Source organism: Branchiostoma belcheri, unplaced genomic scaffold, assembly GCF_001625305.1.
Source record: "Branchiostoma belcheri isolate BF01 breed outbred unplaced genomic scaffold, Haploidv18h27 scaffold1, whole genome shotgun sequence".
NCBI lineage: Eukaryota > Metazoa > Chordata > Leptocardii > Amphioxiformes > Branchiostomatidae > Branchiostoma > Branchiostoma belcheri.
Window position 1 is genome coordinate 7,856,230 of NW_017802379.1, and position 140,405 is coordinate 7,996,634.

General features: G+C 41.3%; 11 protein-coding genes across 11 annotated transcripts; 6 read left to right on the plus strand and 5 right to left on the minus strand.

Annotated features, from left to right (window-relative positions):
- Positions 1–505: 505 nt before the first annotated feature.
- On the minus strand, positions 506–2,799 carry LOC109469768. Its single transcript, XM_019768430.1, has 3 exons — positions 2,774–2,799; positions 1,948–2,068; positions 506–1,264 (listed from the first exon to the last, which is right to left on the minus strand). The coding sequence occupies exons 1-3, from the start codon at positions 2,797–2,799 to the stop codon at positions 506–508; spliced, it is 906 nt and encodes a 301-aa protein (XP_019623989.1).
- Positions 2,800–4,868: 2,069 nt separating this feature from the next.
- Positions 4,869–9,726, plus strand: LOC109462588 (keratin, type II cytoskeletal 2 epidermal-like). Its single transcript, XM_019759150.1, has 5 exons — positions 4,869–5,062; positions 6,838–6,901; positions 7,919–7,982; positions 8,956–9,129; positions 9,446–9,726. Exons 1-5 carry the CDS (start codon positions 5,028–5,030, stop codon positions 9,676–9,678), a joined length of 570 nt encoding a protein of 189 aa, XP_019614709.1. The 5' UTR covers positions 4,869–5,027; the 3' UTR covers positions 9,679–9,726.
- Positions 9,727–12,077: 2,351 nt separating this feature from the next.
- Positions 12,078–21,722, minus strand: LOC109476806 (beta-1,3-glucosyltransferase-like). The gene is made up of 14 exons (XM_019777862.1): positions 21,622–21,722; positions 21,421–21,528; positions 20,829–20,938; positions 20,261–20,337; positions 19,906–20,017; positions 19,002–19,138; positions 17,859–17,922; positions 17,323–17,454; positions 17,064–17,133; positions 16,025–16,138; positions 15,726–15,828; positions 14,974–15,102; positions 12,847–12,991; positions 12,078–12,266 (listed from the first exon to the last, which is right to left on the minus strand). The coding sequence occupies exons 1-14, from the start codon at positions 21,677–21,679 to the stop codon at positions 12,123–12,125; spliced, it is 1,503 nt and encodes a 500-aa protein (XP_019633421.1). The 5' UTR covers positions 21,680–21,722; the 3' UTR covers positions 12,078–12,122.
- Positions 21,723–22,060: 338 nt separating this feature from the next.
- On the plus strand, positions 22,061–34,043 carry LOC109468212. The gene is made up of 17 exons (XM_019766470.1): positions 22,061–22,224; positions 23,103–23,241; positions 23,873–24,133; positions 24,987–25,121; positions 26,159–26,388; positions 26,981–27,089; positions 27,463–27,537; positions 27,828–27,967; positions 28,560–28,713; positions 29,219–29,330; positions 29,549–29,611; positions 29,944–30,034; positions 30,424–30,525; positions 30,886–30,923; positions 32,160–32,329; positions 33,278–33,369; positions 33,835–34,043. Exons 1-17 carry the CDS (start codon positions 22,165–22,167, stop codon positions 34,009–34,011), a joined length of 2,148 nt encoding a protein of 715 aa, XP_019622029.1. The 5' UTR covers positions 22,061–22,164; the 3' UTR covers positions 34,012–34,043.
- Positions 34,044–41,292: 7,249 nt separating this feature from the next.
- On the plus strand, positions 41,293–60,261 carry LOC109469815 (collagen alpha-1(XXVI) chain-like). The gene is made up of 8 exons (XM_019768565.1): positions 41,293–41,400; positions 44,197–44,366; positions 57,092–57,214; positions 57,620–57,723; positions 58,180–58,241; positions 58,644–58,908; positions 59,335–59,481; positions 59,690–60,261. Exons 1-8 carry the CDS (start codon positions 41,293–41,295, stop codon positions 59,953–59,955), a joined length of 1,245 nt encoding a protein of 414 aa, XP_019624124.1. The 3' UTR covers positions 59,956–60,261.
- An 881-nt stretch (positions 60,262–61,142) lies between these two features.
- Positions 61,143–63,667, minus strand: LOC109468555 (multiple coagulation factor deficiency protein 2 homolog). The gene is made up of 4 exons (XM_019766802.1): positions 63,510–63,667; positions 62,920–63,003; positions 62,023–62,195; positions 61,143–61,484 (listed from the first exon to the last, which is right to left on the minus strand). The coding sequence occupies exons 1-4, from the start codon at positions 63,659–63,661 to the stop codon at positions 61,384–61,386; spliced, it is 510 nt and encodes a 169-aa protein (XP_019622361.1). The 5' UTR covers positions 63,662–63,667; the 3' UTR covers positions 61,143–61,383.
- Positions 63,668–64,700: 1,033 nt separating this feature from the next.
- Positions 64,701–67,643, minus strand: LOC109462615 (multiple coagulation factor deficiency protein 2 homolog). Its single transcript, XM_019759181.1, has 4 exons — positions 67,430–67,643; positions 66,411–66,494; positions 65,677–65,855; positions 64,701–64,916 (listed from the first exon to the last, which is right to left on the minus strand). The coding sequence occupies exons 1-4, from the start codon at positions 67,555–67,557 to the stop codon at positions 64,804–64,806; spliced, it is 504 nt and encodes a 167-aa protein (XP_019614740.1). The 5' UTR covers positions 67,558–67,643; the 3' UTR covers positions 64,701–64,803.
- Positions 67,644–76,167: 8,524 nt separating this feature from the next.
- On the minus strand, positions 76,168–78,440 carry LOC109465432 (multiple coagulation factor deficiency protein 2 homolog). Its single transcript, XM_019762706.1, has 4 exons — positions 78,279–78,440; positions 77,312–77,395; positions 76,842–76,960; positions 76,168–76,424 (listed from the first exon to the last, which is right to left on the minus strand). The coding sequence occupies exons 1-4, from the start codon at positions 78,419–78,421 to the stop codon at positions 76,297–76,299; spliced, it is 474 nt and encodes a 157-aa protein (XP_019618265.1). The 5' UTR covers positions 78,422–78,440; the 3' UTR covers positions 76,168–76,296.
- A 6,074-nt stretch (positions 78,441–84,514) lies between these two features.
- On the plus strand, positions 84,515–97,120 carry LOC109465444 (titin-like). The gene is made up of 21 exons (XM_019762733.1): positions 84,515–84,768; positions 85,351–85,503; positions 85,912–86,054; positions 86,515–86,675; positions 87,077–87,177; positions 87,298–87,414; positions 87,751–87,953; positions 88,816–88,912; positions 89,311–89,451; positions 89,920–90,082; positions 90,597–90,709; positions 91,152–91,352; positions 91,681–91,898; positions 92,392–92,519; positions 92,897–93,107; positions 93,305–93,440; positions 93,682–93,767; positions 93,925–94,072; positions 94,744–94,986; positions 95,436–95,523; positions 96,092–97,120. Exons 1-21 carry the CDS (start codon positions 84,553–84,555, stop codon positions 96,301–96,303), a joined length of 3,279 nt encoding a protein of 1,092 aa, XP_019618292.1. The 5' UTR covers positions 84,515–84,552; the 3' UTR covers positions 96,304–97,120.
- A 2,249-nt stretch (positions 97,121–99,369) lies between these two features.
- LOC109465454 (telomerase protein component 1-like) lies at positions 99,370–116,938 on the plus strand. Its single transcript, XM_019762741.1, has 21 exons — positions 99,370–99,656; positions 100,503–100,791; positions 101,969–102,075; positions 102,501–102,634; positions 103,479–103,612; positions 103,987–104,172; positions 104,662–104,855; positions 105,607–105,718; positions 106,070–106,177; positions 107,003–107,176; positions 107,833–108,020; positions 108,402–108,571; positions 109,187–109,346; positions 109,862–110,108; positions 110,930–111,048; positions 111,569–111,701; positions 112,263–112,379; positions 113,011–113,154; positions 113,900–113,983; positions 115,502–115,660; positions 116,229–116,938. The coding sequence occupies exons 2-21, from the start codon at positions 100,528–100,530 to the stop codon at positions 116,454–116,456; spliced, it is 3,162 nt and encodes a 1,053-aa protein (XP_019618300.1). The 5' UTR covers positions 99,370–99,656; positions 100,503–100,527; the 3' UTR covers positions 116,457–116,938.
- A 3,478-nt stretch (positions 116,939–120,416) lies between these two features.
- On the plus strand, positions 120,417–133,725 carry LOC109469890 (histamine H2 receptor-like). Its single transcript, XM_019768681.1, has 5 exons — positions 120,417–120,928; positions 130,428–130,693; positions 131,226–131,380; positions 132,005–132,450; positions 133,339–133,725. The coding sequence occupies exons 1-5, from the start codon at positions 120,614–120,616 to the stop codon at positions 133,723–133,725; spliced, it is 1,569 nt and encodes a 522-aa protein (XP_019624240.1). The 5' UTR covers positions 120,417–120,613.
- The last annotated feature ends 6,680 nt before the right edge of the window (positions 133,726–140,405 follow it).

Here is a 140,405-nt window from a genome sequence, read left to right on the forward strand (position 1 = left end):
ATAACTACGGTATAATTTGTATCAACCCTGGTTCCCTTTTCTGGTCTCCAAAATGGTTCAGTCTTACCCTCCGTGTAACCGTCTCCATAGCAACTGACAACAAAGCCATGGTGCATTTGGTAACCAAGCATTATATCAATAATGAAGGATATGCTAACATGCACTACCATAAGGAGACCACACTTACTATGCTCTTTTCTCGATACTAAATGACTCATTGCTACTGTCGTAGTTTCGACAAGTATATTAAGACCTAGAGGAAAATACCAAGTTTCCGGTTCCCTGGACAGACCCTAGCTTTTTTTTATTGTCCGCTGGTAAGGCTATGAAACAGGTGGACGGGTCCTTGAGACAGTCCCAATGCATGCATTGTTAAACTTTATTTGTTGGATCAATATATAAAAGTCCCTACCCACTGACCATAGTTTTTTCAGGACTTAAGCCGTAAACCCAACCATAATTTTCCTAGACCTAACACTACTTCCACTCACCACATTTCAGTCGCCTAAATCGGCATGTCAAATTCTAACTCGGGGCTTTTACAGTCGATCGCCATGGGTTTGCTATGCGGTATCCTGGTGACGGGCGGAACCTTGGAAACCTCCATCTTGCCGTCCTTCTTGACGATGTTGACGTACGTTCCGCTGGTTCCTATGAAGTTTCCGTCCGTGTTGATATACAGCCCGCGTGTGTTGATGTAGTTCCCCTTCACGTTGATGTAAACACCGTTGGTGTGTAGGTAGTTCCCGTTAGAGTGTAGACTGATGTTGATCTTACCATGTAGCGACTTGCGGATGAGTTTGCGTAGGTCTTTGTGTGTGGCGGTGCTAGGAAGGACTCCAAACTGAATCAGCAGGAATAAAAGGATGTCCTCCTCCGTAGACGATAGCGAACTCATAGCGATGATTTTGTTTTGTTTGCCGCGCGCCTCCATAGTTGCGATCGCCTGAGAGGTAGCCGGGCGATCTAAGAGTGAAAATTTGTCCATGTCGTAGGAGTAGGTTTCTCTGGCTACGGTTGAAGCACAGATGGTATCCCGCCGTCTCCTAGACCCTGACTCAGACGACCGTTCCTTGTGTTTTCCTCTCCTCCCTCTCTCGTCCGACCCTCTACTGCTGTCTGAGTAAGAAGAATCCGAATGTCGACTCTTCCTCCCTTTTCGTCTTCTTTTCTCATCGTCCACGAGAGACAGGTCAGAGAAACTGGAGCTACTGAGAGACTCGAGTTCGACAGCGATGGGCAAGCTCAAAAACTCCTCGGGAACCTTTGAAATTACCAGAAATAAGGTTCCATTTAGACCACGTACGTAGTGCAGAGATTGTTTTCAACCATCATATGATATTTCTTAGCCTGTATCAGGCTTCGGAAGCGCCTGGAAAGAGTAGAAAATGACCCTTCGGGAGGCGGCATATGTACTTCTTCGCGGACCAACTCCCCTGGCATGTTATCTATTTATTTTGCCAATTTGTACTCTTTCCAGCCGCTTCTGAAGCCTGGTAGAAGCTAAACATTTCTAGCAACCTCATGAAATAAACTCATATGCCACATCTTTTATCTTTTCCTCCTCGATAAATTTACAATTTAGGAAAATCCATTTTCTGGCATAGTATATTTATAGACACATTTCCAGTCATCAGAATTACCTGGTATCAAACACAGCTCTGCTTATTAAATATTGACATTTAAATCATTAACATTAGATATTAAAAAAATTAAAGCAGTTAGCATTTTTGTGAGTAGTAAAAATCTTGTGCAGATGTGTTCAAATTCGTCTAAGAATATTAGCGCAAAAGTATGGTGATTCACTTTAAATCACCCGGACAGAGGCCTAGTGAACCTTAGTCTTTGTATTAGCCATGCCATGCGCCAGAGCACAGTCGTAGGCACATTAAAGTAAGGAAGGAATGGAAAGACATGTTAACCTAGAGGGAAAGTGAGTTTCTTCACCTTAGCTCTCAGCTTGGCCCAGTGATCGACCTTCCTTGATCTCCGTACCTTCACAACAGGATCGTCAGAAGGCCAAAGCGAGAATCTGCAAGAAGTGGCGAGATGTCTATATAGGTCTGTGCTATAACAAGCAGCAGTACGCTGATGCACACCAAGTATCAGTGGAAAATGTCGAAGAAATATTGGTATAAAACTGCTGGCCAACATACAATTACTAGTGCAATACACATAGCTGTCCTAGCATAAAAAAAATTAACGGCTCTCGGTGGCAAATGTGCTGAAGTTGACACATTGGCGCACCAAATCCGTCGTGTGTTTTTTACACACAGTTAGACAGATTAGCCTAAGAGGCTCGGTGGGCGTCACTCCACCGTACAGGTGGGAAAGTCGAGTAAAGTGCCTTTCCCAAGGGCACAACGTCGGGCCACGGTGAGTTTCGAACCCGGGACCTATTGGTTCCGAGGCCAACGCTCTAACCCGTTGCGCCACCGACGCCACTATTGTCCTAGTATACAATCCACTGCACAAAATCCAGTATTTATGCACACCCTGCGTAAAGGTTTCGTTTTCTTTCTCGTTTGTACCTTTATGCACGATTTAAGACATACTTAAATATTGGATTTTGTACAGTGGTATGACACAGATCTCATACAGTGAGTACGTTTCAAATGTGTACGCGTAGTGCAATCCAGTATACAAGCATTGCGTATGGCTAACATTCACAGCAATAATATTCTTTTGTCTAATATAACTATGCACCATAAGCTTAGAGAAAGTCACCACCAGCTCATGTGTAATATTTTAAGAGAGAGTCGATTATACTTACTTTTCCCGTCTATGCCTTGTCACCATCGCTTTTTGACACTCGGAGCTGCACGTACACACATAGCCTCTCAAATAGACGTATTATAAAACAACATTACGGAACAACCGTCCTCACTTTACATCCAACATCATGTGGATGTCTGCATTTGATGATGAAAAAACTGTCAATGCAAAAAGGCACTATAAGCTACAGATTTTCATAAGATATAGGAAAGCAGCAGCTAGCTCACAGTGACTCCCCGTTCAGCACTGGCCAAGGTTGCTATGCTTTCTGTTTGAGAAACAACAGATGACGCTTCGTGACTATGGTGATGGTACAACAAAGCGATGTGCGTACGTATACAGTAGCATTGCTATAATAGACTGCCTTCAGCGTTATTACCAAACCTAACGTTTCAAAAACAAGCAGTAGTAGACACTTTGTCAGTAGAAAAGCATAGACAAGGTATCCTTTTTTGTGCTAATAGTCAAGCGATTGCTAAAGAAGACCCAAACTTTGGAGATTCAAACAGATAGAATCATAGATACATAATTTATTATCTAGTACCCCCGCACAAAAGACAAGGTGCACTAAGAAAAGGTTGTGGCGTGCACGACATGTTTTCCTGACAAAGGTTTTACCACAACAATTGATAAACCCAGGCATATAACTGGTTTCTATCGTGTAGGGCCCGTAACTTTACACCTCAACATATTTGTACAGAGAGGCTTCTAATCTACAGATGTATTGTTCACCAGTGAATCAATTTTTCCGAACCAGTTCGATATAATTAATAATTTAAATACCTTTTTGTGTTTGAAAATGAATCAGATACCGCCCTGTTGTGTTGACTGTCACGTTTTATATGAGATATGAATGGATGTTATATAGAAGCCCTTCAGTTTTTATCATTGCTTTATCCACAAGCCATTCATTCACATGACAGGTTAGAATGACTGTATTCTTGTGTGTATTACCCTTAGGATTTCCGGTAGGATATCAGAATACTTTCCGGTTGGATATTAGAAGATTTTTCATTGTTTTTTCTTTACAGAAAGAACAATGTTCCTCTAAATCTACAGCATAACCGTGATATAGCCTGACCATTGTTGCAAAATCAAAATGCTGCAACAGAAAGCACATACACTATCCTATATTGTTACCTTCATGAAAAATGAAGAAGGTATTGTTTTTGGTACGTTCTTTCTTGTTGAGTTGGTCTTCAATCGCATGATTGTTGGGCGGCGTTCTTGAAAGTTATTGAAAGAACATGAGATACTGTATAAATTTTTAGATAATGTACCACCTCAACCAAAGTATTTATCATGTGCTCCACAATAAAAATCTTTACTGCATGTTTTTTTTTCACAAAATCCGTTTTTAATGCATGCGTAAATGTTCCGTTTTTTTTCTTTGCGGGTACCTTTAATCATGTTTAAGGTGTGTTTAAGGTGTGCTGAAAGGTAGGATTTCGTGCAGTGCTTCAGATGATTTTTCTACCATCGATATAAAAAAAAACCCGAATGCATATGCCTATCCCGGTTAACCCTTGCAACATGAAACACGGCGGTCTGTCACTACGGCATTCTTTCCCATTGCTAGGCGCGTTCGAAAAAGAATCGGGTTACAAGACGCTATTTTGGCCTGTTTTGGACTACCCGTAAAACATTTGAAAATAAATAAATAGTATTTAGTGGTAAATTTCGTCAAATTAAAATGAAATTATCGTTTTAACTTCCTTTAATGTTACCTTTTATGTTAAATCACCGATTTTTAAAAATTTCGTTCAGAAAGACGATTATTTTCGGGTTTCCGAGCACAAGTCATGATGTCATGTTTTTAGGCAAACATCGTTCAAACATGGCTACGTGTATTACCCCAGATATCAATGCCTTAGCAGACGAAAAAAAAACAAGGCATATATTGGTACCGACAATTCGTTCATATTCATATCAATGGCTGCATAGCAACCTACAGCTTTGTCACGGAAGGCAAGTCACTCGCTATGAAAATTGTAATAGATCACTACATAGGGTTCCTCGCAAGGGCTCATGGGATGGAACTGAGCAAGCACAAATTCACCTGCATAGCAACGGTTACTAGGCAACGCCGTGGATAAGACGCCGTGCGGCTCCCTGCAGGCGCCATTCCCAGATCCAACCTCCTCCAGGGAAGCATCATCCCAAGGCGACCAACTCCCGACCAAGACCAGACAGTCGTACGAACTGTGGGTTGACAATCGGCTGTACCGTCAAGACATCATCTCAGACTTACCATGACTGACTACACTCTCATCCACCCCAAGCACAGGTAAAATTCCCTCCCTTATATTTACGTTCACCATGTATTGAAATGATTGCAATACCCTAGACAGCAGTTAGCATAGAACCCCGTCGCTTTAGCCTTTGCTTACGAATTAATATTCACCGAGATTTATAGAAATCATGATTGGAATTTTAGATATTCTTCTACGCGTTTTGTCTGTCAAAGAAGTAAAGCGACGGTCACAACTCGCCGTACGTGCTTCTGCGTGCTGTCTACGTGCAAAAACGTGGGCAATCGCACGGCATCCGTGCGTGGTGAGTACCACCTCCGTACGAAATCCTACGGATTTGGGAGCACGCAGACACGCCGTAGAACTTTAAGTGCATGTAATACTTTTTCTACGTGCGGTCTGCGGATTTACCACCCGTGCGTGCGAGTACGTGCGACGCGCGTGCCCCGTACAGCCTATGAGCGTGCAACGTACGGACTCCGTGAGTCTAACTTCACTATTCTCACGTGCAATTGCTGTACGGACAGCGCACGAAGCATGTGCGTGCCACGCACGGTGCTTGCGTCATCCGTGCTTACTCCTCACTTCCCAGTTGACCTGCTCAATGACCACGCAGAACACACGTGCACCATACCAGGTGCTCCGCACGTGCAACGCACGTGCAACGCACCTGATTTCTACAGTATATAAAGACGACTTGACCGGCGACTGCCAACTCGTCTCCAAGATGCCCAGGAAGGCTCAGAAGAAGACTACCAGACAAGACCCAAAGAAACGGGCCGCGGAAGACACCAGGGCGGCTAGTGATGATGAAGTTAACAGGAGGTGCACGCACTTACAACGTGCGAGTGAGTAAGGAAACCGTGCGTACGCTGCACGTGTAGGTACGGCCTGTACGCGGCAACGTAGCAATCGCACAGAGATCGTGCGTTGTAAGCACGTACAACTCACTTACCACTTGCGCAACGTACGATGCACGCAACCGCTGACGGCCAGGCGTGTCGTGCAGACCACGTACGTACACCTTGCGCAACCGTGCGAGTGACGTACTCCCTCGGCCGGCCACCCTACGTTTGCAGAAAAAACGTAGCAGACGTAGCCACGACAAAAACGTACGGACAAAAAGCACGCACGGCGAGTTGTGACCGAGGCTTAATGGTTGACTTGCAAGCGATATTATAAAAGACATCCAAAGCTGTATACTGTACGTTGTATTGCGTTGCCAAGGGAACTAGTGGTGCATACCGGTTCACTGGACTTGGATCCGGACTTGTAAAAATGTTTAGGTTCAAGTCCAAAAAAACCTAAAAGTCAAGAACCGAGTCCGGACTTATTACCATAAAAGACCATTTCACAAACCCCTTTTCTTTCCAAACCACATAAAACCTTCGGTAGATTGCAAAATCTTTGCTACAAAATCAAGAAAACATTGCCATTGGGCATCGTCAAGTACCGGCCTCCATGCTATGTGGCCAAAGTTTCACCCAGACAACATTGCAAGGTTGCCAACATGCAATTTTGTATATGCCATGAGTTTAGGTCCAGACTTACAAGTCCGGAACTGAACCTAAACCTCTGGACTTGAATCCGGACCTGAACCTAAATGTGGGTTTAGGTATGCATCACTAAAGGGAACTATATGTATGTCGACAAACAAAATGGCTGCTACCAAAACTCATTTATTTGCTTAACAGTTGTATAACCGTTTATAAGATAGTTGCAGTGTTATACTATATAAAACCCTAGCATAAAAGCAAGAATACGTTTTTTATCTTAAGTTGCTGATTCTGTGTGTAAATTTGTTCTCTAGCTGGCAGTGCTGGCCCAGCCATGGCCACGGACACACCGGCAGTGATGGGAAACTGCAGCACACGGTAAGTCACTATCCTTCCTAGATCCTGCAGATTAGCATAACATTTCAAAGGCATTCAACAGGGGTGCCAGAGTATACAGTGGAATTTTACGGAATACAGTGCAATTTTACGGAATACAGTGCAATTTTACGGAATACAGTGCATTTTGCGTAAAATTGCACTGTATTCCGTAAAATTGCACTGTATACTCTGGCCCTGTTCAATTCCCTGACTAATAAGCTTTTGTACAGCAAAATTACTGTACTCCACTACAACACCCACATGTCAATAACATGCTGGAAAACCTTCAGACAGAATACGTATAACAGAATTCCATAACCTCCAATGTCGACTTCTAAAACATTTTCGACTGTCAATGTCGACTTCTAAAAGGCGTCACTGTGTATCATGCTGTATGATTTTTTCAAAAAATTTGAGTTACAAAAACGATGTACATGTATGTTATTTAGTGCCTGTACACATGAGCCAAGAACTTCCTTGAATGGAGATAGTGTAACGATACGTTGCTAAGGACGCCGTATCCATGGAGACAGGATTGTTGCATGCGGCAGGACACCATATTCAACATGATCGTGCATGCAATAGACCTTGAGCGTGTGAACTCTTTACCGCCCCATTGTTCTCAAACAATAGGTATCCAAGGGGCCTGTCATGTCAATCTATGGAGTAGCACATGTGTTATGTACTAATTCTATTGAAAGTATTGTTTTAACATTAATGATAATGATAATAATACTTGCAAATTTGATTTGTTTGAAATTTACATTATTGTAATAGAAATAAATTAATAAAAACGGTTCCCTAGTTATTTGGTTGATGTTTAAAATCCAAAATTTCTTCCGCAAATTTTTCTGCCAATCTCGAATGTATCACCCCCGAAAATGGCTTCTAATTTCATTATTTTGTCACTGATACTAAACTACTCTGCTTCAAGCTCCACATATCTGCTTTTGTTCCTTTAGTTGTGTAAATAGTTCCTGTTGGTATTCATGTATCTCCATGTTGTTGATATTATAGGGGTCAAGCTTCAGGTTTGGTGGCGGCGGCCGTGAGGTTGAAGCCCTTGAGGATTATCACAAAGGTGAGTGATACACCCTGACTATCAATACCTTCTCTTATATAAGGCGATGTTGATTTGATTATAAGGATGACATCCTCTAGGAACCCCAAAACTGATGCGAGCGTGCAAATAAAAAAAAGTTTGGCAAAAAAATTTGCTTTCAGTATGAAATCTACGTGGCTATGAAGGTTGAACAAATGACACAGAGTATGGTATGGTGCATTTATCTAGTCCTCAAATTCATTTCTTTACATTTTCGTCTTTTTCGTTTGATTTTGGCATTCTATCGTTTTCCAGTATTTTGGCAATCTACGACATTGGTATCATTTTTAATTTTTTTTGTAACTTTCGGTATATATTTGGTCATTTTGCAACTGTTTTGTACGGTACAGTATGGTTGAAAACCTTTATTTTTGGAAACGGCCGAAAATTCATGCGCGCGGATGTCATCCATATAATCAAACCAACATGGCCTTACCGCGCTTGGGTTGTGAGGATATTTGTTTCTTGGGTATCTCAAAATAAACGCCATTTGTAGGCGTCGTAGGATCTGTCCTTGGTGCTGAATCCTAACTTCCGGGTTTGATAATTATCTTCTCTTCTGGACATGTTTTAAGTTTGGGGTACGCGGCAGGTCGCTTTTCGGCTAGGAAAAAGTGTGGTGCAATTTTGAACTCCCTGACAGCTTGTTTCCTAGGTTTTTCAACGACTATATACTAATGGACAATTATCATATAGCCAGAATGCGTTGACCAATCAGAAGGCTTCATTTCCCATTGGATATTAGGCCTAAAAAACTAAAAAGTGGTCGGTATTAGAATAACCGACTACTTTTTGGACCGTACCATTAGGCAGGAGTTAGGATTCATAAACCACCTCTTTCGCTACGCTCACTTGGTAGTTTATTCGGTGGTTATCGCACCTGACCAGGGATTATCTCACCATATACATGTACACATCGGGGAGAGGCATTAAACATTTATTGTTCACGCAGAGAAACACCACAAGTGGCCCGTGGCGGTGTCTTGGCAGTATAAGAACGGCACAGTGACCGGCATCAACAACGAGACCTTCTCCGAGCTGGTCATCCAGGAGTCCCGCGGCAACAAGAAGCTCCGCGGACAGAACAACTTCTACAACACCACCGGCAACTACTTCAATGCCTCCGGTAAGCTTTATTGTCTCTATGAAAAATTGAGGTATATTGTTTTTGGTATGCCTGTGTGTTTGTGTTTCCGCATGGCCCTTAGGTTAGGTTGAAATGGAATATGCCATGTTCTTTCTCAGAGGGAGAAAGTAATTAATCACGTCTACATCTGGTAGTGCTCGCTGTTTTCATTACATGACCTCCTTGACAGTTCATGTTATTTCCCTTGCACTATAAAGGACCTGTAGACACCATGGAGGTCTGAGATCTCTGGATTCTCGTTGATACATATGTATCAAATACAACCTTGTCTTACATTTTTTTCTTTTTCTTCCAGGTAACTTCGCCAAGACATCAGGCAACTACTACCACGCCGCCGGTACCTATGCCAACACCACCGGCAACTTTTTCCACACTTCTGGGAACTTCTTCAACGTCCTGCCCAAGAAGTTTAACGAGGGCGGCCAGCTCGGAGCCGGCGGGTCCGTGGACTCCAACGCACCGGCCCTGACCAACGGAGGCGGCGCCGGCGGTGCCAGGGGAGGAGCCGGGGGCGGTGGCTGCTGTTAGATCACACACTAGCAGCTCAACACCCCGTACCCTGGAAGCCAAACTCGTTTCGGGCCGCCAGCCGTTCCCTTCGGCGGCCATGAGCCCTTCGCCCGCCTGTCTAAATTATCACTGCGGGGTAGTCTAGCCCGGGGGAGTTTAGGCTCAACTCCACCGCAGTGGTCATTTAGGTCGGCGGACGAAGGGCTTCTGGCTGCCGAAAGAAACGATTAGCGGCCCGTAAACTTGTCTGGCACCCAGGGTAACACCCTCATCATATCGCTGCTATTGATTGCCAGGGTCTCCAAGCAGATGTGAGAATTTAAAAAAATCGTTATGCTTTCTGGCTGCATTTCTGAAATGTAACCATTTTTTTCCAACGAGTTTTGCTCAGTGTAAGGCTACATGGACCACTTCTGGGCATTGAACTAACAATCACTGAGCAGCATCTCTTCTCCCTAAGTCAGGAACACCTAGCTTAAGCATTTTAGAATGGCACAGGCTACGATATTCAATCCTAACATCTGCTTGGAGATGGATGTACTTATTCCCAGTTCAGTGTTGTTGATGCGACTATCCTAATGTATGCCATACCGAAGAAAGGTGTTGTACAAATCCGCACAGTTTAAAGTACAGAAGTATTTCAGAAAAACATGTTAGGTGTTTAAAAAAGCTCTGAAGAGTTTTTATACACAAGGTACATGTACAGACCACCATGGGTTTATAAAACAAAAAATAAGGGTCTTTTTTGTAGTACGATGTAACTACAGAACACAGTGTCATGTAAATACCACAGTGAATATGTAATAAGGATCATAACATTCTTTGAATGTCCATCAACTGAACAAGGGCTAATCTTTTACCATTATGGTTACGCAGCAATATGCATTGAATTTTGCACAGAGAAAACATAAGATGGCTGATAAGCAATAAAATGTATTTATTTGCAACAACGAATTTGGAATGTATTACACAGTGAAGAAATGGATACATATAATGTAATTTTTTATCACTTTGAAGCAGCAGGTTTGCACTGTTATTATTATTGCATTTTCCCAAGGTATTGCCATCATGCATGGAATTATTAATAAAGGGTGGACTTAACAGAGCAATGTCTATTATTCAATGTGTCATATTTTGATTATTAATGAAGTAGTAGTATTGCAGTGGCAACAACAGCTGCAAAATTAATTCAACAACAGGAACTAAATGCACAATTATCACTACAAATTGTCCTGTATATGTCAATCAGCTACTATAACAAACAATTAAAAATCATAACTTTCATTATGATTGCATATAAATAAATATCAGGCCCTACATATGATCAAAGATAATAGAAACTTCAGCTAAGCAAGTATACATGGCCTAAAATTTTCCCTGGAAGCAAAAATGCTGGAGCAACAATCTTGAGACAACTGTTAAAAAAAGATCTTTTCTTATTAGGCTACACCAATTTAATCTGTTGATTCTCGGAGTCACCTCTTCACACAAAAATGTATTTCTCCGATTTACAAAAAAAAAAAAATTCTGGTTCTGAATCAACTCAAATATGCTCATATTTTGCTCCCATAAGTTGAAGAAAGTCCTTTTCTTCCTAGTTGTTACAGTTTTTCCATTTATCAACGCAGTGGTTTGATTAAAAGTTCAACATTCATTGGTCAAATATTAACCCAGCCTTTTGTGTTGACTTCATGGCTCCTCTTGTAGCATTTGGGGCTACAATAGGATGCCTACACCTGTTTTTATTTTTTTTCACGCTGTCGCTTCATATTTTTTCTGAAAAAAATCTGACAACCAACAAATTAAATTGGTGTGGCCTTATTACTGTGACAGTCTTTATAGAACAAGTCCTATGACTACAGATATTGCAGATGAAACAGGCAAAATTGTCATTAAAATTATATATACATGTATATTAATTTACTAATTTTAAGGCGCTTTGTGTAGGTTTGTTAGCAGGCCTCATTGCACTGCACACTCATCACCTTCATTGCATCAAATCATAGTTCTGGAATAACAGTGAAGAATTTGTTAAAATTTGCACAATGTTGGAACAAAACTTTAAAATACTCTACATTAAGTCCCTGTCACACATTCAGAACCTTCCCCCAAACAGCAGACAACCAAGTTTGGCTGAAATTCGGGAGAAGTCTGACCAGATTTAGGCCATGCCTACCTTTCTATACGAATTGAATTAAATTTGAGTAAAATTTCACTTCCAACCACACCCCAACCTACTTCTGTACACCAGCCAACCATGGCAGAAACTCTTATCCACACACAAATATTTTAAACATTTTGAAACATTCAGCGGGCATGGCCAAAGACTAGCTGACCTGGCAGAACACCAGCCGACCTTGCTCCCAACCTACTAAACCATGGTTGGGGGAGTTCGGCTAGTGTTCGAGAGGACATATTCGGCTATATGTGACAGGGGCTTTAGTCTACAAGAACCAGACCTTCTAAAGCTCGGTGTGATTGTATTTCTCACCATCCGTCAGCAGGTATTTGTTATACACTTTGTAAGGGTCATTGTTCCAGTGTTTGTGGAAGGACACAGGCGGCTGATGGGATAGGTATCCTGTGGAATAGTCGGCAGGTCTAGCCTAGAATGTGAACAGATGAAAAAAATGACTTTATTGAACAAGAAAGCAATCAATCAAACAATCCCAGTGACAAAAATAGCAACAATGAGGATTTATGGCAAGACTGCATTGTTTAGGTCACACAAATTTTTAATTTTTTGGGTTCTCGGATTTGCCTCTTCATTTTTTTTTGATTTGCAAAAAAAAAAAGATTCTGGTTCTGAATCAACTCAAAAATGCTCATATTTTGCTCCAAACAGCTGAGGAAAGTCCTTTTCTTCCTGTATATTACAGTTTTTCCATCAATGCAGTGGTTTGATTAAAAGTTTGAAATTCATTGTTTACATATCAACCCAGCCCTTTGTGTTGACTCCATGGCTCCTATAATCGTAGCATTTGGCACTATAATAGGATGCCTAGACCTGTTTTTATTTTTATTTTTTTTCGCCCTGTCGCTTCATTTTTTTTCTGAAAAAAATCCAAGAACCAACAAATTAAATTGGTGTGGCCTTATATTAGGAATTGTGGAAATACATACAGAAACATGCCAGAAACAATAAAAGTACACAAAAGTACATGTAAACTATTATGACCAGCTCACCTGATGAAACAGCTGACTGTGCACCACCTGGACACCTGTCATCTCAGAACACATGCCCAGGATCATGTCATCTGGGGAGTCATCAGCTGGACAACCACAGCTGGACAACATCAGTGTTCTCACACCTGCTCTACTCAACACCATTCTGGATTGGGAAAAGAACAACAAGACTGGCAATGAAAACATACATTGCCATGGTGACAGTGGTTGATGTTAGGGTTATTGTTTGCATGACACTGCCATGATTTCATGATTATGAGGATATTTTAACCCTCAACAGAACACCTTCCCGGACTGATTAATCTGTTACAGTACACCTGGGGTCCGCGCGGACCCCAGAGCAGTTTTTTGCTAATTTTTAGAAATTATTAACATGCTACCAGCTCAATTGTTTTGCAAACTGATGTGGGAACCTCTGTGTCCACATTACATACAAAAATCATACATTTTTAACTTTTTCTATTTTTTGGTGAAGAAAAGAAGACAAGAAGAAATACCCGATTTTTAAACCCATTTCAGACTGAAGGGGCTTTTGAGGCCCGACTTTGATCTCAGATAGCGGCTAAACGGCTTGCGCTAGAAGTATCAAATTTGGAGACCTTTCCTAAAATGTCTCTGGAAAAAAGTTCATATTGGTTTTATACTAGTAAGTTGATGTTTTTTTGTGTTGCCATGGCAACGGGTATTTTTTTGAAAATAGAAGTAATTTTGGTTTAAACATAAAAATTTTCTGAGTTTGATATAAAATTACACTTCTTTTCCAACATTAATAACATCTTACATAATTAAATATAAGTTAAATCATTTAATATGCATAGAATATGCTAATTTGATGACGTCATTGGTCAAAATCCAATATGGCGGACTATATTATTAGCTCTGACGTCATATGACGTCATAATTACACCAAAGTTATTAAAATTTAATTCTATTACTACACCATTCTCTGAAAACTTGGTAGACATACGATGAATGCATAAAAACATATAAAAACGGAAATAAGGTAATGTATAAGAACGCCAGTGTATCCATTATGATCGAAAGCCGGCTGGGGTCCGCGCGGACCCCAAAAGAAAATCAGATATAATTTTTTTATAAATGGTAGAAACGGAGTTTTCTGCACTGTATTAAGAGACAACTTTGTGGGTGACAATTACCTAAAATTTCAGAAAAAAATCTTTAGAAACAAAAAAGATATTACAGAATATATAGTGCTGGGGTCCGCGCGGACCCCAGGTGTACTGTTTAGGGTTAATGGTACCTGTTAAGTCTAGACAGATACATCACTCCTACCCTCCCCTGAGTGTATAGTGAACAAGCCCCAGGGTCACAGAAAGTAGGACATCCAGGGGCAGATAGGTTTTCCCAAGAGTTTCCAGGAATGTGGGCATAAATGTATGTCAGCAAACAGAGCTTGTAGACATCCCTGTGGACATTCCATGCCTGTGGACAGAATTCCTGTACAATTCCTAAAATTATTGAAAACTGCACACAATACTGTACCATTAGGCTCCTCCCTGAGATGTTGCCAAAAAAAAACACACATTCACTTATGAACAAACTTATTAGCTGGCATATCTATTTCAATTTATTTTTTGTTTTTGTTAGTTACTGCTTCTTTGTTTACGTTTAGTTGTGGGGAAGGCCTCGAATAGACAAACTTGGTCTCTGCCTTCCCCAGCACACTCTTCTCATGTATTCTCTTTCTATTTGGTTTTGTCATTCATTTATATGCAAAATAAAGAATACAATATACATGTAATGTCTCAGAGTCTCTTTTGTTTGGCGTTGAATGGTTGGGTGGCTAAGGGAGTGGACACCTGATTGAGAGAACTCATAAGTTCGACTCCTTACATTTCTGCTAGACATTTTGTCCTTGGGAAAGGCACTTTACATGACTTTCGTCACTGCACCCAGGTGTAAAATGGGATTATATGTACATACTTGACTTTGAACTTTGATTGGGGAGGTTAAAGGCAGTGAAAGGAGAGGGTTGGCCTCTGCCTTCCAATACTGTGCCCAAGACACAGTGGATTAACAACCCAATAGCCCCTACGGCCCCAAAAGTATACTGCGACTACTTGAGAGTTTACCTCACTTTTCTTTCTGGTTTTTAACGATACTTACCCTCCCCCTCCTGTTATATAGGCATAGCCTGAGTCCTCCCCTCGTGTCAGCCCATAGCCATATCGTTCTCCTAAGAAGATGGGGTCGGAAGGGTCATAGCAGCTGAGGACACGCAGTAACCTGGGCACACTGAAAGAAAATTGTGTTCAGTTGTTCAGTGAACTATGTGTCATACCATCTCTTTTCTAGCTCCGAAGTCATACAACATAGACTTCTAATTGATAAAATCTTCAAGTTTTATATTGAAAAGTAATCTAACCAAAAGCAGTGTTCATTTATTTTCAAGTTTGAACTTTTTTCTTTGCTGCAAACATTGTGGCCTTTGTCAATAGACTAATACAGTGTGAGTGGTTGAAAGCTCTAGATGAGAATATATAATACTTTGCATTACTTTGCATTGAAACAAAAGTTATATAATAATACATGTAATGGAAAGATGTTTACAATACAAACACTGTTTGTGGCAAATAAATAAAATTTGAAAATAAAAGAGCTTTCGGTTAGATTAATCCTGTGTTGGAACAAAAGTTTAACTTTAAACTTAATAAAAAAAAATCAACATTGATTAATGCGTTCAAAGTATCTTTCCATTTAGTCAACATTTAGTAAAAGCTCATACATTGCTCATACATTGCAGTGCAGAAACCCCTAAAATAAAACAAGTTTTACATGGGCAGGCAAACCAACTAAGTTACATTACATGGATGGGATTGGAATCTTTACATGTGCATGATGATTTTTTTTACCCATACCTTAGCAAGGTGTCATCATCTGCAATTATCAGCCAGTCCATCTTCTTCAGGTTTTCATAAGTGTGAAACTGTTTCATGATGGCATAGGCCTTCCCACAGTGGCCTGTGGACAACCAATAACAATTGTGGTAACTTAAAGAAGTATATTGTAGAGTTATATCAAAGAAGCCGATTGGTCAGTGTAATTAAATTGTCATTTTTTTTTCTCCTGTATGTTTTTTTTTAACAGTTATTCAAAGCAGTTAAATTTGCAATGTACAATGTACAATGTTCATACTATACTGTACTGTAACACCAACCTCTTTCAGTGTTTGGCACCCCTGTAGTGACTGTTGGAATGGTAGAGTCCTCTTTGTCACTGTAGTATGTTATATGCCTGGCTTGCTTCCCCCATGTATGTTGAACAACAGGCACTGTAAACATGAAAAATGAAAATCTAATATGATAATATTAATTATGATAAACCCGAAAACCATTTAGAGCAATTAATACTTTATTAATGAGTGCTTTTTCAGGCTACAATTTGCAAACAATTGCAACATACCCTCACCCTCACCATGCCTACCCTAAAAGTTTTAGTTTTCCTTCAAATAGAAAATAAATGTACCTAGTACACAAAAAATTCATGATAACTTTTGGTCTTCGACCCCCACCCCCACAAAATGCCTATAAGGTACATGTACACCATAGTCTTCTAATAAGTTGAACCTGAAACTAAATCGAAAAAAAAGATAAAGATACCTGGAAGACACAATAAATCATCACATTTAACACAGACTTATCACTATTAACACATTGTTGGACACCTAAAAATCAATAATTCAGTATCATTGGTATCCATGACAAATTACCTGTATCATAACTGTTAACCTTTCATGACACCTTGCCTAAAACTTTGCCTTAGACCCAATTTACCTGGTGTTATGAAAACTGCGTGTGCCAAATTTTTCTTTAGAATAATTGTTGTTTTTACTAAACAATTGTTGCAAGTCAATGCGTGGGATACAATTGTTGCAAAATAACAAACTGTTGTTTAGGCCTAGGAAAATATGTTGTGTTTCCTGTTTCAGTCCTGAAAAAATTAGGGTTGGTAGGTAGGGAATCATCCAATTTTTTTTTTTCTTTAGACTTCAGTGTCACTGATATCTATATTGGGGTCCAACTTATACAATACAGTTAAACAAAGTAAAACTTGCATGAGGACACTTTTAGATCAGCTTGAAAAATGTATGTCCCTTGTCCACAAGGTTTTTCTAGGGTCGGTCTGGAAACAAAAAAAACAACATTTTTCTCCTAGGCCTCAATAAAGTTGATTCATTGTGAATATTTATATCATACCTCTGTCCTTGTGATATTTTTCACAGGTTTTCACAGCAAAGAACACTTTCTCTTGTGGTACTGGATCTCCCTGGAAAATAGAATCCATCAGTCTGATGATTATTTTACAGTAAATACAAAAGAAAGAATACAATGTTTTGAACTACAGTAACCATCTTCCTAACAATCGTTCATTTAATGGCTTGTGAATTGGTTTTGGGCTTGTATATACATTCAGCACAATTTTGACAATTAGAATAAAAAGGAAAAGGATACTTACACACTGTGGCAATTCTGAAGGAAAAGTTGTCACACACTTTGATGTTTCATCCTCAATTTGTGGACCTGCACAGAACTGGGGGACATCAGTGAGTTTCACTCCATTCCCACTGTCATAGATGTACATGGCTATCTGTGAGGACAGACATAATTAAGAATTAGGACTTCAATCCTTTTTTGCAAATAGAAAAAAAGAATTACTTATCAATGTTTCAAATGAAGGTTAGACATCCAAGTACAATATTACCCAATTATATGAAATACCGTAAATCAAGTGATTGAATAAATTCTCTACGGCATTTCAGAGAATATATAATAGCTGCTTGATTAATTTGTATTACAGGACCTAAAATTGTAATTGTTAAAACAGTACAAAAATAGCTTCAATCAAAATCTTGATTGATCATAAAGAGAAGATCATATCACTGGTATTATAATACCATTTTATAAGGAAGCACAACAGTTAGCACATAAAATCTTATTATCTTTTATCAAGGACATTTTAAAGTATGAATCACATATCATCACCATTCCTACCTCATGTTTAGGATCAATTGTAAATTCACCCTGGTGACTTTCCTCAGACCATCTCTTTGCTAACCTAAAGAATGGAAAAGACACCAGAGGAAACAATTTAAAAAATCTTCAATTGCATGCTATGGTGTAAATACCAGTGCGTCACTAATGAACATAAACCACCTGTTATTTTCACTCATTTACAAAGAAAAAAAAATTAATTTCTTGGGATACATAAAGTTACACCTCAATTTAGTGTGAAATACTGATATATGAAGAAAAATAATTGTAGACAGAGTGACATATTCGATAGTTTATTTTATTTCTAGGATAGTAAGTTATTTTTTGCTTAAGACACACATCTATACAACTTTAAAAACAACTGAATGAATAAGTCATGTCCTGGATCAGAAAATCTACATGTACATAGAAGCATGGCAATTTACAGAAATAACATTGACCTTACAGATTAAATACTATGGAAACCCCATTCAACACGGGGCATGTGTAGCCCAGTCATTGGGAGTTTGAATCCTATAGCTGTTGTTGCTTACGCGACATGCGTGCTACTATAAAGGGTTGCAGTCCTTAGGATGGGACGTTAAGCATCTGTCTTCTCTGTCATGACCAGTGCAAGAGAAACTATTCAGTGAGCAAAAACTGGACTGATCACTATTATTTTTACTTTCAACATGGTTGTACATTCAGACCTCAAAATTAACTTTTTTTCTTATTGTCCCAGCACTGTCCCAAAATTAAATTTCAATTGTCCCGAAGTAAGGTTGAACTGTCCGAACCTGTTTTTCAGGAAGTATGTATGACAACAATTTGAAGTCAACTTTATTTTACTTACGTTCTGACTCCCGGATGCATTATAATTGCAGAGTAGACGAGAAATTTGGGGGGCTTTTCCAAGCCAAATGCCGGGACACGTTCCTGATGGGAAAAAGTAGGGCTGACATTCTGATGTTGATTATTTTTCTATTGTCCACAAATGTCCCAAAGTCATTTTTCAGTTGTCCCAGCCTAAAGTTTAGTGGTCAGTGGACATCGGGACACTATTAATTTTGAGCCCTAGTCATGACATTGTAAAAATATAACTGAAATATAGTAACATGTTAACTTAATTATAGTTAAGTTGATAAAGATGATAAGAAGTTGTACCTGTTGAGTAGCGGAGCGCTGAGGGCCCAGCCTGCAGAGAAATCTGGGTAAGAGAAGGACCCAGGCTTTTCATGGAAGGCAAAGTGGTGGATGATGGTGGCCTCCTGGTCAACAAGAGCACGGCCTAGAAATAACTCCTTAGAAAACATACAACAAAGATTCAATGAAAAGAAAATAGCTATAACCATACTAGTTACCAGCCTCTACCTGGTAGGCTTGAGGAGGCGGCTGGAAAGAGTAGAAATCGGCCAAAATAGAGAGATAAGCATGCCAAGGGAGTTTGGCGGTTGAGAGAACAGTTCGCCGCCCCACAGGTCCGTCACTGTCCGTCACGGCCCAGTCGCAAAGCAATAAAAGGGCAATTTAGCTACTTGGCACCTATTAGATAGCGATTAGTGGACTTCAAAGAAATGGCGACTCCCGACAGGCTTGTGGGGCGGCGAACTGTTCTCTCAACGGCCAAAACTCCCTTGGCATGCTTATCTCTCTATTTTGGCCGATTTCTACTCTTTCCAGCCGCCCCCTCAAGCCTGGTAGAGGCTAGGAGATAAGTTGAAGGAAGAATTTTATCATTTATAACAATAGTATGATGATTATAGAATGTGGTACTACAAAGACTAGGAATCATCTTACATGCTCTATGTCTGTTTTATTCAGTAGTATTCACTACCTCTAATTTGTTGCTTTAGATATATGTATGACACAAGTGACAAGAGAATGGCAGTTTGCCTATGTAGTCAGATTGACTTTTCATCCCATACAATATACAGCTGCTACAGACCATTCATATAGACATACAATATTATGCTTTCTTTATATTAGTGGAATCAAGCCTGTCACAGTTGCATGCCATTAACATTCATCTTCTGTCCTACTATCTATGTCATTAATTATTCAGAATCACCTTTGTGGCATCATACTTCCTGAGCACATCTAGTAATGGCAGGAGTTTCACAGCTGTGTCATCTTCACAAAAGAACACCCAGGCAGCTTTCTGTCCAAAGGACTGGGATATTCTGAAAGGAAGCATTATTCAATGGTGCAGTGAAAAAGCTGTTACAATTTACAAAAACATCAAGGAAACAAAAGCAAGCAGCAACAGCTGGTGCAAAGTACTCAATGACAAAAGTTTTAATTTGAGCATTCAGTTTGCCTAAATAGTCAACATTTCTCAAGGTACTGTATACAGTGCACACTGTATTACATTTTTGTATCACTGCCAAATACTTCAGATTCTAAGCCTTGCCAAAATCACTTACTTAGGAAGAAAAGGAAAGATGGTCCAAGCCCCACGGCCTCTCCACTCCTCATGTAGCACCACAACAGTTGGGGGATCCTGATGACATTCCAAATATATGCAAAATAATTTCTTCTAACAAAGGAAATGATTGGATATTGCATGCTAACACATAAACTATGGTAATAACACAGCTTCCTGAATTTAATACATTTCATTAGTCATGAGGGTTCAAAATACTTTGGTGGCAACAATGTAGCAAATAGAATCCACATACACGTGTGTAATATAAACCCTGTACATGGACCAATGCAGGATATCAGAAATATCTGCACAGCTTCAATTTTACCTGCATTAAGGTGCTGGTATTCCAAGCCCTGATGATACATGCACTACTAAAAGGTAATGCAATGTTGACTTGTAATTAACAAAAGGAACATGTTCAATTGATACAAATGATCCAGGCACTTCTGATATTAAAACAGCGAAATGCAGAGATCCGAGTATGCTTGATAGTAAATTTTAAGTCTATTGTACAAGGTCATATACTAGTACTAGTGAGCAAATTATTATTGGATAGCATTACAAACTTGTTGCACATCTTGAGCTTGCTGCCTGATATTTTCTCTGAGTTGGTGAGCCTTTTTTGCGTGGTAGCTGTACCTCTGGCTCTGGATTATAAACACCACATCCTGTAGTCCTGATAGAAAATAGAGGGATGTGCAATTTAATTTAATTTTAGTACAATGCACAACTCAAAATCTTACTTAGTATTGACCTGTTACTAGTACCTATTTGTAGCAGTGGGGTTCAACATCTAGATCTAAATGTGATCGCCGAAAATTTACTTCGATTAGTGACAAAAATTATATCACATACCAAAACTGATCAAAATTCAATAGCCTCCAAGCAGAGGTTAGGGTTTTGGGTTATTTTTAGCGTGTTTTAGGCTTTTGTATCGGGGTTTCTCTTTTGCACTGGAATTTTTCTTTCACGTTGGATTTGGTGAAAGAAAAATTCCAGTGCAAAAAAGAAACCCCGATAAAAAAAGTCTAAAAACACGCCAAAAATAACCCAAAACCCTAACCTCTGCTTGGAGAGAACAAAATTCATAGTCCAACACACTTAAGTACCTTAGGTAAAGTACATCATAGAATAGAATCTATAATAGCTGGCCCATACCTAAGTTATTATTGCCCAAATCCCCTGGTTGTTGACGTGTTATGTCGTCTGCTACATCGGGACCGGTCCGACCAGAATCTTTCGGCTCAGAAGCGGCTACAAGCAGAGCTGCAAATGGCAAATATTCTCTCAGATAATGTGCTAACAACACTAATGAATCAACAGACAGCAAAAGGAAAGGAAATCTAAGCAAGAATGTACCTAAAACTAGCGCCGAAAGCCTGAAAACTATGCGATGTAGTTTGACTTCTGCCGCCATTTTGTCCGAGCTGCACTTAGTAACGATAACAGGAAGCAAGCAGTTTATATATGATATTTTTAACTGCGATTTTCACAAAATGACCCGTTTTATTGACATTTCATGACATCAATCAAGATTTTATAACAAATATAGGACACAAAAGGACTAAATGAGAGCAGTGATGAACATTAACTTGAACTACTCCTAAGCCAGTTCACCCTAAAACTGCTATCCAGCGGTAATGAATACTAAAAGTTTCTCACTTAGTGGTTGTAAGTCACGAGTAGTAACGGAGCCTCTGATTGGTGCTCTCTTTCCCCAACCGACCAATTAGAGTTGGTGTTACGTAGGATGGTATTCAAATGTCCACTGCGCATGCCCGTGACCTTTGTCCCCAGGTGTGCGCATACCTGTGTGGTGTTTGTGTTTGCTGGGTGTTTTGGTGCGAGTTTGGGCAATTTTGGTTAATTTGTAACACTTCTGACGGGAGGATCTCCATCAGAATGAGTTCCACCACTCCAGAGTGGCTTGAGGGCTGCAAGCACCATGTCACAGAGACAAACGTAAGTTTGTTTTTGTGTTACTAAGCAAATTTCAACAGGTGCGAAAACAGAGAAACAAGAGAGACCGTTATGTTCAACCCACAAGTAGTAGTTTAAGTTGTGGTTGAAGATAACTAGTACTTGCAAGTTATTATTTTTTTACATGCATAATATAGGCTAAGCAATTCTGCTTTTCCAGTCTTATTTTCCCCTAAATTGTAATTTAAAAATTACAATTTAAAAATTACAATTTAGGGGTTCATACTGTATGAGAATTTAAGTTGATTTCAAACAGTTTTCTGTAGCCTCGTATCCCCCGCTAAAGAAATGTAGCAAAATGTTCCTATTGAAATATCCATTACATAACTTTAAAACATCAGTCACCCTACCATTAGATGTTGTGTTACTTAGTGACTTCCAGAGGGACAACAAACAAATAGATTTTTTATTTTTTCTATTTATGAAGCTTTACCACTTTAGTGGAAGGATTGACATTACAGGTGTCTATCACCACTTCAAGATGTGAAACCTAAGACCAGACTGTAAGGTTTGAACCACTCACACCAAGGCCCCCTACGACAAGTGTGTTGGGTTCTTTAATGTGCATGGGGTGTGGCTGTCCCAAACACGGGGCCTCCATTTTCCATGTACGTCCTATCCAAGGTACGTCCCTAACCAAAGCTAGGTACTCATTTACACCTGAGTAAAGTGAGGAAAGTTATGTAAAGTGCCTTTCCCAAGGGCACAAGATTGGTGGCATTGGGCAGGATTTGAACCCTCGACCACTTAGGTGTGAGCCGAACACCCTACCGCTTTGCCACATGACTAGATAACAATGTTTTTAGCTGATGTCAGTGAATATACCGGGTATGATATTCTGTTCTTCTGCGTGTTTACAGGAATGGAAGAGCTTCACTGTTGAGCTGTTTGATGCCATACAGCAGCAGCTGACAGAGAGTCATGTGAAGTATTTCAGTGATCTGTCTGAGGCTGAAAAGGAACTGTTTATGGAGAGGGCTGTCAGGGCCATTCAGCACGGTATATATAAGTGTACAATTAATTATTTAGTATTGTGGAATTCCCTTTACAATAACTGTTATTGTATGGCTTTCTGGTCAAGTTAGAGACAACCAGCTTCTGAATTTAGAATTCAGAAGGAAGTTTCCCTTGAGTCTGTTACAGAATTTGTCAGTGCCAGTGCCTGTCTACTAGTAATTCCATCATTTGACAGAATTTTGCCACTCATGACAGAAAAAAATTTGCCCAATCTGTCACCTTTGACGGACAAAAATCAGTCTGAATTTGTACAACTTGAAGTCCACTATTAGTAAATGTCCATCATTTTTCCGACTGTAGGGAAATACATGATAGTATCATGGGCACGGCACCATCTTCAAGGCCCACCTCCCCAACATTTGGAATCCCAGATTGGTCAAATTTAAATGTTTGTCAGAGTATTATGGGCTGCCCGCAGCAGGATGGATGGCTCACGTTCCTAAATGACGTGGATGGTCTCATAATTTTTCAATTGCCCCGAAATTGTCCCAAGATGTAATATGAATTGTCCTGAGCTGAAAATTTAGTGTCATTTGACACTGGGACAATGTTAATTTCAAGTAATTTCAAGACATGTATAACTGATAACTGACTGGTGCCTTGTTTCTCCCAGGTTCCTCCTTCACCACCCTGAATGCCCAGGTGTCCAAGATGCTGGACATGGCTCTCAACAACGAGGTGGCCAGAGAGCTCCTGGAGGACCACCCAGTCAACACCAAGTCTGACCTGGTGCTGGGCCACGCTCGGGACGGAGCGGTCAGTCTGCTGCAGCGCTGGCCAGACATGAGGGATAAGTTACACCTGTGTCTGAACCAGCCCCTACCCCCCACACTCAGGCAGCTGGCATGGAAACTACATCTCAGGAACTCCAAACGTATGACATTGTGTGTTTTGGATATCTGCAACTTCTTAGCTTCCGTAGCAGGCTTATGGAACTGGGGGTTTGGTGGTCTTCGGCTGTTTTCTGATTAGCCCTGTTCTAAAAAATGGGGGTAATTAAACAAGGCCGTCTATGTTGTCTATATGCAATCAGACAATAGCACATAAAAGGTCCCAAAGACCCTAAAGACCCCCAAAACCCCCAGTTTTTGGCATGCCATGGAGGCTAGCAACTTCTTAGCCTGGTTACCAAACCTATTATAGCTCCCGAGTCCTATATCCTCTCTATTTGCGGAGAGGATGTAGGACTCGGGAGCTATAATAGGTTTGGTAACCAGGCTAGCAACTTCTATGATTTGTACTAGCCTGGTTACCATACCTGTTTTAGCTCCCAAGTCTTTTGTGGAGTGGATAAGACTCGGGAGCTATAATAGGTCTGGTAACCAGGCTAGGTTTGTACAGACCAGTGTTCTAGCCAGTGTCTGTTACAACGAAAATTTTGCCCAATCCGTCATCTTTGAATTGGGTAAATATATGGGAAGAGATTTCATTAAACCAAACTTAGTCTACCAGCAAAATTTGCCCCTCAAAATGCAGAAAATAGTGTTTCAGGGGGTCAAGATTTCAAAACATTCCCCCAGACCCCCTAGGATTGTCACGGTTTTGGAGTTATACAACATACATTTGAGATGATGGGAAAAATTTCAGGCTGTCTAGAACACTGATACAGACAAAGTTTTGGGCTTGTTTGTGCGTCTGTGTGTCTGTCAGTCTGTGCCTTCCTCCCAAAATGGTCTTTTCCAGGATATCAGGTACAATGTTTTTTTTACATACATCTTTTCTTCCAGTGCGCAGACAGTATGCCACAGCTGTGAAGACTGAGTCTCCCTCCCTGAAGTCCCCCTGGCACAGAGAGATTTGTCAGAAGTGTGAAGACATCTTGCAGTCCGAGCCCACCTTCAAACCTCTGGCAAACCATTATGGTAAAGGACATATCCTGTAAATATACATTAACATCTTTAGAGTTAAAACTTTTGGTCCAACACAAAAAAGGGGGCCGACATCGTCTACCAGAGACCTTTGACCCAGTGTTGATGTTACACTTCAAAGAAGCCACGTGACAAGCCTCACTGGGTCAGTCTACTGAGGAAGACCAGAGTGACTGGTCGAAAGCTCTAGGTGAGAGAATTTTTTGTGTTGGATCGAAAGTTTTAACTTTAAACATGTAACTACCAACACAGATGAACTTTCATGATAATACACCATGATGACTTATGGGACAGGTTATATGGATAAGTAATAGATCTATTTTACTATGGAAATAGAATATAGTAAAATTAAATTGTGCCAACTGCATAATTCTGTACCTGTCCTTGGTTCTGACTAGCCAGTTAGACAAATTCTATACCTGTCCTTGGTGCTGATTGGACAATCAGACAAGTTCTATACCAGTCCTTGGTGCTGACTGGCCAATCAGACAAGTTCTATACCTGTCCTTGGTGCTGACTGGCCAATCAGACAAGTTCTGTGCCTGTCCTTGGTGCTGACTGGCCAATCAGACAAGTTCTGTACCTGTCCTTGGTGCTGACTGACCAATCAGACAAGTTCTCTACCTGTCCTTGGTGCTGACTGACCAATCAGACAAGTTCTGTACCTGTCCTTGGTGCTGACTGACCAATCAGACAAGTTCTGTACCTGTCCTTGGTGCTGACTGGCCAATCAGATAAGTTCTGTACCTGTCATTGGTGCTAACTGGCCAATCAGACAAGTTCTGTAGATATCCTTGGTGCTAACTGGCCAATCAGATTGCTTCAGATCTGTATATGTACTTAGACCTAGGGAAAAATGTTGTGTTTTCGGTTACCCAACCGATCCTAGCCAAAACCCGCAGACCTTAGCCTTTTTTTGCTGGCTACCAAATTGAAAACTGCTATCTGTACAGTTTTTGTACAGGTCCTTAATGTTTTGATATGGTTTCATTATAGTATTGTCACAGGTTTCCTTGACTTTGCCATTTTAGGTGTGTTAACAGCAATGCAGTCTGTCCTGTCCTACTACCACGCCAGTCTACAGACAGCCTCCACACTGCCTGACATGGACTACCTGTTACTGGTGCCGTTCCTGGCTGTCACACAGAACACCCTGTCTGTAGACGCCCCTGCAGGAGACAATGTTAAAGCTCTGCTGGTGGAGGAGTTTATAACCTACATGGCACAGAGACCTGGGTACATGAGGGAGGCAGGGGTTAGGGTAAGTCACTCAATGCTTGGAGCCTTTTGTTTGTTTCTTTCGCATAACTGGTAAACCACCTTTAGATGCAACACACCAGTTTTGTACAATTTACAAGCTGCATAAGGCCAGACTGTACGATTTGAACCACTCACACCTTACTCACACCTTGTCACTGATCATTGTTATGAGAATTTGGCTGAGTATGTTGGCTGAACGTACTGCACCTGCGCAAAACCCTATTTTTTAAAATGGTTTTTGTTGGATGTTTAGCCAACGTTGCATCAGAATTTGGCCTGTTGTAGATGATATCTTTTCCAACAGAACATTTGAAAGATATAGACAGAATTCCGTCCTTAAGTACGCAAATACAACCTTAAACAAGACATTCTGTCAGAATGCTATGCACAATACTTTAATTCAGCTTTTTTGCAGGCACAGTACGTTCTGACAATGTACTATTAAGCTAGCTGTAGGATAGAATCCTTAAAATTTTACAAGGCAATATATATAGCAGTAAGAAGTGATGGACCACATGTACTTTTCCAATGTTTTTTTTCTTTGAAGGTCATTACCTCTTTCTTAGATTGTTTTTTCTCTAACTTATTCAAAGGATTTCAGCGATGAGAAGTCAGTGTTTGCAGACACCGTGGCAGACTTGCTGCAGCAGCATGATGACCACCTAGCGACTGCCATCAGTACTGCATTCGCTACTGACAAGGGTATGACAGAAGCCACTAGTACTGGCTGGTCTCATTTGTTATTCTTGTATGTGGACTCCCACATGTACATGTATAACACATTCTTCAGACATGTATCAATGAGGACCCCTTGCAACCATACTGAGAATTGCATGTGTAGGCAAGACCGCACCTAGGAAAAAGTACTGCATTTGCCACTGACAAGGATATGAATAAAGCCACTGGCTGGTCTCATTGATAGTTATTCTTGTATGTGGACTCCCACATGTACATGTATAACACATTCTTTTGACATGTATCAGTGAGGACCCCTTGCAACCATACTGAGAATTGAATGTGTAGGCAATACCACACCTAGAAAAAGTACTACCTATAATCCTTGCTTCTCTCCCAGGTAATCCCAGCCGTACTAACCTGGTACAGGGCCTGAAGACACTTCTACAACCCCTTCTGAGGGTCATGTTTGTAGGTAAGCTACCTTAAGTCCACTTTGAACCAGGATAAACATGATTCCATTTAAGTTTAACTGTAGTGTGACTGTATAGGAAAACATACATGTCATATACATGTAACAATGCATTCAATTTGTTTTAAACTACATTGTATTCTTGCCCTGTACGAGGGACTTGGTCCTACAAGTACATGTACTTACTCTCAGTGTGCTGCACAATACATTTTCTAGTGCTTGAGGACACTATAGACAGCTATAAATGTATGTACAACCCCAGTTTCTTACTTGTACATGTATGTATTCCACAGGGTATCTCCAGTTGGACTGTCTCCTGTATATCTGGGACCAGTATATCATTGGCCTGGATGTCCCAGCTTACCAGGTCCTCCCCACCATCTCTACTGTACTCCTCATGCTTCTCAGGGAACACTTCTTCAAGTGCAAGAATGTAAGTAACATAAAAAAACTTCAATATACAATTTTGTTTATTGTTATAACTTTCGATCCAACACAAAAAGTTCTCTCACCTAGAGCTTTCGACCAGTCACTCTGGCCTCCCTTAATGGACTGACCCAGTGAGGCTTGTCACGTAGTTTCTTTTAAGTGTGACGTCAACACTGGGTTAAGGTATTTGGTAGACGATGTCGCCCCCCGTCACGGTTAAGTGAAGAAGCCACGTGACAAGCCTCACTGGGTCAGTCTACTGAGAAAGACCAGAGTGCCTTGTGGAAAGCTCTAGTTGAGAGAACTTTTTGTGTTGGATTGAAAGTTTTAACTTTAAACATTTACTTTCATAAACTTTCATGATAACATACAACTTTGTATTTAAAATAACACAGACAGATCTGGCTCTGGCCAATTTATATCTAAAAATTAAAATTAAAATAGGCTGTAGTACATGTGTTAAATCCCACTTAGGTACATCAAAGCACAATTGTTAATTTACTTTTTGCTTTTTATTATAAGGAAAATACAACTAGACTATGCCAAAGTCTCTAACTTTTTGTCATGTCAATAAAGTTTACTATTTTCTTTACCAGTCTCACCAGATGGAACAGGTTTTATCCAGTCACAGCCGGAAGCTCCACATGCACCAGTTCCAGTACGAGATCAACAAGAGGTTCTACAGGACACTGCATGCTCAGATCCACAAGGATGACAAGTCTACCATGCCTGTCCTCGATCCCACACAAAGTCAGTCTTCAAAAAGAAAAAAGAGTTCATTTCTTCTGGCATCAATAGATTTTATAACTACATTTTATAGACTGTAAGAGACAATGTAATGCAGTAGTTAGGCTTGATAGCTCTAATCAATAAGACTTTGTGAAGTTGTTTCACCAACATTGTTTAGAGTGGCCATATGGTGTGAACTCTTTCAAAATAGTGTGCTGAGCTCCTACTGTTTTCCTACAATACCTTAAATCCATACAAATTGAATATAAAATAGGAACTAGAAAGGCCGACATTTGCTTTGGAGCAAAGAACCTCTTGTTAGTCTTAGTTTTTGATTGGCACACCATGCTACCATGATTTTGAATATGGTCGCACCAGTCAAAATTCTGGGCGCATGTGCGACCAAACCAGTCGCACTCACGAGCCCTGGACAGGCATCAAAACGCAAGCAGGTGAAAGACATTACCAGTTGTGTAAGAAGAAAATTCCAAATTCTTATGAATTTTGTATAACATTCATGTTACAGGTGTGGGCATGCCCCCTCCATGGACACACTGGTCTGTAGAGAAGCTCCCTCCCAGACAGAAGGCCCACGATCGCAGGCAGGCTAGAGAGGAGAGGGAGGCTCAGAGACTCAGGTACACTACAACAACATTCATGTACTTAAGACAAAAAGGGCTAAATGTTCTTACCAGCAATAATTAAATTAGGACTTACCCAAAATTTTCGACCGACTCTGTCAGCCTTGTTCATGGAATGGACCCTTCTACTGCAGAAACGTGATTGCAGCAGAGGGTCGTATGTGTCAGATAACCTGTGTCGCCTGTATTTACTTGTATGTCTTTTGTTTTTACAGATTTGTTGAACAACAAAAGGCAGAAGTGGAGATGAAGCAGGAAGATGAACTGGCCAGAAGAAGGTAATAAGATAATTTATATATAACTACAACAAATATCACAACGATTTTCTCATGATATTTGGTACTAGGAAGTCTTATTATCTAAAGAAATGTAAGCTGAAGAAATTGAAGAAAAAAAAGTTTTTGTTCGTATCTTTCATTGTAGCTATATTTTCAGGTGTTGAAATAAAATAGTTGAACACCCCCGTGCAGCATGCGGTGTGATCTTCTAATCCTAAGGACTATTGTGAAAGTGTATGCGGCAATCCTTTGGGGTTACACTATTTTTTTTCAAAATAGGGGTATAATATCAGTAAGACACTTCTAACTCTTCTGTGTATGACTGTGTATAGGGAGGAGGAGAGGCAGTTAGAACTGGCCCTGGAGCAGTCCCGCCGTCAACAGGACCAGGAAAGACTGGCACTGGAACAGGAACTGGATGCGGTTAGCGAATGTTTTAATTGTCTACTGTTTGAGTTGTTAACTTTTGAATTCGCCACATGATTTTTTTTGTAACGGTTCGGGTAAATTTAAAGAAGAAGTTAAAAAAAGGCATACTATGCAAAGGTCTACCTTGAAGTTTGCATATGGTCTGCTCTGTTACAAATGTAATTCTTACTCCAACACATTCATATGGAGTCTAAATCCCTCCTGCTATAAAATTGCAAGATGATGTAAACCAACAACAGTTACCATGGTGACAGACATCTGGTTCAGGTCATTGACCTTATTTCTTTGGAGAAGACGAGGAAGAAGAAACAGAGCAAAAACAATACGTTTTCCTTTGGTAAACATAATAAATATCCTTGTTGTTCATTGATTTCCCACCCTAGGAGCGCCAGGCAAGATACGAGTTACAGAAGCGGGCTGACGACCAGATCGCCATGCTACAGAAACAGATTGATGAACTCAAGAGGATGAAAGATACCAAACCTGTAAGGACAATTATATATCTAAAAGTTTAAAGCCATCCAATGCAATTTCACAACAGCAAGACTGGATTTTCTAGTCGATTTCCTAGTCGAAGTTGAAACAACCTATCCCATAGCACACTGATACCTGTGAGGCAAAATGTGATTGAATGTCACTGATGAAAATGGTTGCTTGTTTTGTATCATAGGCTCGTTCTAGGTATTTATGGTTGGTACCCAATAAATAAAGAGATGCCTCATGGCTTATTTTAAATCTATTTCCAACACTTGTATGCAATGATGACAAGAGTGTGTTAAGAAATGGCAGCAAACGTCAATGTCATAAAGATGATTGAATTCCTCGTAATTCATTCTTGTTCATAGAAATCAGCTGCACCCTCAGAGACACTCTCTACATTCAGGTAAGCAACAAATTTCATCAAATCAAGTTTATTGTTCAGATTAACTTGTTATCAAACTTGTTATTATATTAAGTTTAAGCTGACATCTGCCTGAATATTTGTATCTTGTATGTCTTTTGCTGTATTTCTAAATCTAATGTGACAGTCATGTGATACTCACATTATTCTTTCCCTCCTTTCCCAGTCAACCCTCTTCAAAGAGGAAAGAAGGCTCCTCCCCCTTCAATGTTTGAGTTCAACAGGTTGTCATGTGACAGTCATGTGATGTTCATGATTCTTTCCCTCCCTTTCCCAGTCTGAAGGCTCCTCCCCTTCAATGTTTTAGTTTCAACAGGTTGTCATGTGACAGTCATGTGATGTTCACATGATTCTTTCCCTCCCTTGCCCAGTCTGAAGGCTCCTCCCCCTTCAATGTTTGAGTTTTAACTGGTTGTCATGTGACAGTCATGTGATGTTCATGATTCTTTCCCTCCCTTTCCCAGTCTGAAGGCTCCTCCCCCTTCAATGTTTTAGTTTTAACTGGTTGTCATGTGACAGTCATGTGATGTTCACATGATTCTTTCCCTCCCTTTCCCAGTCTGAAGGCTCCTCCCCCTTCAATGTTTTAGTTTCAACTGGTTGTCATGTGACAGTCATGTGATGTTCACATGATTCTTTCCTTCCTTTTCCCAGTCTGAAGGCTCCTCCCCCTTCCATGTTTTAGTTTTAACTGGTTGTCATGTGACAGTCATGTGATGTTCACATGATCCTTTCCCTCCTTTTCCCAGTCTGAAGGCTCCTCCCCCTTCAATGTTTGAGTTTTAACTGGTTGTCATGTGACAGTCATGTGATGTTCACATGATTCTTTCCCTCCTTTTCCCAGTCTGAAGGCTCCTCCCCCTTCAATGTTTGAGTTTTAACTGGTTGTCATGTGACAGTCATGTGATGTTCACATGATTCTTTCCCTCCTTTTCCCAGTCTGAAGGCTCCTCCCCCTTCAATGTTTGAGTTTAACAGGTTGTCATGTGACAGTCATGTGATGTTCATATGATTCTTTCCTCTCTTTCCCAGTCTGAAGGCTCCTCCCCCTTCAATGTTTGAGTTTAACAGGTTGTCATGTGACAGTCATGTGATGTTCATATGATTCTTTCCTCTCTTTCCCAGTCTGAAGGCTCCTCCCCCTTCAATGTTTGAGTTTAACAGGTTGTCATGTGACAGTCATGTGATGTTCATATGATTCTTTCCTCTCTTTCCCAGTCTGAAGGCTCCTCCCCCTTCAGCTGCCACTCATGTGACCCGCACCTGGCCAGTCGCCCCCTCACCTGCCAGGTCTGAACCCTCCCGAACACCTGGAACACCTGATGCAGTCAAAGCAGAGACTATCATGCGAGACTTAGTAGGGCGGATCATGCAAGGAACCAACTTCTGTAAGTACATATTAATTATAGAAGAATGTATTTTGTGATGTTACCGAGTCGGACACATATATCTATCATGAAAGTTCATCTGTGTTGGTAGTTACATGTTTAAAGTTAAAACTTTTGGGCCAACACGTGACAAGCCTCACTGGGTCAGTCTACTGAGGAAGACCAGAGTGAATGATCGAAAGCTCTAGGTGAGAGAATTTTTGGGTTGGACCAAAAGTTTTAACTTTAAACAAGGAACATATATCTGTTAGGCTAACCCAGCTTTAAGGGTCAGATTTACTTTAATTTCTCTAGTGTTTGTCTAAGTCTTGATGTTTACAATGAACACACCCTAGGCCAGTTGTGCTTGGCCTGTCTGTCCTATGCTAGATAACAAACTATGTCAAGAAAAACAGAAAACTACTGTCAAATGGATTGAACTTAGAACTGCAATTTCAACTCAACACCAAACAAGAATTCAGAGAATGTGTAAACTCCCTTTGCAATCCTTCTTTATCATGCAAGATAATTAACTAGAGAAGTGATATGCATAATGTTTACCTTTGGACATGGTCTGCTCTGTCAATTCTTACTCAAACACATTAACATGCATGCACTACTAGTATATGGTGACAGGAGCAGAGCAGACCATGAAATTGCAACATTATGTAACCCAACACCAGTCACCATGGTGACAGACATTAACAAATCATGGTATTGGCCAGGTCACAGGTCACTGTTTGGAGAAGAAGAAGAGGAAGAAACTGAGCAAAAACAATATGTTTCCCTTTGGTAAACATAATGACTGTCTCCCTCTTGGACAAACCTAACCCAACCATATCCATTACAACCTGACCTACAGGTCTACAGACACACACACCAAAAACAATATCTCAATTTTTCATAGAGGTAATAGGGAGTATGAGATGTTTACAATGTTGTACTTGAATGTGTGTTTACCTCCTCTAGTGGCACACAGTTCTGGTGATGAGAAGGACACCTTGGACCAACAGACCAGACAGAGCCTACAGGCATACAACAAGGATCGCAGGGAAGCAGAGGTTGGTAACATTGCTTGTTTCTTTTTATGCACATGGTATATATACATGTGTGTTTCACACATTGAAGTGTTTTGGAGATTTGGCCATGTTCAGCGATGTTCAATCATGATTGGCTGGTGTTTGCTGAACACCAGCCAATCATTTGGAAGTATACGGTAAGTCGGGAGTGTTTGGGGCATATCAGGGGGTCATATTTGACTCAAATTCAACTCAAATTTGCTTCGATTCATATGGAAACTTAGGAATGGACAAAATTTAGCCGGAATTTTCCCGAATTTAGATCTACATGCAGCTTAAACCATACACATGTACAAGAGTTGTTTAACATACCGCACCACAGTTTATCTAATGGAATAGTTGATTCAAGTGATTAAACCATTCTCATTAAACAGACAGTGTATACCTCTGTCAGATAATACTTATGGAAGGGAAAATGTTTAACTTTCCGACTTGTGATTTCTCCAGATTGAGATATTTGGACGTCGCATCAGTTCCCGTGACTGGAACACCATGGCGTCCGGCGAGCGTACGAACACCCAGGGACGACTAGCGGACGCCGTTCGGAGGAAAGTAGAACAACGACATGGCTCCAACAGTCGACAGGGCACCAACAGTCGACATGGAACCAGCAGTCGACACTAGCCACTGTGCTTCACTTAGGCCACACCAATTTAATTTGTTGGTTCTCGGATTTTTTGCAGAAAAAATATGAAGCGACAGGGCAAAAAAATTAAAAACAGGTCCAGGCATCTTATTATAGCCCCAAATGCTTAGATAGAAGCCATGAGGTCAACACAGGCTGGGTTAAAATCTAAACTTTGAATTTTGAACTTTAATCAAACCACTTCATTGATAGATGGAACAAGTGTAACAACTAGGAATAAAAGGACTTTCCTCAACGGTTGGGGGCAAAATATGAGCATTTTTTGCTTGATTCTGAAGCAGAATCTATTTTTTTTTTGCAAATCAGAAAAAAAATGAAGAGGCGAATCTGAGAACCAACAAATTAAATTGGTGTGGACTTACAATTAGTAACATTTAGGCCTAGGGAAAATGTTGTGTTTCTGGTTACCAATCTGATCCTAGAAAAAAGACAGACCCTAGCCTTTTTCTTGGGTCAACCGCTGCCGAGAGACATAAAATTTTTTATCAGATACACTTGACCGAATCAGAACCAGACCTAACATAATCATGTCCAAATACCAGTTCGCTGATGCATTTCAAAGATAACTAAAATGTAAAAGAAACTTTTAAAATAGTATCTACCTATACCGAACCTAGTTTTTTCAGGACTGTAATAGGAAACACAACATTAATATTACTAAGCTTTATTGTTCCTTTCACCAACAATGTTATATAATTGTGCCATGTATGTACATGTATGTATGTTGTTAAATGTTACAAATGCATGTAAAATTTGTTTTCGTATTGCTTTAAGCCGTCAGTAGATGTATTGTAAAGATTGTATTACTATGGCACATTGTCAATATTTATTGTGTTTTTCTTTTGTTTCTATTTTTGTCTTGTGTTTGTAGCATCTTTGTCTATTCAATGCTGTGTCGATGTGTATTGTGTACTAATCAGTCTAAATGTGTATACATGCACATGTTATGCATGTGCCTCCAACTATGCAATGATTCAAGTCAGTACACCAATATACATGACTTGTGTACACTAATAATATAGATTAAGATTTAATGTTCCTTGATGTAGACATAAACAAGCATCTACATGTAGCATCATTCATTCTAAAGAATAAAGCACATAATGTTGCTTAATATGCAACTACCAGTGCATTAATTATCTTAGCATGTTACGTCTTTTTGCACAAAATATCTATTAAATATTTTAGTTAGACTAAAGTGTCTTAAATGTGTAGTGCTTTGGTCACATACTCTGATACATTTTTTATATTCCAACATGTAATCACAAAACGTGGTGACGGCAACTCAAGTCTTTAACTTATTTTTATGCTGCCACCAACACAGAGGACAATACAATACTCATTTTCACCTGAGTTAAGTGAGGAAAGTTGTGTAAAGTGCCTTTCTCAAGGGCACAATATCAGTGGCATGGCAGGGTTCGAATCTTGTTTCAATCCCCAACTCATGAGCTCAATATCACAGTACTGCCATGATAGTAACCTTGAACCTTTGTCGTGGGGTCGTGTGGTGTAGTGGCAGAGTGCCCGACTCAGAACCAAGAGGTCTCGGGTTCAAGTCCTGACATGCCACCAATCTTGTGCCCTTGGGAAAGGCACTTTACACAAGTTTCCTCACTTCGCTCAGGTGAAAATGAGTATTGTATTGTCCCATGTGTTGGTGTTGACAAACTTGAGTGTGCCGTCACCACGTCTTGTGATTACATGTTGGAATGTAAGAAAAAACCTTGAACCATATTTTCCCCAACTGGTTTTCTTCAGAAAAGTCCATGTGGTTTAGACACTTCAAGGTTGTACTTCAAAACCCAAGACACAATAATAAACATACCTTTCTACACTGTCAATTAAAGGGGTAGGTTAGTAATTTTGAAATCTCAAACAGACCTGATGGGAACTTTTTGTTTGGCATGTTGGACTGTGGACCTTGAAAAAGTTTGGCAGTTATATATACATTTGTACATACAACAATATATATGTGGTGTGGTTGGCAGTTAACTTTAACTCAAATCTAACACAAATTCGATTTGATTCTGTATCTGTGTAGCCGGTATAACCGCCCTTCGGCGTAACACACCAGCTTCCCAGGCAGCGGCAGCTGGCTACATTACACCGAACGACTTGTTACACCTAACCCTTGAACATTTAACTCTAGACATTGTTTAAAGCTATCTAATGACATTATGCCCCTACTGTACTTGGTGACAGCGAGTTCCGCTCTGCGATAGTTCTAGGAAAGAATGAATTCTTTAACACCTCAATTCTTGGTTGATAACTCTGGTACTTGAAGGCATGGCTATTTCTTGTTCTCTTGGGATGGTATTAGGTACTTCGTAGTTGGGACGATTCATATAGAAAGGTAGGCGTTGCTTAAATCTGGTCAGACTGTCCCAAACTTCTACTAACCTTGGTCGGCTGGTGTTCGGGGGAAGGTTCTGAATGTGTGACAGGGCCTTTGGGAAAACATAGTACCAACAAAAATCCAAGACCATAGCATGTTCAGGACAAAAGATACAAAAACGGAAGTTCTGCTTCAGCACCAAGGTCATTCACCAGGAGGCCCATATTTGACCTTGACCTTCGTCTCCCTAAGACCTACCAGCGTACCAAATATCATCACAATCCATAAAGGCGTTCTGAAGTTATGCTGACTACAAATGTGTGGAAACACAAACACACACACAGATAAACCAAAAACAATACCTCCATTTTTCATGGACACACAGACAAACCAAAAACAATACCTCCATTTTTCACGGAGGTAACAACGTCCCTCTCAGCTTGCTTCACCATAACTATCACCCCCTGTATGTACCCCACATGTTGTGTACAGTATGTGTCCGTTTACAGGATGGAGAGTGCCCGGTCCTTGTACATTCAACAAACTAAACCTGCAACTCGAGGAGAACCCAAATAAACACGCCGGCGGCCAAGTTCAAATCTTATAATCACATCTTCCACCTGCCACTCAGCGAACAGGTGCCAGGTGTCAACACCAGACATGTACGTGGTCGGGATGAAGACTAGGCACTTACATTCTTGGAAGCTGAAGGCATCCAAAGCAATTTCAGGCGGATTTTCAAAGTCAATTTTCTGGTCATTCTTTAAATGTAGTACGGCCACACCGTCTTAATTTTATCGATGACATTCGCGTGCATTGATTTTCGCCTGTTCTCAAAGAAGAAAAAAGATCACGTCCACCGAGGCTCTGGCCTAGATCTAGGCCTGTTTTTTTAATAGTCCATGGTAGTTAGCGACAATACGGAGCCGGGCACCCAGGTTGCCGAAGCTCCACGACTCAAGAACTCAGTACATAGTATTACGTATAGTGCTGATTCATAAAGCAAAAAGCCAGCATGTGCCGGCTTGTCGTACGCGCATACGTCGCTATGTACTGCCGCAAATTCACAATACCAGCTTTGTATTGCTGTGGTGTAGCATTTTTTATGGTCGGATTTTTTTATTCGCCCGCGCGCACTTGTTTGGGGGCCTTCAAAGGCCTTCAAAGGATGACATGCATAACATTAAGGCGGTGTGGCCTAAGTTGAATCAATCCTATCCCATAGCATACTGATATCTGTGCGGCAAAAATGCAATGTTACTGACGGAAAATGAACGATTGTTTCGTATCGTAGGTGAAAATCAATGCGCGCGTGGATGTCATCCATAAAATTAAGTCTGTGTGGCCTTACATTCTTGGAAACGATAACGTTAACAGGAGGTCAGTGTTAGAAACTTGAACACCGCTGTTTGACAAATATTTCTACATTGGCTCCAGGCACAACAAGTTCTTCACTTACACTGAAGATGGATATGGTCATGGTTGTGTTTAACGGTCTAATTGTATGTTTTTGTCTAGATACAAGGCCTTGGAGGTCACGTTAGAAACATTTACACCTGTGTTTTCTACAAATATTTCTACTCTGGCTCTTGGGGTGACAAGTTCTTCAGAAGCCGGATATGTGAGTGGGAGATTGTCTTGGGGCAATTAGTGAATGTAATAGCCTTGTGGTTAGAGTTGTTGACTCAGAACCTGAAGGTTCTTGGTTTGAATCCCCCGGCAGGCCCAATTGTTGTGTCCTTGGGAAACTTTGGCACTTTGCACATATTTCCTCATTATTGTTTCAGGTGTGAATAAGTACCTTGTAATTCTTCCACAAATGTGATAAAGGTTCCTAAATAAATATTAATTTAAAGTAACTAAATATGCGACGTCGATCCTTCAATCTTTAAACTTTCCTGTACGGCTTTACGACCTCATATTAATAGCATTAATATTAGTTTTAATCATTGCCATTTTTGTATATAGTGTATGACATTGTACAGTATTTCATTTTATTAATGTATGATATTGTAATCCGTTTTGTAGTTAATATCATAATCTGTATTTATATTGTATTGTTGGGGAGGACAACTTGTAAAGGTGTCAATGCACCTGTTTTGTCCTCCCTTCCACACTTGCGGTAAACTCAAATAAGCAAATGGGACTCGAGCATCCATGTTCATATAAGGAACCGGCAAGGCATTTTTCCGTAGCGGGTGTGATGTTAGTTATTCCTAGTGGACAGTTTTGAGCCAACCAAAACATTCTAAGTTCAAATTCAGTTTCTGCTTGGGATTCGATCCAATGTCAAGTTTAAAGTAAAAACATGCTTTTACTAAACACTCGATCAAATAAAGTAACTGACAGGACTATTATATTACGAATTACTTTAAAGTCTCAGAGCTCATTACGACTTAACGCTTTGCGTCTAATGTACTATTACGGATTACGTTGATTTTTGGGGAAGCTGCCTACGGATTACGACGACTAAAAAGGTCTGATTACGCCTTACGAAAAAGGGCATGCAGGTCTCCCTTTCTAACTTGAAGGAGGGTATGGTTAGAATTATAGCAGTCAGATTCAACTAATAAACGTCTATTGGTTGGTTACTTAAGTGATTACTGGGTCGACTTTCATCTCCAATCAGGCGTGTACGTGGTCTGAATGCAACCTGTGTGGGTGTGGATGGGGTTATTTCACACTTAACCTAAGGCCCAGGGAAGGCTAATAGCGAAAAAAAATTTAGACCCCTACCCTAGCCTTCTTTAGTCGGCCGCCGACGAGAGACATAATTTTTTTTTTATCTTAAAACTGGTGCGTACCGGTACACTGGACCGAATCAGAACCGGACCTAATGTTTCGGTACAAGTCCAAATACCAGAGTGTACGCATGCATTTCAGCGTTATATTGACTGTATTTGTTGGATCACTTTGGCTAAAATATTTTCAAAAAAATTATAAAAAAGTGAATTCCTACCTACCGACCCGATTTTTTCAGGACCGTAATAGGAAACACAACATTGGTTTTCCTAGGGCTGAATTATTTCATTTTGAAGAAGGATTCACAAAAGTAAGTTGCAATTTCGAACGCAAAGAATCGGACCCAAAATTTCATAGCCTCCATCGCAGGTATCTTGGGTGGTGAAAACCTCTCTCCCTCGGCGGCAAAACCGTCCCTCCGCGGCATAAGTCCCCAAGTCTGCGAAGGAGGCTAAAATTTCCCACAGTATTCTTAAGAACTTAGAAAACTACTTGTCACAAAGAGTGCTCATTTCTTAGAAGTGTATGGTACACAGCACCATAATTGCTTTTAAATGGTCTCTTCAAACAATTATCAAATGGTCTTTACAAACAATGAATGTTTTCGAATGTTTTTGTAAAATGTAGCAACAGTGTGTCGTCTAAATATTTCTCTACAACACATCCCATGGGAAAGTGTGCGCATCCGTGACCTCCAATTACTCTGCCTGACCTTGAGGTTAATAGTTCCGTCCTCATGTTACCAGGGTGCAACGCGACACTCTGGTCAGGCCCGGGACAGTCGTCTGCGCAGGGCTATACCATTGAAAAATGGGGGAAATCATTCTATTTAGTCCACAGCAAGTAATTTCTATGGATGACATCAGCACGCGCATTAATTTTCGCCTGGTTTTGAAAAAAGACAACATTTTTTTTTCATTGTGACAGTGGTCAACATACCGAAAATGGGCAAAGATGTCTGTTGCCATGCCGGAAGGTGGATGGAAGATAACTATGAAGAGAGGAGACAAGAAAAGGCTCTGATTTAATGTTTTGTTTCTTACTTTGATGCAGTGATATGTGATGCTGGTTGTGTATATGTGATGTTCCCACTGAATCAAAACCATTTGTAAAATGATTGAGTCAAATTTTTAAATGTAGGAACCTTGTTTTTTTCGGCCCGCCTCGTTTTTTTTTCGCCCGCTCGCATTAGATTTGGAGTCTGCGGAGGATGTCATCCATAAAGTATACTTGCTGTGGCCTTTAAGTAAAGAAAAATATCCAATGAGTTTTCGTCACTCCTAACGACGTAGGTTTGTGTTCTCTACGTACTTATTTTCTGATTTTTTACTTTTTGTGTAATTTATTTTGTTTAATTTATCCAAAATAATGTCACAGTTCTTGTGGGGACATAACGCCTAGACCACAACATGGGCATTTTTCCTCATTTTTCTACTCGAAATCCGAGTCAAATCCCTTAAAATCAACGACAATACATACGATTCTGTTCTGATTTTTGACATGTGACAGGTGCTCTTGGTTTTAACAATGGTCCCTTTTCATTATTCTTTTCCAAAGTAATTTTGTCTGGCAATTCATCCGGTTCGACACCAGTAGTCGAGGTCAGAGTTACATGTTGAACTTCAGGGCTGGAAGTTATTACTAGAATTATATTTTTTTGCTAGGGTCGGTCGGAAAACCGGAAACAGAACTTTTCACTTCATTTTTATCTATTTATACAGTTAGCATGTCGCCATGTTGGCGCTTTTCAAAGCTCCCTGTGTCATACATAACATAATAAAACTATAAACTAACTTAAGTACAATGAATGAGTAGTTATAATAGAAGAAACGGAACAGACTAATAAAGTACAGACAAAAACAAACTAACTAAATATGACAAATGATGTAAATAATATTCATAATGGACCAGAATTTGCATATCAATGTCTATAAATAAAATGGAAATTAACAGCAAAGAAATCATACTAATTGTTTTATTGCAAATTTGTGCCCGAGGGCTAATTGCAGGAACGGAAGAAACATATGGTATGAAAAACAGACAATTAGTACACATAGAACTACTGATAACTACTAAGAAACTACTGCAAAAAACTACTAGATTAACTGCTGAATGATGAAAAGGTGGTCTTAAAGACACTGAGTGTTTTTGCATTTTTGACATGAGGAGGAAGTGAGTTCCTATGCCCAAGGAAACCATAGATCAAGTGCTGCCTGAAAAAGCCCCCACACCCGACTGTCTGAGACAGGCAGACAGAGCTTCCGCCGCCCTGTTGAAAGCCATTCAGAAGGTGCTAAATTTTGGGTTAAGTCAAAACATCATATTCTGTTTTACTCGCAGCTACGGACCCCGTCTACGCTTGATCAAAGCCAGGTTTGAAACCCCCGTGCTGTGGACGTTTCGTTGTGTACTTTAGGTCTTAGGGTTGAAGGGGAAAAAGCTCATACAACGCTATTATTGTACACTTCTACACGGCCTTTGACAAATTCCCCATCTCATAGTACTAAAGGCATTCGAAACCAATTAGTACGGGCTCAGTACGATCAATTTGCATGTTTTCTTTATTTTTTCTTGAGGGCAATTCGACTGTGGGAACCTTCCAAAAATCCCCGAACATATGTGTCTAATTCTGCGGCCTTGGTAGCTAGAACTAGTCTCTACCAGACTAACTACGCTGGCTATATATAGGAGAATAATTGCCAGGGGAGTTTGGCTGCCTTGTAGGTATGACTGGCCGCGCTTTGGAGGGAAAGAAACTACCTCCCCGCGGTCGGACTCCCTTGGCCAATTTTACTCTCTTTTTTGCCGAATTCTACGATCCGTATTCCCGTAGAAAGGCCTGGTGGAGGCCTGTGGGTGGAGGCTATTATAGCTAGAACAGCGCGGTCGAATCCGAACACCCAAATGGTTCAGCTCCTTTGACATATTCGTGAGGCACCGATGTATTCTCAGAGCCTTCACGGTCACTGTAATTGGCAAACAGAGCACTCGAGGAAAGCCCGCGTCAGAATAACACGAGAAAAGATTAATCAAAGAACACTCAGAGTTAAAGGGACCCAATGCAGTTTTTAAGGACTTGGAAACCAGATTTTTGATAACATTATTTTATCTACATTATTTTATCTGCCTACAATTTAAAACAACACGTACTATCCCAATATATATCGACATTCATGGAGCAAAAGTGCCAAAAACCGTGACAAAACTTAAAACGGTTACTGGTAGGATCATGGACTGATTGTTTTGGGTACCACCCAGAAAATAAAAGGACTCATTTGGGGGTTTCTGTGCTGTTTTAAAGTAAACAAAGATACAGATGTGCTGATGTGAGATAGCATCAACATCCTACATATTGCCTTATTCAGAATATCAAAATTCCAGTTTTGCCGCCAGGAAATTGCAATGGATACCTTTAAGACTTTGAAATGTCTTGCTCCAATGCGTTTTTCTACAGCGCACACTTGTAAGTCGTCTTATGGTTTTCCCTGGCTGCCTGAAGCATACATGATCCTTCATACTTGGAACTAAGTACAGACTTCGCCTGAGTTCAAGGGAGGGTTGCCTCTCGTAGCGCCCGGCCGCTCGACATACTACTAATCTATTTGGTCTGGAGCAGACCCTTAGTTATAACACCCACCAGACCACTAGAAGAACCTGTTTCTCGTCCTTGATTGACGTTTTCCAAAACAAGCACTTCAGGAGCTTACACAGAGTTCCGGGGAAGCAAAGTAGGGGCTCAACTCGACTACTTTTAGTGTGTAGGAAAAATCATGCTCTCGTCATCAGAAATCACGACTCGGTAAAGGCATCCAGTGCAGTTTTTAAGGCTCAGAAACCCGATTTTTCAAAATCAATATTCTGCTCACTTATATCTACATACTGAGTTGAAACCACACTATCCCAATGTGTATTGACCATCATGGAACAAAAACACCCGGAATTCTGACAGAAAATGGTTACTGGAAGGGCCCTTGGTTGACTTTTAGGGTACCACCTATAAAATAAAGGACTCATCTCGGGGCTTGTTTCTGCAGTTTTAAATGTTCTAAGTATGAAATGCTGACTCAAATGTGCTAAGGTGGGGCAGTATGTGTTAACATCATAAAGATTGCCTTATTAAGTCAGACCAGTTTTGCTGCTTTGAAATCGCATTGGATGCTGGTAAGTTTACGACGTACAGATTCGACATGGGAGCTGTCTCACCATTTTGGTGACGTCATGGGTACACCGGAAGTAATGACGCTGTCAGGTTCAAGGCCAATGTCAAAGATTTTCCGATACATCAGAAAAAAATGATGAAAAGAATACAAATAGTTTGAGGTGCACACAACTGTTTGCCATCATCATTTTATTAATAAAGAAAAAACATATTGCTAATAGATGTTCAAAACTTGTCCACAAAGCAACAATGCAGGCTTTTATTCGTAGAACGATTTGTCTCGGCAAGTCAGTGATTGTGTAAACACATAACGTGCGATACTATATATAAGAAGTTGTTCCAAAGCTGCTCCGAAAATCTTTGCTGTCGTGGAACGCTGAACTGTATCGAAGTAGCCCATGCAGTCTTGTCAGAGGAGACTTTCAACAGTTCAGTCTGTGGGAGTAGAAGCAGGCCCAAGCCTGCCAGCAGACGGCACAAGAGTTTGTTCAGGACTCTACTTCAAAGTCACAGTCTACATCTACATCAACTTAACGTTCACCTGTTCCCGTACCTCGAGGTGTTTCCATGCACCGGCGGAGTGTCTAAAACTACAGCGGGCGAGTCGTTAAGGAGCGACCGGCAAGAGATTAGACTTCACCCGTACATGACTGAGCCTACAGCCTGCACCACAAGTGTACAGCACCGGTTCTGTTGAGTGTCGTTCGTCTGGGGCGCTGACAAGTACAGAGTCTTGTGAGAGAAAGGGACAAACCCCGTACCTCGAGGTGTTTCCACCGGCGGAGTGTGTCTAAAACGACAGCGGGCGAGACGTTAAGAAGCTACCGGCAAGAGATTGGACTTCATCCCGGTACATGAGTGAGCCTACTACAGCCTGCACAAGTGTACAGCACTGTTTAGTGTCGTCTGGAGCGCTGACAACTATAGAGTCTTGTGAGAGAAAGGGACAAATCAGCTTTGGACTTGAGAATGGAGATGTCTCTCATAAGAACCCCATTTTGGCTGCTGCTGGCACTGGTTGTTGTGTTGAACATATCGCGTGTAGGGTCTACCAAGGCACAGCGTAAGTCTACCAACGGCTACCAGGGAGGAACCAGGTAAGATTGCATGTGATATATCACCAAGCTAACATTATACCAAATGTCGTTCAGGCGTAACATTGGCGTTCGGGGTGCCAACCAACGTGTGTGTGCCAGAAAGTTTTCAGGTGTGAAATACACGATATCGCTTTGTGTTCGCTACCACTACTCACAGCACGAAAACACAGATATTTAAGCAATTACAAACTTTCCGCAATATGTAAAGGAGTATTAAAGGTGAGAAAATATTTCAGTAGACTTTACGACTTAGTAAAGGCTACTGAAAGGCAAATTCCACCTTTCCGAAACTTTCAGTGTGCTTAAATACGACGTAAACATATGTACAAATCCGTAAATATACTACGTGGGTCCATGTGTGTTGGCCAGTCACGTACCCTATGTCGAACTGAGCACACACAACCATAATTTTTCTGCACTCAATCTGTCTCGTAAGTGTTTGCGCGTGTCTAAAAGCTTTGTGTATCATCAGTTACAACAATCGGCGCTTTGTGAACACCCACGGAAACCTTAGCTTTGTCCTGTAAGAATTAGTAGGCTGACGTAGATTGACTAGTATGTACTGCTGTGTTTTTCATCTGTTTAAGGTTTTCTTAACTGTTCAACTGCCATCTGACTGGCTATACGCCGGAGCCAAGTCTTCTAGCTTGAAAAATGTCTACATGTTAGATACAAAGCACACTAATTTGTATTTTTTGTTTGTTTAGCCAGAGCTAGAAAGACTTTTTCTCCCTACCTTCACTGGTGCATGTAATGTTAAAAATAAGCTGGCTCAGACATATATTTCACCTGCACCACTAAGAATTTAGAAAGTATATGGGCCACACTAAAAACTGTATACTTCAGAAGCCAGAGTATACAGTGCAATTTTACGGAATACAGTGCAATTTTAGTAGTATACAGTGCAATTTTACGGTATACAGTACAATGGTATTAGTATACAGTGCAATTTTACTAGCATACAGTTCAATTTTACTCGTAAAATTGCACTGTATGCTAATGCAATTGCACTGTATTCCGTAAACTTCCTCAATTTTACTAGTAAAATTGCACTGTATGCTAATGCGATTGCAACGTATTCCGTAAAATTGCATTGTATTTCGTAAAATTGCACTGTATTCCGTAAAATTGCACTGTATTTCGTAAAATTACACTGTATACTCTGGCACCCCTAGATGTTAGTCGCCTCACGCCCGTACTGTTAACATGAGTGTCGGAGATAACACACAGCGTACTGCACCCAGGCATGGCCGGAATTCAGACAGACTTGACTCTGGCCACTGGTGAAGCGTCATGGCATGTTAGGATGTGTGTGAAGGTATGGTCGACAACATACCATTACAATTAGTTTCGAGACACAAGCTGAGAAGTTACTATACAACACGTCGAGTGCTTTTGCAGTAATTTCATGTTAGGCCACAGCAAGTAAATTTTATGGATGACGTCCTCCGCAGATTCCAAATCTAATGCGAGCGGGCGAAAAAAGAAAAAAAAACAAGGTTCCTAGTACATTTGAAAATTTTGACTCCATCATTCTACAAATGGTTTTGATTCAGTGGAAACATCACATATACACAGCCAGCATCACATATCACTGCATCAAAGTAAGAAACAAAACATTAAATCAAAGCCTTTTCTTTTCTTCTCTCTTCATAGTTATCATGCCATCCACCTTCCGGCATGGCAACAGACATCTTGGCCCATTTTCGGCATGTTGACTACTGTTTTTTCCCAAAATCAGGCGAAAAATAATGCGCGCTGATGTCACCCATAGAAACAAGAGTTCCACGATCTCATACCTTCGCCAAATGGTGTCAACTCTTGCGGGTGATAAATTATACAATTTTAATCATTTATTTTGTAAATAAGAGCCTCATTTGCATGGATTATATCAGTTGATCATATTCTCCATCCAATGACAGCCTTATCATAACAAAAAGGCTATTATAGCACTTCCTCATAAATTATGCAAATGAGGTCATGATTTGAATAAATTATGTTTATTGATCTTCACTTCACTTCACTTAACTTCCAAATGTGGCAAGTATGAAATTGGGTGCAGCAGTGACAACTATGGAATTATAAGAATTTGCCATTGATTATGCAAATTAGGTTCTCATTTACATAATCTATATCCTCAGATGTTTTTCTCATTCTCAAGTAGATGTCACAAGTGTTTAATAGTTCTATTATCGAACAAAGCAGATTTATAGAATTTCCTCATTAATTATGCAAATTAGCTCCTGATTTGCATAATTGCCATCTGATTATGTCAAGCATCACTTCAACTACATACATGCCAAAAATCACGACAATACGTCAACCGGATCTTGAGTTATCGTCCTTCAAATTTTTTTCAACAAATGCTCCTGCAGTTCCAGAACAAGGCGCTAGGGGACCCAATCTCATGTCACTTCTTCCCTACCCCCAAAGCTATCTACCAACCAAAATTCGTAACCCTAGCATGTCCAGAACATGAGATATCAAAACCGGAAGTTCAGCTGCAGTACCTAGGAAAGCCGCCAGGGGGCCCAAAATCTAATCATTTCTAGGTCTCATGAAGACCTACCCACCTAACAAGTTTCATTCCAATCCATCCACTGCTTCTCGAGTTATCTTGCTAAATTACACACACACACACACACACACAAACACACACACACACACACAGACAAACGCTACTGAAAACATAACCTTCTTGGCGAAGGTAATTACTTGCTGTGGCCTTATCCGAAGAGACTATACTTTCCTCCTCCACGAAACCCCAACACTGCATACTACACAAACAGAAGGTGTCTGTGTTCCATTCCTGACCTAAAGTTAATGCCCCGAACTTCGCTATGTGACATGTTAATCTAGCGCAGTAGTTCCCCGGCCTGCACTTCCACAAGTGTTATCTAATACATCTTGGATGTCAACATTTAAAAATAATGACCTTCGGCGAGCTAGACAAGCAAGTCTGAGCCCCAAGGCTGACAGAGTTTGATTTAGTGTTTATTTTGGAACCTTCGCGCCAAAGCACAAGTGTATGAACGACATTTCAAAATGCTGTATAAGAATACCAACATAACAGTACGTGACTTGGCTTTAGGTTTAAAGGCACCCAATGCAATTTCAGGACGGCAAAACAAAACCTAAGTGAGACGTCTCTTTATTTTTGGGTACCACCCATAAATATCTAGAGCCAGCCTTCGACACACTTTATTTTTGGGTACCACCCATAAATATCTAGAGCCAGCCTTCGACACATTTTATTTTTGGGGACCACGCTTGAATATCTAGAGCCAGCCTACGACACACTTTACTTTTGGGTACCACCCATAAATATCTAGAGCCAGTCTACGACACAAAACAAGCAACCGTTTTCCGTCAGCGACGTCGACATCGGATGTTTTCTTCACAGCACTATGCTATGGGATATGATTGATTCAACTTACTACATTAAAAGAATGGCCAGAAAATAAATTTACTTTTTAAAGTCCAGTTTTGCCATACTGGGCAACTTTTAAACCGTCATGACACTGGGAAAGTTTTGTCTACTTTCCGGTTTGGATTAGTACACAGACAGAGGGCCACTGGTATAAAGTAAAACGAGCTTGTCCCGAACATGTGTTTTCTGTTATCCATGCTTGTGCTGTCTTTGTAATACTTGTGAGAACAAATTATGGTCAGGGCCAGTCCTAAGTGAGTAAGAGGTCTATGTGTACCTGTCCTGTCTAACTCATGTAGGTTGTCAGTAGGTGCCTTGGTAGTGATTTTTCTTGGTTTACAATACTTCAAGCTTAAGAACGGTCGCAAGGTGTATGAATTGTTCAGTATTGTCATTGCGGCATACGATGAGAAAAAATTCATCGACAAAGAGATGCAGATAGCTAGAGTGAAAGAGAGCTAGAGACAGAGAGCGAGAGACATCGAGAAAGACAGAGAGAGGGAGACAGAGAGACGGAGAGAGAGACAGAGAGAGAGAGAGACAAAGAGAGACAAAGAGAGACAAAGAGAGAGAGATAGAGAGAGAGGTGGAAATAAATACCAATCTGTATTGAGCATTGTACATCTCTGGTAAATATTTTTACATACAATTTTATAGAAACATGCAAAATTACTAATAGTAGTATAGAGTCTAGTATATAACAGGCTGCTTAATTTTTCTTCTGCAATATTGAAAACATCTCTCTAAAATGTAGACAGCAGGTGGGTATTTCTAGCACTGTCGTATATAAGATGAGTTGCAGGTGCACACCTAACAGAACACCCCGTATATTTTCTCCTTGTAGCATGTCTATTTAGAATCCATTATGTAAGCATTTAATCATGCTGAAATCAGACAGGTGGCCGTGACAGTTCAAGGTGAACATCAGGGAGGTTTAGACTTGTGCTGCGGGCAGTAGGCTAGTTTTACGTTGAGTTTGTTTTCATAAAACCATGTGTTAGCATGAAAGTTCATCAGAGTTGGTAAAATACATAAATAAACTGTTCTCCAACTCAAAAAGAAATTAACTCAACAGAAATTTCGACTGAATCGCGCAGTCTTCATCAACTTTATAACCCAAGTGCTGTGGACACGTGACTTTAAGCCACGTGTGACGTCAGCACTGGGTCAAAGGTCGTCGGAAGTCTGTACCGCCCCCCGTCATAAAACCATGTGTGAGGTAGTCAAATTCACATCTACAAGATACTAACATTAAATGCTTCAGAACGTCGTTGATACAAATGCCTCCAATTGCTAAAAGTTCAGGTTGCCTGGTAACATGTCATTGACTTGAAAAAGCCAATGAAAGCTTTTTTTAACCAGTTAGGCCATGTTGATTTGATTATATGGATGACATCCGCGCGCGCATGAATTTTCGGCCGTTTCCAAAAGTTTTCAACCATACTGTAAATCGTACAAAACAGTTGAAAAATAAGCAAATATATAACGTAAGTAGCAAAAAGAATATTTAAAAACGATACCATTATGTCGTAGAATGCCAAAATCAAACAAAAAAGACGAAAATGTAAAGAAATAAATTTGAAGAGTAGATTATTCACCAAACCATATTCTGTGTCATTTGTTCAACCTTCATGACCATGTAGATTTCATAATGAAAGCAACTGTTTTTTTTGGCCAAACTTTTTTTTATTCGCACGCTCGCATCAGTTTTGGGGTTCCCAGAGGATGTCATCCATATAATCAAATCAACATGGCCTTACACAGGGTAGTTACACAGGGATCCAGGCTATGGTAGGGTATGTCGTATCATCTTAAACGGTTGGCGCTGGAGGAAAAGAATCTTAAGGTGCCTGGTGTGTAGATTTCCCCAGTTAATGATCTGGGTCGAAATAAGGAATCTAGAGAGAGGGAAAGGGAAGTCCTGTATTTTGTTCACAAATGAATAAATGATTGCTGACAACTAGTTCAAAGATATGCTGTATTCGGAACGCATGTTGCTTGTCTAAAGTAATAAGTACATGAAGGTGGAGTAGGGAGACTGGTATTTATATAGTGAGTTAGGCCCCGGGCCCTGTCACACATTCACGATTTGGGGTTCCCGAACACTAGCCAAATGCCCCGCAACCATGCACGGTTAGGAGTTGGTCGGCGCAAAGTCGGCTGTTGTTCGGCGAATGAAAAAAAAAACAAAACATTTGGGTGTTGACTGATATTCGGCTGTACGTCAACAGCCAAACATCGTCGGATAAGTCAACGGTGTTGGGGACGTGTTTGGGGCCTTAATTTGACTCAAATGTGACTCAGATTCGTTTCGATTCATATTGAACGATAGGCGTGGTCTATATCGTGTCAGAGTGCTCTCCAACGTCAGCCAGTGTCGGTTAGTGTTCGTAAACAAATTCGGGGGAAAATCGTGAATGTGTGACAAGGGCCATACAGTACATACATAGTCGTCTGTGGCCATGCCAGGTCGGCTTTGCTAAACGCTAATTAGAAAATAGTGGCGCTCTGCACACCAATTTCTCGGTCTAGTTGAAACAAGACCGGATCAAGTAGCCGAGGCGCTCTTCAGACATAGTCACGCTTGTTAACAACGGTGCAAGGATAATGTGGGGCAAGGCTGTGTCAAAACGTTTACGTTGTTGGACCCTGCATGCTTTTTCTGAAGGTATAAAAAAAAGAACAAAGCTTTGAAGCGCAGTCAGTCTACTAACAATGTTATCTTGGAGATCTTTGTTACAAGTTCTTAAAAGCATTCCACGATGTGTTTAAGGGACCCTGGAATGCGCAGGAATGTTCATGTACACATAAATATTTCTGTATTTATAACTTCATAGAAATGTGATCCAATATTTAAGACAGCCTAGACCTCACAGACTGGTACAATAGAATTAACAACTGGCAGTCAAAGTTGACTTGACAAGACTGTAGCTTAGTCTCTACCAGACTAACTTCGCTGGCTATATATAAAAGAATAATTGCCAAAGGAGTTTGGCCGCCTTGTAGGTTTGATTGGCCGCGTTTCGGAGGGAAAGAAACTACCTCCCCGCGGCCGGACTCCCTTGGCCAACTTTACTCTCTTTTTTTGCCGAATTCTACGATCCGTATTCCCGTAGAAAGGCATGGTGGAGGATAACTGTAGCTGGATGAGTTTGCCGTTTTGATCTCCGCATCCCGAGGAAGTTACCTCCGTGTAAGAAGCTTCGAAGTCGGTCTATTGTGTGTTACAATTGTATTGTAACATTGTACTTCAGAGCAAACAAAAGCGCATGCTGAACACTTAGGTTCAAGGGCCCCGTCGGTTCATCAAATTTGAAAAAAAAACTGTAGGCGTGTGTAGCTGGGTGAGTTTTCCGTTTTGATCGTCGAATCTCAGCATCCGCAAGTTTACCTCCGTGTTAGAAGCTTCTATTGTGTCTGTCTATTGTGTGTTACAATTGTGTTGTAACGTTGTACTTCAGAGCAAACAAAAGCCGCATGCTAGCTGAACACTTGGAGTTCCACAAGGAACCGTCCTGGGACCCCGCAACCTATACTGATACAGATACAGATGTAGACAAATTCACATCTACAAGATACTAAGATTAAAATGCTTCAAAGTCGGTCTATTGTGTGTTACAATTGTGTTGTAACATTGTACTTCAGAGCAAACAAAAGCTGCATGCTGAACACTTGGGTTCAAGGGTGTCTGGCAGCCGTCCCAGAGTCACGCCTCAGGACTGACAGAGACAGATAACAGGATCACCGACTGTGCGCCTTGTAGTTATCACTGCCTCCCTAGGGCCACGCCAATTCAATTTGTTGTTTCTCGGATTTTTCCAGAAAAAAATGAAGCGACAGGGCGAAAAAAAAAAGCCAAGGCACCTCATGATAGCCGGAAATGTTGCAATATGAGCCATGAAGTGAACATTCCTGGCTGGTTTATAATTCAAACAATAGATTTTGAACTTTTAATGAAACACAACTGCATTGAAAAACATTGAACAACTTGGAAGAAAGGGACTTTCTTCAACCGTTGGAGACAAAATTTGTCTTTCATTGAGAATTTTGCGGTTGATTTAGAACCAAAAAAAAAATTTTCGCAAATCAGAATTTTTTTTTTTTTTGCAAATCAGAAAAAAATGGACGGGCGAATCAGAGAAACAACAAATTAAATTGGCCTGGCCCAGCCGACAGACAACCTCACACAGGTCAACAAGGCAGCGAGGTCGTCACGTTATCGTGCTTTATCTCACAGCTTGTACTGATCCTGGCCTTGTATCTCCTGATTGAAAGACTGTAAGTTCTCATCCGTGGCGTTTAGGCTCCAACGTGTGTGGTGACGCGGTGAGAGGTAGACAAGCACATGTCAGGTGCACCGGGCCGTCCCGCGTACAATGGCGTGCAGCTTCTAAAACCGACAAGGCCTAGCCTACGTAGCAGGCTTATAGAACTGGGGGTTTGGTGGTCTTCGGCTGTTTTCTGACTAGCCCAGATCTAAAAAACGGGGGTAATTCAACCAGCCCGGCAATGTTGTCTATATGCAATCAGAAAATAGCACATAAAAGCTCCTGAAGAACCTGAAGACCCCCAAACCGTGCAGGTCATTGTAGCTTACAATCGTTTTTATCATTCACTTGAAAATATATTGTGCATAGTTGTGATGTATTGAAATCTAACATTGGATGAGCATAAATCGTATATGGTTTAACAATAATGCCATTTGTTGCCATAGAGAGTGGCGTAATGGTTCTTAAAGGCATCCAATGCGATTTCAGAGCAGCAAAACTGGAAATATTCGGATAAGGCAATCTTTATGATATTGACACATACTGCTTCACATTAGCACATCCCAATCAGTATTTCTTACTTTGGGTATTTAAAACTGCAAAAACAAGCCTTAAGATGAGTCCTCTATTTTGTGGGTGGTACCCTAAAAATCAGCCCAGGGCCCTTCCAGTAACCATTTTCCGTCAGAATCTTTAGTATTTTTGCTCCAAGAGGGTCACTATACATTGGGATAATGTGGTTTCAACTCAGTATGTAGATAGATGACTAGAATGAAAAATCGGATTTCCAAGTCCTAAAAACTGCATTGGGTGCCTTTAAGTTTAAGTAACTAGTTCCTGTTGTCGCACGTTGATTGACTTCAGAGTAAACGTTATCCAACTGGGGACCAAAAACCGCGCTCTTTGACACGCTACAACAAGCGGTACTGTGAGAAACTCGATCAGGGTCAAGACGCCAGAATAGAGCTTCTTTAACTGCGGGCCACCCAGGGGAGAGTGAAGTTCGCTGAGTGACATCAGGAGACACACACAGTATAAGGCCTCACCAGTTCGATTTGTTGGTTCTTGGAAATTTTGAGGAAATATATGCGAAAGGGCGAAAAATAGAAATAAACAGGCTTATGCGAATGAAAAAAAGTTTTGCAAAAAACAAGTTGCTTTCATTATGAAATTTACGTGGTCATGAAGGTTGAACACAGAGTATGGTATGGCGAATTATCTACACTTCAAAACCATTTCTTTACATTTTCGTCTTTTTTGTTTGATTTTGGCATTCTACGACATTTGTATCATTTTCTGGTATATCTTTGCTCATTTTGCAACTGTTTTGTATGATTTGCAGTATGGTTGAAAATCTTTTTTTTTAAACGGCCGAAAATTAACGGGAGGATGTCATCCATATAATTAAATCAACATGGCCTAAACACAACTGTCGGGAGGGACGCAGGGCACTCCCGGGCCGGTCTTGTCCCGGCTGCCGTTTGTCCGGCCGTCCCCAGCCCGTCACCTTGGCACCTGTAAATAAATACCCGTGTTACGGAAGGGCCTTGGACGAGTGAAATACTGCAGTAGTGAATTCCTGTCATTACTCTAATTTTTCACGGTTTCCGTTGGATGTTTGGTCAACGTTTCATCAGAATTTTGTCCGCTGCAGACGATATATTTTCCGATACGGCATTAGACAACTGTAGACGGGATGTCATCATTAAATACTAAAATGAGACTTTAAACAATATATACCTTCTGCGAAGTTCTATGCACACACACACACACACATAAAAATGAGCACGTCGGCAGAACGTACTGCACCTGTGCGAAACCCGTAATGTATTGTGTTAGCATCTTAGCAGAACGTCTCATATAAGGTCGTATTTGCGTATATAAGGTTCACGTTCTGTCTGTAGCTTCCATATGTTATGTCGAAAAAAATATCTTCTGCAATAGGCAAAATGCTGATGCAACGTTGACCAAAAATCCTACGAAAACTGTGAAAAATCTGGGTTTCGCGCAGGCGCAGTACGCGCTGACTGTGAGTATCCCAGAGTGCACCTGTCAGATCCCGGATGTTCGTGTATCGTCAGACACACCTTTGGGGATCCCAGGAATCTCAGGATTTATGGGAGGGGGGTGACACTGTATCCAATAACACATGTACTAATCAGAGCGTGTTGGGCTGACACTGACCTTGTGTCTACTGCGTGCTCTTCGTGTTGCACCTGGTTTCCAAAGGCGGCTCGTGATGAATGACATCTGGGGTCCCAGTCAAGGCCCCAGACATGTACACCACCCACCACAGACCGGACGCGTATGGGTGGTGTCTGGGACCTTGAGTGGGTATAACTTTTATTACCTCCATGACAAATGGAGGTATTGTTTTTGGTCTGTGTGTGTGTGTGTGTGTGTGTGTGTGTGTGTGTGTGTGTGTGGTTATTAGAATAACCGACCACTTTTTGGACCGTTCCATTATACAGGGGACAGGGCACTAACAGTAGTGTTAATGACTCGTAGTATTTATCTATCTGTCAAAAACGTGTTCGCTCCGCTCACTTGGTAGTTTATTCGGTGGTTTTCGCACCTGGCCAGGGATTATCTCACCATATACACCTCGGGGCGGAACATTAACCCTTTATTACATCGCAGACAGCTCTTTCCAAGACTGTTGGTCCAACAGGACCCGTGTATATACGAGTTACCACGTATATTACCTCCTGTCTGCACCGTTATCTTCTAGTCCTTGACTCCGCCATGACCGGCGTGTCGCACGCCGAGATAAGTGCGTGTTTTGCGCGGAAGATAAACATTTGTCTGACCCTGAATAAATGTTTGGAGCGACAATCACTTTTTAAGGGGTTCTACTTCTACCGGCTTATACACTGGGGAACACTGGAGTCGCCGCGCGTTCTTGAGATGGCGGCAAACCAGCGGAGTATATTTACGTTATGAATAAACGGCAAAGGCATAACAATATGAATTGTTTTCAGCTCTGCAGGCTGCAGTTGCACATGGGTTTGCTTGTGGACAATGATAAGTCCAGAAGCTGTGGACGGCTTTGTATTATATATACGGGTACAAAGCACGTGAACAGGTACTAGTAGATATTCAATTATGGCCCTCTACCTGCCTTCTATGGTACTGCAGCACACCTTTCAGCTTAAAATTTGGTATCAACAATAGAACATTATGTCATTCAAGCTGCCAATGCCAATGACGAAAGTTAGATAAGATTACATATACCTTTACTTTAGATGAGAGTACTAACAATACTACATGTACGTTTAGTTTTGTAGACACGGAAAAAGTACCTTCTCCGGAAATAGCATGTCTACCTGTCACAGGAAAAATTACATCTGTCCTTAACTTTTGATTTGGCTATACGTGGTCAATCATGTTGACGAGACACATATGAGAGTCTTAGATGTTGTAGTAGTGTTGTATACCTAACACAGACGACGTGTTGAAAGACACGTTGCTCTTGACAAAGGCCTTGTTTCAGCAGCCAACTGTTTAATGTCAGCGTTTACATAAGGCCATGTTGATTTGATTATATGGATTACATTCTCCGGGAACCCTAAAACTGATGCGCGCGGGCGAATAAAAAAGTTTTGAAAGAAAAAAAAGTTGATTTCATTATGAAATCTACGTGGTCATGACGGTTGAACAAATGACACAGAGTATGATTTGGCGAATAATCTACTCTTCACATTCATATCTTTACAGTTTCGTCTTTTTTTGTTTGATTTTATCATTCTACGACATTGGTATCGTTTTCCAATCTTTATAAAAAAAACTTACGGTATATATTTGCTCATTCTGCAACTGCGATTTACAGTGTAGTTGAAAACTTTTTTTTGGAAAGGGCCGAAAATTCATGCGCGCGCGGATGTCATCCATATAATCAAATCAACATGGCCTAACCCAAGTTTTAAATCCTGGCCAGTTCCCAAACTCAGCAGATGTAAGTTGTGAGGAAACCACTTGAAGTGTTATTTCTGTGTAAGTTATCCTTTGTTAACATTGACCGTAGACTGGCTGGCAGTTGGAAGTAGAAAACATCCGGCTGACGACTTCAAGTCTGTTTAAAGTTTGCAGCTAACGATCCTATTAATCTAAATGGATTTTTCAACCTGCTTTCAGTTGTTTGCTTTTCTTCCAGTAGTGTGATTTATCGTACTGGCCGTGCACCATATCTGTTAAAACGTGTTTGTTTTTAGTACAAGAAAGAAGTTGTTATGTGGGGTCGTGTGGCGTGGCGTGTTCGGCTCGGAATCAAGAGGTCCTGGGTTCGAACCCTGCCTTGTCCCCGATCTTCTTCCCTTGGGAAAGGCACTTAACACGACTTTCCTCACTTCACTCAGGTGAAAATGAGCATGCCAGAATGATCATTATGATGATCGTGGGCATTAAAAAGAAAACCAAAAACCAAATAAATTCATAGAATGATGAAACTATACTTAATAATATAGCTACATATGTAATACAGGATAGAAGGCACGTACAGTGACTATGAATATAATGTAACCGTATATAATGTCACTCTTTTAAAACTCTTTTCAGGGCAATTCCCCGTTCTTTTTATTAGTTTGTCTAACCTGACGCTAGCAGTCATTTCAGCACCTTTTTCAGCAGTCGATTTCTTTCGTCTTCTCCAGCAGCCTATTCAGTACCGAGATTAAACTCCTGGTATCACGAAATTCACGATACAGGCACAATTTTTTTTATCGCAATGACGTTGATTTTTATGTTTACCGAAGGAAACATATTGTTTTTGCTCAGTTTCCTCTTCTTCTCCAAACAGTGACCTCTGACCTGGCCAATGGCATGATTTGTTGACGTCTGTCACCATGGTAACTAGTGTTGGGTAACATCATGTTGCAATTTTATAGTAGGAAGGATTTAGACTCCTGTCACTATGTACGTGAATGTGTCTGAGTAAGAATTAACAGAGCAGACCATATGTGAAGGTAAACATTATGCATTTGCTTTGCAAATGTATCTTTTCTAGTTTTTATCTTCTTTATTGTCCTCAGTAACTGGTGCGCCTACACAGTGTCCAAGCAGGTGTCCTGTAAGGTTAAGAACGGCTCGGCAGTCTACAAACAGGCGTACTACATGCCGGGATGCTCCATCTGGAAACCTGGAAACTGTTACAGGTAGGCTGTGGAGCTTCTGTTTTTTCTTTTCTTCAGCAAATCGGGTCATATATGTGCCCACAGGTAAACAGTTGTTGGGTCATTTTAGCCGAGACCGAAAAAAAAGAAGAAGAAAAATCATAACCTTCTGACCCTAGTTTTTTTCAGAACTGAATCGGAAATTAATTTTTCTAAGCCTTAGCAGTCGTATTGTGCACCGGGTATCAGGCATCATAAATCCGGTGAAATATGTGCCCACAGGCAAGCAGTTGTTGGAGTATTATAACCGAAATCTTTAAAAAGAACTACAAAAAAATGGGGGAAATCCCTACCTACCGACCCTAGTTTTTCAGAACTGAATCGGAAATTAATTTTAGATTAGCAGTCATGTTGTGCACCGGGTATCATGTTGACTGTCTCTGACAGGTACCGGCGGACAGTGCGCCCCACCTACCGCGTGGCGTACAAGACAGTCACCGCTATGGAGTGGAGATGCTGCCCGGGCTTCCAAGGCGCAGGCTGTCAGGACAGTACGTAACTAGCCTTCTTAAGCCCCTGTCACATATTCAGAACCTTCCCCTGACCTTGCCCCAGAACACCTACCGAACGATCGGGAGCTGTCTGACCAGAATCAGGCCCGCCTACCTTTTTATACGAATCAAAACTAATTTGAGTTAAATTTGACTTCCGAACGGAGTTCTGCTGACGTACAGCCAGCGATTACCAGCCAACCATGGCCGAACCTCCCGACTATTTTAAAATGTACGGCTGGCGCAGCCGAATAGTAGCCAACCTCACCGAAAACCAGTTGTGATTCAGCCGACGTTGTTCCGACCTTCGAGAGACCAAATTCTTGAATATGTGACATGGGCTTTACTGGCAAACTCCGGGCCTTGTATTTTTTGCTCTTTTAATTTTTTTAATTTACAAGAGGCGATAACGATTGGCCGGATTGTTATGATTTTGATATTGCTGTCTCTCCACAGCCTGCTTTAACTGCACTCGTCTTGAAGCCCTAGAGAAGCGGATGAGTGTTCTGGAGAACACAGTAAGTCATATCACCTCCCTTGCCTTTTTTACATTCGGAAACTGTAGATTTTCCCAAACAAACACATATTCTGAACATCCATTTCAATATACTCGAGTTATCCTGTGCTAACAAACGACAAACACAAAAGATCCACTGCAGTAACGAAGGAACCCCCCCCCCACGAAGCCCATTTTTGCACGTGACCTTGGTCTCCCAACGGTAACCTGCAAGCTGCCTGCCAAAACTCATGCTACTTTAAGTTAACGTTCCTTTTTCGAATTCATATAATTGGACTATGACACTTAGATTCAGATACCCCCTTCTGCTACGTATACAGGCAGCTAGCCTAAGTCTTTCTGGAGTACAGAAAATACCCGACGTAATAAAGATTTTACTCAGCGTTTGATGTTTTAATTGCAGGGACAATCGACTGGCAGTGACACGAAAGACGCAGATATGCCAGTACGCCCACCCCCTGTAGCGAACGGCAGAAATCCGGAGGTGATACCGACAGGACCTACCGGCCCCGTTGGTCCCCGCGGTCCGCCGGGTCCTCCGGGGATTCCCGGGCGTGCGGGTCCCGAGGGCCCACGGGGAAGGCCCGGGGCACAAGGACCCGTCGGTCCGCAAGGGCCTCCGGGGCAACCGGGCTTACGGGGAGAGATTGGACTACCAGGGCAACAGGGTGAGTTGGTAAATGTTATAAATATTTTAGTAAATTACATCTGACTGTTGTTTGCTGGTAGGTTTTTGTTTTTTAAGAGTCGCGTTTTAGGCGACAGCGAAGAATATAGTCATGAAACCAGCTGCAGGTTTATTGGTCTGTCAAGCTTATTCACCATTCATGAGGCCAGAGGGTATAACATTGAACGCTGTCGGCCATGTTGGTGTCTCATTAGAAATCACACGTCACTGAAATACTGAGGCACCAATATGGCGGACGCACCGATGACGTCAGGTGGTCCGGCATGTTGGTGTCCCTTTATAGAAACACTTCTCTGAAGTGTGATCCACTGAAATAGTATAAGCACCAACATGGTGAACAAACGGACGCTTTGTATCATAAAGTTTTCTAACCAAACGCTTTTTAAAATTTTCTTTAAATTTCTAGGTGAGCCGGGTATACCTGGAACGCCAGGGTTCCCCATGGAGGGTATGCCTGAGGGCATGCCTGACATGACGGCACTCCTCCGCAAGGTGGACCTTCTAGCGAACAGAGTCTCCTTATTGGAGGAACTGATGGCAGTGACGTCAGAAGGTATGAAAAGGCAAAAAAAACTCAAGTCATTGAAGGTCACGTGCCTATGACGTAATGTAGAGTCCGCCATGTTGGTGGGTTAGAACAGCCTACCAGTAACTGTGCCCTCTAAACACTTAATACTTTAAATATTTAAAGAACACATGAATGAGAAGGAAAAAAAAAGAATTATTCACTTCTAAGAATTATTTTTGTCTTTTGTAAACAGCGGGTGGTTTTCTGCCAGGTGGAGGACCATCTTTACGCCCAGGCCCGGGCAGTTCACCTAAACCGGAAGTCTCGTCCCCAGGACCAGGTCCTGACGTCATACCCGGATCTGACACGTCACCGACTCCTGCTGAGTTACCGGAACCTGACGTCATCAGTCCAGACGGAAGACCCGGCTCGACTATTTACCCAGTGTACCCCGGGCCTGACTATGAAGGCTCAGCCGACCACAATCTACCATTCCTGTTTGAGAGCGAGACCGTATGACGTCACCACTGAGCGGACGTGACGTCACGGTTTTAAGCCCCTGTCACACATTCAGAACCTTCGGGAAAGTTCGGGAGATTTAGGCCACGCCTACCTTTCAATACGAATCGAATTTGAGTTGAATTTGAGTCAAATTTCATGTTTCAATACGAATCGAATTTGAGTTGAATTTTAGTCAAATTTCACTCTTAACTATGCCTCGACCTACTTCCAAACAACAACCTGCCAACCATTGTCGAACAACACCCGAATGCCTTAAACATTTTGAAACATTTGGCTGGCGCAGCCGAACAGTGGCCTGCCTGTCCGAATCCCAACCGACCTTGTTCCCCACCTACTCCTAACCATGGTTGGGGGGAGTTTGGCCATGTGTGACAGAAGTTTTACCTGTGACACATGTACACATAACACTGTCACGGCATTATGCCATTCCTGGTCACCACAATTGCAAAATGTGCACTATAGTATCACTTTTCAAAATAGATGCCAGAACAACCATATCTAAGGTGATGAGGCGTGCCAGTTAGCGCTAGAGTTTTACGTTTTGTTCAAACCGTAGATCGTTTTTGTTATTATATCAAGGACACAGTGTACCTCAAAGTTCCATAGAGCACCAGACATATTCTATGATATCAATGAGATGTGTTGTCATGTATCAGAAGGTCGAAGCATTCCTCACTTTTCTTGTCTTTCACATGAACATTTTATAATTAGAAAATCAACAAGAACATGCCATCATCTATAGAGTTTGCAATTTGTATTGAATATAATTTAGTCAAGTTGTCATTATTTGATTGACTATCAAACTTTTATCTGAATGTATCATATGTTACTATCATTATAATCTCCAGTAAATGCAGACTGTGTGATATTACAAAGTTTAGTTTTGAATGTCAATTGTTTGTGCGGATTTGGATGTCAAGTTTTACACCAACAAAATAAACAACAGGACCAATTAATTACGGTTTGGGCCCACAACCGTCTTTCACATTCTTCCTTTTCAAAAATTAAAGGGGCATTACGTACCATTTTTGAACCAAAAATGACATATCGTATCTGAAAAATATTCGACGTGTGACTGTAGTTTCCTTCCACTCTTCAACATATTTTTTCACATTTCTGACGTCTATGTTTAGCGCTAAAACATCCCACATGAGTTACACTGAGTTTGTGGTGCCACCACAAAACTATATACAAACATGGCTGACAGCTGTTTACAGCTTTTAAACACACTCGTAAGCTTAGGTGTTATACTATGATTTTAGCACCTCCACTTTCTGAATGGCACATATTTGCAATAGAGTAGGGCTGATTCAACTTATTTCATAAAGAAATGTCCAGAAAATTGCCTTTTGTGTTGTCCCAGTGTTACATAATGCCCCTTTAAAGAACCACTGCCAAGTGATTTCTGTGGACTACTTCTCTGGTCTAAGTCCCGGGCTCCCTTCTCCTGGAAATGACGTACTCTATGTAGCTGATCATGCCGTCGTTATTTGTGTCATCTTCAGACAGGATCTTGTCCACCAGACCTGAGGAGAAAGTGACAAAAGAGTAAGCAAGACAAAACTTCTTTTCACCACGTGCATGTGCGTTGTAAACATCACATTGTCGTATGAAGACAGGCTATACCTCTATATGATGGTGCTATTTCGGCCCACAATCACTACCAATAGCTTTACTACCTGCTATAAACGTTTTGGTAGTGCTTCTGTTACCCTCCTGATAGGGCAATAATGAAGTTCTACTTCCAACTGCTAGGTGGCGATGCAGTGAGGAAGATGCAGTCCAAACGGAATACAGTGAAACTTTACCAGTATACAGTGCAATTTAAGGGACCGGAATACAGTGCAATTTTTCGGAATACAGTGCAATTTTACGGAATACAGTGCAATGATTATCATATTAGTATACAGTGCAATTTTACTAGTAATAGTATACAGTGCAATTTTACTACACTGTATACTAATACGATTGCACTGTATTCCGTAAAATTGCACTGTATTCCGAAAAATTGCACTGTATTCCAAAAAATTGCACTGTATACTCTGGCACCCCTGAAGGTTGTACCTGTGAATACGGTCATCCTCTCCTGGTGTTCCCGGTCGGTCCTGTCCCGCTCCTGCTCGGCCGTCTCTCCCTCCGGAGCCGGGCGCCGGAAACTGTCGTAGTCGGAATTGTGGGATACCGCCGCCATGATCTCCAACCCGTCCAGGTAGTGATCTTTGTCGCTGTCGTGAGACCTGAGTTTATATGACGTAACAAAATATGACCAACCTGAAGTAAGCCTTCGATTCAGCCCCTTTGATTGGGCCTTCGAAGCCGAATCGAGGACCCAATCGAAGGCTGCGAATCGAGGGCTGAATCGAAGGCTAACTACAGGTTGGTAAAATATAAAATATGAAAAAGTTATGAGTTTTCATAAAAGTTCATCTGTGTTGGTAGTAATCATAGTAAAACGTTAAACTTTATTCCAACACACTCGCGAGATCACGTTGTGAAGTGATTGGTCATTAATTATCCTGATGAAGGCGACAGTGGTCGCTGAAAATTTGATCCCTGTAAATAGTGTGTTGGAATAAAGTTTAACGTTTTACTAAAGTTAAGAGTTCGTACCTAGCGGGAATTTGCATACGGCGTTTGTGCGCGGCCCGACAGGATGCTGACCCCGTGAATTCGGAAGTATGACTCAAAATAAAAACCCTGATACCAAACCTCCTCGCGAGGTGGCGTTTGAAAATCCGATTTAAATTCGATTTGGGTTCAGTTGGGCTAAATTCAACCCGTTTATCTCCGTTGGATTATGTATCCGCTGGTTTCATCCGCTTTTTCGAAAAATCTGGTATATATGAACGGGGTCTAGTACTATTTATTTTTTCACGCCTGATGTGTAGCCAAAAATATGTCATATATACTGCGGTAAGACTGTAATTCGCAACAAAATAAAGTTTAAGGTAGGTTCCGTACTTGAAGAAATGAAACTCCCTCTCCGCCGGGGTCATGTTGTTGATATCGTCTTCAGATAACTCCTTGACGTGTTCCTTTAGATGCCTGAAAAATACGTATTCACGTATGGACGTATACTTAAGCTTAATTAGATATACCAGTACATAGACAGAAAAATTGTCTGACCGCAATACCGCTAACTACCGCTAGGTGACGTGGCTGGAGTCTTTTATCAGCAAGTAGTGGTGTCTTGCTCGGAGATACGTATTACGAGTAATCACACAACTAGAGATACGCTATCTAAATTGACTTAGGCCAGATGGTAGTTTTCTCACGTATTGAAAAGCACATAACGTTTGTTTGCCCTGTTGGTAAATACAACGAATCACCTTATGCCACATAAAACTTTCACGGAATTTGGAAACGCAACTTAGGTCTACATAGGTCTACTAAACAAGCAGTGTAACACTTTACAAAATATCTTTGTGACCGATACAAATACTACATATTTTCAGGCAACTACGAACCTTTTAGTAGTGGTATATACTAGCAAATTATATAATGGCATTCCCATACGGTAATAGACACTGTTTCTATATTGTTCACCTCACCCCTTGTCCTGAAGCATTTGAGCGTCGCGAAATTTGTTCTCGCCGTAACCCTCGGGAGACAGGCAGCGGGAGTGTGGGACCAGGAACAAGAGCAAAGCTAGGCCCACCACAGTCGGGACAACAGCCGGCCACATGGCTACACCACCCGCCATCCCTGTGTCGCCTGCCGCCGGTTATCACTACGAAGCTCGTGTTTACTTTCGTAAATATTTAACCAATATTGCTTCTCATATCAGTTGATACTTTATTATTCGTGATACGAAAAAAGCTAAAAATTATAACAGAGATGAAAGTCCCTGATCATGAATTGCAAAAAGTTTGCGTGCCAAATTACAAATTCCAACAGACGAGAAAGGCAACATATACATCCCTCATATACATTATAATATTAATTGATCTGTGTGTGATTGGCGTTAATGAACTATCATATGTAAGACGTGAACGTATATAAGGCAATCTTCATATCCAAACAAAACTGCTGATCAAGCTACGATCAAATAAAGAAACAACTCGTTTGAATGATATCGAAGTATTTTCTTTATTTGTTACACGTACGTCTTGGTCTGTTTGTTTTATGATATAACCACTATACGCAATAAATATAACAGAAAAGCACATCTTTCTAACTGGTATCTAATATTATTACGGTTAAATTTATCTTACCCTAACTGTTATGACAAACTACTAGCTTGCTTATCTCGGGTTCTTTCCTAGTCTGTCCCGCTGACAGCCATGTTTGTTTACATTCTGGTTAATTTGTTTGTGATGGAAACACAAACTGAGTGCGCCTTACTTGGGTGTTTTAGTGCCAACCATAATTGTCAGAAATGTGAGATAATTGCACAAATATATTGAAAATTGGAAGTAACTTACAATCACACGAAGATTTTTTCGATTAAAACATTTCTAATTTTTGGTGCAATATGTTACATAATGCCCCTTTAATGTAATAATTTATTCGCAAAATCATGCCCGAAGGCTAATTGCTTTTACAATCAAGAATAAAACACATTGCAAAACAGTAGCATGAGACAAGTAACAACTGTCTGGAAAAAACTTCTACTTCTACTACTACGCTAGCTATTATGGGGTTCGACTTCTTCTTTGAAGGCAGTGGATAATGAATAGTCCCACATTCTGCATAATTAGTGGGTTTTGTGATCTTAGTAGAAATGCAGTTTTTTGGTGATCTTCTAAATGACGAAAGGATGGAGAAATTGTCGTAACTGTCTGAAATAATCTGTTTCTTTCGGTCTCTGATGTTGTCGTTCAGTTCCCTTTGTCACTGCTGTTGTCAGGCCTGTTGTACGCCTTTTTCATGCCTGCGTCGTGACAAGGCGAACTCGATGTAGCTCATCATACCGTCGTTGTCAGTGTCATCCTGCTCCAGTATCTTGTCCACTATACCTTAAGATAAAGACAGAGACATTTAAGTATCAGTCGTCTTTCCTCAACAGTATTTTTCAAGATGTGTAAGAATTTTTTTAACACTTGGGCTAAAAGGTTCCAACAATAACACTTAACAATGCACCAGGGCTTTCTCAAGGACCCGTTCACCTACATGTATTTGCTTGTGGGCAAATATTTCATCAGGTTTACTGAATGAAAAATTGCTTATGAAAATGCGTTAAATCACGTTTCAGAGGGTGTGGAATTCAGGCCTATACAGTAGCAACTTTTCTGACACTCTACCAGACAGTGAGAGAGATATAGGAATGGAAATTTCGTCTTGTCCCAAACGAAAACTGCATGGAATCCTATCTTTAAGCGCTCCTTATAATTAAAGCTTGCATAAAGATCCACGCAAGTGGAGAAGAAACGAAACCTTTACGTATGCTTTAACGTGTGCGTAAAGAGTGGATTGTATGCAGTGGAGGACTAGCCTGGTATCCAGTCTTACGTGATTGGGGGCGTTGGGATGTTCAGGCAGGTTGTGCCTTTGGGGGGTCTAATATAGCTTCCCCCGCACAGTGCAACAGGCCGTCTCGATAGGAGTGTTATGCTTATAAGAGACAGTATACTTGGGGATTTGGTTTCCCCCCAACACGTGGAGGGCTAATAAATCTCTCGTGAAATACACATCGGGAAACCTATGTGAGGTGGCCGGGACAGAGCTCTTGCGGCCCCGACCACGATCAGACTGGATACCAGGATATGGAGGACTGACCTGTGAAGTAGTTGAGTCTCTCCTGGTGTTCCCGGTACTTCCTGGCGCGGGTCTGCTCGGGCGTCTCGTGTTCCGGTACCGGCGGCTCGGCGGCAGGCTGGCGGTGGGAGTGCTGGTGCTCGATAGCCGCCATGATCTCCAACCCGTCAAGCTTCAGGTTCTTATCCGTGTCGTGAGACCTTTAGAGATAGAAGGGGGTGGACGACATCAGTGCCGATCAACATTTCAGCACCAAGGAAAGACCCTCTTATCTATCTAAATCAGACATTGATAGGCCACACCAATTTAATTTGTTGGTTCTTGGATTTTTTTCAGAAAAAAAATGAAGCGACAGGGCGAAAAAATCAAAATAAAAACAGGTCTAGGCGTCCTATTAAAGCCCCAAATGCTACGAAAGGAGACACGAAGTCGACACAAAAGGCTGGGTTAACATTTCAACAATGAATTGTGAACTTTTAATCAAACCACTGCATTGATAGGTGGAAAAACTGTAACAAGTAGGAAGAAAAAGACTTTCCTCAACTGTTGGGGGCAAAATATGAGAATATTTGAGTTGATTTAGAACCAGAATCTTATTATTTTTTGCAGCTACTTTGTACAATTTACAGTATATATGGTCGAAAACTTTTTTTTTTTAATTCGGAAAATTCATGCGCAGGGGGATGTCATCCATATACTCAAATCAATATGGCCTCACAAAACAAATCTGTGTTCTCGGCTACTAACGTACGTACTTGAAGAAATGGAACTCCAGCTCTTCAGCTGACATCTGGTTGATCTGCTCCTGGGTTAGCTCCTGGACGTGTTCCTTCAGATGACTGCATGAAAACAACATCACACTATTATTATGAGAACTCAACTGGCAGGGAGCATAGGAAACGAGAATTCGTAAATCTTAGATCTTCATGACATTTTTGATATTAATATCAAATCGTTGAATATTTAGATCATGTGTAATGGTGACTGCGTCCTCTACTTTCATTCACCACCATGGTGTCTAGAAGTCTTTCTTTCTCGTGCAAGGTAAACATCAGATGTCAAGGAGGTCATGTAAAGAAAATCCTCTGAAAACAGCGAGATCTCCCTCTGGTACAGACTGAACCCAACTATGTCCATTTCAAGACCGAAGGGTCATGAGGAACACACACACACACACACACACACACACACACACACACACACACACACACACACACACACACACACACAGACATACATACCAATAAGAATACCGGTTTATATTTAGCGATTTGTAATGCGTACTTTGTTTGCATTTGATATCCAACACAAAAGAGGGTGCATTTGAGAGGCCCAGCTGCTCTAAGTCACACGCTATAGAACCTAGACCGGCCCAGAAACCATACGTTAAAAGGTACGAGTTATAACTTTTAGGCATGCCTAAGAGATGGTACCTAATCGCTGCAAGTTAAAACAAAAGACACCCGCCAACTTGAAATATATAAAATGACCTTGCTTGAGGAAGGCAAATGTTGGTTTGTTTATCTCCATTAAATATTTTCAAAACGAACAAAGGTCAGGACAAAAGTACAGAGGTTTCCGATACGTGTCCTTATGTGTCTCGTACTCCATATGGAAAATCGAATCACACGAATATCTTTAAAAAAATATTTCAACTTTTAGGTGCGAAAATGTTTCATAAAACTACAAATTAAATCTTGTGACAAAATTTAAAATGTCCATATGGCACTACATTATGCCATATGGTTTGAATAAGAAGACAAGAGAACCCTACCCTTTGTCTTGTACCATGGTCGGGTCCCGAAACCTGTTTTCCGTCTGTTCTGCATTATCAGTACCGAACACGTTAGGTACCAAAGTTAGAGTCACGACCACTGCAAGACAAGTCCACAACACCGCCATGACTGTACTGTCGTACTGCCGCTATAATTTTGTCCGTAGGCTGTTGTATTGGCGTCGTGTGAGAGTAAACATGATTATTGCACGAGTACACGTGTACCTCGAGTTAATCATTAGCTATATAGTACTACCACGTAATTGAGATGGAGGATTCGTATGTATACTTTAGGCCATATCAATTTTATGAATTGGTTCTCGAATTCGACCGCTTAACTTTTTCTGATTTGCAAAAAAGAAAATATTCAGGTTATATAAATTAAAATAATTCTTCAAATTGTAGTTACCTCCATGAAAAATGGAGGTATTGTTTTTGGCGTGTCTGTGTGTCTGTCTGTGTGTGTGTTTGTGTTTTTTGTAGTCAGCATAACTTCATAACGCCTTTATGGATTGTGATGATATTTGGTATGCTGATAAGTCTTTAGGAAGACAAAGGTCAAAGTCAAATATGGGCCTCCTGGTGGCTGACCGTGGTACTGCAGCAGCACTTCCTGTTTTTGTATCTTTTGTTCTGAACATGCTATGGTCTTGACTTTTTGGTGACAGATAACTTTTCCTGTCAGGAATATGTGGTGTGGGTTTGGTCCCCCTAGCAGCTTGTTCTGGAACTGCAGGGGACTTTCTGGCGAAATCTTTAAAAGCCAATAAGTCTAGATAGTCCATGTATGAGATCTCCGAATTCTTGTTTTTGGTCTGTGTGTGTGCGAGTGTTTATTTCCGCACATTTGTAGTCATCATAGTTTTAGAACGCCTTTATGAATTGTGATGATATTTAGTATGTTTGTAGGTCTTAGAACGACAAAGGTCAAGGTCAAATATGGGCCTCCTGGTGACTGACCTTGGTACTGCAGCAGCACTTCCTGTTTTTGTATCTTTTGTCCTGAACATGCTATGGTCTTGACTTTTTGGTGACAGATAGCTTTTTCTGTCAGGAATACGTGGTGATAGTTTTGCATTTGTCCCCCTAGCGGCTTGGTCTGGAACTGGAGGATTGACAGTATCATGTGATCATGCATCTTTAAATAAGAAGAAATATTACAAAATAGTATTCGATGGACTTTCCTAAAAATGTAGACAAATGATAATGCCATGTATTGGTGGCACACAACACTTTTATTTCATCATTTTACAATTACAAAATGTTTGACATATGTGAATTTACAATATTGATAGATAAAATCAACTGGTTATGGCTATTGCAGCCGTCATCTATTAAAGTAAAGCATCGCACATTTTCCATTCCACTGATAGTACCATGTAGCTCATTAGAGCTAGAAATACATGTACAACAACATTTAATATTACTGCATATAAATAGAAAGAAAACTTAAAGGTAACATTTGCAAAGCAAATGCATAATGTTCACGTTCGCCCATGATCTGCAGTTCTGTTAATTCCTACTCAAATACATTCATATATATGGTCAGACAGGAGACTAAATCCTTCCTACTATAAATCCTTCCTACTATAAGATTGCAACATTATGTATCCCAACACCAGTTACCATGGTGACAGACGTCAACAAATCAGGTCATTGGCCAGGTCAGATGTTAGTGTTTGGAGAAGAAGAAGAAACTGAGCAAAAACAATATGTTTCCTTCGGTAGTCATAATGAATGACCTTGCCTGGAATAAAATGTAATGATATCACTCTGGCCAGACAACTAGCAAAACTACTGTGTGTGTGTGTGTCTCTCTCTCTCTCTCTCTGTGTGTGTGTGTGTGTGTGTCTGTCTGTTTGTCTGTGTGTGTGTGTGTGTGTGTGTGTGTGTGTGTGTGTGTGTGTATGTATTGGATTTAGTTTGTATGATAAAACTTGTCATATCAATCTTAAATTTTGTACATAGTATTAGATTGTGCGGCAGCCGCCCCTGTCGTGTATATACTTTCCAGCGATTCATTTTGATCAGTTGTGGTCTGAGTCTGACTCGTTTCCCTCTGATCATTTTCACATTTGTACACAGGTTCAGGCGCTGAAACAGCCACCTCTGCGACGTATATCATCGAGGTTCCAGTACCCAACGATTCATTGTGATCATTGGTGGACTGAGATTGGGCCTGTTCGTGTTGGGTGTCCACGTTTTCATACTGGTGACCATGAGCACTGGTCACTACAGTAGCTGTGGTGTTTGTGTTGGTCCCAGGGATGGCCTGAGACAGGCCCGGTCCTGCCTGATTATGTTGGTCACAATTTTCATTCTGGTGAACATGAACACTGGCCACTACAGTAACGTTGGTGTCTGTGTTGGCCTGAGACTGACCCGCCCCTCTCTGATTATGTTGGTCACTATTTTCATTACGGTGACCATGAACACCGGTTACTACCGTAACTTTGGTGTCTGTGTTGGCCTGAGGCTGTCCCGGCCCTCTCTGATTATGTTGGTCACTATTTTCATACTGGTCATCATGATCACTGGGATTATGTTTCTCACTATTTTCATACTGGTGATCACTGCCTACTACAGTAGCTGTGCCGTATGTGATGGTGTTTTGGCCTTGTTGGTTTTTTGGCGGAGTAAAATGTTGTAAGGCAGCTAGGTGTGTCTTAGCTTGAAGACTTCTATCATTACAAACATTTTTCGCATTTTTGCCTGAATGACGATTTTCGGCCCTCCTCTTGTACCAGATTCTGAAACCGATGGCACCGATCAGGACAGGGACAGCTATTGAGCTACAGACAGAGCTCAAGGTAATGACAACTAGCATGGGGACACTGCGATCAGATTCGTGAGAAGTGTTTTCTGGTTTTCTTGCGTCGACAGATAGTGTAGTGAATGCGGTGTATACATGGTGTGCTGTTGTTCCAGCGTTTGATTTAAAGTACCAATGACAGTGGTGGGGAGTGGTGGGATTGTGCGATTTGTTACTACTTTCCAATTGGGCATGGTTGTCTTTAGAAACCAGGTCTTTTGACGCGCAGATATCTTTTACCATTTGTCCAGGGAACATGGTAGGCTGGTGAGTCGTGACATTGTAACCCCTTTCCCATTGGCCACAAGAAGGAAGAGTTGATATATTTGATCCTTCACAGATCAGCTGTTTTGGGTTGATACCTTTAAGCTTTTGTCCAATGAACATGGCAGGCTGGGAACATATTATTTGGTCTTCAATCGAACGAGACGCATTCATTTTTAGCCTGACAGGTACCATCCTACAGTCACACTGCCAGGGGTTTCCTTTAATTCTAACAATAGCAATAGATGCCAAGATGTCATAAGCTGACAACGGAAGGACAGATATCTTGTTGGATCCAAGGGACAACTCTGTCAGCCTGGGTAGACTTGAGCATGCAGTGGGCATAATGTCAGTTAGCTGGTTGGAGTCTATGGCCAAATATGTGAGCTTTGGTAGATTTGAGAATGCACCATGTGCAATGCCTGTTATCCGGTTGGAGTTTAGGTACAACTTTGCAAGCTCTGGTAGACTTGAGAATGCATGAGGCTTAATTTCAGTTATCTGGTTGGAGTTTAGATACAATCTCGAGAGCTTTGGTAGACATGAAAGTGTACCAGGCTTAATGTCAGTAATATTGTTGGAGCTTAGAATCAACGTTATGAGATTTGGTAAACTTGAGAATGTACCAGGCTTTATGTCAGTTATCCGGTTGGAGCTCAGACACAACTTTGTGAGATTTGGTATTCCTGAGAATGAGCCGGGCTTTATGTTAATTATCTGGTTATAGTCTAGGTTCAGTTCTGTGAGCTTTGGTAGACTTGCGAATGTGCCAGGATGAATGACAATTATATTGTTGACGGCTAGGTACAACATTTTGATATTTGGTAGATTTGAGAATGAACCAGCCTGAATATCAGTTATCTGATTGTGTTGTAGGTACAGCATTGTGAGCTTTGATAAATTTGAAAATGTGCCAGTTTGAATGTCAGTTATCTGGTTCGACTCTAGGTTCAAAATTGTTAGCTTTGGTAGACTTGAGAACGCAGTAGGCGTAATGTCAATTATCTTGTTACAGGATAGGGACAAAGATTCGAGATTTGGTAAATTTGAAAATATATCAGAATGAATGCCAGTTATCTTGTTGGACTGTAGGTTCAACCGTCTGAGTTTTTGTAGACTTGAGAATGTATTGGGCTTAATGTCAGTTATCTGGTTTAAGGCTAGGTTCAAGTTTGTGAGCTTTGTTAGATTCGAAAATGAGTTGGGCTGAATGTCTGTTATCTGGTTTCTGTGTAGACTCAACTCCGTGAGCTTTGTTAGATTTAAAAGTGTACCGGGCTGAATGCCAGTTATCTTGTTTGAGTGCAGGTGCAAAACTGTTAGCTTTGGTAAATTTGAAAATGAAGCAATTTGGATGTCAACTATCTTGTTGTTGCCTAGGTGCAGTTTTTCCAGGTCCCTATACCTTATGAGTTCTGACTGACTTAATGATCTAATTTGATTTGTGTCCAACTTTAACTCAAGAATGGTTGTTGGCAGGTCCTGAGGGATGCGGTTGAAGCCCATACGGGCGCAGTTGCAGGATGAGGGATTGCACTTACTCCTGCAGGTAGCTTCTGGCATGTTGGGCTCCTTCAGGATGATGAGAAGGAAAATCAGCACGTGTCGCAGCTTTCTTCCCATGGTCTTTTGTGACCTATAATAACGATAATGAAATCATCACATCATATGACGTATGTTCTCTTTTCACTTGAATACCCCATAAGGAAGCATTTTCATTAGTCAGGAAGCCTTGGAGGTGGACGACGCACTACCAGACAGAACTACCTTTTAATATCCGTTATTTTAATACCAACTATATGAACTGGTAGACCTTTGTCTAGGATGCACATATTTCCCTTACAAAGAACAGTCCTTCAACAGCTGCATACTAGTATCTGAAAACCCATAGGTTCGAACGGAAACCCATTGTTTCGAACGGAAACCCATTGGTTCGAACGGAAACCCATTGTTTCGAACGGAAACCCATTGGTTCGAACGGAAACCCATTGGTCCGAACGGAAACCCATTGGTTCGCACGGAAACCCATTGGTTCGAACGGAAACCCATTAGCTCGCACGGAAACCATTTGGTTTGAACGAGGAGTTAAAGAGTAGTGAGGGAATGTAGAATCCCACACTCAACAAGAAATGACTGGATTGTACCAGTGTATACTCTTTATTTCTCTCCCCCCTCTCTCTCTCCCATCGAAATGGTCTAAGACTTATTTCTTTATCATATTTCATACTAAAATCTCCTTTTGATCCCAGTGTCTTGCCATCGAAATGTCAGTTCTCTCTGTGGATTTAATGCTCAGCACTACCACAGCAGCACAGTAGTGCGTAGGTGGGTCGTTCAAGCAGGCACAAATCTCCATATACACACGCATACCAAAATGTATTCATTGAGTATTCATATTTACCTTCGGGGAAGGAGATATCCTTCCGCGAGGAGGTTTTACTATGGTTTACATTTCTGTCAGCAGCTGTTTCTCGCGATCGGCTGGACGGATTTGTCTGTGGTTCGGTATACGTATTGCTATTGGGCTGCAGATGATGCAGAACGTTTTTGTTTAATTGCATATGTGTTTATGGGCGTCGAAATAAAAGGTTTTTAAGTGCTCCGGACACCCCCGCCATGCTGAAAATGGTAATTACCATGTTGTTAAGGAATGGGGCGGTTGCAGTTTTGGATCTTAGCATTCAAAAGGGGTCAAACAGAGGGGTGTCTGGTTCCGATAAAAATTTTGGGTGACGGCGCAGCAATGACGGCGCGGGATGACGGCGGGGGTAATGGCGCGGGTGACGGTGCAGGCTGTCAGACTGTGAGACACGTTAATCAACAGTCCATACCGAACCAACCGTCAGTAGCCATCAAACACATACAAACATATTACGCACATAACTTTCATACTACACACAAACAAATAACCTAAACCAATAGAACACAAAAAAACCCGGAGGTTTGAAATCTACGATTTCCCTTGTTCATTTCTTTCTTTATTCAAACTGCAAGAACAACACACACTGATAGATTTAGCTGTTACGCAGCTTCGTCTTTTTTTCGTTTTAGAGATGAGGGAGCAAAAGTAATGATTGAAATATTATAATATTATAAACCAGCTACAGGGCAACATTGCACAATGTAGTCAAATACTATAATATCATCATAATTAATATGAATCTCATTTGAATTCGAGCTACTTTACATTGTCTTTTTACTGAATTTGGATATTGCGTTTTCTCAATTCTTATCATATTTATCTAGAAATAACTGGATGGGGGGCAAGAAGTACAGTTACAATAGCTGGATTAAAGAAAGATGGCGATAGCACTGAAATTGTACTCCAGCCAAGACCAAGCAATGGGAATGATACAAGCAGTGACGAGTCTGCGAGCTCAAATTGACATTTTCGTCAGCAACACGGCCGATCATTAGCCTGGTAACCAGACCGCCGTGAGCTCAGCGCTGTCCCTTCGGCGCCGAGAGCGTTTGGGGCCGCAAATCACTTACCGCGCTTCGGGGGGTTTTAAGTTTCTTTGCTCTTTCGGGGTCGGCGGCAAAAGAAGACTAAGCGTAATACAGGAAGTCAGCGGATACAGGGAAACTAGCTGGAGATAGGTCCGTGGTATAACTCGCCTGTGCCTGGTAAAGGCCGAGACTGAAAAATTACCGCCAAGCCAACCAAAGGTTTGGAACCCAGGCTACCGATCATGGGCCTCTCGATTACCTCACAACGAAATGTTCGCAGATCACTCAGTGAAAAAATAAGCTACGGCATTATATGCGACCATACGCTTCTAGGAATGTGGCGTCGGTGGCGCAACGGTTAGAGCGTTGGACTCGGAACCGAGAGGTCCCGGGTTCGATACTCACCGTGGCCCGACGTTGTGCCCTTGGGAAAGGCACTTTACACGACTTCCCCACCTATGCGGTGGAGTGACGCCCACCGAGCCTCTTAGGCTAATCTGTCTGTCAGGGTTCCAAAAACACCTTACGGATTTGGTGTGCCTATGTGACAACTTCTCATATTGGCCACTGAGAGCTGTAAATTTTTTTTCATATACGCTTCTAGGCATCACCAAATCCGGCATACTGGAAGGGTGTGGCTGTGAGATACTTGTGTCATATAACCCTCTGAAATCTACAGAAAATATCTAAAAAAATATTATAAAAAAATGATTTAGTTTTACCTCTCGTGAGAGTATCTTCAGTTGGTCGATGTACTGGCCGGAGGTTACGAAGGACGTTTCGACCCGTTGTAGCTGTGCTTGTATGACGCGTCATCTGTTGAGTTCTGCCGCAGTGGAGTGCGACAAACAACTCTAAATTAGTCTGGCTTAACTCATATTTATGATTTAAACCCTGCTTTTTTTAAAATTTTGAATATGAGCGGCTTGTTTACTCGCTGTTGCTGCTTTTCGCTGACATTTGGAGTTTTCTGAATTAGGAGATTTAAATCAACGAGCTTTAGGGCAAAAATACCGTTAGGGCTACAAATAGAGAATGAAGTTTTTGTGTTCTTTTAAACATGGAACATGTGGTTTGTAACGTTACAGCATCAGTATAGCGTTACCACTATAACGTTACAAACAATTCATTCCAAAAAAATTATTCTCTATCTGTTGTCAGATTCAACCCATAGTAATTTAATTAACCTTGAGCATAAAATGAGCCAACACCTCAAAACACGCACTGAAAAACAAGCTGTTTAACGTTAACAGGATCATTCCGATGCCTTCCTGTCCTATGCAAATGAGGTTAGACCCCCTGTTTTCGCTAAGCATTCTGGGGATGGGAAACTGGTGAATAGTTAAATGGTCATTACAGTGTATACAGTTTAGTAACGGCAGTGATTACCTTTCTCATATCCGCCATTTTGTAATACCCCTGCTATTTGTCATTATCATAAATTGTTATTGTATATATTATGTTATATGTTATTGTATAATTATAGCTGATACGTTGGTGAAGGTTTGTACTGATGAAAGCTAGTGGATACTAGCTGAAACGTCTACACATTATATTTTCATAATCCAGTGTGAAATGACTAAACAACTTTATTTATTTAATTATAGCTGATGTTTGGTTACATCGTCACTACAGTGTATACAGTCTAGTAGTGATCGTGTAGTGACGGCAATGACATCATTAGAACTTTCATCCATATATCCGCCATTTTGTATTTCTCCTGCTGAATGAATGAACGAACGAATGAATGAATGAATTTTATTATTGTGTCTTACGACATTGTCGCCCATCCCATATGGGCTCATAAGACAACAGTACAGATCTAGAAGTCACACGATTGAAACAAAAGTAGAAATTCAACATACATCCAAGTCAAATCAAAGGCTATACGTATACTGGAGACATCAAATAAGGCCACTGTAAGTAAATTTTATGGATAACGCCCTCCTCAGATTCAAATCTAATGCGAGCGGGCGAAAAAAAAACAGGCGGGCCGAAAAAAAACAAGGTTCCTACATTTTAAAATTTTAACTCAATCATTGTACAATTGGTTTTGATTCAGTAGGAACATCACATGTACACAGCCAACATCACATATCACTGCATCAAAGTAAGAAACAAAATTAAATCAGAGCCTTTTTTTATCCCCTCTCTTCATAGTTATCTGCCATCCACCTTCCGGCATGGCAACAGACATCTTTGCCCATTTTCGGCATGTTGACCTTTGTTAGAAGGCAACAAAATTTATTGTTTTTTTTTTTAAATCAGGCGAACATTAATGCGCGCGCTGATGTCATCCATAATAATTACTTGCCGTAGCTTAAAGAACTCCTGTTTGTCTCTACTGGTTTTCTCTATTCGCCTTTGCGTTCGCCTCCCTGTACTTGCGCGTTGACATGACGTACTCGATGTAGCTCATCATCCCGTCGTTATCTGTGTCATCTTCCTCTAGGATCTGGTCCACCAAACCTTTCAACAGAAAGAACAAAAAAAGTCAATGCTATACCGTACTCCACCGCTAGATGGGGCTACCAAGTGTGTACGTCTTGTTGCACTCTGTATTTGCTACTAGTCAGGCCTGCTACTAGTATTATGAACTTTGATATGACGTTATAGCAGGTTGGTGAAAAAGACGTCTGATTTGGCATTTTAAAAAAATCATAATTTCGGAAGTATATGATTTCCTAATTTATCAAGTAACGTTAACAGGTTTTATGTTTTCTTGGTCCAAATGCAATATCCTATCTAATACTTTTGCTGGGAATTGCATTTATATATATAGAAGAGATAGAGAGAGAGAGAGTTTGATTCGTCTCTATAACTATATATTATGCTGCTACAGTTATCACAGTATAATGTCATGGTATTTTGAGTTGTGCACGCTACCTGTGTAATATTCTATCCTTTCGTTAGGATCCGGTGGATAGCTATACTCAGATCTATGTTCCATGGCGGCCATGATCTCCAGTCCGTCCAACTTCAGGTTCTTGTCGCTGTCGTGGGATCTACATGCAGTAAGAGGCAATTCAGATAGGGGGCATTGTTTTGTTTGGCATATCATTTCCCAATACATGTATACATACCGTCATCAATGTACCAATACATGTATACATACCGTCATCAATGTACCAATACATGTATACATACCGTCATCAATGTACCAATACATGTATACATACCGTCATCAATGTACAATTTCAGTTAATAAATAATGGATGAGTGGACGCGCGAATGAATGAATGACTAAATGAATGAATGGATGAATGAATAATCCAATGAATTAATGGATGGATGAGCGAATGAATGAATGAATGAGTGAATGCATGGATGGATGGATGGATGGATGGATGACTCACTTAAAGAAGTGCCACTCCAGTTCTTCCGGTGACATCTGGCTAATCTGTTCCTCTGTCAACTCTTGTACGTGCTCCTTCAGGTGACTGAAAAAAAAAAGTTACCATGAATAGTGAAGACAACAGTCTGAGTGGTTGCACCCTACTCTCCAAGCAGAGGTTGTGGGGGAATGATCGTTAGCTTTTTATGTATGGCCGTTTTTTTGTCGACGTCGCTACCCCACCAACCCGCCGGTGGCTGGCGACCTTCTCTGGCTAATGGATACTGCCACCGAAGGGGATCTGCTTGGAGATTAGTTACACATACACACACTCACACACACACACACACACACACACACACACACACACACACACACACACACACACACACAAACACACGTTTACACGCGTGGAAACACGACCTTCGCGTTCTTCCGCTTTTTCCCTAGATATCAGTGTGCTGTATCAGTTTGAGTAGATAACAGACCCAGCTGCGGTTGTTCACACCCTACAAATCACCCATAGTCTGTATAGCCGTATTGTATTGGAAGAAGAATGAAACCCAATTGCAAATATCATTAGGCCACACCGACTTAATTTTATGGATGAAATCCTCTGAAGACCCCCAAACTAGTGCTTGCGGGCGAATAAAAAAAAAATCCGGCCAAAAATAAAAATGCTACTAAACCACAGGAATACAAAGCTGGTATTCTGAATTTGCGGCAATACATAGCGACGTATAGCACAAGCCGGCAACTGCTGGTTTTTTGCAGAATTTATGAATCGGCACTGTACTGAGGTCTTGAGTCGTGGAACTTCGGTAGCCTGGTGTTGCCTTATATAAAATAGAATGAAAGGTGCGAAAATAACATCGTATTGTTTTGAATCGTTGTATTCAGAAACCTATGCAGCGATGAAGCCGCGTACAGTTATAATTCTTCGCCAAACCCTAGCCCTGTTCCATACGGCTGCACACGGTCACACCTACCCTCTATCCTGGATCATAGATGGATCCCGGAACCTGTTGGTGTCCCCCTCGGCTGTAGACACCGCCGCCGGCGGCACTAGCAGTAGGTAAGCGCCGATAGCAGCTAGCAGAGCGGACGGTAGACGTGGTTGAAGCACGGCCATGATGAACACTGTTCTACACGCACATGCTCACGTGGGTGTCTGTTTGATTTTAGTATTTGCACTTGTGTTTAATCTTTAATATATAATGGTGACGTGTTCTACTATGAGTACACGAAAAAAAACTTCATAACCAGTCTTATCAAGGAGAACTTTATTTTAGTTTTTTTGTTAGAGATAGTACATTTTCTGATACCAATTATTGCATGGACATGTATCTCAGTTTGTTCTAGATACTCTATTGCGTTTTACATCTACTTCATTACACTAGTACGTTTAGCTCATTGCACTAGTACGTTTAGTTCATTCCACTAGTACGTTTAGTCATTGCACTAGTACGTTTAGTCATTGCACTAGTACATTTAGTCATTGCACTAGTACGTTTAGTCATTACACTAGTACGTTTAGTCATTGCACTAGTATGTTTAGTTCATTGCACTAGTACGTTTAGTCATTGCACTAGCACGTTTAGTCATTGCACTAGCACGTTTACATTGCACTAGTACGTTTAGTCATTTCACTAGTACGTTTAGTCATTGCACTAGTACGTTTATTCATTGCACTAGTACGTTTAGTTCATTGCACTAGTAAGTTTAGTCATTGCACTAGTACGTTTAGTCATTGCACTAGTACGTTTAGTCATTGTAATAGTACGTTAAATTTAGTCATTGCACTAGTACGTTTAGACATTGCACTAGTACGTTAAGTCATTGCAATAGTACGTTAAATTTAGTCATTGGACTAGTACGTTTAGTCATTGCAATAGTACGTTAAATTTAGTCATTGGACTAGTACGTTTAGTCATTGTAATAGTACGTTAAATTTAGTCATTGGACTAGTACGTTTAGTCATTGTAATAGTACGTTAAATTTAGTCATTGGACTAGTACGTTTAATCATTGTATTAGTACGTTAAATTTAGTCATTGGACTGGTACGTTTAGTCATTGCAACAGTACGTTAAATTTAGTCATTGGACTAGTACGTTTAGTACATTTAGAAGTTCTCCTGCTGTTCTTTTTGTTTTTTTTCTGCGTCTCTTTGTTTCCGCGCAGCTTCAGCCTCGATTTCGCGCCTTCTCCTGGCGATGACGTATTCAATCCAGCTGATCATGCCGTCATCGTCGGAGTCATCGTCCGCTAGGATCTTGTCCACCATACCTGCGCAAGAGAGACACAGACTTAGGGGCTAGACCATGCTTTCCGCGGGGGGAGTAGAAAAAAATTATAAATAGAATCTTTATTTGCAAAATCATTCCCCAAGGCAAATTGCTTTCACAGTCAAAGACACTATTCGGTAGACTATTATAAAAGCACTAATTTACAAAAGAAATGCTTCGGACTAACCCCTCCTCCCCCCCAAAAAAGGGGGGGAGGAGGGGTTTTGTGATTTTTTTGGAAACGTACGTAGTCTTTTGGTGACGACTTAGTTTCCCCTCTTCATAAAAGACAACAAAAACACAGAGGCCAATAGTGCTAACTTGGGAAAAATTATATTTATGAACAACCTACAGGAGTTAGGAGCATGCAATCCCATAACCAAACCGTACTGTATGTACCTGTATAGTACTCCATCCTCTCGTTATAGTCAGGAGGGTAGTTATAGTCAGACTGATGTTCGATGGCGGCCATGATCTCTAGTCCGTCCAACTTCAGGTTCTTGTCACCATCGTGAGATCTATGGAGAAACGAGTACAGAATTCTCTAAAAAAATATATTTTTTTACCTCCACGAAAAATTGAGGATTTTGGTATGCCTGGAAGACATCAGAAAAGTATAGTGCTAGTAAGCCGTCAGTGGGAGGGGGGAACACAGCTGCGCCGTTAACACTCTGCTATCGTATCTAGACGTACATCGCAAATCCCTTCCATTATTATGAAAATTTAATATTTTTACGTCACAGAATGCCTTATGTTTCCGCATGGCCCTTAGGTCAGTTTGTAATGGATCTATTTGGGATCAGTCTGGAGAAAGTCCCGGAGAAAGTTATCTACAGATGATAGTGCTCGCTATTTTCATGGGTGTTTTTTTGTTACATGACCTCCTTCACAGCTGGTATTTTTTCCTTCGTACAATAAAGAAAGTCTTTTACACACCAAGGTGAATGAGAAGAGGAAACGTACACAGTCATCATCACACAAGATCTAAATATTTCATGGAGGTCTGAGATCTCTGAATTCTTGTTACCGACTGCTTCTCTAACTTCCTGTATGGTGCAAATTTGACTCAGTAGTTTTAAAGTTTTATGTTATCTTCTATTCATCAAATATAATTCTTCAAAAGGATTTACTCACTTAAAGAAGTGAAACTCTATCTCTTCAGGCGACATCTCGTTTATCTGTTCCTCCGTCAGTTCTTGAACGTGTTCCTTGAGGTGACTACGGGAAAATATAAGAAAAGTATGATTGTTGTACACCACAGTGCTACAACCATTCGGCATTCTTCACTTAGGCCACAGCAAGTCAATTTTATGGATGACATCTTCCGCAGACTCCAAATCTAATGCGAGCGGGCAAAAAAAAACGACGGGCAGAAAAAAACAAGGTTCCTACATTTGAAAATTTTGACTCAATCATCTGATCTGCCTCCTCTCTTCATAGTTATCTGTCATCCATGTTCCGGCATGGCAACAGACATCTTGTCCATTTTCGGCATGTTGACCACTGTCAGAAGGCAACAAAATTTCTTGTTCTTTTTCCGAACTCAGGCGAAACTAATGCGCGCGCTGAAGTCATCCATAAAAATTACTTGCTGTGGCCTTATGTAGTAAGCCGACAGTGGGGAGGGGGGTACACAGCTGCGTCGTTCCCACTCTGCTATCGCATCTAAACGTACATCGCAAATCCGTCCCATTGTATATGAAAACTTAATATTTATACGTCACAAAAATGCATTTGAAATTATCAAATGATATAGATAGTCAATTCACTCCATGCACTAATAGAAAAGTTAGTTGATTTCTAGTTCGAGATAATTATTATTGACAATTAGATTGCCTTATTGTCTTAGATTGCTACCCATATTGCTCCCTCCATATGGAAAGATCATAAGCATAAAACAATAAAAAAACCTACTGTTTATCTTGTATCATTTCCGGGTCCCGAAATTTGTTGGTTGCACTAGTGTCGCCGGTACCAGTGCTTAGAACGTTCGGCAGTAGAAATACAAAGACGGCCGCAACCAAATGATATAAAAACTCCATTTTAGTGGTTAAACTTTGCGCAGCTCGTACCGTACTACCTTGCCAGCCGCACGTGAGAGGGTATGTGTGTGCTGAAGTTAATCTGTAACAGCCACGCATCCGCACCCACATGTTGTCCACACTCCAGAGTAAATTTGTTTACATAAGTATACAAATAGTGGACAGCGCATTGCTATTGTAAAGTGTCGAATTGAGGGCTCCGAGAAAACATATTTCTAAAAGTATCACAACAGGACGAATATTGTAAAAAATGGGTCTACGTCAATTTGTCCTGTGTAACATTTTGTAACATTGTATTTGTATTTGTAACATTTTCTAATTATCTCCATGTTTCAACCATACTAAAATAGGCTAACATAACTATATAAATATTAACACTGTAGGTCTACAACAACCTGCTAATGCACGCTAAAGCACAATGGCTCACAGTGAATACCAACGTACCAAACATAAGATCATTGGCCTGAATCACAAACGAAAAACGCAATGCTTTTAAAAAAACTGCAGGGCCACAGCAAACAGCTAGGGGGCACAAATTTACACCATATAAACCTTATGCCAACAACTACGTATCACCTAAACATAGGCCAGCCAGCGCCAAAGATGCTTTTTTAAATTACTACTGCAGTAACAAGGTAGATCACTAGGGGACCAAAATTGACCTGCATGATCCACTTCACTCTACCTGCCCACTTGCTAGATACCATCGCAATCCATTGAGCGGATCTTCAATGAGATGTCGATATACCCCCACACATGGTCCAAACCAAAAACAGTACCTCCATTTTTCATGGAGGTACTACCATATGGGAAACTGTGGCCAGAAATACCATATACAGCACTAGTGATATGAACCACTCTAAATGGTGACGAAGATGACATATCCTAGTGTGGACTATGTAAGGGCGCTGCCATGTACCATCACCCCTCTATGACACCACCATAATGGGACTGTTATGATATAGTTGTGGTATGTGACAAGTTATGGGTGTGGGAAAACGCCTCTTCACAGATAGCATCGATATCTAGATATCTATGTTATATACGCATGCATTTTCTAATGGCTAAACGTGTCAACAAATCTTATGTCTTATGTTTATGAGTTGAGGCGTAACGTAGCTAGTAGTAGTATGTTGCAATTTGTGAGGCCAATATAATACCATAACATTGTACTTCATGCTTTATTCCGATGACAATGAAACACATCCGAAAGTATAGTACGTAATTCTACAGAGTTCTAGTTCTGTCAATGTTTTATTTCTAGTATCTATCAGGCTAACAACGTGGGTTAAAAAACGGTCAAATTTAGCCCAAAAGGGGAAGAATTAGCAAGAGGAGTTTGGTTGTCGTCGAGTTCATTTGCCAGCGCCTCTAGAAAGGGGAAATTAACCCTACCGCGGTCTGACTCTCCTGGCCAACTATTTCCCGACGAATTCTATGATCCGTACCCACGTAGGATGGCCTGGTGGATTCTACTTTTACTTCTACTACAAAATTGCGTCTAGAAAGTTCTCCACGTCCTAAAAAATATGTGTTATTGCGATGATGTAGCCTGGGTGCCAGACATGTGTCTGTGCTACCCTAGACTCAAAGTTACCCCTACACATAGGATAACTTTGAGCCTATGGCCTAGTGTGTGCTGTTGGACTTCTGGTACCCAGGCTAGCGATGATACGATCCCCTCACACATGTTCTATAAGGAATGACGGATTCACCAGTTTAGTAACACGCCTATATATACATAACGGAGTGACTGGTGATGACCGCATCGCCAGCTCTATATATATCCCGGGGGAACAGCTGCAAAGTACAGTCCCTGAGGGCCGCACAGTGTGGCCGCTAGAGTTCCAACTTCTGCACCGTGAATTTATCCCCAAAGGAAAGCATCTAAACACCGCAAGCTCACACTAAACGAAAAGGTAAGATACAATTCATCTCTTTTTGTCAAAGTGTACACGTTGGAAGGTGCGTATGTTATGTTGATTCGTTGTAAAATTGAGGAAAGCGAAATGTACGTGCAGCTTGCATCGCTGTTATGATAGACAGGAACAGATGTTAGAAGCGCTAGTACCCATCAAAAATTATTGTACCCCCCTCCCCAATGACTATCATTTTGAAAACCGTTTTTATGTTGCTAGATAGATTACTTAATGGTACACAGGGACTGTCCTTCTGTTCCTTGTTTGGACGTGATATAACTTGAGTAACATTTCATGCAATGATATTTGCTTCGAAACGGTACCTTTCGTTACATCTAAGTAATCTTTCAAGAAATGGCTTTGGATTCAAGTTTGTAAGGTACATTTCCAAACGTTGAATCTACATACAACATTCACGAATAGACATATTTAATAACAGTTTTTAAATTTAGTCTAATGGCTGCAGATTAGCGTATGCCATGATATCAATAGTACACGGTTCTGTTCTTACACAACGGTAGAACATTCTGGTCTCTGACAAACGACTGAATCATCTATCATGACGTCGACCCTGTTATTGGCGAGAAATTTAGCTGATTCACAGTCGTAACTGTGTTATGAAACGTTGAGCTTCTGGGAAGGCGCGAATCTCCAGTAACTGTTACCCTGGGAGTTACCCTACAGTGCATATTAGAATGATCATAGTATTCACGCGAGTTTCCAACTTATACAATTTTCTAATTTTTCTCACGGTGGGTACTGTAGGGGTTGGAGTACCCTGCCAATGTGTTTTTGAGTCTTAATCACGGGTTTATAGATTACTTTTGAACACTTTTGTTCGGGAATAGTTGCCAATAACAACATAGAAAGCCTATCCCTTTGCCCTACCATCTGCAATGTCGTAATTTCGAGAGGGCCACCATCTTGTCGAAAGTATAGCTTGATGATTTGTTTACTTTGTCCCTTTGCTACAGGAAAAAGGATTTACAGAGCGGCAAACAAAGGAAAACAACACCATGTCGGGTGGAATGAAAACCCTGCGCATCAAGTCCGGAAATGACATCAAACTTGATCTGCCAATCAGCGGCGACCCTCCACCAACGGTCACGTGGTACAAGGATAACAAAGAGTTGCGTAACCTGGGCCGGTGTAGCATCCGGAACACCCCCATCTCCACCGTACTGAAGGTGCGGGGTGCAGACTGGACAGACGCAGGGGTGTACACGTTAAAGGTAACGATAGACTTTGATTGACACGACTATATAAATAGGCAAATGGACTATTGAATGACAACTTAAAGGGGCATTATGTAACATTTTGAAAATTGAAATATTTATTTAGAAATATTCGTATGATTGTAATCTACCGTTGCAATTTTAACATAACATTTTAGCATTGACATTTATGGTTGGCACTAAAACAGCCCACACGAGGTGCCCTCAGTTTGTGGTGCCACCACAAATTGCCAGAATGTAAATAAACATGGCTGACAGCTGTGCTTCAAGCTTTTAAACACACTCGTAATGCGTCATATTTTTCACCTCGCAGTCCACTTCCTGAATGGCACTAATTTGCAATGTCGTAGTGTTGATACAACTAACTTTTGTATCGTCCTAATGTTACATAATGCAGCTTTAATATAACTTTGTGGCACAATTGCACTGAAAAACAAAAGAGTAAGATTCATCAAATGAAATGATAAAAATCAATTTCAGCAATTGAAGAGTAGGAGCGCATATTTGACAAACTCCATCTTAATATTTGTTATGCCTTTCTCATTTTTAACAAAAAATTCCTCGTCCGTTTTTTTTCAGATTTCTAATGAGCTGGGGACTAACAAGGCAGATATCAAGATTGAAGTGATTGGTCCTCCAGACCCCCCTAAGGGCCCCCTGACCGTTAGTGACGTCACCGCAGAAACAGCTGTGCTGACATGGGCGGCACCACAGTACGACGGGGGAGCGGAGGTACGTGTTTTTTGGCGACAGCTCAGGAGTGGAGCCTATATTACAGTGTTGCAATCAACTTGAAAATGTCCCCAAAACTGCCATGATGAATTCATTTCAAACTGTTTTTGGCCACGCCTCATGGGGCTGGTTCACACATTCAACATTCACACTTAGCACACCTTGGAACAACCTCTTAGAAGTTCATCTGTGATGTTAGAAGTCATTATGAAGCAAGTTTAAACTGTAATGTCATCACAAGAAATTGGACTTACCCAAATTTTCGACTGTACCACTCCAGTCAGAACTGGCGTCACGTTATGCAGATGACACACGTGACTCGGTGATCAGTGGATCATAATGCACAAAGTCTGTGGCGCCCCCCGTCTCAGACGGCGTATTGATACATTTGTGGGTGCTGCTTTTCAGGTGATGAACTACGTTGTTGAGAAGACGGACAGTTTCGGGGTGACCTGGGTGTTCGTGAACACTAACGTACAGAGGAACACGATCCGTGTGACCGGACTGATCACAGATGGGGAGTACAAATTCAGGGTCAGCGCAGAAAACAAGTAAGTTATAATGGTTCAACTGGCACAATATATGTTTCATGCCAGCCTTTCAAATGTTGGCAAAAACTTCTATGGTGCTCTAATTAAAAAAAAAACCTACACCACATCATAGATCGTGATCATCATATACAATGGCGAATAAGTCTCTACATGTAAAGGCTTAGCAGAATGAATACATATTCTTTTTGCTTCTTCGGCTTTGTCTCCAAACTAATAAGGTCAATGACCTGGACCAGACGTCTGTCTCCATGGTAACTGATGCTGTAGCAGACACCCTGTGGTGTTGGGTTATATTTTGTGGCAAGACAGTTGGAGGGGCTGTTCCCCATATATACCATGTATGAATATGTTTTCAAGAGTGACATGTACAATAAACCGAGGGCTAGACTATGTGAAGACAAATATTATGCATTTGATTTGCAAATGTTACCATTCAAGATTTTTACACGTATTGTTCCAGGTTTGGAACGGGACGTCCCATAGAGTCTGACGTCATTGTCGCCAAGAACCCGTACGACATCCCGCCCTCCCCCAGAGACGTGCGCATCTTGGACGCGTCCGGTGACACCGTCACGTTGGCATGGCGACCACCTGCAGACGACGGCGGGTCAGAGATCACAGGTCAGCATCAACCAATCACGAACCACTGAAACCTTTATCTCAAGTTTCTCATGTTTGTGATAGAATGCTCTAAATCTATAGATAACCAAAATTTCATTATATAACATTAGGAAGATACAAAAAATAATTTTCTGGTCATTTCTTCACAAAATATGGCGCCTTATAAGTTAACACAGCTGTTATCCATGTTTGTTTGTTTACATTCTGGTAGTTTGTGGTGGCACACGTGTGGGATGTTGTAGTGCCAAATGTAATAAATGTGAGATAATTGCGCAAATATATTGAAAAGTGGAAGTAAATCACAATCTCTCGGGTATTTTTTAAATATGGAATATTACCAATGTTTATGCAAAAATGTTACATAATACCACTTTCATTCTAATATATATTTTTTTACCCAGGATACATTGTAGAACGGCGTGAGAAGACCAGTCGCCGCTGGGTCAAAGTTAACAGAACTCCCGTCAGGAAGTTGGAGATCCGGTCACAGGGGCTCGTTAAGGTAGATATTACACGCACTTAAAACGCTGAATTATCATTCGTGCATTATTTTGTATTTTCGGTTAATTACGAAAAACATCCTGGCACCAATCTAAAACCATCACACTTTTGCTGTTCCCAGGGTCTGGAATACGAGCATAGAGTGAGCGCAGTGAACGCCGCTGGAGTGGGGACCCCTAGCGGACCTACCGAGTTGGTGGAGATCATCGATCCTGTTGACCAACCGACAGACTTGAAGGTATGGTATAATTGTCTTCATCAGAAAGACTATGGAATTGTCTCGCCGCATGCATTGTGGGTGACTGCGGGTTTAGCAATATAACTCTGGCAGGCATGATTCGACGTCCATGATTTTTGGCAGGCAGATTACCGTTGTGAAGGCCAAAGTCAAGTGCAAGTTTGGGCTTTGTGGGGGGTCCGTACGTCACGTTATTTAGTGCACCTTTTGTGTCTGTGGCTTGTTTGAAATGGGTATCAATTCTGTGGTCCACAAACTATGGCGTTCTTGCAAGCACTGCTTTTAAAATTTGCTTTTCATAGTTCAGATGAGAACCTCTACCCGCCTTCCTAATAGGTTACAGAAGTATCTAGAAATTCAGTGTCCCTGAAGTGGACAAGGCCCCTTAGCGACGGTGGAAGCCGCATCGTGACGTACATCATCGAGCGACGTCAAATGAAGGACGCGGAGGAGAGCTGGATGCTGTGTAACGACTCTAACGTGCAGGACACCAACTTCACCGTGAATAACCTACCAACAGACGAGGTGACTGCTTTCAGGTACGGACGAGATTTCAACCTTGCACTCAACTAGTTCCACCACTCAGAACTTTTAAGCGTACCACTAGGTTCTCCACTAGCTCACACAACTTCACCTTCCAAATTCCTTGTTCGAAATCTTTTTACAGTGACAGTTTCTTTCCCCGTACGGCCAAGCTTTGGAATTCCCTCCCTGACAAGTGTTTCCCACCAACCTACAATCTACAGGCTTTCAAATCAAACGTTCACCGCCATCTCTTGACATAGCCATGTTTAATTTCTCTCATATTTCTAGCTCAAGGCCTTGCATTAAACCATTCCTTAAAAAAAAACGAAAACAAAAAATCTTCAAGTCTATGTGATCCTTTGTGTTGTTATGAGGTGGCTGTGGCGTAGCATCTGACGTCACCAACCATCCGCCATGTTGGTGGGTTAAAACATGGCGTGCATAGTCGTCTTGAGAGACGGTTTTAAGCAGTAAATGACCTCCAACATATGCATGCGCCCTCTTTGCCACTGTAAACTGAGCCTTTGGATAATCATAGAGGTAGAATTGGAGATAACCTCCTTGGGATAATTAATACCTCTCTCATACTATTGTGTGATCTGCATGACCGTTCGCCATCTTGGATTTATACACACCCTCCAACATGGCGGTGTCTTTTCATATTTTATACCTTAAGCTTGTGACGTCACATGCAAGCCCTGTATGGCTGTATTTCGGAGACACTAATGTTTTCCATATGGCATTTGAAACTGGCCTGCGTCCAATATGATGTGCAACATGAAATAACTAATCATGCCCCCCCCCCCATCAGGCATATGTAAACCCGCGATTTTAGTACACATGTTTGCAACAGAATGCGTTAAATCTCTACTCCAGGGTGTCTGCCCGTAACGCCGCCGGTGTTGTCAGTAAGCCCAGCGACTCCACGCCGCCCGTGGTACTGAAAGACGAGGAACGGCCTCCTGTCATTCAGGTGATGATCACAGAACACTAGTTTTTATAGATCGCAGCTGGATAACATAATGATTATGGTGATCGTGGTTATAAGTATTTTGTACGCCAAACTAGACATAAATTATTGTAGGTCATAATAGGTCAATTCATAAGTCATTTTTTCATCATCCACGATTAATCAACTTGTAGAATTAATTATGAAGCATGTAAACTGTAATTTCCATCTCAAGAATTAGGACTTAACCAAATTTTCGACTGTACAACTTCAGTCTTTCTCAAGGAATGATCAAGCCACCGCTTCTGTGACGTCACGTATGCAGATAACACACGTGACTCGGTGAGCAGTGGATTATATATTGCAGAAAGTCTGTGGCGCCCCCCGTCTTTGTAGAATTAAATGTTTCATCATTTATGCAGGTGGACCCTCAAACGAAGACATCTCAGCGGTTACAGGCCCCAGAGTCCGTCCATCTCATCGTCAGTGTCGTTGGGAAGCCACGCCCTGCTATCTCCTGGACCAAAGATGACGTTGCCATCCTGAAAGTTCCCGGAGTCAGGGTAAGGAAAGTTAAACCCCTAACAGTAAGGCACGTCGTTTATCTATTTATTTATTTCAATAAGTTGGAATAATTGTAAACAACAACATGAATTCCAAGCCATACAACACGAAGTTGTTTTCGTACATGTTTAGAATTCAAACTTCTGTTCCTTCACAAAGACTTGTTCTCACCTAGAGCTTTTGACCAATTACTCTGGGCTTCTTGACCCAGTGTTGGCGTCACACACGTGACAAGTTTCACTGGGTCAGTCTATTGAAGAAGATCCGAGTGACTGGTCGAAAGCTCTAGCTGGGAACTAAAAGCTCTAGTGTTGGAACAAAAGTTATAACTCTAAAAAACATACATTCAGGGATTAAAAATAGTTTGGCACATTTAAACTGTAATAATTCTTGAAATAATTTTTTTCTCTTTTACAATTATTCTCACAACTATTCAAACTCATTAAATCCGTTGGACTATCCTACAGGTAACAAGCACGGAAAAGAGTGTCGGGCCAACCTGTGAGCTCTATATTGCGTCATCAGAACGTGTGCACAGTGGGAAATACGTCATCACGGCAGAGAACGAGTTAGGGACGGCGTCCGAGACACTGGAACTAGTGGTTACAGACAGACCACAGCCACCCGAGGGTCAGTCAACTTCAATTTTTTTATCTCAACTCTCACATGGCCTAAGAAAAATAAGTAGTGTTTCCGGTTATTTCCTGACCGATTTTTTCATCTACCGCTGATAAGACTATGAATTTCCGATCTGACATATGAATGTCAAATCCTCTGAATTATGAAACCTCATTTAACGTATTTCCAAAGGAATTATTTTCAGGAAATCGGGTGAAATATTTGTTCACAAGCAAATCTAAAATAAAGAAAAAAAGAAGAAAATCCCTACCTCCTGAACCTAGTTTTTTTCAAGAGGGAAACCAGAAACACAACATTAATTTTGCCTTAGCTCTTCTTTTTCCCCCAACACTCAACCCAACAATAATTTTAAACAAACATCTGCCCTTTGAAAATAAAATGTGGAAGTGGGACACCTTGAGTAAAATTTGCACTGTGCAATTGCATTGTTGCCCTCACTACGAAGCTCCAACTAAGTTGTTTTACGAAAACATGTCATTGATGTAATTTTCCATCACGCCTTTAGATGTTGAAGTGACTGAGATTACCCCTGAGTCCGCCACAGTCACGTGGCGCCCGCCTGAGGACGACGGCGGTTCAGAGGTCACCAGCTATGTTGTGGAAAAGTATGACTTCAAGGTCAGTGGCATAGTGTAAGGAATCTATTATGAAAAAGATTTTTTAAATAAAAATCACGGATAGGAAGTTTCTTGAAATAACGCGATAAACTAGAAAGCTTAAGGTAACATTTGCAAAGCACCATGTTTACCTTGGCGCGTTTTACGCTAACAAACTATCCCTCTGTTTATTCCTGCTCAAACACATCCATGTATAATATGGTGACCAGATCCTGTCCTGCCACTTGCTACATAATGTAATCCAACATCACGGGGTGTCTGCTACAGCATCAGTTACCATGGTGACAGCCGTCTAGTCCAGACCATTGACCTTATTTGTTTGGAACTTTGGAACTGAAAAAGAAGAAACTGAGAAAAAACAATGTTTCCCATCTGTGAAGGTGTCATTAAACATTTACTGATTTTGTAGAGACGAATTTAACCACCCGTTGCCTAAAACTTAGGAGAAAGAGTGGACGGAGGCAAGCCGCAGTGTCCGTAAGACGCCCTGCACCGTGACCAGACTGGTGGGCGGCCGGATTTACAAGTTTGGAGTGCGTGCACAGAACATGTACGGCGTCAGCGACAGGAGAACGACGCCACAGATGGAGGCTAAATACACCTTCGAGCCACCTGAAGCACCTGACATGCCCAGACCAATACAGGTAACACCGTTACATAGCAAGGAATATTCGTACCAACTGTTTCAACAGCAGCAGTTTTGCGTAAGCGAAAAAAGTTGTCGTTGTGGGCCTTCGTATTGATCCGTCAAACGCACAGTGCATTTGGTTTCGATGATTGTACAGTTTTTGCTTGCTTGCAATTTTGTTTGAAAGGCTAGGAGGGGGTAAAAGCAATTTTACAGGATAAAAGGTAATATAATAGAAACAACCATACCGTTAAAGTCTTAAAATTCTGAATAAGAAGTAACGATTGTACTCGTTTTAAAAAGCCACACGGTATACGATATAACCCTTGAGGAATATTGTAAAGGTCTCCAAGAAAGAGATAGTCCTGCGCTGGAACGCTCCTCCGGCCGACGGGGGCAGCCCTGTGCTCGGGTACGTCCTGGAGAAGAAGACCGGTACGTCCGTGCGCTGGGACCGGGTCACCACGGACCCCATCGCCACGGAGATCTACACCGTACCCGCCGTGGAGGGAGGGGAGTATGACTTCAGAGTCGCGGCGGTGAACGCAGCGGGGGTGGGCAAGTGAGTGGGCACGCACACATTCTGTAACTAACAAATTTAGAAATATCTAAAGTACGTCTTGGTCGGTCATCGATCCTCCACAGAGGTGAAGCGTGGCAAAGGGTTCGAATCCTCTGTCTACGGGTTCGAATTCTCTACATATACCCCAATGCTGTGCCCTTGGGAAAAGTACTTTATACAACTTACCTCACTTCACTCTGTCTAAAATACATATCAGCATATAGCCTAAAATTTTACCAACAATCTCTATTTATATAGGCTATCGGTATGATACAATGATTTGAAAATTTGATATATTCGCAGTGTCGTTCACATAGTAATTTGTATCTGTAGTACATCATCAAAATCAATTAATGAAAGGCATATACATCACAGTAAGTTCCATACTAATACCTAAAATTATCAACACTTTGCTTTAAATTTACATGGTTTTCAGTCCTACAGGCATTCTACACTCTCACCCACACTTACTCACTTTCTGTGCTTGCTATAGATTCAGCGTATCGTCGGGTCGGATCGTCGCACGGAACATTGGAAAGCCGGGCCCGCCGCCCAGTGTGACCGTACTGGACACTACCCGGTCCTCCGCCACCGTGCGATGGACACAGCCGGAGGACAAAGGTATATCCAAGGGCTAAAAAAAATCATGTACTCGTTTAGAGATTATGCTAGGCATGGGTCTTCTAGTAAGCTTATTCTTCGTCTTAGATTAGTCACAAAGCTAATCTTCGTCTGAATCTGTACATTTTTGCTTTCTCCATTGCAAATTGGCATTGATTTACCGCATTATTCATCACATTAAAATTAATGTCTTGTCTTGGTTATTATTCAACAACAAAGATGCATTATGCTCTATCGTTTGCTATTTCCAACTAATTATCCTTTTCATACCCATAGTTTAAGTGTGTCTGTCCTTGGTGCTGAATGTCACGTTATTGTACCATTGGCAGTATCCATTGGTAGATGATTGCTCACTTTGCTTGGTTTCCACCTCGCAGGTGGTGCCGCCATTCAAGGATACGTCCTGGAGGTGAAAGATGCAACAGCAGATTGGCGCAAGTGTCACACCTGTGACGTCATCAAGGGTTGCAACATGACCGTGACTGGACTGGATCCAGGTCAGGAGTACCTCTTCCGGGTCAGCGCCGTCAATGAACATGGCCAGGGAGAGGGGATGGAGACCGTTCAGTCTGTAGAAGCAAAGGATAGGTACTTTATAAACCTACTTTACTAGTATACTACGGGACACTTTTTAACCACAAATGCCCTATAAGTGTGAAATATATAAATAAAATTTGTCAAGGAGATTTAGGTCAAATAATAATAATTCTGAGCAATAGAGGATGAGATGAAAGGTAGAGTATGGATGTACAGGATAGATAATGATTTCAAAATAACCTTTACAGGCTTGAGCCACCGGAAGCGGATGTAGATCCCATGAAGACCCGCGGCACCGTAGTGCATGCTGGGGAGACTCTTCACCTCAAGGCGGGAATCAGCGGGAGACCTGCCCCGGAAGTCACGTGGTCCATCCCGCAGGAGGTATACCATGATTTCATTACATGACGTTTGTTTCTTCATCGGAGGAATGTGTTTTAGTACAACCTCCCTATTCTTTCGACCACTGTTTACACACACACACAGACATGCAGGTGATTATAAAGTCACATGTCTTAAACAATTGGTCATTCGGTCCTGATGAAGGCAGTAGAGACTTGATTGTTCGCTTTTTGGATCATAATTTCATGCGGAGTATACACTTTTGTCGGTACGTCTTCTTCAGGAGCGCGAAGGTCGCATTGCAGTGGACACCACCACAAAGGACACACAACTGATGGTGATGAACTGTGACAGAACTGATGCTGGGAGGTCTGTGTTCTAGTTCTACACATGCCATATTTCTGTCTTTGGCTAGGTTCAAGAACAAACCCACTTTCAAGTTAATAGAAAAATACGCTATTTTGAACCTTTTTTCTAACATCTTAGCCTTTGTTGATTGTGAAACTTGGTTCATTTCTTGCTTCAGATATGTACTTACCCTTAAGAATAGTGTCGGTGCCAAGACGGTGACGTTCAACGTCAAGGTGCTGGACAGTCCTTCTGCCCCCGTCAACCTGCGCGTCAAGGACGCCAACAAGAACGTGGCCGTGCTCAACTGGGATCCTCCAGAGAAGGTGATGTCTTGTATTTTCTCCTCTCAACTGTTGTGGCGTCGGTAGCGCAACGGTAGAGCGTTGGACTCGGAACCACTAGGTCCTGGGTTCGATGCTCGCCGTGGCCCGACGTTGTGCCCTTGGGAAAGGCACTTTACACGACTTCCCCACCTGTACGGTGGAGTGACGCCCACCGAGCCTCTTGGGCTAATCTGTCTAACTAAATCGAGAGCCGTTAATTTCTTTCTCCTCTTAGCTAGCTCTTAGTTAGTCTTTGCGTACTTTGTTGCTGTGAATGTGACTCTTTTAAAGGCATCTAATGCAATTTTCGATAGGCAAAACTGGATTTTCAAACTCAATTTTCTTGTCAATCATGAAGTAAGATGAAGTATGCTACCCTATAGCAAGCTGATATCTGTGAGGCAAAAATGCTATGTCGCTGACGGAAAATGGTTGCTTGTATTGTTTGTATTGTAGGCTGGTTCTAGCTATTTATAGGTAGTATAATTGCTCGCGTTTTGGGGCTATTTTTAATGCTAAAAAATTGCTAAGAAATGGCAGTAAAACAGATTTTCTCATCGAGAATACTTTTTTATTTTGCCGCCGTAAAATTGAATTGTATTGAATGCATTTATAATATACACCTGGTACTGATCTCAAGTGCTCAATACGTAAATTAACATATTTTACAGGATGGCGGTAGCCTGGTCACACACTACATTGTTGAGAAGAGAGAACAGTCACGACGCACGTGGGGTCCTGTGGACAGGGAGGTGGAGAGGAACTCCTACCGGGTCAACATGGTCGAGGGGAACCACTACTACTTCCGGGTCACGGCCGTGAACGAGTATGGAGAGGGCATACCGGCGGAAACCACGACACCGACCCTGGCGGCCGACCCGGTTGAGGTGCCCGACCCACCACGAATCCTCGAGGTACTTTATCTAGACCTTTTCATACTTGCTTCTCCTGTTCAACTTTTCAATGGTTTCATCCTATACTATAATGAAAGTTGAACTGTGTTGGTAGGTACAAGTCTTTTCATCAGTCTTCTTCAATGGACTGACCCACTGGGTCAAAGCTAAGGCATCTGGTAAACGATGTCGGCCCCCGTCGCGGTTGGGTAATCGACCCTGCCTGTAAATCGACAATGTTTACCTTTGTTGACCTAGCCTGTCACACCTCAGAGAAGTCACGTGACTAGTCTCACTGGGTCAGTCTACTGAAGAAGACTAGAGTAACGGGTCGAAAGCTGTAGGTGAGAACAATTCTCATGTGTTGGAACAAATGTTTAACTTTAAACAGGTTCCATTTCATGTTTATGGTACTTGTCAGTCATAAAACTTTGTTTCCACCACTGACGGTAAATGTACTGGTGTTTCAGGTGACCCAGGTGACGGAGACAAGTATAGGTCTGTCCTGGGAGAAACCTGACTGGGACGGAGGCGCCAGGGTGGAGACTTACGTTATAGGTAAGTGCGACACCTAGCGGGATCAAATGTCATCGACAATTTCAAAATCATCAAGGATTAAGCATTTCTTATAAAGAGCACGTACTCTTAACATGTGAAACGATTTCCGTTTGAATTTATAGAGTAAAAGGTGATTAGTGTAGTTTTATCTAAATCCCCGCCAGATGTAACATTGCCTTGAAAGTATGGGTATCCGTTTGATTAGAAGTCATTATGAAGCAATTGAGTATAATTTCCAACACAAGAAATTGGACTTACCCCAATTTTGGAACGTATAACTCCAGTGTTTTCAAGGAATGGACAATCCACCGCTTCCATGCAAATTACACACGTGACTCGGAGAGCAGTTGCAGAAACAAAGACAGGGGCGCAACAGACTTCCTGCAAAATATAATCCACTGCTCACCAACTCACGTGTGTCATCTGCATAAGTTGACAAAGACAGGAGTTAACGTTATATATCGACTAAAAATTTCAAAAATTAAAAAGTTCAATATCTTGCGTTGTAAATTTCAGTTAAACTTGCTTCAAGATGTAACATTTCTTGTCTCTCATTCTGTTCTTACAGAGGGATTGTGGGAAGGCAGCAACTCCTGGACTTTCATGAAGAACACGTGTCAGACCCACGTGACCTTGATGGGTCTGGACGAGGGGATGACGTACAGCATCCGGGTCCGTGCGCAGAACGGGGCGGGAATCGGGCATCCGGCGGAGGTGGAGGAAGATATCGTCTGCAGACATCAGGGGAGCCTGCCCATGGTGGACCTGGGAATGCTGTAGAAAGTGCCAAACTTTGTTTAATAGCCTCTACCAGGCTTCGGAAGGGCTAGAAAGAGAAGAAATTGGACAGATAATTGGCATTATGACCAAAATGGCTAAAATTTCTAGCCAACACTAAGTAAATTGGGACTTACCCAAATTTTCGATCGACTCCGTCGGCCTTGTTCACGGAATATGGACCCCTCCATTGTAGCTTCCGGGACGTGATGTCGGAAACACGTAATTGCAACAAAGGGTAGTACGTGTCAGGTAATCTGTGTCGCCCCCCGTCTCTGTTCAGTCCCAATTTACTTATTGTTGGCTAGAAAGTTAAGCCCTTTTGGTCATACTTAAGTATACCAACACAGATGAACTTTCATGCTAAGATAATTAGCATGTCACATTTGCCGGTGATTTAAGGATGAGCAACTCCCCTGGTACATTATCTGTCTATTTGGCCATTTTCTAGCCTTTTCAGCCACTTCCTTAAGAGTAAAGGCTAAAACGATGTGACGAATTGAGCTGTCATTTAATGCCGTTGCGATATATAAGTCAGTCTTAGTTCGAAGTGCACATGTGCAGTCGTGATGCATTGCGGTCTGAGGTCAAAGGTTGAGGCCTTTCATTAGACCACATTGCACCTGCGCAATTGGAACTGTGAGCTGGCTTATTGGGTAAGTTTTATCTTTTCAACAGGCGATTAAATGGAATAATGAAAAGAAGAAACCCACAAAGATTTGAATCATGAGTCAACGAATGTTTACCTTTGCTACGGTACTTTGTTCTAGCTCAGTTTGCTTGTAAATATTGAAATGTGCAAATGTATAAAACAGCAAGAACACCTACTAATGATTATCTATACATACAATGTAAAAACTGAATGAAGTGGGTCGTTTTTTTAAGATCAATGACTTTAAGATGTACTTCGAACCGGCAATGTAGACCTTTCATAAACCATGCCCTACCAATGCCGGCGATCCTGAAAGGTCTTTCTAATTCTGGATATGTTATATCAAGGATGTTAACCTTTTTCTATTAATATATGACTTAAATTTAGCACGGCTGTCGCATGACACATAGTACATGATAGCCTCTACCAGGCACAGCGGATCGCTGGAAAAATAGTAGAAATTGGCCAAAATAAAGGGATAGTATACCAGAGAAGATCCCGGGCCATAGAAGATCCGCGGTGCCTGGTATAGAGGCTAAGTACATGAAACCATGACACGTGTGAAGCTAAACATTACCACGAACAGCCCACTCCCAGGGCGTAAGGCCTAGGAAAATGTTGTGCTTCCGGTTTCGATCCTGAAAAAAAATTAGTGTCGATAGGCTGAGACTTCGGACACAGCATTTTTTCTTAGGCCCTATCATGTGACAAAATAGCCGAAATTCGTGCTATTGCCTGACGTGACAAAACTGGTAAATCTTGCCAGATTATATCAACTTGAAGGCTTTGTAATCTGACAACGACAACGAGTTTCTTTGCATGTGTGTGTATGATTTGTATCTGATTTGTAATACTTAAATAGATAACTGTTGTTTTTAAAGTAGTTGTCACACGCCAATTAGGCGCTCTAACATAGTGGTCTAATAGAATTTTTCATTTTTCTTTAGACTTTTAATAAAGATGACAACAGAAATTGCTCAATTCACCTGTTCTCAGTAGTCTTCTTTTGCTACTGCAGTCAGTATCGGTGGTTTTTCTACATAACGTCTGCTTTGTCTTAAATTTGCATTATGTAACGCTAGGATGATATATTAGGTCAATTTTCTGGCCATTTCTTTACAAAGTAAATTTGAATCAAACTTATACTCCATTGCAAATAGGTGTCATTCAGGAAGTGGACATGTCAAAATAACAAGAATTCGGAGATTCCAAACCTCCATGAAATATATGTGTTTTTGCCTTCGACAGAAGGCTATGAAATCGTTTTGGTACTGTTTGGCAGATTATGCACGATAGATTTTGAAGGCGTGGTTGTCTTAGTGATGGGCATTGCCAAGGCCCACAGAAAGCTCAAAGGGGTGACAAAATCCAATTAAATCTATGATTACCTGCATCCTGCAATCTCTGGCGCAGGTGAGAATCGTTACTCTCCAAGCAGAGGTTTGGGTTTTGAGTTATTTTGGGCGTGTTTTTAGGCTTTTTTTATCGGGGTTTCTTTTTTGCACTGGAATTTTTTCTCACCCCACCCAACCTCTGCCGGCACTCACCCCAGGGCGGGGCAAACCTATTCAAGAAACGTGACAGTCCTCCTCCCCGGGAACCATCAAATTATCATTAGGGATAGCCATTTTACAGTGCCGGATTATCACACACGTCAGCGGGGTTGGGTGAGAAAAGAAATTCCTTGGCAAAAATGAAACCGGTAAAAAAGTAATAAAAAACACGGCAAAAATAACCCAATCACTACGTCTACTCCAATTGCAGTTTTAACACTCACTCACTCACTCACTCACTCACTCACTCACTCACTCACTCACTCACTCACTCACTCACTCACTCACTCACTCACGCACTCACGCACTCACTCACTCACGCACTCACTCACGCACTCACTCACTCACGCACTCACTCACGCACTCACTCACTCACCACACGTGTTTGCACATCTGTTTTCCCTCAAAATACAAAAGTTCTGCTGCAGTACCAAGGTCGGTCACCAGGAGGCCCATATTTGACCTTGACCTACCAGCATACCAAATATCACAATCCATAAAGGCGTTCTGAAGTTATGCTGACTACAAATGTGCGGAAACACACACACAAACTCAGCTGATAGCCCTGCTTCTTTACATTATGTTAGTTTGTGGTGGTGCCAGTGTCAAACTGTGCGCGCCTAGTGACCCCAGTGTGGTGGGCTGTGAGACTGGACCGACTTTCTGCCTCCCGGACTGGACCGCTCTTTCCACCATGGCCAACCCTGTCGTAAATGTGGAAGAGTCCATTGTTAACTGTTGTATGAATACATGTAAAATTCATTCTATTGGAGGGGTTAATTTTAGAAAAGTACTGGGGATTATCCATGGAAATGAAAGGCTAGGGTATTTTATAGTTCCCGCGTGTGGCCCTAACATCTGCTTTGAGATAAACATGATCTGACCCAGGAAGTAAATGCCAGCAGGGTCAGGAAAGGTCATGAGGATCTATGACAACATATATTTACGCGCAGCATCGAAGACCCGCGATGCATTTACTGGTCTTTCAGGTACAAAAGCTGTGGAAATAAGAAAGCAGATCTGTGTTATACAGTATTTAGTTTTAATGCTAATGCTGAACCTGGTAAATATCGCCTGATCTGCTGAGAAAGGTCTGTTACAGCGATGTTGTTGTCGCGTCGGAAGATCCATGGTTACAACCGGTTTGACAGGTAAGCGCCCTCCCCACTTCCACATACCTTTACTGTCATATGTCAACCTTCTCTGCGCTTGCTCAACAGAATTTGTTTCATGCCATGCTATAGATAAATTTGATTTCATCCTAGAAGGTAATAGCCCTTACTGTGTACAAATAGGTAAATTTATCAAAGAATGTTTAGACCTTAGAACAAGTACTAGTAGTATTAGTTGACTTTGTATGTAAGTTAATTTCGTTGTACCTATGTATTTGTCTGTATATCTACATGTAGTTTTAGACTTTACGAAAGTCTCTGTACTTTTGTTGTGTCAATAAAGTTCCTATGTTCCGAAGATGTAAATTCCCTTGATAGGCTCAATATAAAAAGGTATTTTTAAAGTCGACTTTAATCTTGTTTGCATTTGATTGTATAATGTAGGTCAACGTTAATACCTGGAAAACATCACCTTATTAACCTTTGGTGTAGTCTTGTAGCTAGACAAAGTTCTGTTACAATTTGTACAAGGGATGTGGCTAAAATTGTCACTTTAATATAATGAATAAGTTATAACTGTAAAAAAGAACTTGACTGATATTATGAATGCAATGGTTTAGATTATATAACACTCTTTATTGCTATGATTTATTGCTTTATTGCTATATATTTAAGACTATGAAAGTTAAAATTACTTTAAATAAATACAGTGTGCTTATCTATAATGAACTTATTTACTTATTTATTCATCTTATTAATAAGTAGATCAACTAAACTGATTTCCATGGGAGCCCACCGAATTATTTCATTTTATTGCAGCATTGTATCGTGTACTTCATTGACTCTTTATAATTGTTCACAACAAAAATACTTTTTTCTGCACAGTACTAGTGTGTGAATCCAAAGAAACATGGGTTGTGGGGCATCAACAAACTATCAGTATGAAGTAAACCTTACCTGGGAACAGGTGAGTCGTACCGTGGACACGCCCAGACCCAAGAAGGACAAGCTGGTCCTAAGACATTCCAACTGGAAGACCGTCCGCATCTTCGTCTCCTCGACCTTCAAGGACTTTCACTCAGAGCGAGACGTCCTTGTGAAGGAGGTGTTTGCAGACTTGAGACACTGGTGTGAGAAAAGGAGGCTACATCTTGTGGAGTGTGATCTAAGATGGGTAAGAAAAATAATGGGATGGCTGGGTTTCGATAAGCATCTTATATACATGTATGAGTGACAGATAATGACATAGAGTGTGATTTTTGTGTAAAGCTCCTGTCATAGGCAAATATGGCCTCCCGAACACTTCCAGACTCCCCCAGCCATGGTTAGGAGAGCACGTAGGCAGTACTGCACCTTCGTGAAACCCGTAATGTATTGTACATAGCATTTCAGCAGAATGTCTCATATAAGGTTGTATTCGCTCATATAAGGTTAGAATTTCGACAGTAGTTTCCAAATGTTGTGTCAGAAAAGATATCGTCTGCAACAGTGAAAATTCTGATGCAATGTTGACCAAAAATCCAACGAAAAACGCGAAAATCCAGGGTTCTGCACAGGCGCAGTACATTCTGCTGACGTGCTGGTTAGGAGAAGGTTGGGCTGTACCAACTAGTGATGCATACCGGTTCACTGGACTTGGATCCGGACTTGTAAGAATGTTTAGGTTTAAGTCCAAAAAAACCTAAAAGTCAAGAACCGAGTCTGGACTTATTATCATAAAAGACCATTTCACATACCCCTTTTCTTTCCAAACCACCTAAAACCTTCCGTAGATTGTAAAATCTTTGCTGCAAAATGAAGAAAATATTGCCATCGGGCATCCTCAAGTACCGGCCTCCATGTTATGTGGCCAAAGTTTCACCCAGACAACATTGCAAGGTTGCCATCATGCAATTTTTATATACCATGGGTACAAGTCCGGACCTGAACCTAAACCTCTGGACTTGAATCCGGACCTGAACCTAAAATTGTGTTTAGGTATGCATCACTAGTACCAACCGAATGTAAAAATGTTTTAACACATTCCGGTGTGGACAGGAAGATCAGTGGTTGGCTGGTAGTTGGACAACAAATGTCTCAAAATGTTTAAAACGTTCGGGTGTGGACCATGGATCAAAGGGGCTGGATGGCTGGTGGTTGGGACTAGGTCAGGACGTGATTGGCAGAGAAATTTGACTCAAATTTGATTTGAATTTGATTTAATTTCTGTAGTAAGGTAGGTGTAGACTAAATCTGGTCAGAAGTTGCATGGTCGGATGGTTTTTGGGGGAAGGTTCTGAGTGTCCAGCAGTATGGAAGTGTAGACATTCTATCCACTGTAATGTTGTTAATTTGCCTGTTGTAAATTTCAGGGGATTCCCAAGGATACAACAACAGAGTTTACACTGAGGACATGCTTAGAGGAGATCGACAGATGCTATGAAGACAATATCATGCCTTTCTTTCTCAACATGACCAGGTATTCACATACAAATATTGTTTCTAGCAATACTTACTTGTTAGCGACAATAGGGAGTCGGCGGTAACTCTGGAGGACGGCACACGAAGCTCCACGAAGCTCCAGATCTCAGTACATACGTACTAGTACAGTGCCGATTCAAAAATTCGCAAAAAGCCAACATGTGCCGGCCTGTCATATACGTCGCAAATTCACAATACCAGCTTTGTATCCTGTGGTTTAGTAGCATTTTTATTTTTCGTCAGAATTTTTTTTCTTCGCCCGCGCGCACTAGCTTGGAGGTCTTCAGAGGATGTCATCCATAAGATTAAACGTTGTGGCCTAACTTCATTCCAAAGAAGTGAGTTTGGCTTGTCTGTATCCATCTTTGTGTCTGCAATGCAGTTTGAGTACGTTCTGCTACTAAACTGTCTCTTTATCCTCAGTGAGAGGTGTGGGTGGATCCCAGGTGTACAGGAGGTTCCTCCACAGTTTGCGGCAGAATATCGCTGGATCCACGGCTTGTCTGTCACAGAGATGGAAATCATGCATGGAGCGTACAGGAAAGGCAACCCTAACTGTAAGTGGACTTAAAGGCATCCAGTGCAATTTCAGACTAGAGAAGTAACATTTGCAAAGCAAATGCATAATGTTTACCTTCGGACATGGTCCGCTCTGTTAATTCTTACTCAAACACATTCACATACATGTACTACTAGTAAATGGTGACAGGAGCAGAGCAGAGCAGACCATGAAATTGCAACATTATGTAACCCAACACCAGTCACTATGGTGACTGACGTAAACAAATCATGTCATTGGTCAGGTCAGAGGTCACTGTTTGGAGAAGAAGGAGAGGAAGAAACTGAGTAAAAACAATATGTTTTCTTTTGGTAAACATAAATAACGGCACAACAAATATATTCAAGATGAGGAAATCTGCCTGATATTGACGTTTACTGCCATTTCTTTGTATATTTCATACTTGAAGTGTGTGAAATAGCCCCAAAACAAGCTACGGGATCCGGAGGCATCCCTTTACTTTTCTGGGTACCTCCCACAAATACATTTTTTCGGTAGAACCAGCCTACGATACAAAACAAGCAACCATTTTTCCATCAAAAACATAAAATTTTCCCTCACAGATATCATTTTGCTATGAGATAGGATTGATTCAATTTACTGCATCATAAAAATGACCAGTACTTCACAGATATCAGTACTCTGTGGGAAAAGATTGATTCAACTTACTACATTTTAAGAAAAATGACCACAAAATAGACTTTGAACATCCTGAGTTGTGCCACCCTAAAATTGCATTGAATAACGTTTACCATACGTGTTGACTTTAGAGTGCATTTATATTGTAGTTTTAGAGTAATTCAAGATTACAGAAATATACTTGTTCCATTTCATTCCCTCAGCTCTGTTCATGATCAGAGATGGGTCTTTCCTGGAGTCTGTACCTGAGAGGCATCATCAAGACTTCATAGACATCACACCAGAGGCTCCCTTCAAACTCAAGATGCTGAAAAAGATGCTACAAGACAGATTCGAGGTATGACACCTTCCTTACAAAATCATAATTTAGAGGCTGTGTAAAATCTTTCTTTGTTGTTGAACTTTTTACCTGGTCATTCTCTAAATAATACTAACCAGCTTTGAGCAACCCATTTTGTGTGTGCAAATTTGGTGCATGTGTAAGAATTTTTTTATTCAATGAAAGTAAAATCTTGATCTTTTACCGGGTAACATATTACAAACAATCAAACAGCTTTAACAGCTTTTCCAGCTTCACATCATCCTTAGAAGTGTCCGTAGGGCTAAATGAGTCAAACCAAGGATTTAACACAAGTTCTAGGGTTATATGAGGAATTTTGCATACTTTACAGTACATGGCAAAATTTGACACTTGTTCTGACCTGTCTCCAGGCTAACCAGGTGTGCCTGTACCAGTGTGAGGTCGCAGGGGTCAACTCAGAGGGCAGAGTTCAACTCAAGGGGCTGGACAACTTCAGTCAGAAGGTGTTTGAGTTCTTCACACAAAGGATAGGGGAGCAGTACCCATTGGAGGAGATCCAAACAGACCCGTATAAACAACAAGAGGAGGCTCATGAGGTAAAGATGGAGGCAGTAGTACATTAACATCTACATGTTTAGGGACGCAAATAGGGTCACAGGTCTTAAAGCTGCATTATGTAACATCATGACGTCATACAAGAAGGAAATTGTCTGATCATTTTTTTACGAAGTCAGTGGAATCAACCCTACTCCCTTACAAATAAGTGCCATTCAAGTAGAGATGTCAAAATATGACTCATTACTATTCAGTGTTGGATTAAGTTGGATTAAAATAGCTGTTAGTCATGTTTGTTTACATTCTAGTATTTTGTGGTGGCACCACAAACTGAGTGCATTTCTTGCAACTGTTTAGCGCCAACCATATATGTCCAAAATGTGAAATAATTTCACAAATTTGTTCCAAAAATGGAATTGAATTATAATCACACAAGGACTTTTTTCAAGCAAAAATGTTACAAAATGCCCCTTTAATGTTTTTTAAGTGGAATAAATTGTGATTTCCAGTGTTGTTTATTCCTGTCGCAGGCCTACATGAAGAACAAAGGAGACCTTGTGTTGGGGAGGGACTTTATACTACAGGAGATCCAACAGTACATCACAGAACTGGGAGTGGACTATCCCATGCTGCTGGTGGGGGAGGCAGGGTCCGGAAAGTCAGCCATCCTGGCCAGGGTAGCCGATGTAGCCACGACAAAGGCTCTGAGCAGGGAGATACCCGGGTAGGAATTTTGGAGGGATGTTTCTATTATACAGTGTGTCTGTGTAACATAGTGTTATAGCCATGTAATTTTGCTGCGTCAAAAATTTTGCCAACTCCATCATCTTTGATGGACAAAGTTCGGCTTGTACTAGTAGTTGTAAAGAATCTGATGTAAAAAGAGATGTCATAAAACTAAGCTTTGTCTATCAGCAAAATTTGCCTCTCAAAATACAGGAAATAGCATTTCAGGGGGTCAAGATTTCCCCTAGGACTGTTGCATTTTGGGGTTTGAGATGACGAAAAATGTCCTTGTTTAGCCTTGAATCTGACAAAGGAGGTGGTATGGCATGGACTAAGCAACAGAAGGAACTGCATCTGTATCTGTATCCGGTAGCCAGTATAACCGCCCTTTGGCGTAACACACCAGCTTCGCAGACACGTGGCGCGGCAGCAGCTAGCTATGAGTAAAAACACACTGAACGACTTGTTACACTCAATCTTTGCACATTTACTAGTAGTTGCAGTTGTTTATTTAGGCTTCATAGTGATGATGCCCCAACTGTGTTCGGTGGCAACGAGTTCCAGTCTATGATAGTTCTGGGGAAATACAATAGTTTTTGAACACCTCAATTCTTGGTTGATAACTCATATATTCTTGTGCATCAAAATCTAATTTTTCAAAGCCATTTATGATTGATACATGTAGCTGGAGCCTGGAGGTCTGTAGTCCCACTAAGAGAAATAAATGTGATATTTCTGTGTGTGTTCAGTGGAGGAGACACTGGCTGGCATGTGTTCTACCACTTTGTTGGCGCGATCCCCGGGTCCACTGATCTGGAGAACATTCTGAAGAGACTCCTGAGAGAACTGGACATTGTCAATGTAAGTCTGGCTGATTGTCGTTTAAAGGCATCCAATGCAATTTCAGGACAGCAAAACTGGATTTTCAAAGTCAATTTTCTGGTCATTTTTCTTAAAATGTAGTAAGTTGAATCAATCCTTTCCCGTAGCATACTGATATCTGTGAGGCAAAAATGCAATGTTGCTGATGGAAAACATCCAGAATATTTTTTATCTTGCCACCCTAAATTTGCATTCGATGCCTTTAACCCTAGAGGTTTCTGAGAAATTTGAAGTCCAACAAATTTTTTTTTTGAGATCTGTTGAAAAGATGTACATGTAGTTGATGCCAACAACTAACACTTGCTTCTGACCTCATATATATGTATCCAGGACACCACCATGCCCAAAGACATGGAGTCCACAGTACAGCTGACATGTGGTGTTCTGTCCAGCCGAACCACCAGGCCCACCATCATCATCATCGACGCTGTCAATCAGGTCAGACATCCTGGGATATGTGATGATTTTCTGTTTGATGAATCTTTGGAGGTTTTAAAGGCATTCATTAAAATTTCAGGGCGGCAAATTCAGCACCAAGGACAGACACAGTGTGTGGTACTGATACATGATTCAGCACCAAGGACAGACACAGTGTGCGGTACTGATACATGATTCAGCACCAAGGACAGACACAGTGTGCGGTACTGATACATGATACAGCACCAAGGACAGACACAGTGTATGGTACTGATGCATGTTTCCATGATTCAGTACCAAGGACAGACACAGTGTATGGTACTGATGCATGTTTCCATGATTCAGTACCAAGGACAGACACAGTGTGCGGTACTGATGCATGTTTCCATGAATCAGCACCAAGGACAGACACAGTGTATGGTACTGATACATGATTCAGCACCAAGGACAGACACAGTGTATGGTACTGATGCATGTTTCCATGATTCAGTACCAAGGACAGACACAGTGTATGGTACTGATACATGATTCAGTACCAAGGACAGACACAGTGTGTGGTACTGATACATGATTCAGCACCAAGGACAGACACAGTGTATGGTACTGATGCATGTTTCCATGATTCAGTACCAAGGACAGACACAGTGTATGGTACTGATGCATGTTTCCATGATTCAGTACCAAGGACAGATGAAGTGTGTGGTACTGATGCATGATTCAGTACCAAGGACAGACACATTGTAAGGTACTGCCGACCCAAAATTTCATCTGATGCCTTCATTTTCCAGTTATGGAAAACAAAACACAGTTTCTGATCAGACTTTGACACCTTCTTCCTTTACCCAGATGGATGAAGACCCCCACTCCCAGAGTGTGAGCTGGTTGCCACGGAAACTTGCCCCCCAGGTGCGGGTAGTGTTGTCCATGATTGACGGCACCCCTCAGCACCACGCCCTGACGGAGCGGCAGAGGAAACCACACGAGGTCAGGGTGACCGCACTCAGCAAGGAAGACAGAGAGGTAATTTCAAGGATACCTTGAAAATTAACACAGTCAAACCTGTCCAATCTGGCCACCCAGGGGACCAAGGGAAAGTGGCCACCTTGGACAGGTGGTCTCCTTGAAGAGGGTCGCCTCACAACATGACTGAGGCATAAATGGTTTCCAAGTTGAGATGTTTTAATGTCAAATGCTGTAGGCATGCTGTAAGCATCTTCAGCTCTGTGGTGAATGCATATGGGGAGGGGGGCGCATGGCATAATTTACCGTCGAACAAAAACATCATCCAGCAGTCGAGGCAAACTGGCTGGTTTCTCCATGATTTCTCTATTAGTTATCATCAATAATCAACATGATCAAAAAGGATGTGGTCACCATGGGCAGGTATCAGGCCTTGAGCTGACCCAACTCATCAGGGCGGTCGTAGTTGTGTTTGCCAGGTGGTCACCTTGGACTCGTTACTTAATGCTTGCATCAATGGGGAAATGTTTTTGGACTAAGAAAAAGCGGTCACCATGGACAGGTGGCCAGCTTGAAGAGGTCTCCTTGGCAGGTTTCTCTTTACAGTCAAACTTGTCCATTTGACCACCTCAATAAGCCAGCCATCTTGTCAAAAGTTGCACACTATTGGCACAACAGAATAACTTAGATGTTCACATTTTTCATGCTTACTACAGGAAATAGTGCGAGCCATGTTAGACAAGTACAACAAGCGGCTGGACCAGCACCAGATGAACAGCCTGCTGTCCAAGGACTCGTCAGACAACCCCCTCTGGCTGTCCGTCGCCTGCGAAGAGCTCCGCGTTTACGGCGTGTTCGAGAAAGTGTCGGACAAGATCAACAGTTTAGCTGATGGTTTGCTTAAGTAAGGGTAACTTCTTTCTTTGTTGGAAATTTTTTTAGGACTTGGTTTGAGGAAAAAGCTTGTAAACATAATGGTATGGATCCTTTTTCACTTTTATGCATGAGTACTTGAGCCAAATGTTCAAAATGTTAAAAAAGTTCGGTTGTGGACAAGTTTTGCCTTGGTTGGCTTGCGGTTTGCTGGTGTTTGGGAGTTGTTTGGGGCATGGCTGGCAGTCAAATTTGACTCAAATTTAACACAAATTTGATTTGATTTGTACAGTAAGGTAAACATGGCCTTAAAATCTGATCAGACTGCTCCCAAAATTCAGTAAAACTTGGTTGGCAGGTGTTTGGGGGAATGTATGACATGTACTTTTAGTGATATTTTGTCTGTGCCCAGTTTGCTAGCTCAGGTACTGGAGAGGTTTGAGAGAGAGTACGGGGGGACGTTACTCGTTGCCACCCTGTGTCTACTGGAGACGTCAGCGAAGGGCATGCTGGAAGTAGAGCTGCTAAGGCTGCTGGGAAATGAGAAGGACCTCCTTCCTCCTGATAATGGCAGCCAGATAGGTTTGTTGATTTTTTTGCATATTTATTTGTTTGTGTTTTTTTTTCTTACAGTCAAAACCTGCATTGTAATATAAGTTAACTGTTTTATGGAGGTTAACCATTGAATAAAGAGGCTCTTTATGCAACAAACTGTTTTATTTAATTGCAATGTTTTGATGGTAACTGTCTGTCAAGTTTAGCAGGGTAAATTTGACTGGTTCACATTGCACAGCACAGGTATCACTGCTTGCGCTCCCAAAAGCAAAGTATTTCAAGTCAAGTCAAGTCAATCTTTATTGTACAACAATTGTAACGGGTACAATGCATGGCAAACTCTTTAGTACCACTCTACAGCTAACATCTACTCCCACGTCTACAGTGATACCTACAAGTTCTATGTATTGAAAACAACATACTATTTCAAACCGTAATACATGTATAGTACATGTATATATATGGAACATGGCTTTTATTTAGCACATGGTTACAGAGAGCGCCAAAACAGAAGTTGACGGATGGTCACTGAAACATCTTCTTAATAAGACACTTGTTTGCATTAAACGAGTCTCTTTATTCAGCAATTTGCAAACCTGATGAAACTATTCACAGAACTTTAACTGTTTCCCTGACGTACAGATTGGGAAGCTAGATCAGACCCTCCAGTCGGCCAGGTAGCACCGGTCAGGTGGGCAGGAGTGTACCGGGCACTCAAGCCATTCCTCAGGCCGTTTGGGGACAGCGGGGAGGGACGGCTGGACTTCTACCACCGGTCACTCAGTAAGGCGGTCAGGCGCAAGTAAGTCATCATAGTTGCGATGATGAGAGAATAAGGTGGCAAAGATTTGAAATTTTCTAGTGACCAGACTTCAGATTCACTTCATGAAGATAATTATTTGAATGATGATAATAAATACACAGCTCTTATTACATCCATGAAAACTGGAGGTATTGTTTTTGGTATGTCTGCACATGTGTGTGTGTGTGTGTGTGTGTGTGCATGTGTGTGCATGTGCATGGCCTTTAGATAACCATTGTAATAGATATAATTAGTTTCAGTGTGACCCTGGCCTGAGGGAGATCTGGTACATTGTAGCTCACTATTTTCTCAGGTGTTTTTCATTACATGACCTCCTTGACAGCTGACAACTGGTGTTTCCCTTGCATGATAAAAAAAGATTTGGTGAATGAGAAGAGGACACATTCTGATCTGAGCTCTTCAAATTTTTGTTAATGGCTATATATAGTGAAGCTAATAGATATGTTTAACTTGTTTAATAATAATTATTGTAACTTTTTATAATCTATGAACAGATACTTTGGATCAGATGAAGAGGATGACAGTGCAGACAGCAGCTGGAGGTACAGGTGGTGGCATCACAAGCTGGCCAACTTCTTTGACTCCTGTGAGAACATAGACAGACGAGTGGAGGAGTACCCTCACCACCTGGTGCAGCTAGGTGCCCAGAAACGTCTGGCCGAGTGCCTGACAGAGTGGGACATGTTCGACAATCTGTACCATCCTGAGTGGAGTGCACAGCTGCTTTTGTATTGGAGAAAGGTATGCAACATTTCATCTGTGTATGTTTAAAGTTAAAACTTTTGGTCCATCACAAAAGAGTTCTCTCACCTAGAGCTTTCGACCAGTCACTCTGGTCTTCCTCAGTACATCAAGGCCCATCACCCTTCATTGAACCGTGACGGGGGCCAACATTGTCTACTAGATACCTTTGACCCAGTGTTGACATCACACTTCAAAGAAGCCATGTGACAAGCTTCACTGGGTCAGTCTACTGAGGAAGACCAGAGTGACAGGTCAAAAGCTCTAGGTGAGAGAACTTTTTTGTGTTAAACCAAAAGTTTTAACTTTGAACATGTAACTACCAACACAGATGAACTTTCATGATTTCATCTGTGTAGTTTAACTAACATTTCATCCTTGCATCTGAAGCTGATTTCAAAAGCTAAAGCTTCTGTCATACATAGCTGAGTATGGCTTACCGAACACTAGCCCAACTCCCCCAACCATGGTTAGGAGTAGGTGAGGAGTAAGGTAGGCTAGTGTTTGGCAAGGCCGGCTACTAGCTGTTATCCGTACGAGCCGTTTCAAAATGTTTGAAACATTCTGATCTTGACGGGAGGTCTGGCCATGGTTTGCTGGTGTCCGGAAGTAGGTTCGGGACATGGTTTGCAGAGAAATTTGACTCACATTTAACTCAAATTCTATTCAATTCATGTTGCCACTACTCCAGAGCTTCAGCCTTGGTTGGCTGGTGTTCAGGGAAAAGGTTCAGAATGTGTCACAGAGGCTTTATATAGAGATCATTTTATGAGAATTGAATTAAAGGATGTTTTTCTTTTTTTCCCATCCTAATTATTCAGGCAGGTGGATATGACACAATGGACAGGCAGTACAGAGAGGCCCTGAACAGGATCAAACAGGACCCAGAGGTGTCTGTACAGGACGTTGTGCTCAGGCACGAGAAGGTGGCCAGAGTCCTGTAAGTTAGCATCATCATCAGTCCTCCGCTAAGGCCTCACTGAATTAAGTTTATGGATGACCGGTAGTAAGAAACAAAGCTTATTTTCCAGAACGTAATTTGTCTTTCGTTGCTGACCATTGTCCATCTAAATTATTTAGTTTCTGTTTCTTTGAGTTTCTTTTGAGCTGGGATTGGTGTTGTGTAAGTTGGCAACCATGTAATGTGTACATTGTGCATTTGGTTCTAAGATGAAGTTTACATGTATATTCCTCAAGTTTTGCCACACTGTCCTTTCAAGATGTAAGGAAAGAAAAATAAACTTGCCAAAAAATTTATATATATTTTTCAACTTAGGGTTATCTATTTATTCACGAAATATTTTTTTTTCAAAATATTTTCAACTTTGTGTTTTTACAAAACCTTTTCAACTTTTTTTCAATTTGTAGGTTATCGTAACGGTTGAAACTTCAAAAATATTCTCAATCCAGAAGTAAGTACATGTAAGTTTTTTACATTTCTCATTCTCATGATTTTTCAGGCTCCAGGCAGGAAAACTAGAAGAGGCGAAGGGTGTTATCCAGTATGCATTAGAGCGAGAGGAGGCAGAGCTAGGAGCCAGGCCTGACAGGATGACTGAGCTGTACTATGTAGCCGGGCTTATTTATGATGAGGTGCTTCTTACATTTTTTTCTCATGTCTCAAGTGATGAAACTACAATGTATGACAGTAGTTTAGGCCACACCTATTTAATTTGTTGTTTCTCGCTCCGTCGCTTCATCTTTTTCTGAAAAGTCCAAGAAACAACCAATTAAATTGGTGTGGCCTTAGATTGTGTCAAAATTATTTATTTGTGACTGAAAAGCAAAGTTAACATATTTTGTACTGACATATTCAATATACAATATAATTTTCCTACTACATGTAGATTAGGTTAGTTAAGGTACAACAATTTAAAGTGTATAGCAGTTAAAAGGAGGGAAAAAACATTATGCTTTATGAATAGCAAGGAAGGAAACATTGAAATTGAAAGAAAATCATGAAATAAAGTGTAATTTTACATGTATTTTCACTCATTCTGCCCAAACATACTGGTATAAATTTTACAATACTACATAATTCATCAAGATCAGAATTTGTCTTAAATTTTTTCTCTGTCAGACTTGCATCTGTCTTGGACCAATCTTGGGGGAATATTTTTAAATTGTTCATCTATTCGACCCATCTCCCTACAGATTGTCAAATCTGTAGAATTTGTCAGCACAGAAACCATGGATGACCTTCAACCCTGTATGGACTACCTGCGGAAGTCCATCGCCCTTCGTGAGCAGTTAGAAGGAGATCACCACAAGGTGAGAAGCTCACCATGACTAGTAACATTTGCAATGTTTACCTTCACATGGCCCAGCTTGACAAACTACTGCTTTGTTTATTCTTACTCAAAGACACCCATATACACATGTATATGGTGACCGGCCCCTCTTGAACTCAGTTTGCATGGCACTTGCAAAATTATGTAACCTTACACCAGTTACCATGGTGACAGATGTCTGGTTCTGGTCATTGACCTCATTTGGAATGAAAGAAGAAGAGGAAGAAACTGAGCAAATACAATGTTTTTCTTTGGAAATCATAAAAATAGGAGAACTGAGAATTTTGACAATGAATCCCTGCATATATATAGACAGTCTATTTTTTTTACATGGTCTAATGGACTAAAAGGTTAATGTACGGAAACTTTCAGATAACACCTGCTAAATATATGTAGGCTGCTAATCAAGGTACATGTAGTCATGTAACCAGGAGCTTAGAAGGGCAATACAGGTCACTTGACTGGTGTTGTACTTTACATGTATGTCTTGCTATGAAATGACGGTCATTAATATTAACACTACCATAATATTATGCCTTAAAATGATCATGTCTATTTCTAGCTTCATGGGAGAGAAAACTAACTAATTGAAAAATGTTGATGTATTACAGTATCAGAGAGCGTTTGCCCTGGTGAAGCTGGCGTTTGCCCTGAATAACTGGTCTGACTGTGGGGGGGATGCCAGCTTCTCTCGCTCCAGTGCTGCAGACGAGGGCTTCCAGGTGGTGGGGGAGGCCATCAGGATACTCAGGGAGGTCAGAATCTCTAAAGTCTACCCTCATTTCAAGTTATCATTGGTCGAGTAGCACATCTCAACCCAGTGTTCTAGCTAGCATGTGTCTTTTCATCATTTTGCCACTCGTAACGAACAAAAAATTGGCCAAATCTGGCATCTTTGAAGGACAAAAAAATTGGAGTGTAAAGATATGACAGAGTTGTACATGGTCAATTAAGACAAGAGATGTCATTAAATTTAGTCTACCAGCAAAATTTGCCCCTCAAAATGCAAGAAATAGCATTTCAGAGGGACAAATTTCAACATTTTCCTGGGGGAGCATGCCTCACAGACCCCCCTATAGCTACATCTGCCTAGGATTGTCATACCTTTGGAGTGACACCTTTTGCATTTGTTGCTCGACATGATGTTTTGTCAAACAAAATTGAGATGAAGGAAAAACAAAATTTCAGAAAATGGTTAGAACACTGTCTCAACCTCACAGATTGTGTGCATTGATATGATTGGTCAGTCTCCTGCTACCATGTGATTTGTTATTACCTTGTGCAACCTTGATTGGCTGATCCCGTGCAACTTGATAATGACTTGATCTTGTGTGCCTTTGTGGTTGGTTTGCCTGTTGCATGATTGTGATTGGTTGATTTTGTGTAACTCAATAATTAATTGGCCATGTATACAACGCTGTCATTGGTTGGTTTTGTATTTTGCAACTCTATAATTGGTTGATGCAGCTCTGATTGGTTGGTCATTCCTTCATGTTTTAGTTAGGAGACAATGGACATCTGGCAGAAGCTGTGATGACTAAAGGTATCCTCATGCCTCGTTACAACACTCAAGGCCAGATGGACGTGAGTAACCTTTTAATGGGCTACGTCTTTAGTCTTAATCTGTAATTGTGAGCAACAGTGCAATTCAGAACCCCTGGGTTCTGCAAAACTGTTTTACATTGACATCAATAAACTAGTCATAAGTAACAAGATAAATGATTTAAAATAAACAGTAGTAATAAGGCCACACCAATTTAATTTGTTGGTTTTCGGATTTGCCTCTTCATTTTTTTTCTGATTTGCAAAAAAAAAGATTCTCATACTGAATCAACTCAAAAATGCTCATATTTGACCCTCAACAGTTGAAGAAAGACCTTTTCTTCCTAGTTCCTACAGTTTGTCTTTCATCTATCAATGCAGTGGTTTGGAAAATCCATTGTTAAAATATAAACCCAGCATTTGAATGTGTTGGCTTCATGGCTCCTATCAAAGCATTTGGGGCTATGATAGGATGCCTAGACCTGTTTTTATTACCTTCGCCAAGAAGGTTATGTTTTCAGGGGCGTTCGTGTATGTGTGTGTGTGTGTGTGTGTGTCTGTCTGTCTGTCAACACGATAACTTGAGAAGGCCTTGATGGCTTGTCTTGATACTTGGTAGGTGGGTAGGTCTTGATGAGACCTCAAAATGATTAGATTTTGGACCCCCTAGCGGCTTGTTATGGTACTGCAGCTGAACTTCCGGTTTTGATATCTCATGATTTAGACATGCTAGGGTGACGAAATTTGGATGGTAGGTAGCTCTTTTGCTGGGGAAGAAGTGACGTGAGTTTAGGCCCCCTAGCGGCTTGCTCTGGAACTGCAGGGATAAATTCTTGAAAATATTCAAAAGGGGATAACTCAAGAACCGGTTGACGGATCGTCGTGATTTTTGGTATGTAGGTAGCTTACGTGATGCTTAATATAATCATGTGACAATTATGCAAATATTGATGTAATTTGCATAATTTATGGAGAAATTCTATAAATCAGCTGCATTCAATAATAGGACAATTAAAGCTTGTAACATTGGTAATTGACAACGAGAGAAACACAGGAAGATATTGATTATGTTAATAATGACTTAATTTGCATAATTAATGAGAAAATTTTATAATTATGTAATGATAACTGCCTGGAATTTTATACTTGTGGTATTTGAAAGTTAAATTGAGGTGAACATCATTAAACATAATTTATTCAAATCAGGACCTCATTTGCATAATTTATTAGGAAATGCTAGAATGCATTGTTTGTTAATATAAGACTGTTTTTTGGTTGAGATTATTATAAAATGATATAATTCATGAAAATTAGGTTCCTATTTCTTAAATCTGGGGGGAATAATCTAATCTATAATTTGTCAGTCATAAAGATTAACATCATTTGGCGAAGGTATGAGATCGGGGAACTCTAGTTTTTTATTTTTTTGATCTCTCGCTTCTGAGAACCAACAAATTAAATTGGTGTGGCCTATGTTCACAGTTTCATGATTGTGGTAACAATGAAAAGAAAAGTACAGTGAAAAAATCAAGAATTACAGTGATTATTTTTCTACTCCAGCTGTATGAGGAAGCCTTGGAGCTGAGTAAGCAGGCGTATGGAGAGAACAACACCCTGAGCTCCAGGATCTACGGGAACATGGGCATCGCTTACGAGACAATCGGTCAGGTCAGGAAGTCCTACAGGTACTTCCAACTGGCTGCTCAATGCACAGAGGAGGTAAATATCCTTTTGTTTGTTTGTTTGTTTGTTTAGTATCTCCATTAGTGTGAATTTCAGACTACTCTTCCTGGAGTCCGTAGTGAATAATCAGATACATTGTAGGTATTTGGACCATCGCACACCGGGGCATGCCCCTACTCTTTTTTGAAAGGTATGGTAGGTTCTTTAACATGTGTGGGATGTGGCTCTCCCCAAACACGGGACCTCCATTTAACGTCCTATCCGAGGGACGTCCCTAACCAATGCTAGGTACTTATATTCACCTAAGTGAGGTGAGGAAAGTCATGTAAAGTGCCTTTCCTAAGGGCACAAGATCGGTGGCATGGGTAGGGTTTGAACCTGGGACCTCTCGGTTCAAGGCCAAACGCACTACCGTTACGCCACACGAAATACTATGTATACTATGTACTAAGTATGAAATACTGATTGAAATCTGCTAATGTGAAGTAGCATGTGTCAATATCATAAAGATTGCCTTATTCATAATATTTCCAGTTTTGCTGCTCTGAAATCGCATTGGATGCCTTTAAGTGATATATGTCTTGTGTGATATATTAAACTACAGGTGTTTGGCCCGGACCATCCAAAGACCTTACAGAACAAAGCAGTACTGGAGGAGGACACATACCTAGCAGTGGCCAGACAGATCCAACTGGAGGCAGAAAACAGGGGTGTACAGGACGATGATGACAATGATGGATTCTTTGATGACTCAGACAGCGATGAGGGTATCGATGAGGAAGATAACACAGAAGACAACAATGTACAGGAAGAAAGGCAGGAGCCACTGTAGGAGGACCAAGACTATTCAATTGCTATCTATGCATGTGCAATTTTTTTTACCATTATTTAGGACAGTTGTGATTGTGTGAGCAAAAGAAGGAACAAGATCCCAGTGTTGATGTCACACTTCAGAGAAGCCATGTGACAAGTCTCACTGGGGCAGTCTATTAAAGAAGACCAGACTGACTGGTTGAAAGCTCTAGTCCAGTTGAGAACAATCCCCACTGTTGGAACAAACGTTTTAACTTTAAACAAAATCTGAACCTTATGTATACAATTATGTGCATGACAGAAAAGGTACAGAGGGCCTTCAGAAAAATTTGGGTATTTTTCAGATGTTTTTGGTATATTTGGTTTTGGTACACTAAATTTCCTGTGCAATGGCAAATTTGGCACACTTAGAATAAAGTGTACGGGTGAGTAGGGCCCAGTTACATGTAGAAATATGTACAAATGTTGTTAGAGGAGATTTTAATGCATTTTGTACCAGAAAACAGTATACAAATAATGAAATAGGTATGAAATGTCTAAGATAAAAAAGATGCCAGACAAAGAAGGGCGTCTCAGGAAGTCTCAGGGTAATAGATACTAGGTGTCCCAAGATCTTATCCAGTTGCTTGAGGAACTGCTTTTTGGTGTATCTTATTACCTGGATGTCTAACCTTCATCGATGTAATAGATATTAGCACTAGAAATGGGGAAGGGGGTGGTGGCCCAAGGAAGTTAAAACAAGAGGACTGCAGAAAGGATATGTACAACCCTCCTGGTTTGCCTCTAAGTAAATGACCTGGTCCTGAAGTCCAGGGTAACTTTCATATATCTGTATCAGTATAGCTGGTATAACTTCCCTTCTGCATAACACACCAGCTTCACAGGCACACGGCACAGTGGCAGCTAGCTATATCACACTGAATGACTTGTTACACTCAATCTTTGCACATTAATTGCAGGAGGTGTTTAAAGCTTTCTAGTGATGATGCCCCAACTGTGCTTGATGGTAACGAGTTCCAGTCTATGATATTTCTAGGGAAATATGAGTTACGAGTTTTTGAACACATCAATTTTTGGTTGATAACTCTGATATATGTACATTGTGTACATAAGCATGCCTAAATATTCACATTAGGTTTAGTAATTTGATTTTTGTCACAAGCATCGTGTGCAATAGCTGCATGTAACAAAGTGACCTGAGACTTATCAAGTTTGTTTTTAATGTTCATTTTTGTTATATATCAGATAATCTGGAGATGGTTTGGCTATTTTTCCACTCTGTACATATTTTACATAAATAGCTTTATACCCGAACACCTTTTGTACCTTTTGCGTTTTGAATTTTAGTGTGAACATTCAAGGAGAGAAAAAAGTGTAAAGTACTTTAAGAAAGTCAACATGGTGTTTTGCACTAGTAGAGCAGAAATATTAGTACAATCATGAAGTTAGAAAATCAGATGGTATATGTACAATATACTAAGTAATTTTATATTTTGTTTGTTTTTATTGTGTGCTCTAGATGACAACTTATTACACATGCATGATCTTCTTCAAGCTTTCATTCTCTTCCATAACTTGAAAGTAATTGCTTCGTAGTGAGGACCTCTGTCTTTTAGATGAAGAACTACATCTACTCTTTTGCATTTCACCTTGACATGATCCAGAGAACAATCCAGCTGTTGACTCACAGCTGGTCCTGCAGTGTGGTCGTAAACCGCTGTGCGGCGCCACTGAGTGGTAGAAGTTTACTGTGCTAGCGAAGCCAACTATCTGCAGGCAATTTTCTGCATCCTCGCAAAATAAATGGCTTCTGTGGTACGCATTTTACAATGGTACAACAATGTGCAATATAACTTAACCCTAAACAGTACACCTGGGGTCCGCGCGGACCCCAGCACTATATATTCTGTAATATCTTTTTTGTTTCTAAAGATTTTTTTCTGAAATTTTAGGTAATTGTCACCCACAAAGTTGTCTCTCAATACAGTGCAGAAAACTCCGTTTCTACCATTTATAAAAAAAATTATATCTGATTTTCTTTTGGGGTCCGCGCGGACCCCAGCCGGCTTTCGATCATAATGGATACACTAGCGTTCTTATACATTACCTTATTTCCGTTTTCATATGTTTCTATGCACTCATCGTATGTCTACTAAGTTTTCAGAGAATGGTGTAGTAATAGAATTAAATTTCAATAACTTTGGTGTAATTATGACGTCATATGACGTCAGAGCTAATAATATAGTCCGCCATATTGGATTTTGACCAATGACGTCATCAAATTAGCATATTCTATGCATATTAAATGATTTAACTTATATTTAATTATGTAAGATGTTATTAATGTTGGAAAAGAAGTGTAATTTAATATAAAACTCAGAAAATTTTTATGTTTAAACCAAAATTACTTCTTATTTCAAAAAAACTGCCTGCTAGAAACCCGTTGCCATGGCAACACAAAAAAACATCAACTTACTAGTATCAAACTAATATGAACTTTTTTCCAGAGACATTTTAGGAAAGATCTCCAAATTTGATACTTCTAGCGCAAGCCGTTTAGCCGCTATCTGAGATCAAAGTTGGGCCTCAAAAGCCCCTTCAGTCTGAAATGGGTTTAAAAATCGGGTATTTCTTCTTGTCTTCTTTTCTTCACCAAAAAATAGAAAAAGTTCAAAATGTATGATTTTTGTATGTAATATGGACACAGAGGTGCCCACATCAGTTTGCAAAACAATTGAGCTGGTAGCATGTTGATAATTTCTAAAAAATTAGCAAAAAAACTGTTCTGGGGTCCGCGCGGACCCCAGGTGTACAGATTAATCAGTCCGGGAAGGTGTACTGTTGAGGGTTAAAGCGCACGGGGGAGTTGCTTGATGGGCCGGAGGTCGAATAGACTTCCATAGAGACAAGTTCTTTTGGCATCCTGCCAAACTGTCTGACAGTAAATATCTGCGTATGGAAACGTACAAGGGACAGAATGTTTAGAGGTATTCTTTAAAATTCAAGTAAACATTAACGTATTAACAAGTAGGCAAGCAAACGAACGAACGAACAAGCAACCGACGAAAAATATACCGTTAGCCTATTAACATTAAATATTGAAAGCAACTTTTTTTTGCCAAACTTTTTTTATTCGCTCGCTCGCATCAGTTTTGGGGTTCCCAGGGGATGCCATCCATATAATCAAATCAACATGGCCTTATCAGTAAATCGCGCCGCCTAGCGCCCCGGGCTGTCATCACCTGCTCCCGGGGAGTCGCAGTGGGTAGCCTCCTATGCAGGCGTTCCCGGTGCATTTCGTTTTGGGGGAGGAAGGGGGTAGCCTCTACCAGGCGTCGAGAGCGCGGCTGGGAAAAAAGGAGTGGAAATTGGTCGAATTCTGGAGCGGCAAACTGTACTTTCTCATAGACCAACTCCATTAGCATGTCCTCTGTCTAAGTAATTGGTCAATTTCTTTTACTAGCCTTTTCCCGAAGCCCGTTATAGAGGCTATGTAAAGGGAGGGGCGCTGCTTTGCACTATTTTCTGACTAGCCAAGTTTTCTGTTCGAACGCTCTTTTTTGATAGCCTGGGTGCCAGACCCATAGCACACAGGACACAAAGTATCTCCCTGGAACGCCTGCTTTTTTTTCGCTGCCGACAATGAACCCCACTGTTACACATAATAATTTGTTGCAGACCAAACCCTGAACGCCTGTGAAGGAGGCTATCCTGTGGTCCGTGTGGGAGGAACACACACAGCAAACGCCACATCTTGAAGTCTTCAGCCGGCCTCGTCACGTCACAACACCCGGCCGTGCGTTACCAAGGTAACCAGGTCAAGTCAGCTCCGCCGCTCCGCAACTGTTTATTTCGACTTGATGAGACCGAGTCGTGCACAAACAAGCCGGCGTGTGGACGGTTGTAGTTGTACATGCTGGGACGCTGAGAGAAGAAGCTCCCAGCGGTACCTACACGTTTCAAACCTGAGGTAGACGAGATATTTCTTCAGCATTCCTTGGCGCACTTCCTTGGACTCATCCTCTCGCGGCACGTAGACCACTAGGAAGACAGCCCCCCGCGCAAGGACAGATCGGGGGCAGGAGGAAAACGTACGATCTGTTTGGGATATCATTCGTGTTCTAGTCGATCTCATGAACACTACAGGATCGGCTTGACGCGAAGTGGTGCGGAGAAATGGCAACGACGTCGTTCGGAGAGACGTTTTTGGTTGCGAATGAAACGGCGGCAGGTGGAGGAACGACCGAGGAGGTCCCGACATGGCTAACCTGTCTTGAAGCCACCTTCATGATCGTCATCTTCATGTCTTCAGTAATCGCCAACTTGATCGTCTTCGCTCTCTTCTACAAGAAGCCGTCCCTTCTGAGCATCTCCAACCGTTTCGTCTTGAACCTGGCGGTGTCGAACTTCCTAATGTCTCTGCTGGTGACTCCGTCGGTGCTGGTGTCGGCCATGGCCCGCAGCTGGATCTTCGGAGACGCGCTGTGCCAGGTACGTGCCCGTCCGCTCCGTCCAACACACACTCAGATATACACATAGACGAAACCTTAACTTATTAACACATTACTAGCATGGATACCAGACCCATAGCACGATAGGATAATTTAGATAAATGAGGGGGCTGTGGTATAATTTCCTTGGGTGCGTGTTGGCTCTAGAGCCGAGGAACGTACCTGTTGAAGGCCCTAGAAACAGTCTGGCACGCAAGACTACCAGGCACCGAAAGGTATCGACATCTTTGGGTTGACCCCAACTTAGAGACAGTTTTACCCTTTGGATATAAGTTAGATAACTGAGGGGGGCTGTGGTATAATTTCCTTGGGTGCATGTTGGCTCTGGAGCCGAGGAACTTGCCTGTTGTGTGCCCTGGAAACAGTCTGGCACCCGGACTAAGTACTAGGCATCGGCATCTTTGGGTTGACCCTAAGTTAGAGACAGTTTTACCCTTTGGGGAGTAGCTTGGCGCCTTTGCCCTCAGGGATGAGTGAACTTGACCGACAAACAGGCCCGTGTAATGCGGAAGTCCTGTCTCTCGGGAGGAGGGCTGTGGTGAGAGTCAGAGGCCGGGCCTGCTCGGGACAAGGCCGGGGAGACTTAGCGACGAGGGCCCGGTAAATGAGAGGCGCTGAGAGACGGGCGTACAATGGGGCATCTCTCCGATGTATTGGTAAAGAAGTTCACACGAGGGCACCTGCCATTTCCACCAAACACAGATCCTCCTTCAGGAAATCAAACGACGCATGCAGTAGGTCTGGGAGAGTAGAGATCAGTAGACTGTACTAAAGTACACAGTAGCTACACATATTATGGCGGCCCTTAACGTCTGTATTAGTGTATTTTTGAACGCATTGCAACGACACAGGTTTAGAGTGGGTATAAGTTATGAATCTTGATGAAATGAAACATGACGAAGAGATTTGCGATGTTTAGTTTACATGTTCAATCTACATCAAATTGGAACCGTTACTTCAAAACCACCACATGAAATTTAAGTTGCCAAAACGTTCACACTTGAAATTGTACCGATAAATTTATGTTCAGATATTTCAGATGGTAGTACGTACAAATTGTTTCAATGTGGTGTTGAAAATGATTTGTGTTCGATAAATCTTAAGCAAACCGGGAAACTTGTGTTCTTCTCTGTGAAGACTTCGGAATGGCACGCAGTGAGTCCAACTGAGAAGAAGATTCTATCGATAAGACATTCTCAGCAGACGCGTTAAATAAGATACACGTGTATAGGTTGAAACCGAAATACATCATTCTGAAAGATATATAAGAAAAGGTGGCTACCTATTTTAGGCCATTTTCAGTTCGAAGCAGCGGACATTTTCTTCTGAGAGATACCGCCTGCGATGGATAGGTAGAAATGTTTACAAAAAGTCGACTTTGCCAGAAATAAAGGTTCTTTGAATGTCCATTTCGAGCGTAATTGAAGAGAAACTGTACATTTTTCCTCTACTTGGAAGGAATGCTAAGATTGTGAGGAAATCCTTTAAATAGATTCAACCGCCGTAGTACCAGTATCTAGTCTATCGTGGATTGGGCGGGCTTTCTTCGGGGCTAGAAGATCTCCGCCGCCCGACTCAACTAGGAGCTCGGTAGAATTTTTTCGCGGTTGGAGTTAGCCGTCCAACTTTTCGTATTTCACTGTAGGAAGTACAATATTTCACTTTCACAATGATGTCCTCGAAATTCACGTCAGAGGAAACTAAAGCAAATAGGAAGACCTATTTTAAATCCATTCACAATAAATACAGAGGAAGATAGTTTAGTCTATATCCGACCGCAATTCTATGATGTCCAAAGCGTCCACAAGAAGAAAAAGACCAATGTTATCCCTCCCAAGTCCAAAATCTCAAGAATTTTAAGTCTATGTATGTATCAGTAAGTTGTATACTGTATCTAGTTTTCTCCTTAATACTAGTATTAGAACATCAAGGGAAGAATCACTCTGTGCATTTGGCATAGATTCTGAAGGCATTCCGTCTTATTTCTTTACGGTATAGATACACTGGCTACCGACTTCCAAAGTCTCAAGAATTTTAAATCTATGGACGAATCAGTAAGTTGTATACTGTATCTAGTTTTCTCCTTAATACTAGTATTAGAACATCAAGGAAAGAATCACATCATACATTTGGCATAGGTTCTGAAGGCATTCCGTCTTATTTCTTTACGGTATAGATACACTGGCTACTGACTTCCAAAGTCTCCAAAGAATTTTAAGTCTGTAGACGTAACTGTAAGTCTTACATACTGTATCTATTTTTCTCCTTAAAGGCATCCAAAGAAGTGATTTCAGGGTGGAAAAACTGGATGTCCAAAGTCAATTTTCTGGTCATTCTTTTAATCTAGTAAGTTGAATTAATGCTTTCCCATAGCATACTGATATCTGTGAGGCAGAAATGCGATGTCGCTGACGGAAAACGGTTGCTTGCTCTGTATCGTAGGCCGGTTCTAGCTATTTACGGGTGGTACCCAAAAATAAAGAGACGCCTCACATAGCTTGTATTTATGCCTATTTCAAATGCTTCGGAATGGGGACGACTATGTAAGAAATGGCAGTAAACTTTAAGGTACAGTTGCGGCATTTCTTTTGGCGTTGGCGTTCATGATGCTACAATTTGATTGGTGGAAATCTTAATTAGATTTTCACCGCATGATTAGCCGGTTGCTCAGATCATAAGCCGGGATTGGTTCATGGCTTGAAGTGATGAGAGAAGTTCTGTGTGGCAGGCTTTGCCTCTGCTTTGGTGCGGTGCCGACATAGTTTCTACCGCACAATAACAACATTGACCTCAAAGACTCCATCAATACCTCGGCCGCACCTCTGGCTCAAGAGGTCCCCGCTAACTTGCTTTTGGCTCGCCGCTGTGTTTGTACGAATTTCCGCTGGAATTTTCCGGAAAAAAATACACTAGGCCTAGGAAAAATTCGGTTACCCGACCGACCCTAGTCTAGTACACTGGACCGAATTCAGAACCGGACCTAACGTTTCAGTTCAACACAGCACGAAAACAGACATTTAAGCAAACTTTCCGCAATATGTAAAGAAGTATTAAAGGTGAGAAAATATCTCAGTAGACTTTACGACTTTGTAAAGGCTGCTGAAAGGCAAGTTTCGCCACCTTTCAGTGTGCTTAAATTCGACGTAAACATATTTCATATCTTTACGCTTCGTTTACAAATCCGTAAATATATTGCAAGTCTAAATACCAGTGTACTGGTGCATTTCAATGTATATTAACTGTATTTGTTGGATCAGTTTGGCTAAAATGTAAAACAAGAAGAAGAAATCAAACAGTGAATCCCTACCTACCGACCTTTTTTTAGAATGTAATACGAAACACAGCATTAATTTTCCTAGGCCCTATAGTATACGTAGACCTCTCACAGTGGTTTCAGTAGTATGGATGGACCGCACAGTCTTCTGTTTTACCTCAATGTCAGTACGAACTATCATGTCTGTGTAACGTTACAAAAAACTAGGTCAACCAGAACCTTTCATGTGTTTCGACTCTTTGGATCTAAGAGGTTCTGTCAGTTCTTGAGGGTGACACCCCGGCCGAAGTCGTCTTCAGTCCTACAAACAAAGACGTACGATTGACGTACTAGACTTAGAGATGGTTAAATCCTTGTATAGAGGAATTGGATGTGTCACAAGGCGTGTCTGTAGTCTTTAGGGCTTGGCCGTACATGCATACGTCGTACGATCGACGTACGATTGTCGTACGAAACTGAATGCATTTCCTGGACAGTCATGGATGCATTGTGCATAGTTTATCTGTCCTGTTGTGGAAAATGCTGCCTTTTGTCGATTGGTGTAATGTATAGCCAGCTGCCTCCGCGCCACGTGCCTGCGAAGCTGGTGTGTAACGCTGAAGGGCGGTTATACCGGCTATACAGATACAGATACAGACCGCGCCACAACCAACTGGACTACAAGGCACAAATTCGGGACGGAAATATTAACTGTCTAAGTTTAAACACGATTTAACTATAAGACTTGACTCAAGTCGATGCCTGACTTTATTATATTTCCGATGAGAGAACTTTTTGAATACCATGCTTCCATGTTTTGAGAACGTCCTTGGTATCGCAATCACATAAGGTCACCAATAAACATTTTTAGATACGGGACCTTCCGTGAAAAATCGTTCAGTCCATTTTAGCAAGGTTTGCCTCGAGTAAGGTTTATGTTACATTCCAAACGCTGAATACCAGATTGGCTACCCTAGAATTGAAGATAATTTCACCGCGACCTCTAGATGTAGGGAAGACGAGCCGTTCTATGGCCTTGTCTGTTTCTTTGAATCTGAGTTAGATAAATTATAAACAGTCACATGTCATAACACGTGTCACACATACACCTCGAGAATTTAGCCATCACACAACGTTGTTACCCTGGGTGCCAAACTAGTATCGGGCCGTTAGCCGTTTTCCTTCGGCAGCCAAGAGCCCTTCCCCCACCTATCTAAATTACCGCTACGGGGGATTTGAGCCCGAGGGGTTTGTCCGGCCCTATTACTATCGTTTGTAGGGCCAGCCAAACTCCCCCCGGGCTAGACTCCCCAGTAGCGGTAATTTACACCAGCGGGCGAAGGGGCACGGAAAACGAGTTTGGCTTTCAGGGTAGGGCTAATACAAAGATTTAGTATCATCCTGTGTCTTCACAAGAAAATTTAAGATTCATGAACAGACAGTTGATTCTTCATAAAGCAATACTGTAAGACAATCTCTGTATCGTGAAAAGCGTACAAAATGCATTCGTTAAAGCATTAATATTACGTAAGTCAAAGGGAAACACGAGAAGAGCCATACTATATTGGCTCCAAACACTAACTGGACCAACCTTGAGAGAAGTAGAACATACTTGATTCAACTAGTTCGTGCTTGATCTAACAATGGTTTCAGCAAAGCATTCGAAACATTAATTGATCGAACGCTCGTAGTTAAAAATTTAAGAAAAACAAAAACATACTCTTACGTAATATTTAGGTCATATTTCCAAACCGGGGCCCGGCCGGGGTGTTTGCGTGAACTAGAAATAAACAATCAATATCAATAATATACACAACTGGTGCTCATAGGCTAATTTGTTTCAACGTTTCTTTGTTTTATTGTCTTTTATGATATACTTTTCGTTCTCAGTTGGTGTAAGGCGTTCCACGTTCCCGGTAACTGCCCGGCCGGGCCCCGTTTGGAAATGTGACCTTAGCATAACTGTGTACTTAAAATAATATGTAAATGAACAGTCAAACGTCTACAAACAATTTTATCTAAGATATTGATACAAAAAGATGAATAGCTTTTACCCTATAGCACGATGACCTTTCCATATTGTAAAATTACAACAACAGTAACAACTATAATTAGATTTTGACTTAAAGCCTTACCTGGCACGTAGCTGAAATTATTTTGTGGGAAGTTTAGTCGCCATGAAGAATTGATATCGTGTGCGAGCATCATTGATTCGTTTTGTTCTTCCGGATACACAACCCAGAGTAAGGAAAACAAATTAAGATTTGGAGGAGCGTAGTGTGTTTTCTTGACGATTTTTTTGGGATCTTTTCATCACATATCAGTTAGGCCATGTTGATTTGATTATATGGATGACATCCGCGCGCGCATGGATTTTCGGCCGTTTAAAAAAAGTTTTCAACCTTACTGTAAATCGTATACAAAACAGTTGCAAAATGAGGAAATATATAAGCTGAAAAAAAAAGAAACATTGGAAAACGATACCAATGTCGTAGAATACCAAAAGGAAACAAAAAAGACGAAACTGTAAAGAAATGAATTTGAAGACTAGATTATTCGCCAAACCATACTCTGTGTCATTTGTTCAACCTTCAAAACCACGTAAAAGCAACTTTTTCTTGGCCAAACTCTTTTTTTATTCGCACGCTCACATCAGTTTTGGGGTTCCCAGAGGATGTCATCCATATAATAAAATCAACATGGCCTTAGTTGAATATGAAGATTATCACATTGTACATTGTATAATGGTATTCAGAGTGCGGAATTGGAATATAATGTCATCGTCCCATATATACTACTAGTTTTATCAGTCGGATTTTTTTCCGTTTTCGCCAAAATTTTACACTGAGTCCCTTTAAGACGATATTTTTGTCCAGAATTTGGAATTCTAAAATTACATTATTAAGTGTCAAACCTTAGACCACCGCCCTGACCCTACCCACCACCTGTTTCGTGCAGTGACCTGAGCAGTAAGAGACACACGGAGGAGGTGGTTTTTGTTTACGGAGGTATTTGGGTCGGGCTATTTTTAGCGGGGGAAAAATTAACGGCAAATCCAGATCTGATCTGATCTGACCAGACTGTCAGGGACCTGACGAAAGAGAAACAGCACGTCACATCTAACTCCCTTGCCAGGGAGATAGTCTTTTTCGTTTTTTTTTTCGGGCCAGCGAGTGCAAAGAGCCCCGCTACAATTTATGTGAATCTTTATTTGCATGTTCATGCCCATGTGACTAAATGCATACATCGGAGTATCATACGATGTTACATGTATATCATACTGAGTGACATAGTACATAGGATAGAAGGATAAAAGAATAAAGTTAAAGTCTAATAAGGAACTACTAGAAAGTAATCTAGGTCTTGAGGATTTCTTCAACTAGAGATGAATTCACATAGTTTTTTCTATTGTGTGGTCATTACTGGTAGACATGAAATGACTGAATACCTCTTTCTTTGTTCTACCTTCATACAGTTTGTCTAAGTGTATTGTTCTAAATATTATGTCACGTTCGGTATCATACAATTTACAATCAAGTACAAAATTACAAAGTTACAAAGCCTTGACACCCAGGCTATCGCCGAGATGACTTAGAAACAAATTAAGTGTGTTAGTCTAGTCTCTACCAGCTGCAGACTAACTACGCTGGCTATATATAGGAGAATATTTATTACCAGGGGAGTTTGGCCGCCTTGTAGGTTTGACTGGCCGCGGAGGGAAAGAAACTACCTCCCCGCGGCCGGACGCCCTTGGCCAATTTTACTCTCTTTTTGCCGCTACGATACGTATTCCCGTAGTGTCAGTCAGTTTGGTAGTAAGAGTGACGGTAGTAGACCACGTAGCCAGAAATAATGATCACATATTTAGCTTATCGCCACTTGTACAAATTACGACGGTCGATAAAGACCGATTCGTTCCATTCTGCGATGAATCAAGTTAATACGATCAAAACAATCTGTTTTGTTTCCGTCCTAAATACTATCTGAAGACTGACTTCCCGTCCGCCATTGGTCCAAGTTGATCACCCCACGGTGGGTATTACTATGGTGCCACCAGCGATCGTAAGGTCGTTGACATTATAAACAGGTTACACAACTATGAAACAATGTTTTCTTGCGAAACAAGCTAAGGCCACTGCAAGTACATTTTATGGATAACATCCTCCGCAGACTCTAATGCGAGCGTGCGAAAAAAACAAGGAGGGCCGAAAAGAAAAAAACAAGGTTCCTACATTTTAAAATTTTGACTCAATCATTGTACAAATGGTTTTGATTCAGTGGGAACATCACATATACACAGCCACCATCACATATCACTGCATCAAAGTAAGAAACAAAACATTAAATCAGAGCCTTTTCTTGTCTCCTCTCTTCATAGTTATCTGCCACCCACCTTCCGGCATGGCAACAGACATCTTTGCCCATTTTAGGCATGTTGACCACTGTCAGAGGGCAACAAAATTTCTTTTTTTTTCTCTCCAAAATCAGGCGCGCGCTGATGTCATCCATAAAAATTACTTGCTGTGGCCTAAACATTCATTGACTGGATTTTACTGAGAGGAAAGAATGTACAAGATTGATAGATGCACGATAGACTGGATACTTGGCTTAATACAATGTAACTTGACCTCTGCATTATGCTGTCCAGTTTTAGATTTTTAGATAGAATTAAAAAAAAATCACTTTCCTCATGAAACGCATGTAGACCATCTGTTCTTACATTTACAACTGTCTTAAGAATCGAGAAGAAGCAGAACCTGTACATATGTAGTTTTACTATAGATATATTTTAGTCTACCATGGCTATTTACCATGACCTGTACTTAGTTCGCAAAAATGTACAATAATGGTCTTTTCATTCATTCTTTATACCAAAACACAACTATAAATGCCCACACTTGTACACCAAAATCTCGGTCTTGCGAGCTCGAATAAGAACATCATTGCCATCATTGAAACGTGACCAAAATCAGACTAGACGTCGAGTTGGCGGCATTTTGTATCGTTCTATTTTTACCATCGCACATCTGCTTTTGATAGCGCGCGCGCTTTACATGTGGCGCAGTGATATATATCTTTTCTAACGTTCCATGGCAGATTTGGATATTAGAAGTGTGTGATCAGTCTGGGATGCATATCAGCCTGGTTTCCAGTCCTATCCCGGTTTGGGCGAGCTATCTTCGGGCCTATAGACGATCCCCGCCGCAGTTTTACGCCTGTAGGATTTTTTTTCACGGCAGGAGTGATTGAACTCCCGTCATGTAAAACCTACCGAGGAGTCTAAATAAACTGGGCGGCTGGGATCGTCTACATGTATACAGGCCCGAAGATAGCTCACTCAAAGCACGATAGGACTGGACCGTGACCAGGCTGATGCTTACGCACAGTGTGCGACACGCTATCGTTTGTACAAATATACAGCACCACCTGTTACTATGTTCACTGCTCCATGTGTCCTTCCTCTTTTCTTACAATTTGGAAATTGGAAACAGTGTTTAATTTTCGGCACTAGGTAAAGGTTCGGTCTTGTGTCCCAGAAATTCGTCCTTCCTCTTTTCTAATTAGAATTTGGAAATTCGAAATAGTGTTTTAATTTTTGGAAGTAGGTAAATGTGTCCCGAATATTCGTCCTTCCTCTTTTCTTAAAATCTGGAAATTGGAAACAGTGTTTTGGGACCAGGTAAAGGTTCGGTCAAGTATCCCGAATATTCGTCCTTCCTCTTTTCTTAGAATTTGGAAATTGGAAACAGTGTTTTATTTTTGGCGCTAGGTAACGGTGCGGTCACAGTCGCCAGAGGCTTGTAAGGTCTTCTGATCTTTTGCCATGACTAAATCAGATCCATAAGAAGATGTTGTCTGCGGGCTATCTGTAATACCAATGACACGCACTGCTGCGAAGACAGTATCAAATTGGCCAGGCAATATCCATTTGCCAGGCAATACCATTTGGCTAGCGTACGAAAAGGTACCAGTACAAAAAAGAAAGCATGATAAAAACGCCTTAAAACACATAAGAAATAAGCCGAAGCCAAAGCCTCTGCAAGGCTCCATAGTCTTATGTAAAATCTGATATAGTCGAATCCTGGCGTCAAGTTCGAAAATTATTCACCTGGCGTTTTCCAACAGTACTGCAGACGGCTTTTTATGCATTGTTGTTTGTATGTGTAGAACATAACTGAGATCGTGGAACTCTAGTTTTATGATGGTATATGGACTTGTGTTACAGGTGGCCGGAGTACTGACCACGCTCCTGTTCGCAGCCAGTATCTGGACACTGGTGCTGGTCAGTCTTGACCGGTACTGTGCCATCATCGCGCCGCTGCACTACGCCATGCGGATCACCCCTCCGCGCTGTCTGTACATGATGGGCGCCGTGTGGCTGGTGTCTGCCGGGCTGGCCGTCCCGCCTGTAGCCGGCTGGAGTCACATCCAGTACCAGGCAGAGAAGTGCTCCTGTACGGTGGTGTGGGAGACCAGCAACCGCACTGACAGGTTAGTGTCACGAGTCTAGCCTGATATTCAGTGTATTGTAGATTGGGTGGACGTACAGGCTACTTGGTCTAACTCATAGCAAAGGAGCTGGCCTGTGTAGGTCCTGGAAACAGTCTGGCATCCAGGCTATTCTGGTACCCACTCTATTCGGAGCTATGGGAACTAGGTACGAGGCTTGTGCGGTTGGAACTGGAGTCCTACCGAGTTCACAGTTGAGCCGGGCGGCGCAGAGCCCCTACAGCCCCGAAAAGAGCCCGCTCAATCTGCGATAGACTGGATACCAGAATAGCCTGGATGACAGACTGTTTCCAGGACCTACACAGGCCAGCTTGTGGGTTCTGAGTTAGACCCTGGGAAGCTGACCTGTGTACAGCTTGTAGGCCCTGGAAATACTAGTAGTCTGGCGTCAAGGCTTTTTTTTTGGTCACTTTCCTCTCTCCTTCAATACATGTTCATATTCTTCATCAGCATGTAATCGTTTTTATGAGCGCTTTAAATCCTCATTTACAGTTTTCTTTTCCCCAATCAACAGGTATTACACCATCTTCCTAGCCGTGGTGTGTTTCGGGCTGCCGTGCCTGATCATGGCGGGCGCGTACAGCCGGATCTACCGGGCGGCGCAGAAGACCACTGCCCGGGCCCGCAGGAACAGCGTCTTCCCTGAGCCGAGTTCCAGCACTGTCACAGGTAAATACTACATCAGTTTTGCTCACACCAGTCCTTATGAAGCTGTTGATATTACTGGCTTCTAATTACATGTAATATAAATTCCACGCATGTTCATGGATATGTTTATGGATCTATGTTAAGTATTTTTGGGATTTAGTTGTCTGTATTTGTGTGTTAGCTTAGCAATGAGTGTTCGTTGGTATTTGAATGCAGTAGAGTGTTCGCGAGAGGGGAATGTAAAACCGCAGATTGACCTTAAGCCTTAAGGTCAAGTTGGCGGTTTCAGTGGTCTCCCCGCACACTAGAAGTATAGTCCATCCGCTCAGGCTAGCCCATAAAAAGTATAGTGCGAAAAAGCTCTAATTGTAGTTGTAATTCATAATTTTTAACCTTACGTAATAATTGTTATAAGTCCATGATAATGTATGTATGTACTGTTACCATAATTCAGTCTTATGACTGCAAGTGTGACATCTGTGAGTGAAATTTCAAATTTCAAATAAACCATTCTTATTATTAAAAAGTATCAAGCATTCTTTGAAAGGTGCACTGGAGCATACTAGTGATATATATTCAGGATAAGAATTGCGACTTTAAACGGACATAGGATGACATGGTAATCTTTTCTTTTCCTTATTTCAGGACTTCGTACTCCGAAGAGACGGCCCAGCACCGACAGCCTCTCCAAGAGAAGGTCTAGCACGGACAGCATCCGGTCAACCTTCCGGGGCCGGAGAGCGTCCAACGCGTCCGACCACCCCATGGCTCACATCCGGGACGACTGGATCGCCGCGAAGACAGGCATGGTGGTCATGTCCACCTTCCTTCTCTGCTGGATTCCACACTTCACCGTCATGGTCCTGGAGTCGACCCTGAGCCAGCCGAACCTGATACCGTCCTGGGTGGAGAGGCTTGCGCTGTACCTGGCGCTGTCGTCCTGCACGGTGAACCCCGTGGTGTACGTGTTCCGTTCCCGGGTCATGCGGTACCAGCTGCAGGCCCTGTTCGCTCGGACGAACTGCACCGCCAGTGGACGCAGGGAGCGGGTCTTAGAGCTGACCACGACGTCAGACTCCAACCAGCTACAGGTACGAGAAAAAAACAACAACAAAGGCCATGATTAGCATGAAAGTTCATCTGAGTTGGTAAATTACATTATGAAAAAATTAAACTGTTCTCCAACTCATAAATTTCACTCACCGGAGGATCTGGAGGGGGTTAGAATCTTGGATACCGAATTACATCAAGAGAGGCATAAAAGGGCCATATACATCAGGGCACTTCAACCTTCGCTCAACCGGGACTTCAGACAACCTTTGACCCTTTGCTGACGTCACAAGTGGAAAAAAATCACGTATCGGCAAGATTTTGGGTCAGATAGCTGAGGCCATGAAATATTAATAACAGCACATATGGAAAAGTTAAACTGTTTCCATTAAAATTGGACTCATGGTAATTTTTTTACTGACTCACTCAGACGTCTTACACGTGTGACGTCAGCTAAAGGTCAAAGGTTGTTGGAAGTCTATATCGCCCCCCGTCCTGGTAGAGACAATTTTGGCCTTATGCCTGTCACAAATTAGATCATGTTTGGTATCCCGATATTTTTTCGACTTGGATAACAGTTTACATTTTCCATATGTAATTTACTAGTACCAACTCAGTTGAACTTTTGTGCTAAATATTGATACAGTCATCTTGTAGTAAAATTTAGTGACAGCCTGTTAGTTCACCGACCGTCCAACAATGCGTGAGGTAGACCTAAGGCACATAGTTGGTAAACCGCCACCCTGGCACACACCAACACTAATTAGCCAGCGCTGGCAAGTGCAGCTAGATGACATTTGGTTTTTGGCAGCGCACTTCGGGCGTAACTTTATTCTTTTCTCCCATTGTAGCGATCTCTTCGAAATGTTTCTCTACGATGTTCTAGCTACCAGGCTAAAGTCTAAGCCCGTTGTGTTATTCCTCCGCAGGTAAACAGACGCCGTGCCTCGGGCTCATCACTCCCCACCACATCCACCTGCGCAAGTAGTTCCTCCCAGTCCACCGCCGGGCGGCGGGAACCAAGCGTCGGCTCATTGGCCAGTTACACCAAGCCCCCCATGGTCACCATCCACGAGCATGATGAGGAGATCACGTCGGCGGTCGTGCACAGCAGCGCCAGTCCCGAGCTCGTCCTGGACTTTAACAGTCTGACGCGGAGATCGTCCGCGGACGGTACGAGTAGCCCGCCACCACCGACCCCGCCAATGTACGTCATCCCGGCGCTAACCGTGTCCGGACCGGGCGATCTAGACGGGTCATCCGAGAACATACACGACGTTCCTCTTCCATTCGGTTGTGTTGTGGACATGGTTTAGGGTAGGAACATGACTCATGCCTTATTCGAAATAGAATACTGTATCAGACACGAGGTCGGTTTAGTGTCACGGGTTCGATTCCTAAACATTTTGTCCTTGGGAAAAGCACGCATAACCACACGCGTTTAGACGAACCAAGGACATTATACCCTGTGTATAATGTCCTAGGACGAACATACAGACAGACGCGTTTGACACGAGAAAGACACGCGTTCGGTACGAGATTGACACGCGTTCGGTGCGTGTTTGGTGCGAGAATGGCACGTGTCCGAATGGGACGTTATACGAGATCTGTACTGTACATACATGTACACGACCTTCCTCAACCCACTAAAGTGTAGAACCAAGGTACCTGACTTCGGTTGGGGAGGTAAAAGGCGGTGGATGGAGAGGGATGGGCTCCACCTACCAAAGAACTTCATCTACATGTAAACACAGTGGATATATAGTCACATGTTTGGATTACGTTGCACTTCCTAGAGAGCATTTAAAAATCAAAATAGGTTTTCTATGGATAGTGCTTTAAAAGTAGAACACACAAATACAGGGTATTCATTCATTCAAATTGTATCTATTTGACAAATTTGTATTTATTCCTCACTGCTGAGCCGTATAGAGCTTTTAGAATGTTCTGTATCATTCTTCTGGACAATCTAGATGAGTACTTGTTTTGTGACAGTTGTATATCATATTTAATATATCATATTATATTATATCACATCATATCATATTTGTAAAATCAATTGATATTCAAAGAATATAATATTACTATTACACGTTACTAATTTATTTGTACAAAGATAAAAGTCTTAAAGCTAGCTATCGAATCCTAACACAACGTTGTCTTTCTACGTAAGTTATATGATTTTATATATTATCCCGAACTTACTTATATTGTGTGTATGATATCGGTTTGGACCCATTGAGTGCTATCTTGTCCTATGGTACGGGTAACGACTTGAACAATTGTGTAAATGAAACGAGCGTTGACCTAATATTACGTGCAATATATTGTATGTCATACACATGGTTTGATAACACCGAATCAATAGCAAAATTAATAAAGATATAGAAATGATCAACAAGTTTGATCCGGTGTCTTTTTTTTTCAAGTCCAGGTGGTATGCCATAACTGATTAGGGATAATGGATTTCATGCCAATTTATAAAATTATAATATATTAATAATATATTATTTATTATTATTTATAATATGGACATTGTCAACGACCTGTTGTCCTTCGTGTATGAATAGGTAAAAATATCTCCAAGAAATGGCAGATATCTGACTTCCTGGATGTATGCAGTCCTTGGCTTCCTGAATCCCCCAACGCCTACCACTTATCCCTGCTAGATATCGGCTAGATTTGGGAACATTCGCGTTCACCCCGTTTCCTGTGTCTGACCTTTTAATGCCCTGTCATTCTGCCTGACAATCTCCCCTCCACCCACGTGCTGTCAACCTACTTTGTCCAGACAAACACATATATACACAAGCCCATAGTTCAGCCACTCAAAACGGTAGAAAAGCACCCCTCCCCAATCAATAATATTCCACGAATGGTTGTATAGATTCAACTTTTGTTAATGCTGAGGTCACATTTCCAAACCGGGGCCCGGCTGGGCACTTTCAATTAACGGAAAATCAACCATTTTTATCACGAATATATGCAAATAGTTACTTAAATCATAATTATTTTTTTTCAACTTTTTTGTGATTTGTTGTCTTTTATAACATATTTTTCGTTCCATAAAACTGCCCGGCCGGGCCCCGGTTTGGAAATGTGACCTCAGCATAACGTGTGAATACATATGCTCGTGTCATATTACATACTGCACTAGCTAGAACGCGTGATGTCAACGTGACACATACACATGTCGATCACTTATCGATCCTGACGTCCTTGTATGCTGAGTTTAAGATCATCACAGTGAGGTCAAATCTCACCTCGATACCGAAATTGTACCACAGATAATAAAAACTTATCAGCAACTTGGCGCGTATTTTAGTAATCTTAGGAAACTTTTGACTTATATCTGTATGTTTTCCTGTCTCAGTACCATTATGTTGACGTAACAGAATTATCAGTCCGACGTTTATTCCTGATAATGAAAACGTGGCGACCATGTGAAATTTCTCAAGACGGCAATTTTCAGAAACTTTTCCTTGAATATTGTCTCAAGATCAGGAATATCTCTGTCGGTGACGTAAAATTTTGACGTTTTCAGATAACGAAAGCATGGTGTCAATGTGACATAAGAAACCTTTTTTTTCAAATTTTGCAGGAAAAAACATTACGTAAAACATTACATTTTGATAATAACGTGACATCAACGATTGTATCTAATTTGTGAAAAATATCATAGCATCGAATAGTTTATAAAATGCTTGTAGTTTTACAACGTAAAATGTTGTCACAACTTGAATCTGATGTTGAATATAGAGACTGTATTGCCTCCTCACGATTACTTTTTCGTCTTCCCTCAAAATCCTCCAAATGACATACTAGTACTTACTGTTTTGTGGCAGTATCTTGATGTCTAGAAATAATAGAATTGACCGGAAATATTGTCTCAATGCGTCAGTCTTTTTGATACCGGCAGCGTGTCATTGTGATATTCTTTTTGGTATTCACGCCAGTTGTGTCATCATGTTTTATATAAGTCTGATGACGCAAACGACTACATTTTTATCAGAGAAACTTGTGTCAACGTGATACCATGTGAAAGGATGAACGTTCGCCCGTTTGCCTTGTATTTGCCCGTTTTCGTGTCTCGTATTCGCTGTGATGACGTAAATATGGTCTCGACAGGATAACGACAACGTGGTGTCAATGTGACATCTTTTAAAATGGTCGTTTGGGAATTTTCTCATGCGTTCAACAGCGGCAGACTTCTTGCTTCTCAGTTTTAGCAATTTTAAAAACATTTTTCCTTAAAAGTGTATTTTTATTTACATGTATCTGTCTCAAATTGATTACCGCGTCAGCCCGAAAACGAAAATCGCTGTTATGATCATGTAACAAATTGCCTGAATTTACCTTTATCAATGCTTACAACGTGGTGAAAACGTGACAATCTTCACTATGATCATTTTGTTTGAAACTTTGCCTTGAAAAAGCATATTTTCTTGTCTCGAAATCACTCTGATGACGTAAACATTGTCTCAATACTGGATGCCTTTTCTGATAACGACAACGTAAAGTCAACGTGACATCCTCTGAAATTATGATTTTGTGACCCACTATCTTTTCCTGTCTATGACTTCTGTCCCAAATTTACCCTAATTACGTAAAATGTTGTTAGATACGGGCGGTTTTCAAACAGGTGACGATAAGGTTGTGTTGATGTGACGTAAGGATGAGGTTTTGAAACTTTTTTAAAACCCTATCTAGACTGGGGGGGGGATAAAAGTGCCCGCGCCAACTTTGATATCGGATAACGTCCGAACGGCTTGTGCTAGGACCACCAAACTTGGTGACTTTTCCTAAAATATTGTTGCCAACAATTTCAGAACAGTGAGATAAATTAATCATTTTTCGTGTCGCCATGGCAACGGGTTTCTGGGGCATTTTTTTTGCAAAAATCAGTAATTTTGACTTAAACAATGAAATTTTCAGGCCTTTATGTTAATTTACACAAATTCCAATACTAATAACATCTTATATAATTTCATAAAATTTTATCAATAATTGTGCATAATTTATGCTAATTTGATGACGTATTGGCCAAAATCCAAGATGGCGGACCATACCATTACATCAGGTACATTGCGGCTATTTTCCTTAAAATTTCATCCCAACTTTGATTTTTTTTACAGAAAAGGTTAATTTGAATTCGAACCTCTTTAGTCTATTCCCATTGTAGTTTTAGGCTTGATCTATTTTCGAAAATTCAATATTGACGATCCAAGATGGCGGACAGTTTGAATATGCATGACGTATTACGTCAAATATGCATGATGTATTACGTCATAATGATATCAAAATTGTTGATATATTTGATTATTACTAGTACACCATACTCTGAAAATTTGGCGGTCATACGATATACCGTTCTCGAGTTCTGAGGGGAGGGGGCGAAATGATTCTCTGTCGACCTTCACGTGCCCTATTTTATCTCACTCCCACATTGAAATCTAGCTCTCACGGACTCCACATATCGAACCTGTCAACGATATCACAGTATCAGGAAGGTCGGAAAATCCTGAAACGATTAGCGGCATTCCCTAGAACGGATTGCTTTGATAAAACGCTGTAAGACGACTTTCTTTATCAGGTGTCTAAAAAAACATGAAGACATCCAGTCAGTGCAGTGAATATATTCATTCCTGATACATGAATATATTCATTCCTGATACAGGATTGTTATGTGTCTGGAAACAAGTAATTCCGTTGGAAATGCCTTGTTTTGCATCCATGACCACGTTTTTCCCAGTAACATGTTCTCCTGATTTGGCTCCTGGCTTCATGCATACAGTTCATTTAAGGTGAGCTCTAAATCAGGTGAATGCAGTCGTTCCAAACGCTATTAACCATCTGTTTGGACCAAGACCTCTCCACCACGAAAATCAAGATTATTCATTCACACATTCGACGTAGGTCGCCGTGCGATTTTGAGGTTTGTTTGTTTCGCATATTAACTGGTAATCCGCCTTTATAGCTGTAACACACCAGTTGTGTACGGTGAAAGCTGCGTAAGACCGGACTGAACCACTCACACCGAGAACTACGCACACTGGGAAGGTTCCCTACTCTTTTCGATAAGTGCGGTGGGTCCTATCCCAGGGACGAACCTAACCGAAGCTAGGTACTCATTTACACCTGAGTGAAGTGATGAGAGTCGTGTAAAGTGTCTTTCCTAAGGGCACAAAATCGGTGGCATCGGGCAGGTTGAAGTTTTAAGCAGATCAGAGGCAGCACAACCCGTCGACAAGGATCTAAACTGCTGTTTTCTTTACAATTCACGAATGTCCAAAGAATTCCTCAAGTTTCCGAACGTGATGATCGTATCACGAATTTGATCGGGCCGGAAGATAACTTATATTTGCCTACATATAGATAACTCATATTTATCCCAATCTCATACAACCATACGGCAGATCTTTTCCCTTTTTGTTGAAGTTAACAATTCCTTCTTGGAGGTAACCCCAACGCGACTGAACCATAACATTTGCAGACCGGGGAATTTCTAGTTCCCTGCCAACGAATTAACACAGGTTTCACATGTACTTTTCTCTGAATGTCTCTCTCCAAATTTTAAAATGGTTTTGACAAACGGATATTGAGTTCAGCATTGTTGCAGTTCACCCGTGGATAAGTTACACTGTGGTTGAAAAACGCAAATATTAGATGGACTTGGCAAGTTGTAGGTTTTTGCAGGTGGTCTTCTAACTTTTCACCTTACTGTCGATCAAGTAGACACTTGAGTTCTAACAACACCTCAGGGTAAGGAAGTATTGCTTTGAGTGGGTTTGTCTGTGGGTTTGTGTGTATGCTTGTCCAGCATGCACACAAATATTAGATAAACTTGGCAAGTTGTAGGTTTTTGCAGATAGGTGGTCTACCTGATCGACAGTAAGGTGAAAAGTTGGAAGACCACCTGCAAAAACCCACGACTTCCCAAGTTAAGTCTATCTAATATTTGTGTTTTTCAACCACAGTGTAACTAACCGGATGGTACCCAGGCTAACTAACCCACGGGTGAACTGCAATAATGGTGAACTCAATATCCGTTAGTCAAAACCATTTTGAAATTTGAAGAGAGACGTGTACGTGTGAGACCTGTGTTAATTCGTTGGCAGGGAATTCCTAGAAATTCCCTGGTATTCTAATGTTATGGTTCAGTCACTTTGGTGTTACCTCCAAGAAAGAATTGTTAACTTCACCTGAAAAGGAAAAATCTGGCTTTTTTCTTGGTTTGGAATCGTTATAAATATGAGTTATCTTCGGGTCCGGTCACGGTCGTTGTCTGATCATCACACAATTGTAAACTCCTCGGACAGTCTGAAAACCGAAGGAAGGCCCACGACAAAAGTCCGCACCGTTACTTCTTTGACACAGTTTTCGGTGTACCCTGTGTACAGTTTACAGTACCAGCAGTCGTATTTCACTTTTTTCCGACATGGCAGAGTGACAAGTGTTTACGCGTGCCGTTGTGTATCAAAATAAAGTTTGTTTGGGGGCCTGTCATCTGTGTCCAGCCATGTTTACTACAGAACGGTCTAGAAGAAACGGAGGTCAATGAACTTTGGGGAAGCCATTGCCTTTAAAGGCATCCAGGGCAGTTTTTAAGGCTTGGAAACCCGATTTTTCAAAGCCAATATTCTAGTCATTCTAATATCTACATACTGAGTTGAAACCGCACTATCCCAGTATATCGTGGAGCAAAAATTCCCAAATTCTAACGGAAAATGATTACTGGAATGGCCCTGGGCTGATTTTTACGGTACCGCTCAGAAAATAAAGGACTAATTTTGGCGCTTGTTTCTGCAGCTTTAAATGCCAAACGAATGAAATGCTGATTTAAATGTGCTAATGTGAAGTAGTATATGTCAACGTCATAAAGATTGCCTTATTCAGAATATTTCCAGTTTTGCTGCCCTAAAATCGCATTGGATGCCTTTAATCTCATCTATTTTTTTTAATTTACCACATTTGTGGAGGGATTGACTCAAAAGGT

Excerpts from the sequence above, each read along its gene's own strand:
- LOC109469768 (XM_019768430.1), bottom strand. The coding sequence starts at position 2,799 with ATGGTGACAAGGCATAGACGGGAAAA. Across the intron at positions 2,069-2,773 it reads ACAAGGCATAGACGGGAAAA|CACAGACCTATATAGACATC; the intron begins GTAAGTATAATC and ends TGCTTGTTATAG. Across the intron at positions 1,265-1,947 it reads GGGCCAAGCTGAGAGCTAAG|GTTCCCGAGGAGTTTTTGAG; the intron begins GTGAAGAAACTC and ends GTAATTTCAAAG.
- LOC109462588 (XM_019759150.1), top strand. The coding sequence starts at position 5,028 with ATGACTGACTACACTCTCATCCACCCCAAGCACAG. Across the intron at positions 5,063-6,837 it reads CTCATCCACCCCAAGCACAG|CTGGCAGTGCTGGCCCAGCC; the intron begins GTAAAATTCCCT and ends TTTGTTCTCTAG. Across the intron at positions 7,983-8,955 it reads CCTTGAGGATTATCACAAAG|AGAAACACCACAAGTGGCCC; the intron begins GTGAGTGATACA and ends TTGTTCACGCAG.
- LOC109476806 (XM_019777862.1), bottom strand. The coding sequence starts at position 21,679 with ATGGCGGCAGAAGTCAAACTACATCGCATAGTTTTCAGGCTTTCGGCG. Across the intron at positions 17,923-19,001 it reads AGCGCTCCGCTACTCAACAG|GTTAGCAAAGAGATGGTCTG; the intron begins GTACAACTTCTT and ends TCCATTCTTTAG. Across the intron at positions 15,829-16,024 it reads GGTGCCAAACACTGAAAGAG|GCCACTGTGGGAAGGCCTAT; the intron begins GTTGGTGTTACA and ends GGTTGTCCACAG.
- LOC109468212 (XM_019766470.1), top strand. The coding sequence starts at position 22,165 with ATGAGTTCCACCACTCCAGAGTGGCTTGAGGGCTGCAAGCACCATGTC. Across the intron at positions 27,090-27,462 it reads TGCATTCGCTACTGACAAGG|GTAATCCCAGCCGTACTAAC; the intron begins GTATGACAGAAG and ends CTTCTCTCCCAG. Across the intron at positions 30,526-30,885 it reads GGATGAAAGATACCAAACCT|AAATCAGCTGCACCCTCAGA; the intron begins GTAAGGACAATT and ends TCTTGTTCATAG.
- LOC109469815 (XM_019768565.1), top strand. The coding sequence starts at position 41,293 with ATGCCCAAGGAAACCATAGATCAAGTGCTGCCTGAAAAAGCCCCCACA. Across the intron at positions 57,215-57,619 it reads AAACCTGGAAACTGTTACAG|GTACCGGCGGACAGTGCGCC; the intron begins GTAGGCTGTGGA and ends TGTCTCTGACAG. Across the intron at positions 58,909-59,334 it reads TGGACTACCAGGGCAACAGG|GTGAGCCGGGTATACCTGGA; the intron begins GTGAGTTGGTAA and ends TTAAATTTCTAG.
- LOC109468555 (XM_019766802.1), bottom strand. The coding sequence starts at position 63,661 with ATGGCGGGTGGTGTAGCCATGTGGCCGGCTGTTGTCCCGACTGTGGTG. Across the intron at positions 63,004-63,509 it reads CAAATGCTTCAGGACAAGGG|GCATCTAAAGGAACACGTCA; the intron begins GTGAGGTGAACA and ends CGTATTTTTCAG. Across the intron at positions 61,485-62,022 it reads GAGGATGACCGTATTCACAG|GTCTGGTGGACAAGATCCTG; the intron begins GTACAACCTTCA and ends CTTTCTCCTCAG.
- LOC109462615 (XM_019759181.1), bottom strand. The coding sequence starts at position 67,557 with ATGGCGGTGTTGTGGACTTGTCTTGCAGTGGTCGTGACTCTAACTTTG. Across the intron at positions 65,856-66,410 it reads CTGGAGTTCCATTTCTTCAA|GTCTCACGACACGGATAAGA; the intron begins GTACGTACGTTA and ends CTATCTCTAAAG. Across the intron at positions 64,917-65,676 it reads GAGACTCAACTACTTCACAG|GTATAGTGGACAAGATACTG; the intron begins GTCAGTCCTCCA and ends CTTTATCTTAAG.
- LOC109465432 (XM_019762706.1), bottom strand. The coding sequence starts at position 78,421 with ATGGCCGTGCTTCAACCACGTCTACCGTCCGCTCTGCTAGCTGCTATC. Across the intron at positions 77,396-78,278 it reads TCTATGATCCAGGATAGAGG|TCACCTGAAGGAGCACGTAC; the intron begins GTAGGTGTGACC and ends TTTTTTTTTCAG. Across the intron at positions 76,961-77,311 it reads CTGGAGTGGCACTTCTTTAA|ATCCCACGACAGCGACAAGA; the intron begins GTGAGTCATCCA and ends TACTGCATGTAG.
- LOC109465444 (XM_019762733.1), top strand. The coding sequence starts at position 84,553 with ATGTCGGGTGGAATGAAAACCCTGCGCATCAAGTCCGGAAATGACATC. Across the intron at positions 87,178-87,297 it reads GGTCACAGGGGCTCGTTAAG|GGTCTGGAATACGAGCATAG; the intron begins GTAGATATTACA and ends TGCTGTTCCCAG. Across the intron at positions 88,913-89,310 it reads AACGGCCTCCTGTCATTCAG|GTGGACCCTCAAACGAAGAC; the intron begins GTGATGATCACA and ends TCATTTATGCAG.
- LOC109465454 (XM_019762741.1), top strand. The coding sequence starts at position 100,528 with ATGGGTTGTGGGGCATCAACAAACTATCAGTATGAAGTAAACCTTACC. Across the intron at positions 104,856-105,606 it reads CTGAGCAGGGAGATACCCGG|TGGAGGAGACACTGGCTGGC; the intron begins GTAGGAATTTTG and ends GTGTGTGTTCAG. Across the intron at positions 112,380-113,010 it reads TAGAAGGAGATCACCACAAG|TATCAGAGAGCGTTTGCCCT; the intron begins GTGAGAAGCTCA and ends GATGTATTACAG.
- LOC109469890 (XM_019768681.1), top strand. The coding sequence starts at position 120,614 with ATGGCAACGACGTCGTTCGGAGAGACGTTTTTGGTTGCGAATGAAACG. Across the intron at positions 120,929-130,427 it reads TCGGAGACGCGCTGTGCCAG|GTGGCCGGAGTACTGACCAC; the intron begins GTACGTGCCCGT and ends CTTGTGTTACAG. Across the intron at positions 131,381-132,004 it reads GAGTTCCAGCACTGTCACAG|GACTTCGTACTCCGAAGAGA; the intron begins GTAAATACTACA and ends TCCTTATTTCAG.